This window comes from Prionailurus bengalensis, chromosome A1 (genome assembly GCF_016509475.1).
Source record: "Prionailurus bengalensis isolate Pbe53 chromosome A1, Fcat_Pben_1.1_paternal_pri, whole genome shotgun sequence".
NCBI classification, from domain to species: Eukaryota; Metazoa; Chordata; class Mammalia; order Carnivora; family Felidae; genus Prionailurus; species Prionailurus bengalensis.
In genome coordinates, this window is record NC_057343.1 from 72,089,092 (window position 1) to 72,233,270 (window position 144,179).

The window sequence follows — 144,179 nt, forward strand, 5'->3', positions numbered from 1 at the left end:
ACCATCCATCTCCAAAACTCTTTCCATATTACAAAACTGAAACTCTATACCCATTACATAAGAACTCCCCATTCCCTGTCTTCCCACCCCTGGCAACCCCATGCTGCTTTCTATGAGTTTGGCCTACTCTAGGTACCTCACATAAGTGAAATTATATAGTGTTTATCTCTTTGTGGCTGGATAATTTCACTGAGCATAATGTCCTCAAGGTTCATCGTGTTGCAGCACATGTCAGAATTTATTTCCTATTTAAGGCTGAATAATACTCCATCATATGCATACACCATATTTGTTCATTCATCCACCAAAAGACATTTGGGTTACTTCCACTTCTTGGCTATTGTGAATAATGCAGCCACGAACATAGGATTGCTAGATCATATGGTTATTCGATGTTTAATTTTCTGAAGAACCTCCATATAGTATTCTATTAACAGCTGTACCATTTTGCATTCCTACCTGCAGTGCACAAGGCCTCCAATTTCTCCACAGCACTTGTTACATTGTTTTCTGATGCTTTTTTTGATAGTGGTCATCCTAACTGGTGTGAGGTGGTATCTCACTGTGGTTTTGATTTGCATTTCCATAATTAGTGATGTTTTAGCATCTTTTCATGTGCTTATTGGTCATTCATGTATCTTTTTTGGAGGAATGTCTATTCAAGTGCTTTGCCTACTTTTTTATCAGGTTGTTTTTCACTATTGAGTTCTAGTTCTCTATATCTTCTGGGTACTAACCTTTCCTCAGATGCATGATTTACAAATATGTTCTCCCATTCCATAGGGGGTGCCTTTTCATTCTGTTGATTGCATCTTTGATGCACAGTTTTGAATTTTGGTGTTGTCCAATGTATTTTTACTTTTACCATTTTTGGTGTCCTATCCAAGAAATCACTACCAAATCGAATGTCAAACTTTTGCCCAATGTTTTCTCCTAAGGGTTTTATAGCCTTAGCTCTTCTGTTAGGTTGTTGATCATTTTGAGTTAATTTTTGTATGTGATGTAAAGTAAGGGTCCAGCTTTATTCTCTTACATACGGATATCCAGTTTCCCAACTTTTGTAAAGACTGACCTTTCCCCATTGGTCTTGGCACCCTCATCAAAAATCACTTAACTATACATTGATATTGATTGATTGATTTGTAGACTCTGCCGTCTTCCATACCGTACTGTTTTGATTACTGTAGCTCTGCAGTAAGTTTTTTGAAGTAGGGAAGTATGAGACCTCCAACTTTGTTATTGTTCACGATTACACTGCTTATTTGGGGTAGCCTGGTATTCTTCATGAATTTCAGAATGGATTTTTCTATTTCTGCAAAAAGTCACCTTTGGGAATTTTCATGACAGTTGCAGTAAATCTATAGATTTGGTAGATCTGGGTAGTCTGAGCATCCTAACAATATTTAATCTTCCAATCCATGAACACGAGCTGTCTTTCCATTTATTTGTCTTTAATTACTTTCAGCAACATATTGTAGTTTTCAGTGTACAAGCCTTTTACCTCCTTGTTAAGCATTTTACTTGCCTGATTGTTTCAGGTAGGATTTTTTTTTTCTTTTTAAGAGAGAATGAGAGAGTGCGTAAAAGTGGGGAGAAGGGCAGAGAGAGAGAGAGAGAGAGAGAGAATCCAAAGCAGACTCCATGCTCAGCCCAACAAAGGGCTCAATCCTGGGATCATAATCTGAGCTGAAACCAAGAGTCAGATGCTCAGCTGACTGAGCCACCCAAGCACCCCTCAGGTAGGACTTATAATACTACACTGAAAGAAGTGGTGAACAAGACAAGGATGCTTGCTTTCTGATCTTAGAGGAAAAACCTTTCAGTCTTTCACCCTTGAGTATGATGTTAGTTTGGGGATTTTTATATACAGCCTTTATTATGTTGAGGTAGTTGCTTTCTGTTTCTAGTTTAAGTGTTTTTACCACAAACTGGCATTGAATCTTGTCAACTTTTTCCCCTTTATTCTGTTAACGTGTATTACATTGGTTATTTTCTTATGTTGAACCACCCTTGCATTCCTGAGACAAACTCCACGTGGTGGTGGTATATAATCCATTTAATTCTGTTTGCTAATATTTTGTTTAGAATTTTTGCATCAATCTTCAGCAGGAATATTAATCTGGTTTTGGTATCAGATTAGAATGCTGCCCTCATTGAATGAGTTTCATTGAATGAGTTTGAAAGTGTCCCCTCCTCTTCAATTTTTGGGAAGATTTGGTAAAATTCACCAGTGAAGTCATCTGGTTCTGGTCTCTGTTAAGGGGTTTTTGATTAGTAATTCAGTCTCTTTTTTGGTTACTCTGATTTTCTATTTCATCACAATTTATCCTGATAGGGTGTGTTTCTAGGCATGAGCCATTTCATCCAGGTTTCAATTTGTTGGCACACAGTTGTTCTCTTATAATCCTTTTTATCTCTACTAAATGGGTTGTACTTTTCCCTCTTTCATTTCTGACTTTATTTATATCTTTTTTTCTTCCTAGTAAATCTAGACACAAGTTTGTCAATTTTGTTGATTTTCTCTATTGTTCTTCTATTCTCTATTTTATCTCTGCTCTAATCTCTATTTTTTCCTTCCTTTTGCTAGCTTTGGGTTTAGTTTTCCTTTCTGTTCTTTGACGGGTTCATCCTGTCTCCAAGGGCTGCGATGAGGGTGACAGCCAATAGGACATGCAAAAAGTCTACTTACATGCACCAGATCCTCTCCGAACCCCAGCCAGAGCTAGCTGAGAATATGCGTGTGATTCATCCAGGCTGGGAGCGGGCAGCACTGCCACAGCAGAAGGGAATGCCACCTCCTGAGGCTCATACATTACTATGTTTCAGCCTGGTTAGAGTTTTGGATAAAATGCAAGAGTTTAGGAACAGCTCTAGGTGAGCCATCTGGGCTTTTCCAGAGGAAACTGAAGAGTGACCTTTAGAAGTGGCTCTGTCTCTGCTTTACTGTGGTGTATCCCCCCGGGTAGGCCTCTTCTAGGACACTGATGGCCTGGCCTGGCCAGCCCTGTGGGCTCAGACAGCAGTGTGGGCTGAACCCTTGTAGGGTGGCCTCAGTGTTCTACAGATGGACGTTTAAGAACACAGTGCATGGTAAGTGTAAGGAGATGCACTGTGGCACAATGACAGGCCTGAATCAAATCCCCACCTCTACCACTCAGCAGCTGTGGGTCTTTGGGAAAAGTTACTTTAAACCTGGGTTCATCCCATCTCTAGTGACTGCTGATTGTGTGTCCAGCCTCAGAACCCAATGGATGTTCTGAAGTTCTCCACCCTACCTCCTTCATTAAGGTCTTATAAAAATATCTACTGGCTTATATTCTTCTCAATGAAGCCTCTTAAAAAAATAAAAATGAATATTCTACATAATAAATGGGAGAGGGAATCACGCCATATCAATTACTGGTTGGGCGTTGATGAGTTTTCAGAGCCAAGAATCCCTGGGAAGGTGCTGTTACATAGAAATGATCATGGTTAGGCCACAGGTTGTTAACTTCGACTCTGTGGAAAATCAGTCCAGTAGCTTTCTTCTACAGAAGATAGCTTTTTCCCATAAAAGAAAACCTAGCAATAAAAATTAAACTTCTTTACTAGGAAAAAATGTAGCTAGCTAGAATGACCAAATTATAATAGTCTACATTTCATCTCTTGTATCTTTTACTACTTATGTAAGGGGGGGGGGGGGGAAGAATTAACATTTTGCATTTCTGGCTCCTTTCATAAGAAAAACATCATTACCTTTCTGATTGTGTTTTGAACAAACACAGATCCTTCAGGAAGAAACTCATCCCTGTGGGGATTGAGAAAGGATCAGAGTTAAGCACTGAAACAAGCAATTAATTCCCATTAGAGGATTAAGGCACTCATGTTCACTTTGAATCAGAAAAAACAAATTGTGAATAAAATCATGTACAACCAAGAGGTTACTTGTCAAAGTTAATAAATTAGAGAATTGAAGGGCCAACTGGAATGCACAAGGGAGGCTGAGCACCACAGGCAGGCACACTGGTGGGGTTTCATATTTGTGGGATAAGATCGGCCATCCTCTTTAAATGCCACAGAGCCATGGCAGGGACTGGGGCGGGGGGGGGGGGTCACGGTTTGTTATGATGCTGTCCTTCCGCTAACAGATGGGGTCTATGAGAGGACGTCTAAAAGTGTTTTTCAACCCTGTTATGTCACCATCCACCACACATGGATTACCCTACAATATCAACGAGAGAGACACACGAGATGCTAACATTATTCAGTGTGGCAGGAGCCGATTCTAAATGACCTGAAGCACCATCTCTGCCAACATTACCAGCGTATACAGGACTGAGTGGGAGGCCACTGCTGCACTAAGGTCTCAGGACCCTCCACTTGGGAGTCGAGGAGCCCAAAACTGAACCCCTGTCCCAAACCAACTGGTTGGGAATGACGTGGACAGTGAGGGGTCAGTAGGGAGGTGGGACAGGCACAGAAACTTTTACTTCAGCAAATTTTGGTTGCTTTAGCATTGTCAATATTTCAGAACACGAAACCACCCGTGGAAGTGCCCATCTGGCCTGGCGCTGCTGGAAACGCCTGCCCCTTGCTCAGCAGTTTTCAGTCTTCAAACACAGCCCGTCTATAGTTTCGTATTTCATCGCTGAAGCAGAAATTGAAAGTGATTACGAATCATTCCCATAATTGTTGGATTTTTCCTGCTTAATTTTTTTCTTAGCCACCTGGTGGTAAGAGTGTAAAAGGCAGGGTTGCAGTAAGAGTTTATTGTGCTAGTTTACAAACGGCAGCTATCGCAAAGGCTGAGACCACATTTAGAAACACACGTACCAGGTGAAGCAAAGGGCTAATGGTGAACTGTTCTCAAACTTACCGGCAAAGGGACTTCAATGGGCACCAGCTTCTAACATGAAAACAACCTTTAAGTAAAGGCACCTCCATAAAATATTCATCCCGCATGGATTAAAATGTAATGAAATGGGGAAACGTTAGTAAATCTGTATGTTTCTTGGATAATTCATCAAGCCGCTAACACTGTTCACTGCCTGGTGTCAAATTAAGAGGGTTCGAGAAGGTGGGTGAAGTGGCAGGATTTGGGTGGCACAAAACTCAGCGCCTAGGAGCCGGCCCTGCCTCTTGGCACTGCACTGTTTCCAGAAACGCCTGCCCCACAGAAGTGTGCGATTGTCGGGCCTGTCTTCTCCCATCTTCTCCCCCTTCTCCTGCCGTATGAAGCCGCTGTCAGCATTGGCTCCTGCAGACCCTGGCCACCCTGTCACAACTGAGGACCCACTTCACCAAAGCCAGCTGCCACCCTAGTCCTTCCGTGGCCACCAGGCGCCCTTAGCAGATGTCACCAAGTGTGGCCGGATCTTGGTAAGAAGCGCGTGTGCTGTGCGTGCCTGCTCTAAGGAGGGTTTTTATTTTATAGAAAACTCTGGCATCTCAGTCAAGTGGCTGCTTCTCCCCCGACTGTAACATTATTTTCCCTTGAGAAAACCCCTGAGTGTCTGATACAGTTACACATTAATTCTTCAGAAGTTTCTCAGAACTGTAGGAAACAGGTGAAAAAACAAAATGCCTTGAACTTTAAGCTGGAGCTCGGCCTAGAGCACCAAGCGCTGGAAGGTCACGTCACTCTCCCCTCTGAGCGGCTCGTGGGCGACGCGCCAGGGAGGGCTCCGGCCGCATCCTGTGGGTGCTTTGATGCTGTCACTCTCCTGCTTGCTAGTTTCTTTCCAGCAACGACAAGGGCTTCCTGCCCGGCCGACCCCGCACCAACCCCACCGAATACCCCGGAAACGTTGATGGCAAAACACCTTTCTTACATTAACCGAGCAGCTCCGGTGAAACGGCGGTGCCTTTGAAATCAAGAAGCGAGGGTCTCCACTCACAGCTGTCCCCTCCAACTCTGACCCTTCATGGGTCCATGAAACAAACAGGCGCTTTATGGTCCCTGATGCCACACGGGTTCCTCTGAATGCTGCCTCAGCAACCATTCCATGCGTTTTCACTCTTTGGCCATACCAGACATTTTTACAAAGAAAATTTTGAATGCCATACCACTTTTAAGGCAATTATTTTACCATCTTTAAACACAGAGTGACCAACGAGGGGCACGTGACCATGCCCTCACATCCCTGGGCCCACTCAAAAGTCTGGGAAGAACAGCTGTAAAGTCCCCAAATGCCAAGTCAGGGAAAGGCCTCTCTGGAAACAGGCTGGACAGTGGCCCGGCCAGGGCTGCCAGGGCCACAGCCACAAACACCAGGCACGGCCAGGGCGGCGGTGCTGCTGCCTCCTGGCCGGAGGCACAGAAAGGTCTGGCCCCGCCAGCTGGAGGTGGTGGGGAGAGCACTGGGTACCATCACCAGGTGAGATGCCCAGAAGAAGGTGCTGAGAGTCCTCACAAAGAGCCCACCTGTGGCTCAGAGGGGACAGTATGAATAATGCTGGCCATCAAGAGTTGACAGCATTTACTCCGTGCCTAGCCCTGTGCTAAATGCTTCATTTTACATTCTCAAGTTAACATTCAATGGGAGAGCTCCTTACTCTCTAGCTTCTCCCCATTTTACAGATGGGGAAACCAAGGCAGAGTGACTTACACAAGGTGCCCAGTTATAGCCGACAGAGCAGCTGTGTCTGCCTTCACCTGTTCTGCCCTCCGAAGGCTCTCGCCCAACTCTGGGAGGAGGCATTTCTCTCACTGCCTCTGGCCTCCAGAGGGCCCAGGCAGCTGGTGGCTCGGGCCACCGCTCCACACTGGGCTCCCTTGATATCCTCACCCAGAAGACAGCCACAGGTGTCTACGGAGACCTGGCGGGCTGCCAGGCACCATGGAATCAGCACCCAGAGGCTGCCACCATCCTGGAATTCGTAATAATTTTCTCTTTGAACTTAAGTCTGAGGGAGCACTAGCAAACAGAGAAGATCCATGCAGCCCCAGTGGCACACAGCATTCTTGGTGCCCCAGGAGCACAGTCTCGGGGACAGGAGCATGGGACTCTGTGAGACTCAGTGGGCACAAGTAACATGGTATGTCTATGACCAGGTCAGCTGGGAGAAGCAAAACTCCATTCCAAGCAGAACTTGCTTTGAATGTAGGAAGGCAGGTATATGTTTGTCAGAATCATGCACCTACATACTTAATGTGTAAATTTTCTTGTGTATACATTATATCTCAAAGAAAACTGAAGTAAAGAAAAAGATGAAATGAGATCACAGAAGGAACACAGTTTGCCAGCCTCTCAGTCTATATTATTATCCGTTTATATTCTTACCTGAGTTCAACATGTTCCACAATCCCCAGTCAACAGCAAACACTTCCTGTCTTTTATTTAGGATTTGTGGTGGCCTCCCTTAGTCACTTTCTGGAACCCAACATGCAGTACAAGGCCAGAAGACTTCTTCCCGGAAGGTGAAGCAGCCCTAGGAGCTGGGGCTGAGGGAGCAGTGAATTAGCTGCTGGGATTCAGACTCAGGCCCCACCAGCTATCCTTGCCCACCCAGGGCCCGTCCACTGTTGCTGACTGAGCGGAGGTTCCCACACTTGGCTACTAAGAAACACAGCAAATGATCTGCCTGTTAGAGTATATCTGCAAGCCTGCTAGAGAAGAGTGGAGCTCTTCCCCGACATGCTGGCAGCTGCTCAAGGTATGTTCACGCCGCCTGGCACAAGCCCTCAGGTCAAGAGAAAGAGCCAAGAATCTGCACCGTGTCCCAACCCAGTGTCTGTCTACAGGGCAGGGCAAAGGGGCCAGTGGGTCTGGTTAGAGGCAGGTAACTTGCATCTCGTATGCCCCCAAAGGTCTTTGTTTTTCCTCCATGACAACTCAGGCCCACAAGCAGCAGAGGGAAGGGGAAGGACTATCCTTTAGTGTACTATTGAAAGGTTTTTTCAGAAACATTTTAAGTCTGTAGTAACAAAATGGTTTTTATTCAACTGATCTGCTTTCCTAGGTGAGAATGGGAAGCTTGGAAGTGCAACTTACATGTGAGTCAGAAGCAACACAGAACTATTACAAAATGCCATACAAAGCCATGCTTTTTTAGGTAGTGTGCTAACAAACTATTCTAGAAAGAAGAGAACATACACCTGTTTAAACAACTCTAAGATAACGCTTTAGAAGTCAGGCCTACCCAAAAGTGAATAAACTTGTTACGAATGCAGGTGAGGGTTCCTGGCTAGGTCTGAGCCCTCACTCCCTCTACTTAATATGGTATTTCATAGCTTTACAGAAACAAGCCTCCCAGAAGGAGCACTGGACAGAGAGCTGGGAAATCAGAGGTCAAAGCCAAGCCCCTGCTGACTGTCAGAGGGGCCTGTTTCACCCAGCCACATGAGGCAAGGCCACAGCGGGTGGCAGTGGGGGGTGTGGGCACCCTGGGCTCAGCTGCCCTGGGACCCGGGATCCACAGGGGGCAGATCACAGGCCTCTCCGAATGACATGGGACAGAACTGAATTAGCGAAAGGACTCTGGAAGATGACCAGTAGATACAACTGCAAAGCTCCAAAGCATGACCTAGACCACCAAAGTGGCCCTAAGCATCACTTGGAAACCACCAGCACACGTGGCTCCCACCCACTGGTGTGTCCAGTGCTCCCGGCCCCATGCTCCCCTGCCAGTTGGCACTGCCAGCCCACAGTGAATCAGCAATGAGCCAAACTCCGTTCCCAGTGGGCTCTGGAATTCAGGACTTAATTCTTTCGGTAACAAACAGATCTACCTTCAGAATTACCTTTGCTAAGAATATTGTTAAATCCTGTCTAAATTATCTGCAAAGGTGCTGGCTACCTACAGGAAGTCAGGTAGGCGAGGGGGAGGAATGCAAACCTAGAGGGAAGGTAACTGCCTGCTGGAGCACCAGGACCGCCCCCGGTGCACATGTGACACACGGATCTCCGTTTTTAAACAGTTCTTAAAAAGAAATAAGCTTTCTTAAAAATAAAAGCACAGAATATTAAGCCTAATGCGGGTTTTGATTAATTACCTGTCCCCAAAGCATTCAAATCCTTCTGGTGCTTTTCTCATTCCCTCAGTTCATCTCAATTAAAACAGTTGAGAGGGCAGCAAAAACTGAATTATAAGAAAGAAGTGGGGAGGAAATGAAGGCTATGTTACTGAACATGCTTTTAAATACTTCACGTAAAGTGGATCCATTTACTCACATTCCTGTGGGGCCTAAACACGCAGCTGGTCACTGTTTGCTGATGGCAGCCAGAACTCTTTGGGTCCAAAACTACTAGAAAAATATGTTGGGTTTCAAGGGAACTGAATGCACTGAACTGAATCCAATCCTTTCATGTACGAAATCCCCACCAATGTTTTTTTCAATCCCACTTTAAAAGCTACATTATCACTAGGACCAGCTGACAGAAGTCAGTAGCATTGAGGCTGAACACACCATTCTTCCTCAGGGTCCATGACACTTTGGCCTCTCTAGTGTTCGGGGATGGATCCCAGGACTCAAAATACTACTAAAAAGCCAATCTGGTCTAACTTGGCTTTTAAAAACCACTTAAAAGCCAACATAGAGTCTGTTCCTGGGAAGAGCAAAATCCAGTTAGAATGTAAAACTCTATTGTTACTATTTTGTGGTTATCAAAGAACAGATACTGCTATATTTAGTTTAAACACTTTTTCAAACTTATTTCAAAACAACAGAACAATAGCTTTGTTTTTCCATTACTGGATATATTTTTTTAGGTTTATAAATGTTCTTTCAATCATGATAAACAGAAGTACTCAGGGAAGCTACCATGGGTTTACTCAAACATTTTCCTAATCACATAGCCCAAGGATTTTAGTTTTTTGTTTATAGGAGCTTTGTCATTTTCCTTGTCCAAAAGACTTTCTTACTAAAAAACAAATAAAAAGCCATGTTGTATGTATAAACACAAAGAGAAGAAAATAAGGTGTCTCTCCTCTCCACCCTCCTCTATCCTGGGACCAACCAGCCTGTGGTCAGCAGGAGGAAAAACCATCTCCCCACTCCAGCCAGAGCTGGTAGTAACAGATGTCATCTGGTATCTCAGGAGTTTCCCCCAAATGACAAAGCAATCTGCCCCCCCCCCCGAGGTGATGCTTCACAAACTACAAACTAAAGGTTAAAGACAGTCCCACTTGAAGCCCCCTAGTTAAAGTAGCTGTGCAACTCTCTACCAGTCCTTTGAGTGGGTGCCCACAGCCAGGACCCCTGGGCTCTGCTGTCCAGTGTGACATGGTGCAGAGGCAGCAGGGGAGGGTGAGGAAGGGGAGCTCCAGAAAGAGCCGCCTCTCTCTGCATCATCCCCCAGCTTCCCAAGGAGGGAAGGACACCACCAGGCCACAGTTGCCCAAAGGAGCTGATCCTTCAAAATTCATGCAAATTTGGCATTCTATCACTATAACAAAGATTTCAACTATTTTTAAGTTAAGGAATTTCTCTCTCCCTCCTACTGTTCCAATCTTGGAATAAAGACAGTTCTTTAGAGAGCAGGTCCCTGTCTCATAGCAAGAGCAAGACCAATGCAGACCAGGTGGACTGTACCTCTTTCCCAGGTGCTAAACACCTGAGATTTACATTAAAAGATGATTATAAGACACACTGTGGGGAGGCCAATGAGACATGCCTGGGGAAGCAGGGCATCACATGTCCCGAAGGAGAATGACTATCTGAACAGCAGAGTCTTTGAAGAGAAACAGGAAAGAAGTGGACACAAGTCAGGGGATGGCTAGGGGACAAATGGGTGGTTTGAGCAGGAGGACAGCCTGGGCATGCCTGGGGGTCAGGGCATGAGTGTGAGGCCAGGACTATAGGGGAAGAGACAGAGGAGGGAGGCTGGGTCCGGGTCACTAGAGACCTAACTCTCAGCCCTATGTGATGGGGTAACTAAGGGTAGTAAGCCTGAGAGGTGACATGGTAAGATTTGTGTTTTAAAAAATTATCTAGTGCAACCCCAGTGGAAGACTGCTTGACATATTCTTATCAGCACTATTTATAATAACTCAAATGCAGATACTACCCAAATGTCCCTCAACAGTAATTAAAACAGGCTAATAAAGTGTGGTATACTGTGGAACACTCCACAGCAGTGAGAACGAATGGACAACTACATGTAACAACATGGATGAATCTCACAAGCAATGCTGAGTGACAGAAGTCAGGCAGAAACAGCACATACTGTATGACTGTATTTATAAGAACATGAATCATAGCCAGACTGACCTCTGCTGCTGGATGTCAGGACAGTGGTTACTGCCAAGGAAAGACATGAGCACACTTGATTTGGGTGCTGTTTACACGGTGTGTTCCTATTATGATTCCTATCATGCTATAAGATTTCCACACTTTTCTGATGTGTTATACTTTCATAAAATTGCATTTTACATTTTTAAAACACATATAGTAACAGAGTAGAGGACAGACTTCCAGGAAGGAGGAAAAGAAGAATAAATTAAGCCTAAAGTTTGCAGAAGGAAGGAATAACAAAGATCAGGGCAGAAATAAATAGAGGCCAGAAAAATAGAAAACATCAATGAAACTAAGAGCTGTTTTTTTTAAGATAAAATTGACACAACTTTAGCTAGACTAAGAAAAAAAGAGAGAAGACTCAAGTACATAAAATCAGAATAAAAAGAGGAGACATTACAGTTGACACCACAGGAATACATAGGACCACAGGAGACCCCTATGAATAATTATCTGCCAACAAATTGGACAACTACAAAAAACTGATAGATTCCTAGAAACATACAACTTATTAAGATAGATCGGCGGAGAAACAGAATATATGAACGGACTATTAACAAGGAAGGAGACCAAGTCAGTGATCAAAAACCTCCCAACAAAGAAAATCCCAGGACAACATGGTTTCACTGAATTCCACCTTAATGCCAATCCTTCTCAAACTCAGCCAGAAACTTAAAGAGATGGGAATACTCCCAAACTTATTTTACAAGTCCAGCATTAACCTGATACCAAAGCCAAATAACAACACCACAAGAAGACTACAGACTCATATTCCGGATGAATACAGATGCAAAAATTCTTAACAAAATATCAGCAAACCAAACTCAACAGCACATTAAAAGGATCATACACCATAATCAAGTGGGATTTATTCCTGGATGCAAAGATGGTTCAATACACACAAGTCAACAAATATGACAAATATGACATTAATAGAATGAAAGATAAAATCATACGATCATCTCGATAGATGCAGAAAAAGCATTTGACAAAAGCACAACATCCTTTCACGATAGAAACTCTCAACAAACTAGGTACAGAAGGAACATACCTCATCATAATAAAGTTTATATACGACAAACCCACAGCTGACAACATAATATTGAAAACCTTAAAGCTTTTCCTCTAAGATTAGGAAAAAGACAAGGATACCCACTCTCACCAGTCTTATTCAACATACTACTAGAAGTCCTGGCCAGAGCAGTCAGGCTAGATGAAGACATAAAAGGCATCTATGCTGGAAAGGAAGAAGTAAAACTGTCTTTGTATGAAAACTATACATTCTTGTATATAGAAAATTCTAGAGAGTCTTCCAAAAAACTGTTAGAGCTAATTAACAAATTTAGTTAAGCTGCAGAATACAAAATCAACACAAAGAAATCAATTGTATTCTATACAATAATGACAAAATATCTGAAAAAGAACTAAGGAAACAATTCCAGTCACAAAAGCACCAAAAAGAATAAAATTCCTAGGAATAAATTCAACCAAGGAGGTGAGGGATCAGTGCACTGAAAACTGTAAGACTTTGATTAAAAATAATTGAAGACATGAACAAATGGGAAGATAGCCCATATTCATGGATTGGAAGAATTAATATTGTTAAAATGTCCATATTACCCAAAGTTATATATAGGTTCAATGCAATCTCTATCAAAATCTCAATGGCATTTTTCACAGAAATATAAAAGACAATCCTAAAACTTGTACAGGACCACAAAAGACCCTAAATAGACAAAGCAGTCCTGAGAAAGTAAAACAAAGCTGGAGACATCACACTTCATGATTTAAAACTGTACTACAAAGCTACAGTAATTAAAACAGTATGGTAGTGGCATAAACATAGACACATTGACAGTGGAAGAGAATTGACAGTCCAGAAATAAACCCCAGCATATACAGTCAACTAATATTATACATGGAACCAAGAATACAAAATGGGAAAAGGACAGTCTCTTCAATAAATAGAGTCAGGAAAACTGAACAGCCACATGCAGAAAAATACAATTGAATACTTACCTTACACCACTTCAAAAATTCACTTGAAATGGATCAGAGATTTAAATTAAGACCTGAAACTTAAATTCTCACAAGAAAATACAGGGGAAAAGCTCCTGGACACTGGTCTTGTCAACAAATTTTCAGATATGACACCAAAAGCAAAAGCAACGAAAACAAAAATCTGTGAGACTACATCAAACTAAAAAGCTTCTCTACAGCAAAAGAAACAATTAGCAATGAAAAGGCAACCTATGGAATGGGACACAATACTTGCAAACCATATATCTGATAAAGGGTTAATATCCAAAATATATTTAAAAAAAAATGCCTACAACTCAGTAACAACAACAACAAAACAAACAATCTGATTAAAAAAGGGGCAGAGGAACTGAATAGACATTTTCCCAAAGACATACGAAGGGCCAATAGGTACATAAAAAGGTGCTCAACATCGGGAAAATGCAAATAAAAACCACAGTGAGAGGGGCACCTGGGTGGCTCAGTTGATTAAGCATCTGACTCTTGTGCTCTACATTGACAGTATGGAGCCTGCTTGGGATTTTCTCTCTCTCTCTCTCTGCCCCTTCCCAGCTCATGTGCTCTCTCTAAATAAATAAACATTAGAAAAAAACTACAATGAAGTATCACCTCATACCTGTCAGAATGACTATCATCAAAAAGATGAGGTAACAAAGGTTGGCAAGGGCTAGAAAAAAGGCAACCCTTCTGCACTGTTGGTGGGAATGTAAATTGGTACAGCCACTATGGAAAACAGTATGGTAGATCATATGAGGTCACAGAAAAATTAAAAACAGAACTACTATATGATCCAGTAATCCCACTCACAGGTATATATACAAAGAGATATCTGCACTCCCGTGTCACTGCACTAATTGCAACAGCCAAGATACAGAAACAACCTAAATGTCTGTCAACAGATGAATGGATAAAAAAGATTGTATGTGCATGTAACATATGGAATACTACTCATCCATGAAAAAGAAGGAAACCCTGCTGTATGCAACAACATGGATCAACCTTGAGGGCATATTAATGAAAGTCAGAGAAAGACAGAAAGCCAAACTTGTAGAAACAGAGAGTAGAATGGCAATTACCAGGTGCTGGGGCTGGGTGAAATGGGGAGATGTTGATCAAAGGGTACAAACTTCCAGTTAGAAGATGAATACATTCTTGGGATCTAATGCACAGCACTGTGAATACAGTTAACAGTACTATATTATATATTTGACAAGAGAGATCTTAAACGTCACCACAAAAAAGAAATAATAGGGATGCTTGGCTGGCTCAGTCAGTAGAGCATGCAACTCTTGATCTCGGGGTCATGGGTTTGAGCCCCTCATGGGTTAGAGATTACTTAAATAAAAATTAGCCTGGGTGGCTTAGTCGGTTAAGTGTCTGACTCTTGAATTCGGCTCAGGTCATGATCTTTCAGTTTGTGAGATCGAGCCCCACATAGGGCTCTGTGCTGACAGTGTGGAGCCTGCTTGGGATTCTCTCTCTCTCTCCTCTCTCTGCTTCTCTCCCCCCTCATGTGCGCTTTCTCTCAAAATAAATAAACATGTAAAAATAAGTAAAACTTAAAAAAAAAAAGAAATTAACAACATGTGACATGATAGAGATGTAAGCTGGTACTATGGTGGTAATCATATTGCAATATATAAATGTATCAGATTGGGGCACCAGGGTGGCTCAGTCAGTTGTTCAGCTTTGGCTCAGGTCATGATCTCATGGTTCGTAAGTTCAAGCCCCACATGGGGCTCTCTACTGTCAGTTCAGAGCCTGCTTCAGATCTGTCTCCCCCTCTCTTTACCCCTCCCCCTACTCGCATGTATGCATGCATGCTCTCTATCTCAATAATAAACATTAAAACAAATAAATGTATCAGATCAACACACTGTATGCTTAAACTTATATGCCAAATTATATCTCAACAAAGCTGGAAAAAATATCAATGGAATTTCTTTCTGTAGTAATGGGAATGTTATAGAATTAGACAGTAGTGATGGTTGTACAACCTTGTTAATACACTAAAAACCACTGAATTATATGCACTTTGATATGGTGAATCAAATTTGATCAAATCAAATTTGATATGGTGAATACCATAAGGTATGTGAATTCTATCTCAATAAAAATAACTGGTTAAAAAAATCAGTTGAACAGAATAGAGAGTCTAGAAGTAGATAAAGGTACCAAGGTAATTCAAGAACGGACAGTCTTTAAAACAAAAGGTACTGGAAAACAGGATATCCATATTAAAAAAAAAAAAAAAGAACAACTCATCTCATTCCATATACTTAACTCAAAATGTGTACAAACTGTAAGAGTTACAATTCTAGAATAAAAACTTTTGATAGGACACAAAAAGTACAAATAATAAACAGAGAACATGGATAAGATGGACTTCATCAGAATCAAAACCTGCTCTCAAAAGGCTCTGATGATTAAATGGAAGGGCAAACTCAGACTGGGAAAAACATCTCCAAAACACACACAAATAGACCTTGGAGATACTGCGGGTACAGTTCCAGATGACTGCAATATAGCAAGCATTGCAATAAAGCAAGTCAAATGAATTTTCTGGTTTTCCAGTGCATATAAAAGTTATGTTTACACTATGCTTTATATTAAGTGTGCAACAGCATTATGTCTAAAAAACTGTACATACGTTAATTTAAAAAATACTTTATTACTAAAAAAAAATGCTAACTGCCTGAGCTTTCAGCAAGTTGTAACCACTGATCACAGATAACAAATACAGTTTTCCCTTGAACACAGGTTTGAACTCTGTGGGTCCATTTATAATTGAATTCTTTTTGAGAAATACAGTACTGTAAATGCTTTTTCTCTTCTTTATGATTTTCTTAATAACATTTTCTTTTCTTTAGCTTACTTTGTCGCAAGAATACAGTATGTAATACATATAATATACAAAATATGTGTTAATCACCTGTTTGTTATCAATAAGTCTTCTGGTCAACAGTAAGCTATTAGTAGTTAAGTTTTTGGGGAGTCCAAGTTACATGCATACTTTGGGCTATTTGTAGGGGGGCTGGTGTCCCTAGCCCCCTCCATTGTTCAAGATTCAGCTGTTTAATATTAATAGAAAAGATTAAAATATTGCAATAATTACCAAAATGTGACACAGAGACATGAAGTGAGCAACTGCTATTGGAAAAATAGCAACTGTAGACTTGCTTGGAACAGGGTTGCCACGAACCTTCAATTTGTAAAAACAAACAAAAAACCACACAAAAAACAAAAAAACACCTAATTATCTGCAAAGTGCAATGAAGTGATGTGCAATAAAACAAGGTATGCCTGGATATATTTGATAAATTACTTATATCCAGAATATACAGAGAACTCTTAAAAATCAGGAAGAAGAAAAACAACCCAATTAAAACTGGGCAAAAGATTTAAACACTCTAGTGATATATGAATCTCATAAGCACATGAAAAGATGCTTAATATCATTAATCATTAGAGAAATGCAAATAAAAACTATAGTAAGATACCATCATAGAATGGGTAAAATTGAAAAGACTACTGATACCAAGTGTTGACAAAGATGTAGGGCAACTGAAACTATACGTTGCTTTTGGAAAAGAGTGCAGCAACTTTGGAAAACAATCTTAAAAAATTAAAGATATGTTTATCATACAACCTAGCAATCTCACTCTTGGGAATATACTCGAGTAATTTCATATCCTGCATGAAGACCTATATATGAATGTCTACAGCAGTTCTATTCATAGTAGGCAATAGCTGGAAATAACCCAAATGTCCATCAACCTGAGAATGCATGGACAATTTGAGGAGTATAGATGTAATAATACAGATAAATCTCAAATGTATATGCCAAGTGAAAGAAGCCAGATGCAAAAGGCTACGTGCCATATGATGAGTGTCCACTGACATTTTGGAAAACACAAATCAGAGGGGCAGAAAACAGCAGTGGCTGCTCCGGCTGGGAGAATAGAGGAAATGGACTGCACAGGGGCATGAGGCAACCTTCTGGGTTCATGAAAATATTCTGTATCTGCTTATAGTGGGGAGCACATGAGTATATACATTTGTAAAAATTCACTGAACTGAAAAAAAATTACTGAACTTCAAATATTAAATAGGTGAATTTCATCTCATATAAATCAATAAAGCCAACTTATTTTTTAAAGGCCTGCCAAACATCAGTATTTGTACAAAGTCCCCTTTATCCACTCTGATTGTACTTGCTTTTTTTTTAAAGATTTTTTTATTTTTAAGTAATCTCTACAACTCAGAACCCCGAGATGAAGAGTCACATGCTCCACTGATTGAGCCAGCCAGGCACCCCTGTACTTGCTTTTTTGCAGTATGTTAGGATTCCATAAATTTTAGGCCTTATCTTTGCCAAACTGATTTATCCATTCCTCTGCCTCAATTTCAATGAAGATCGCTGAGAAGTCTCTTTACATTCTCGTTTCTTAGCTTTTACCCAGGGGAGCTTAACTCAAGTCTCCATCTGGAAACAAGATGGAATTGCCCTGGGTTCAAGTTCTAGCCCCACCAGGACACCAGGATTACCCATTTCCTGGGTGAGTGAAAACCCTTCCTCAGCCAGGCCCGTAGGAAGATTTAATAAGGATGTGGAGCACCAGGTTTGGCTTCAGGCACAATGCCTGTTTCTACTATTTTCACCTAGTGATCCTCTCAGTTAAGGACCCATATCTCTGCCATCATCACCTGCCCTCACTAGATGCCTGTGACTTGCCTGGGTTTTTTGTTATAGATAGTTCCATTTCTTCACATAATCTATCTTTGTTCTCCCAGACTCTTGTATGAGTTCTGTGTGTATGTGTGTGTTCCTGGGACACAGTGTCCTAAAAAATACAGTGCAGCTCTTCTCTAAAGCATTAGGGCACGTGACCCAAAAAGACTGACGTACGTGTGGGAGAAATCTTTGCTGTCCAGAATGTCTCCGACAGCACATGCTGTACCCCCACCCCCACCTCCTCCAGGGCTGGTGATTGTGGGGGATCATTTCATCACATGCACATGCCCCCAGAGCACCCACCACTCACACACTGTCTCATCTACCCAGTCCCAAGAAACACCTCGTTTCTCCCTAACTTTTGACTCTGCACCCATAGGTAAGCTCTTGGCTGCACTCACCTGTCTCGTAAACATTAAAATTCCTGGAGGAACATTTTAAACTGTTTCAGTATTTCAAGTTACATTTCTTATTAACTCACCATTAATGATCTAAACCTCCTTGAGCTCACCATTAATTATCTCAACTTCCCTGAACTCTGTTTTATATTTCCTTTTGGTTCTCATTTTCTCATATGAGCAAAATTTCCATATTAGTTACCAACTGCCCAGTAGAGTTGCTTATTCCTGAGTGTTAGTGAGAGGTAAGACCCACCTTTTGCTCCATTACTTCCATTTCTGACCCATTTTAGAGGTTGTGTTAGCAATGAGGGCTCTCCTGAGACACAAGACCTATTTCAAAATGTGATTTTTAAAGGCCAAGCATTCTCCAAGTGGGTTCCCTTTTGCTACCTCCAAAACAAAAGCAAATCTGTGCAATAAATATTCCCTTAGAACTTAGCTATGCTGCTGCCCAGAGGTGCTTTTCACACTTGACCCCGGGCCTGAGAGGGCAGAAGTGCTGCCCTGTGGGGGGACTGGCTTCGGAACCAGACAAGCCTGGGCAGTGACACTGGCAAATGACCAAACCTGTGGCCCTCAGTTTCCTTCTCTGTCCAATCACACAGCAGCACTTCACAGAGGTATGGTGGGCATCCCCCAAGATAACCCAGGTAAAGCACCCAGCACAGAGCCTCAGGTGTGTGTGTACCCAACCAATTGGAGTCAGTCTGGGTTGCTGTAACAAAACTACCATGGACTGAGTGATTAATAAACAACACACACTTGCTTCTCACAGTTCTGGAGGCTAAAAAGTCCGAGATCAAGGCCCTTGGCAGATTCAGTGTCTGGTGAGGGCCCGCGTTCTGGCTCAAGGATGGCATCTTCTCACTGAGGTCTCACACGACAGGAGGGCCAAGGGAGTTCTCTGGGGTCTCTTTGTAAGTACACTAATTCCATCAGGGGGCTCCACCTTCACAACCGAATCACCTCCAAAAAGCCCTACATCCAAATAGCATCACATTGGAGGTTTAGATTTCAATAGATGAATTTGGGGGGCACACAAACATTCAAACCATAGCAGTGTTATTTTGAATGAAATAAACAAATAGAAAAATATTAGTTCTGCCCAAGAGATCACTCTTCCATAGTCTCCCTGCTCTGAGAAAATACTGGAAACAGGCTTACTGCCTGGGGTCCTCTTCCGGGCTGTGTGACATAGTGGGACTCAAAAGGACTGGATTCGGGGAAGCCCCTGGGGGACCTCACTTAGCCTCACAGGGAGGAAACTCCCATCTTGCCCACCTCACTGGCTCTTCCATAATGTTTGAGTTACTGGATGCACACAGAAGCACTGTAAAATAACTTTTCCATAAAATGACAAGCCCTGCCCACCACCCATGTGGTCCTCCAGTTGCACACACTTGACAGCAAATACTCTAGGTGTTCTATTCAACTAAGTTCAGGGGAGGTGACATCTTGATTTTTATTCTCACACATACACTTTAGTTCTGCAAGAAAAGCAACACTTCCTTGCATAATCACCATCCTCTCCAAATCTGGTGTGAATAATAATCACGGCAGGCACTTAACACAGAACTTACAAAGATTCAGGTATACTTTTAAGCACTTTACATATCTGAACTGATTTAATCATCACAGAAACCTATGAAGTAGGCACCTTTATTTCCATTTTACCCCTGAAGAAGTGGAGACAGAGGGTGTAAGTAAAAAGTGTTGACTTGACCAAAGTCAAATAGCTAGTAAGTAGCAGAGCTGGGATCTGGATCCAGCTGGTCTGACTCTGGAGTTCAGGCTCTTAACTACCTAGAAAAAAGTGCTCCTATTCCCTGCCCTGGCCCCATGACACACGGAAAAATAAAACAGAAGTAAATGGTTATTTATCTTGAATTGCAAGGGTAGTTTACATAACCTTACTTGGATAAATCATATGTGCTATTACAGCCTGAACTGTGCCCCCCCCTTCCCCCCCGCCCAATTCATATGTTGAAGTCCTAGTCCCCAGGACCTCAGAATGTGACTGTATTTGGAGAAAGGCCCTTTAAAGAGGTGATTAAATTAAAATGAGGTCGTTAGGGGGGGGGACCCTAATCCAGTCTGACTGGTGTCCTTGTAAGAAGAGATTTGGACATCAACACGTATGTACAGCCACAGAGGAGAGACCAAGTGAGGACACAGGGAGAAGTGTTTTGTTTTTTTCCAGTTACTTCATTTTTACTACTACACATTTTCAGCAAACAAATCAAGGTGTAAACAGGATTTACTTCTCATTATTATCTGGATCTTTGTCAAATAAACAGGAAATTCTCTTTAAATAACCATCTCACTGCCCGCATATGAGAGCAAACTTGCCTGCATATCACAAATGAGTCATAAGCCAAGGACAGAGGCCTCAGGAGAAGCCAACCCCACCACGCCTGGATCTTGGACTTTCGTCCTCCAGAACCATGAGGAAGAGACTTCTGCTGTCTAAGTCTGCGGTGCTTTGTCACAGCAGCCCACGCAGACTCGGGCAGTGTGGATGTGATATCCACCTTCCCCTCTGGCCTCCACGTGATGAGCTCACTTCCCTCAGCCCCCACTGAGCCCACTGGGACAGGCACGCTGCCTGTGTGCCAGCCCCAGTATCCAGTCTAACTCAAACTGGACTCCCTGTTTTCCTCTCCAAGGTGGATCTTCTCCCAACTCTCTCCTTGACCGGCATCAATTCCAAGTCTGTCCCCTCAAAGCAGCCGCATGCCACCCTCCTGTCCACAGCCTCTGCCCTTACCCACCTTCAAACAGCTACAATGCAGATCATTACTCTCCTTTCAGGAGCCCTAGCCCCTGCCTTCACCCCTGAGCCGTACCGAGCTTCCTGAGGCCAAGCTCAAGGGCTGCAGGCTGTGTCCTGACAGGGTTCGGGGTCCAGACACCATGTGTCCCATCTAGCTGTTTGCACCCCTACCCTGTAACTCTAGCTTGCTGCTCTGCTGCTGCTCCCCAAAACCCTCCCCAGCTTAGCATCCCCCGAATCCTAACCTTTTACTGCTACCTGGACCACACTTACACCTTCCTGCTCAAATCCAACCCAGCCCTAAAATCTCAGCCCAGACCCTGCATCTGTCCCAAAGCCTTCTCTGCTAGTATCTTAGTGCCCCAGTCACATTCTGCCCTACATTTCAGTTATTTTCGCTCTTACTAAATTTCTGAAGGACAGGTGACACATTTTAACTTGTTCCCCATAATGTGTGGAGAAAATTAATAAGTATTTTTGCCTGGTCCTGGGAATTCTCAATTAGCCAATTTCTTCTGTCTGTTTTCATCAGAAAGAAAGAAATGACAACAGTTTCCAAGCAGATATTTAGCTTAAAGCTGCCTCCTCTGACAACAGGAGTTGCAAGGATCATTAGTTCACTAGACACACCAGTGTTGTGTACTTACTGCGGATAGAGAACGCAAAGAGGATACAGGCCCGAGAAGTGGCCGCTTGCTGCGCTGGGTCTGGACAGTGGCACTGGGCATCCACCCAGGGCTGGCTGACACCGGCCGGCTGTGAGGACACAGATGTGAGCTATGCCCTCAAGCTCAAAGTCCAGAAGAAAGGTGGGGCATGTGCTCAGAGAACTCTACAGTGGACAGTGGCGTGAAAACGAAGTAGTGAACAAGATTTACTGACTGTTATGGGCTGAATCTGTACCTGCCCCAACCCGCAGCCAAATTCATATGTTAAAACCCTAAACCCCCAGCACCTCAGAATGTGACCGTATTTGGAGACGGTGCTTTAACCAGGTCATTGAGTTAAAATGAGGTCTTCAGAGCCTTAATCCAGTGTGACTGGTGTCCCTATAAAAAGGGGAAAACTGGACACACAGACACCAGGGACACTTGAGCACAGAGGAAAGGCCATGTGAGTGCACTAGGAGAAGGCGGCCATCTGCCAGCCCAGGAGACACCCCTCAGGAGACACCAAGCCTGATCTGGACTTGTAGCCTCCATGCTCTCTGTTGTTTAAGCCCCCAGTCTGTGAAATGTTGTTACAGCCACCCTAGCAAACTCCTGTCAAACAACTCAAATGATAATGTGATCTACGATACAACGTGGATGAAGCCGGAAAACATCCTGAGTGATGGAAGCCAGACATGAGGTCACACGTTGTTTGATTCCATGATATGGAACACCAGGATTGGCAAATCCACAGACCAGGAAAGCAGATTGGTGGTTGCCAGGGGCTGAGGGCAGTGAGAAGTGACTGCCGAGCATACAAGGAGTTTTCAGGTTGATGAAAATGTTCTGGAACTACACGGAGGTGGTCGTACATTTTTATGATAGTGCTGAAATGTCCCTGAATTCTTCACTTTAAAAACAGTGAATTTTATATTATGTGAATTTCACCTCAATAAAAAACTCTTAAATTAAAAAAAAATCTTTAAAGAGAGACACAAAAAATACACTATTGGAATACAATGTGTTGAGTGACCAAGTGAAAGTGCTGGTACAGAGGGTAATGAAGAACAGAAAGGGACAGAGGAATTCTGCTTGTGATTTGGACCGTGAACTGACCCTGAGAGGAGGGCAAAGGTCATCCTGAGAGTGAAAGGAGGAGAGTGGGAGGGGAGGCATTCCCTGCGGGGGAGATGGGTGGGACCTGGGTCCCCAGGTAGGAAGGTGGGGCTGCCAGCAGCCCAGGACTGGGCCTGCTTTCAGAGGATGGACAAGAGGAGTCTGGGGTCTGCAAAGTGGACTTGGCTGAGCTCCCAAAACATGGGAAGTTTCAACGTATCTGTTCCTGGGCCCCTTCCCTGGAGAGTTTAATGTAGCATGTCTGAAGTCGGGAACAGGAACCTGTATTTATAATAAAATACAACATTTCTGAAAGCTCTCTAGTGATTAATCTTTAGGGAAACCATTTATTTCCCAGTGAGTCTTTCCCATTTAAGGGAAAGGTCTTTCAGGGTCTTTGCCCCCAGCTTTACTGAAGTATAATTGGCGAATTAAAATTGTGTATATTTAAGATGTACAATGTGATGATTTGATACATGTACTCATTGTGAAATGACTACCACCATCAAGCTAATTACCACATCTGTCACCTCAGAGTTATTGTATGTGTGTGTGTGTGCGTGTGTGTGTGTGGTGAAAATATGATCTAGTCTCTTAGCAAATTTAAAAAAAAAAATTTTTTTTTTCAACGTTTATTTATTTTGGGGACAGAGAGAGACAGAGCATGAACGGGGAAGGGGCAGAGAGAGAGAGGGAGACACAGAATCGGAAACAGGCTCCAGGCTCCGAGCCATCAGCCCAGAGCCCGACGCGGGGCTCGAACTCCCGGACCGCGAGATCGTGACCTGGCTGAAGTCGGACGCTTAACCGACTGCGCCACCCAGGCGCCCCAAGTCTCTTAGCAAATTTTAAGAATACGATACAGTATAATGATAGTCACCATGCTGCATGTTAGCTCCCTACAGTGTATTGATATCACAGCTGGAATTCTGTGTCCTGAGACCACCACCTTCCATTCCCCTCTCCCCCCCAGACCTTGGCAACCAGCATTCTACTCTCTGCTTCTATGAGTTCAACACTTTCAGAGTCCACATATAAGTGATACTATACAGTATTGATCATTCTGTGCTTGGCTTATTTCACTTAGCATAACATCCCTAGGTTCATCCATGTTGTTGCAAATATCAGGATTTCCTTCTTTTTTTTTTATGGTTGAATAATATACATATGATATGAATATAGTATACATAATATGAATGATAGTACATACATAAAATTCCATTATGTTATATATATATATGTATATATATATATATATATATATAATTCCATTTGTTTGTTTTTTTTAACGTTTATTTTTGAGACAGAGAGAGACAGAGCATGAACGGAGGAGGGTCAGAGAGAGAGGGAGACACAGAATCTGAAACAGGCTCCAGGCTCTGAGCTGTCAGCACAGAGCCCGATGCGGGGCTCGAACTCACAGACTGTGAGATCATGACCTGAGCCAAAGTCAGACACTCAACCGACTGAGCCACCCAGGCGCCCCTATATAATTCCATTTGTAATGGAATATTATACACACTTTATCATCTGTTGACAGACACTTAGGTTGTTTCCATATCTTGCCTACTGTAAGGTCCTTCAGTTTTATGCTGATGCTACTGTAGAATTACTAACTTTTGGGTTAAAGAGGCTTCATTATTTTTTGTACACTATAAAAACACTGATTCACAAGATTTTCTAGAAAAGATTTTTGCTTAACCTTCAGCTATATGGAAAGTTCAATTAACCAGAAAAACAATTTTTCCAAATATTAAAGATTTCACATGTATAGAAACCTGTATCTTTTAAAAAATAAAATGCTTCAAGTGTCCAAGTTACACAAAAAGGAAGACAAAATACATAAAAGTAAAGATGATATAAAAAGATCTCAAGATAAGTAAAAGGTGGTCTTTTCCAAGTTTAATACACATTAGCCCTTTAAATTGCCCCATCATTTTATGTAACTATGAAACTGTTTCCTAAACACTATTACTGAATACAAATTTTCTAAGAGCATCATGTTTTCACTCACTTATGATTCAAGGTCAGCCTTAAGTGCAAGTATTAAGCAACAGGAATAACCATTTTAAACATGTGGAATAAATTCCATTTTTAACTTTCAACACCTGGTGTCAGCAGCATAACACAGTACAGGGCTATACAGGCTCTGTGCTGGGTGTGCCCCAGGGTGGTGGCAGCCAGCCTTTCATGGGGGAAGGAAGCAGGGTCCCAGTTCACACCTTCCAGAAGCATGACTTTACCACTCTCCCAGATGGCCGCATTCCCAGGAATCACTCGGGGTTAATGGATGGTCTCTATGCTTGTTTTTAACTTTGAACATAATGATGCTAGGAAAAGACTAGAGTGAAGTAAACCTGAAATACTTTTTCTCCACATATAGGGTTTCACAAGTGATGGCCTGTCTACCTCCCCCTCCCCAATCCTATGACCCTGTGCCCACTACTTATGCACATCTACTTCCCCAATGTGCAGGTAATCTTGTTTACGTTGGCTTGCTGATGACACACCTGAAATACAAAATACAAAATCTCTGTGGAAACATCACTCTTTAAAGTAACTGGCTGGTGTTCAGGTCAAACTTCAAACAAAGGGGAGATGTCAGGAAGGAGAAGCCATCCTTCAGATGTCCTCAGTAAAGATCACAGCGTTGACCTCCAAGAGGGATCCGCTAGAACTGTAGAGCCTGGTACAGTTCAGCCTGCCCTCAGCCTGCCCTCAAACCCAAGCAACCTTCATGTGTCATTTCACTACCAAATAACAGTGTGGGTGGAGAACATGTGTGAGATAAAACTGAAGGGATTACAGCCGAGCTCCCACAGCCTGAGCATGTGCTTTAAAATGAGGTAATGTCCCAGCAGCTCCCACTTGTTTCCTGGCAGCAAAGGGATCCTGCAAAGCCCTCTCTGCAGAAGCTGGTTTCCACCCACTGAAGTCCATGAACCAATCTGCTTAACAGCAAGTAATAAGAAAGCATTGGTGTTTTTTCAAACAGCAGGCATCTCATCACAAGTTTCTGAAGATGATGCCTGCTGCGGCTGGGTGCACACACATAATCTGGAGGCATCGGCACCGCCTGGTGACCTAAGCCCTCTTTCCTCTCACTCCAACTGCTCCCAGCTACTGATGACAAGGCCTCTCCTTGCCCACATGGATGGCCACCTCCTAAATGGTCTCACTGCCCCAGGCTTGCCCTCACCACCCCCACCTGCAACTGCATGCAAGACCGTGCCCCTCCCCGTTTCCCAGCCTGGGCTCTGAGGGGCCCCCTCAGATGACCCTAATGATCCTCTCCCCTACTGACAGTGTCCCTGTGTGATTCATGCCCCTTGTGCAAAGGCTAGCTTTAGTGACTTGATTCAAATGAACACAATACAGAGGATGTGATGGGATGTTACTTCTGAGATTAGGTTTTAAACAGACTGTGCCTTCCGTCTGGAGGGCTCTCTGGTACACTCTTTCCCTCAGACCCCTCGCTGTCAGGGAAGCCAGCTGCCATGCTGTGAGACTCCCTAAGGAGACACCCATGTGGAGAGGAGCTGAGGTCTCTGCCGACAGCCAGAAAGGCCCCAAGGCCTGCTGGCTGTCACATGAGTGAGCTCAGATACTCCTCCAGGCAGCTGGGAGATGACCACAGCCCCAGCCCACACCCTGTCTGCAGCCTGCTGAAGACCCTGAGCTAGAGCCACGAGCCAAGCATCTCCCAGATTCTCACCTGCAGAAAATGGGGGATAATGCATGTTGTCTGCAGCCACTGATGTTAAGGATAATTTGTTATGCAGCTCTAGACAACAAATTCTAAAGGGTCAAGCCTAAGTTTCTGCACGTGGCTCACACAGGACAATCAGTGTCCAGCTGTATCTTTCTCTCCGGCCATATCTAGGCCATGCCTTACACTGCTCTGTGGCAGGTATAATCTGACCCCCTCTTTGCTCATAAGGCTGCCATTGCCCCTAAGGAACTTCTTCCTTCCTCAACATGCTGCCTGGCAAAATCCTACTCATCCTTCAAGATTCCCAGGTCACTTCAAACATCATCTCCCCTGTGTAATCCTCCCTTGTGGGCAGAACTGTTTCTGTCACTGAGTCCTAAGAATGCATTTCCTTGCTTTCTGGCACAAGATGTTCCACATTCATCTTGGACTTTCTCTGCCCCAGGCCTGGAACCAGCCATTTCTCCAAGGAGCCCTAGTTTCCACCTGTTAGTTGGTATTTAGAAGCCAAGATCTAGGTGTGAGGTGTGCTTATTGTTCTTGCAGTGTTATCTGCCCAAGAGGCTCCCTCAGTAGACTATGTACACATATATCTATATCTATATATCTATATCTATCTATACACACACACACACACACACATTTATATCCATACGTATTGAAAACCATGAGTTCACACTCACACACCTGACCCAATCCATACCACCACACGGTTCATCCTAGTTCTTGACATTTCTGTACTGACAACTCCCTTCAACAGTGGCATAACTGGCTCATATGATCTTTGGTACAGTTAATTACATGATCAATCCTTCCATATGTAACTAATTTCCAATTTCAGTCACAACCATCTTCCCTGCACATAAACTCTCCTCTTGCCGCTCAGGCTCTGACAGCCCACATCGAGATAACCCTCTAAAAGGGCAGTCTACTCACCCCACTCAGCCTGGGACTCCCCGTGCTAGGTTTAGGGGTGGAGATGGTGACTTCTTCCCTTTATGGGAGGGGCTGCAAAGGTGCCCTGCACAGGTGCACACACAAGAGAATAGAAAGAATTTGTGGCCATTTGTGTAAGCCAGCACACCAGGCTCCTCGGTGTCACTGCTAACAGATGGCTTCCATTCTTAAGGTCCTCTTAGGAGAAAAGATGGCTGCCATTACACTGGCCATAATATCTTCATACGAAGTAATAGGAACTATGAAGGGCAGGGTGAGGAACAGGAGCAACCTCACTGACTCAGGTTTCTTTGCAAAACTTGCCAGAAGTCTCACACATTTCTCCTTCCTGTTTTTTACCATAACTTGAGGGACATGGTCACTCAGAATAAAACTGCAGATCAGGAACTAAGGAAGGAGACATTGGACATTTGGTGGTGACCACAATTTCTGCCACTCTCATTTTCTTTATTTACTGGATAACATCCTGCTTTCAGGAATTATCGAAGGCCTTGAATGAATCTTGGAAGCATTCCTGAGCCTCACCTATCACTAGGCTTGTAAATTACCAATGTAAGTCATCCTAAGTGCACAGGAACTCTTAGAGAATCTTAAGTGGCTGCTCGGATGCTATACCACTACATCTCTGTTAGTCGAAAAATCCCATGTTGCAATGGGCCTTTCCAAGAGCTTACTGACTCACCAAGAAAACCACCACCTATGAGGACATTTTATAACCCTTTACCTGTGAAAAAACACTATGCAAGGACCAGATCAAAACTCCAAACCCAAGCAGCACAGCGTTCAAGAGAGGTGGGAGCAGAAAGTGGTGAAAACGGTCCTAGCTATCTGCCACATCAAAGGAAAGGGAGAAAGAAAAAGGGGAAAATAACACATGGAAGATAACCTCAGAAATGGGGGGACTGGCACAAGAGAACCACTCTTTTGGAAGTCCTAGGAAGGTTTATTTTGCAAAATGCCCCAGGAGGTAAGCCTTGATACATTTCAGATGAATTCATCTGAATCGATGCTGTTTCTCTGCAAGGAAAACCCAAAGACTGTTATTTAATGGAAAGGCACTACAGAAGTGTTTCTATTTATAAATTATTATAGCAGTGTAATCTTGATATTGTTCCAACATCTTTCAGATCATAGATGTATAGTGTTATTTCTGAAAGCAGGAGAAAGTATGGTATATGTCGAACACATCTGAAACAGACATGTTTCACTTTGTACTCAGGTAAAACTCTGCTACCTTTTAGCTATGTGACCTTGTTCAAGGTGTTTCATATCTCTGAACCTCAGTTACATCAGGGATACTAAAGCACACCTCAAGGGTTAATGTATGAAGATTATATGAGATAACGTATATAAAAATTCTGGTACACAGTGATTTTAATAAGTATTAGTCCCCTCCCAAGAGAAGGGTAAATCACAGAATTACTGTAAGCACTAAACAATAGAATGGATCACAGATACAAAAGTGCCTGACATACAGTTTGTATGTTCGATAAATGTTAATTCCTTTTTTAACTTACTCATCCACACAAAAAGCTATATCCTAGTTATTTAGCATGGTTGAATGGTGTTTTTATAATGAAATTTAACCTTTTATGCATGTAAAAATTATATAAACCCTCTCTGCATTAGTAAACACTGTATACTAAAAATGCAGCATATCCTTGGTTCATTGCAGCATTATTCACAATAGCAAAGAAGTGGAAGTAATCCAAGAGTCTGTCAATAGATGAATGGAGAAGTAAAATGTATCTACATACAAATATTCAGCCTTAAAGGAAAGAAATCCTGTCACGTGCTACAATTTGGATTCGCCTTAGGAACATCATGCTAAATGAAAGAAACTAGTCACAAAAAGACAAATACTGTATGATTCCACTTACATGAGGTACCTAGAATAGTCAAATTCATAGAGACAGAGAGTAGCATGGTGGTTGCTAGGGGCAGGGGGAGTGTAGGGGGTTGCTGTCTAATGGGTACACAGTTTCAGTTTTACAAGAAGTAACAGTTTTGGAGGTATGTTGTACAACACTGAATATACTTAACACTATTGAAGTGTATACTTAAAAATGGTTAAGATAGTAAAGTTTATGTTATTTTTTTAACCACAATAAAAATTATTTTTTAAATGATGTAACTTGTGAGCTTTCATAATAATGCAAGATCGTCACACTGATTAATTATGGACTGTGCTACAGATAGCCTATGCAGTCTGCTGCCCAGAGCTGAATCTGTATCGTGCCTCAGGAGTTACTCTAGAGTATGCTTTCTTAAACAAATATATAGGATATGTTAGGATTCAGCTGCTAATGGAAAAAGTGGAACTTCACATCTTTTAGTACATAATATGTGCTATTACCATCAGAGAATTGTAAGATGTGAAAGCTGGAAGAAACTTATAAAATAAAAGGTAATCAAACTAAATGATTTAACTAAGGTCATATGGATAGTAATTATGAACAGAGCTGGAAAGAGAAAACATCTCCTGATTCCCCCTATAATCCTCTTATACAACCAACTCAGCTCTCCAGAATTCCTCACCTCTGAACGTCACTATTTAATACGCTGCCACCAGGGGGCAGCAGGTGTATTAGTCTGGTATTCTAAAACCCCAATTTAAGACCCCAATACCCGTCTATTATCCCTTCCTCCACTTCCCCATATATATGCACATTTATAGGACCTTATTAATGTCAACAGGAATAAAGTTTAAAGAACATCTATAATAATTTTTTTAAACAAAATAAAGACTTGGGTCCCATGGAGGTAACAACCTTACTAATCCTTCATTATTTTTTATTTATTCCAATCCAAATTCCAATCCAACTACTACGTTAGTTTTAAACCAAAAATGACTTAGCTACAGAAACTCATCCCATTTCTATACATTTTGAACTACATTTCCCTAATATTTGGCCTCTTAGGTTTCATACCACAACAACCCCCCGAAGCCCATCTGGCAACTTGTCCTCCATCTTTTTTCTTCACATCAGGCTCAGTTCTTCTTTCTAATGCCCCTGCATTACAAAGGAAGGTCTGTCAACAAGTCTAAGCAACTTTTCAGAAAGGAAACAGGGAGATCCTAGATGACAGTAATTTCCACTGTTCAAATGATTCTACCAACCTGAAGCTCAAACTATGGCAGCTAATGGGTGAGACTTGATAGGGCTATCTCATAGCAATGACCTGTGCACCCTGAGACTTCCCATAGTTTCATCTAATTCAAGGAGTGAGGGACAACAACATTAGCAGTGAAATTTAGGTACTTTAATCTAGGAAGCAACTGCACACTTTCAAGCAATAGAGACCAGTGACTATGGTCCCTAAGTCATCCAAAAAGAGGCATATGATCTTTATTTCACAAATTTCAAATGGTTTTCTTCCTTGAGCTTAATATGCTTAAATTAAAAAAAAAAGTATTTAAAGGCAAGTTTTCACTACTGCTTCAGATACATGGGAGCAGTCCATTTTTATTTTATTATTTTTTATTTAAAAAATTTTTAAGTTTATGTATTTATTTTGAGAGATAGAGAGAGCACAAGTTGGGAAGAGACAGAGAGGAGGAGAGATGGAATCCCAAGCAGGCTCTGCACCATCAGCGCAGAGCCCGATGTGGGGCTCAGACTCACAAACTGTGAGATCATGACCTGAGCTGAGATCAAGAGTCAGACGCTTAAGCGACTACACCACCCAGGCACCCCAGGAGCAGTCCATTTTTAAACTACAACAGTGTTCACTGTAGCTAAAAGGCATTCAAAGAAATTACTCTTTACTTACGTCCAGTTGTCTCATGTAACTTACTATTCACTGAACAATCTAATCTAGCATAAAATTGATGGCAAAAGCAGTCATGGCACTATCGGTTACTATTTGTAAAATAGGAATGAGACACACACAAGATGCATATAATGAAGGGATCACTGCAAAACGCATCCTGCATTCAGACACTATTCTGTTAATCTTTGCCAAATATGATGATTCAACTAGTGAGACTTAAGAAAGTCTCCTACCTAAATAACATTCTGGTTTTAATTATTTTCCATAGAGAATATTTACCACATTTAAATATGGAATATCACCAGAAAACCAGAAATAATTATTTTTATAACAGGTATATAAAATAAATTTAATTATTAAAATAATGGTCTATTGTGCTCAAAAATCTGAAATTAAATAATAAAAAAAAAACAACACACCTATTAGGTGGGCTCAAATAAAAAAAAAAACTGATAGTATCAAGTGCTGACAAAAATATGGAGCAACTGGAACTCTCACACATAGGTGGCTGAGATGCAAAATGGTCGGGATGCAGCCACTCTAGAAAAGTTTAGCAGTTTCTTCAAAAGTTAAGTACACACTTACCATATTACCCAGCCATTTTGCTCCTGGGGATTTGCTCTAAAAAGATGAAAAATTTCGACCACATAAAAACCTATGTACAAATATTTATAGCAGCTTTACTCACAATCTCCCCAAACTGTAAAGAGTCCAATATCCTTCAACAGTGAATATACATAAACTGGGGTATGTCTGGAAGATGGAGTACACTACCCGGCAATAAAAAGAATACACACATGGAAGAACCTCAAAGACGTCTGAGTGAAAGAAGGTAGTCTCAAAGGTTGCAAACTATTTAATTTCATTTATGTGACATTCTAGAAAAGGTAAAACTTATCAAGATGGAAACCAGATCAAAGGTTGCAGCAATTAGGGGAAGAGTGAGGGTTTGACTTACAATGGGCCAGAATGAGGGATGTTTTGGTCCTCTGGTAGTTTTTGGTTTTGTTTTCCGGCTTTTTTTTTTTTTTTTTTGGTGATGGAAATGCTCTGTAATGTAAAAGGACTGTGATGATGGTTACATGAATTAATCAACTTTAAAACTCAGAATTATACAACAAAAAAGGCCAATTTTACTTTATATAAATTCTAATAATAGTGAATAAAAGTATGAGAGTATGTGACTACTCTAAAACAGAGTTAAAAATAAGAGGGAAAAGTAATGAGAACTCTGAATTAAGCTAATGCCTGGAATACATCAATTATTTATTAAAAGAGACTTAGGAGATGTATAAATCAAATACAATGAGTGGGCTTTGTTTTGACCCTGGTTTGAATAAATCAACCGCACATACCTTTTTAGGCAAATGGGGATATTTGAATACAGTATTAGAATCTATAGCAATACCACCCTGAATGCGCCCAATCTCATCTAAATACATTATTGGAAGATATTAAGGATTTTTTGTTCATTGTTAGGAAGGACTGTAGTTTTTTAAACTAAACTTAAAAAAAAAAATCGTACTAAAATAGTGATAAAATGGCACAGTTTCTGGTATTGGCTTCAGAATTCTTCAGAAGTAAGCAAATAAACAAAAACTCAAAAAAAAAAAACCAAAGGGAGAAGGGCTAATGGAACAAGTGTGGCAAAGCCAGGATGGTGCATGCATTTCTGATGCTGTGTTGTTTCATGAAGGTTTACTGTATTCTACTTTTGAGTATGGCTGGAAACATTCATAATAAAACACTGACAGAGAGGGAAAAAAAACAAACAAAAAACCAGTGACTTCGTCTTTGTAAATACTCCCCAAAATGCCATTTAACTGTTTTTTATTCACTTATAAGATACACTACAGTTGACCTTTGAACAATGCCGGGGTTGGGGGCGTGCCAACACCCTGTATTTGAAATATTAGAGTATACCTTCTGACTCCCAAAACTTAACTACTAATAGCTTCATGTTGTCCAGAAACCTTAGTGATAGCATGTGTCAATTAGCACATATTTTGTATGCTGTATGTATTATATACTGTATTCTTACAATAAAGTAAGCTAGAAAAAAGAAAATGTTATTTAGAAAATCTTGAGGAAGAAAAAATACATTTATAACACTTTATTTATTTTTTTAATAAGGCTGCATATAAGCGGACTTACACAGTTCAAACCCATGTTGTTCAAAAGTCAACTGTGATTTCTCCTTATAGTTTTTATTAGGCTTTTATAATCTGTATCTAACTTTATAGAAAACCAAATTGAGGCAGAAAGAGTAATTTAAAACAGGCAGTTGTGATTCTTCTCACAATAAGGGCTCAATAATGGCATGAGAAATGGCTTAAAGAATGTTTTTCAAATCTCATTTAATACTCATAAATTAGTAAAACCAACCTAAGATGTAGAAATATTAATGATTTTCACGAACTTCTCTGCTGCATACTCCTAAGTGCAGGTGACAACAGCAGGAGGAGGTAATTAATACTCAAAAGTTTAAAAACAGATGCAGTAAACATGAACACAAGGAGAATCAGAATAGGAGAAGTTCTTATTTATTCTTTGTCACTCCAATTTATTCTGACATAACTCAAAATATCAGAGTCCCAAAAACACTGTCAACCGACTGGAAATTTCTTTCTTACTGGTGGTCTATTATGTGGAAGATACTATGGGGGAATTAAAAGGGGAAGGTGTGGTTCTCTTCTAAACAGAGTTAATATATGAGAAAATACTAAATATTTTAGCATGAATTCTGTTTAAAATAGTCTGACAGTGTTTAAGGCTAGTGGGCAAAGACAATTACACAGGCAAAAATAGCAGAGAAAATAAAGGTTAAAGAGCTGCAGCGGGAAAAGGCTCCTGCACAGGCAGGAGTGACCCGTGGGAAGGGTGGGGCACAGGAGTGGATCAGGGTTCTGACAGCTGTTCAGTGGAGCTCCCAACGATGGGGGACATCTCGCATGCAGGCCTGTCTCCTGTCAACCAGAAGCCTCTCTCCCCAATGCTGAAGGAGAGGCCCCAAGAGTCTCAAGTCACCGCCTCAGCATGGAAGAGCAGAGGCACCACACCCTGGAAATTATTAGCACCTGGTAGTAACTGACTGTCCCAAATGTCTGACCCTGAAGCGCCTACTGCAGCATAAGGTGAGGTGACTCAATAAAGGCCTCCCAAAGGTCCCCAGGGCCTGTGAACATGTTACCTTGCATGGCATAAGGGACTTGACTGATGTGATTAATGTTAAGGGCCTTAAGATGCAGAAATTATCCTGGATTATCCAAATGGGCCCAATCTAATGAACATGAGTCCTCAAAACTGGAGGAGCTTTCCTGGCTGGGAGCAGAGGGAGAACTGTGACCATGGTGGAAGGGACAAAGGGACGAAATGCTATCTCTCAAGGTGGAGGGAGGGGGCCCGTGAACCAAGGAATGTGGGCAGCCTCTGGAAGTGGGAAAAGGCTAGAAAACAGATACTTCCCAGCATCTCCAAGAGGGGACACAGCCTCACTGATGCCCTGATTTCAGCCCAGTGAGACCCGTGTTGACTTCTGACCTAAAGAACCATAAGACAAGTATCTGCGTTGTTTTAAGCCACGAAGTTGGTGACACCTTGTTCTGGTGGCACTAAGAAACACCTCTCCTAGTCTCTAGGCCTTGGCCTGTGACCCCACCACCCTCTCACTTCACCAATGAAGGACACTTTCATTCGATTTGAAAGACAAGATATTCCTGGGCACCTGGGTGACTCAGTCAGTTGAGTGTCAGACTTGATTTCATCTCAGGTCGTGATCCCAGGGTCATGGGATTGAGAACCTTGTCAGGTTCCACGCTGAGCAAGAATCTGCTTAAGATTCTCTCTGTCCCTCTCCCCCATTCACATTCTCTCTCTCTCTCTCTTTAAAAAAAAAAAAAAAAAAAAAAAAAGACAAGATATTCCACATACCACATCTCTGCTCAAAGGTCTTTTCCTCTGAAAAGTGCTCCCAAACGTCCTTAACCAGCCCAGGGCAGGTCAGGACCCCCACTCCATACACTCATTCACTCCTACACCTCTCCACCTCAGTGTCTGCCTGACTACAGTTATTCTCCTCCTTCAGAGCTTACATTTACTGAGCAACTACTAAACACTTAATGCCATGCGAAGGAATTTTCACGGGTTTTCTGATCCAATCCTTCCAACTACCCTATCAGGTAGACATAATTATTATCCCTCATTTTTTTAAATTAGAAAAGTCAAAATCACCCAACTAGTAAGGGCAGAGCTGGGATCTGAAGCCAGGTAGTCTGACACAGGAGTTGTTGCCCTTGACCGTAACATTAATATCTGTCTCCTATGTGAGAAATCTAAGTTCCAAGATCCTGTGTACTGATTAACACAACACACCCCAGTGTTCAACACAGAGAAACTTACTAGTTGCTGAATATGAACAAATGGGGACAAAGATGATTTTCCCCTACTATTCTTTTTTTTTTTAAGAAAATTTCTTATTATCAGAAGTCAAATATATACAGAGGTAGAATAATGGTAGAATGATCCCCCAAATACCCAAATCCCAATTTCAACACTTATCAATGTAGGGCCAATCTTAACACCAACATTTAATCAATTCAATGTTACATTATCTAGTAGAAAGAGCCCCCTTTATTACTCTTCTTTTACAGGATTCCATGTTCCTAGTTATCACATGTTCATTTACCTGTGTTAAGACATTTTAAAAAAACAATCTTGAAATGGGCAAGTCTTTCTAAGCAAAACAAAAAGCAAGGGAACTATAAAGGAGAAATTGATAACTTTTTTCTTATATAATATTTAAATTTTCTGCAGAGCATAAATATTATAAACAAAATACAAAAAGTGAGGGAAACAGGGAGCACCAGGGGGATCAGTCAGTTAAGCATCCGACTCTTGATTTCGGCTCAGGTCATGATCTCAATCGGTTTGTGAGTTTGAGCCCCGTGTCGGGCTCCACACTGACAATTTGGAGCCTGCTTGGGATTCTCTCTCTCTCTCTCTCTCTCTCTCTCTCTCTCTCTCTCCCCCTCCCATGTGTGCACTTACTCTCTCTCTTAAAATAAATAAACATTAAAAAAATTTTTTTAATGGGGGAAACAGCTGTAACATATATGACAAACGATTAGTATGTATTTCCAATGTATAAAGAATTCTTACAAATCAATAAGAAAAAGGCCAATACCACGTTATCTGGAAAAATGGGTACAGGGATGAACAGAGAGTTTCACCTACTAATCTTAAACATGAGAAAAGCAAGGACTTCCAAGTGACACTGTCAAGATACTTCCTCTGGTACTCTAGGATTTAGGAGTAAGACGCACTCCAGAACAAAGGAAAAAACAATTCTTACCCGTAAACTTGTTTCTTCAAAACCCGGTCACCTTGGAGTCCAGCACCATAGTAAGTGTGAGAGCCTACAAAGCTTTTGACTTCAGAATCCTTCCTAATGGGACGCCGGGATAAGTATCCCCACCTCACAGTGTGACCAGTAGCCCATGAACCAGGTGTCCTTCTCTCAGTCCTGCTGGGGGGATGAAGAGAAAGATGAGTGAAGAAAAGTTGAGTGTTTCAGAGACAAAGAGCTTAAAAACAAAAGCAAACCACCCAGCCCCTGCTAGATGGCATCTGAAACCCTGGGTCTGGGCCCAAGAAGGAAGGTATTTCCATTCAGTGGGAAAATGTGGTCCACATTTCCCAAGGGTCTTGAACAGAGGAGGGTGTCCACTGACCTGGCAGAAGGATTCAGAGTAGTCAACACCCTTGAGAAATAGCACCCATATCCTCTTCAAGTAAGGAAAATAAGATGAGAAAGAAAAAGGTGTATTCTCAGCCATCAGGCAAAGCCAATTTAGGAATATTGAGCCTCTTGGATGAGGGTTTATGAGTCTTTTGAAATCATAAATTTGTATTAAAAAACAATTCAGGGGCACCTGGGTGGCTTAGTTGGTTAAGTGTCCAACTCTTGATTTTGGCTCAGGTCTTGATCTCATGGTTCATGAGGCCAAGCTCCATGTTGGGCTCTGTGCTGACAGCTTAGAGCCTGCTTGGGATTCTCTCTCTCCCTCTCTCTCTGTCCCTCCCTGCTCACATGCACTCTCTCTCTAAATAAATAAATAAACTTAAAAAAAAATCAAACCACCTCTGAAGTTTACCTGCCAAAAATGGAGAAATGGAACCTAATTAACCTAAGCCTTTAGAACTAACTTCCAGTTCACAGGAAATACAGGGGATAGAGGAGCAAGCTAAACCACACCACACAAAAAGCCAAATAAATCCAGAATGTGAGGCATCTACAGGCAACCAAGGGCCACCAGTAAATCACTGGGGCTGTGATAGACCAGGGTCAACCCTGGTTTAAGACCAGCCTGCCAGTGAAGTTTCAAACAAAAAGTCATGAGGGGCGCCTGGGTGGCTCAGTGGGTTGGATATCTGATTTCAGCTCAGGTCATGATCTCACACTCTGTGAGTTCAAGCCCCGCATTGGGCTCTGTGCTGACAGCTCAGGGCCTGGAGCCTGCTTCTGATTCTGTGTCTCCCTCTCTCTCTGCCCCTCCCCCACTCGTGCTCTGTCTCTCTCTGTCTCAGAAATAAACATTAAAAAAATTTTTTTTTCAAGTCATGAAAACAAAAGTATATTGGAATGCACCCATGCTCATTCATGTACACACATCATCTATAGCTACCTTTTGGGGATCACACAGTTGGGTAGTTGCAACTGAGACCACATGGCCCTCAGAGCCTAAAGGAGTTAGTATCTGCCCCCCCCCCTTTTTTTTACAAAGTCTGCTGAACCCCTGTCCTAAATTAAGACACAACAGATATTTGTGGATCTTGTATGGATTCCAATTCACACAAACTAACAGTAAAAGTAAGCACATTTTTGAGGCAATCAAGGAACTTTGTGGACTGGGTCTTAGAAACCATTGTGGAATTATTGCCAATATGATCAGGAGGTGACAACGGTGTTAAGGTTATACAGGAAAAAGCCCTTTTGTTGGAGGCGCATAATGCACTATTTAAGGGTGACCTGATACGGTGTCTGGAATTGAAACTGCTTCCAACAACGAAGAAGATGAAGCAGATGTGGCCAAAGAAACTGCTTTAACAAACTGTCCAATCTATTTGATAGATATGTGGAAGTTCACTGTACTATCCCTCTGCTTTTGCATTTGCTTTAATAAAAAAGAAAAAAAGTAGAGTCTTCTCTAAAGGCACGCCCCCCCCCCCTTCACCCCTTCTTACAAGGAGTCCCTCTCTCTCTAGGTCTGGTGCTAACAGTTAAGACCCTGGTGAGCAAGGTCAATTAGTCCAAAATATCTCCAAACAAAAATTAAGAAATTAATTTAACCTCACAAACTCAGCTTTTGAAATACAAATGCTCTCTACCAGGGTAGTCCGCTTATTCAGGAACTTCTAGCTTCTCTGGGGAGCCAGTTCAGGAAAACAAGGCATTTTGGGAAAACAAGGGCAAACTGCAGGAGCTCCCCATATTAGCATTTCAATAAAGTGAATGAGACCGGGGAGAACAGTCTTCAGTTATAGGAAAAAGTACAGACGGACTGACGGTGTGCGACCTACACCTCATATAGGTCAACCCAACAGATTTAGAGATGTCCTTTAGTTTTTAACACGTGATTTCTCCCTAGGACAGGTGGCAAAACGAAGTATCTGCTTTTCAAAAAGTGGCTGCAAGTCTCAGGAGTTTTCTGATCAGTTCAATATTAACAAAGCAAGCTTGGAGTCAAGAAGGTATGTTGTTTTTTGTTTTTTGTTTTTAACCACGCGCCTATACAGGGTTTCAAGTGCAGTTACGGAGTTATTTCTGGCCAATACAGTGAAATAGCAATAAGCCAGACTTCGGAATCAAGGGAGCAGGAGAAATTCCTCCCTGAGATTCACATGTGTCACTAACAGCTCCAAAGAAACCTAAGGTCATAAACTGACAAATGCCAGAAATTTCAGATTGCTCTGGCAGCTTTCAGTTTCCTCACAAACAGGAACCTGTGAAATTAAAAGCAGCATTTTTGAACACGGCTACCTTCGTTCACCTGAGATATCCTTTTCAAACGACCTCCGGGATAATCATCGCTCTTTGCTTATTAGGAACCGGCAGCGTCCACACCTGCTGGCAGTCCCTAACTTTTCCCGCCCTCGCCAACTCTGACGGGGGCACCCGCGTCACGCCGCGCGCAGCCGCTCTGGGAGCGCGTTTCGCGGCCCGATGTCCCCTCCTCGCCGGCTGGTCCCGCAGGCCGCCCGCGGCCCCTTCACGGCCACGCTCGGTCCCCGGCCTCCCCTCCCCGTGCCCGGCTGCCGCGGGCACCGCACTCGGCCCGGACGCAACGCGCCCCGCAGGGAGCGACGCCCGAGTCCCCAGAGCCCCCGCGCGGAGGGAGCGGGGACAGGAGCCCCAACTCGCCCCACTTCCAGCGCCTCACCTGCCGCAGAGCGCGGCGCCGTCGGTGAGAGAGGACCAGGCAGCGAGCGGAAATCCCCGGCGAGACTGGCGCCGCCGCCCCAGGAGGCCGCCCCCGGCGGCGCCCCCTGGAGGCGGGACGCGGTACCCGCCCGCTCCGACCCCGCCCACACCTGGGCACGCGCCGGGAACCACGCCGCCGTGCACACCTGGGGCGCCCCGCCGCGGACGCTAATGTCCTAACGCGTCCCGCCCGGGACCTCGTATCCGGCTTGAGTCTGTGTGGGACCCAGACGCACTTGGGGGACACACCATAGCTACACACACAGAAATGAGCCCACACCGGGGAATGCCTCCTGGAGGACGCATGGACACATCACCAAAGCCTCACACTGGAGCATCCACACTCGGCGCTGGTACCATACTGGATGCAGATAATCATATAGTCTTGATACCAATTCTCCCTTTTAAAATAAAACAGTGGGTGTAGGAGACAGTGAAAGAAATGACTTCCCTTCTGTCCTCTGGCTCCTAGAACTAAACTTGAGGCCCAGAAATTAGAAGAGTGAAGACCAAAAGCTGAAGGAGAATTTTTCTCTAGAGATTTTGTTCATTCTGGGTTGAAGCAATGCTACTTTGGGGACCCAGGTGACAAGAGCACAGAGATAGAGGGCCACTTCTGTCACCTCTCCCCAAAGACACAAATACATAAGTAGTTATTGGAATAGCAGTAACCCCCTTAATCATTTTCTGCCCCTTCCACTTTCTCATGTATGTGGACTAGTTGAAATCTTACTACAATTTGATTTTTATTTGAACGATTCCAATAGTATAGATGTGGTCGTGTTTTGAATGGATGTATATAGATTTCCAAAAGAAATCTTTAGGACCAGATTCATAAGCCATAATTTATTTCAAAGAGATTTCTTCCCAAGATTTGTTTTGGGAAGTTCATGATTAAATTAAAATATATTGAAAATCTTGTCTAGCATGTATTTTTAACATCATTTTAAAAGAGTAGCAGTAATCATCTTAATTTTTTTTTAAATGAAGAATGATTCTTTTCCTTTTTGAGGGAGGATGATCATGTTGGCAAAGGAAAATGAGCCAAATGCATGAATACATAATTCCTCTGGTGAAGGAAAATTAAAGATGATTACAAGGTGAGTGTTCAATTGCATTTAATGGCAGGTAAGGCTGGAGAGTTTGATTCAACATAGAGTAGGCTCTGTGGGATGAACTCTTCAGCTAACTCTCAAAAAACGACTTATAGACAAATGGTTCAAAGTAGTAGTTTTCAAAATGTGACCTCAGCCCAGCAGTATCAGGAGCACCTAGGAATTTAAAAATGCAAAATCTTAGGTCACACCTGAGATCTTCTGAACCACCAATTCTAGGCGTGGGGCCTAACATTTTAACTAGTGTTTATGATGCCTTTCAAGTTTGAAAACCATGATTTAGTGAAGAATTGCTCCAGTGTTTCTCAAACAGAATTGTGTATGTGAAACAACTGAAGATCTAGGTTAAAAATGCAGATTCTGGTTCGGGTAGACTGGAGTAGAATCTAGATTCCCAGGATTTACTTGTGTATGGACACACACAGGGACATTGTGTCTGTAAATACAACTGCCCAGCAAAGGGAAGGGTGTGGGCTGCCCTTAGAAAGGTGAAAGTCACCCAGTTTCTCAAGAAAACTGAGTGGTTGGTTACAAGTCCATGGCTTGTCAGTTTAGTATTGGTGAGTTACACAGGAGTGCTTTACAAGCCAACTGCTCTGGTGGGTTTAGGAACAGAGTGGACTCATTGAGGTTGTCAGGTTGCATCCAAATTGTAGGGTGAGTCACTCACCGAAAAGGGCTCAGCTTACCATCAGCTGTTTCTGTGTTCATTCTGGTCCATTACTTTGCCATCCATAATGTCCCATATCATCCAGGCTCAGGGTCAAGCCTGCAAATCATGTACGTAGGTTTAAAGCTCAGCAGATGTTTCCTTTATCACTCAAATGATTTAAACCAACAAATTATCTTTAATTGGAATTATACAATTTGGCCATTTTTGTTGTCTAAATCCAAGTAGGTGATTTCCAAGCTCTGTTTTCCAGACTTTAACAAGGGAGATAAGATAGATCCCTGCTTTATATTTATATTTGACTAAATGCACTTCTACTTAGTATTATGAGAAAGAGTCCAGCCTCAGTGTCCTTGTGACCCTTCCCGCAGGCCTCCAGCATTGCAAATTCCACACTACAGATAGGAAAACATTTGCATCCCTTGAAACTGTAGGTATAATGTGAAATATATATACTGTAGGCATAACGTGAAACAAATAACAGAACGAGGAGACTATGTGAGGAGCTTGAAATCTAAATAACACTATAAAATCTACGGAAATATTATCAAATTATTCTAGTAAATTAAAAAAAAATCCTCTTTGGCCCCAAATAACCTACAACCTAAATCCAACACTTGTTTTTGTATGGCCCATGACTAATGAGTTTTACATTTTTAAATGCTTGAAAAAAAAAAAGAAAAAAGAATACTTCATGACATATGAAAACTACATGATACAGTTCAATGTTTATAGTCACGATCATTCGTTCATGTAGTCTTTGGTTGCCACTGAGACTGTGTGGTCCACAAAACCTAACACCTACCATATGCCTTTTTACAGAAAGAGTTTGTCTACCTTGCCCTATAGTTTTTTGTTCTGTTACAATACCTACCTCTCTTTCTTGTAATGGTTAATTTATATGACTGACTCCCTACTGGACTGAGTTTCATGAGAGCAGATTTGTATCCTTTGTCTGAGTTTCCAGCACTTGCCACCATGGTACACAAAATTAGGTATTCAGTAATATTTATTTAAGTGAAGTTTACATTTTGGTCATTTTCCCTATGTAAATCTATATAAACTTACCAAAAAGCCTTTGCGGTTCAACACAGCATCCATTAATTAGGCTAATTTAGAAAATTTGTGTGCAAAAAAAAAAAAAAAGAAAAAATGCATTATGCAAATAATTGGATTCCTTTCTTCCATTTCTAAACCTGACTCTAAAAAAATTGTTGTTAAATTTGAAAGCAGCAGGGTTATTTTTTTGTCTTCTTTTCATTCTGTCAAGTTATTTTACTTGGTACAACAGATCTCACTGCTAAACAATTCCCATGGCAAAGAAATTAATGAACAGAGAAAACCAATCTCATGAAGCTATGTTAATTCACATTAAATTCAATCCTGGTATTTCTAGAATTAATGTTTTAAAGATGATGTGCATTGCTGTCAGATATTTAAAACTAAGATGTTGACATTTTCTCCACAAAAGAAATGCAGTATATTTTCTAAAAAGTCTATGGGCTTCTCAAGGCAATTGCAGTTGAAATGGTTTATGCTATTCTTGCCCATTTTCTGGACTTCTAAGAATAAAAAGCCAAGACTAAAGAGATTATATACATAAGATTATTTAGTTTTGGTGAATAAATCCCTATTCATGAATAGGAGAATAGTTGTAAGAACTCCCAGAAAAAGTAATATGGCCAATGAAATATGCCATCCACCATGATGGAAGCTAATTACATTGCAAAGAACCATTGTCAGGCCACAAACCAATATCTGACCATGTAATATCACTACCATTGTTCTTCCTAAAATCAGAATCAAGTAATTTGGTTCTGCTCTCCAAACAGTAATTGCATTTAATGGAAAGGAAATAATTGTATTTAAGGGAAATAATGCTTACCTGGTGCCTAGAAATGTAGACATTACAAAATAAAATGTAGCTTGATTCCCTTGAGCTGTCAATGTAGGAAATGAACACATTTTGAGTGCTGTTATGTGCCTCACACAGTATGACTCTTCTCTCGTTTTAGCCCTTGAGCAAAGGGTATGAAGCAAAGGTATGAAGCAGATATTACCATTTCCATTCTACATATGAAATGGCTCCAAGAGGCTAAACAGCCCACTTAAAGGCATGTTGCCAGAAAACCAGAGTGGCAAGATTTGAACCCATATCCAGGTGAGCCGCAGCCCGTGCTCTTTAACAGGAGGGCTAAAACTGGGAAGCTGTGTGGTATACACTGGAATGTATGTCATCTGGACTAATAGTTTCTTTTATATTTGAACCTTTGTGGTTAGAATGACTGATTCTGATGACGAGCCCCATACATGTAGTTCTACCCATGAAGAGGTTTCATATACATTATATTTGAGGCTTACTCCTGTGCTGTATGGTAAAGACCTGGTAGAGAATTTCTTCCACTTTACAGATGAAATAGAGAGGTTGCATTGCTTGCCCATTCTTACTGATCATTTCAAATAGCAGCTCTTTTTTTTTTTTGAGTAGGCTTCAAGCCCAGCATGGAGACCAACACCAGGCTTGAAGTCACAACCCTGAGATCAAGACCTGAGCTGAGATCATGAGTCAGACACTTAACACAGTGAACCACCCAGGCACCCCAAATAGCAACATTTTTTAATAGTCAGTGCTCTTCAGAACAAGATTTCTCAGTAAGAAAACAGCAGTCAGCCACTGAAGGGGAGTATTTGACATTGACTTTAGTGTGTCCATGGGAGGAATGTGGTTTCCTGCTCACTTCGCAGCTAGCCTAATCTGTGCTACCTTGGCATGATGAGTGGCAGAGGAGAAGTTTCCTTTTTCAGTCCAAGATACTTTTTAATTTCAAAATATTTTGAAGGACTAGAAGCCTTGAAAACATTTTATTTCCACAAAGGTGTTGGCATTTCAAACATTGTTACATTTCACAGCAATTTTTTAAATGACCATTTATATCAGCACTCACAGCATCTCACTTTTATAACTTTTTAAAAAAGTATTTACGTTTATTTATTTATTTTTGAGAGAGTGAGAGAGAACAAGCAGGGGAGAGGCAGAGAGAAGGAGAGATAGAATCCCAAGCAGGCTTCGCACCATCAGCACAGAGCCCAACACGGGGCTCGAACTCCTGAACTGCGAGATTATGACCTGAGCTGAGATCAAGAGTCAGACGTTTAAGGGACTGAGTCACCCAGGCACCCCTGACTTTTATAACTTTTTATAATGGACCTCTGTCTAAGATTTAAGTTTTTTTAGAAAAAAGGGTTAAGCGTCTAGGGATGTTTGAAGTCCACTGGTGTAGCCCAACCCTCTTATCTTGTAGAGGAGAAATTAATGACAAAGTAGCAACCACCACCACCATGATTTTTATTAGAAGCACCGGAGACATGCAGTAGTTAAGTGGTTCACTCCAGGTTCATGCTAACTAATGGCAGGTTGGAAATGTTGGTAACTAAATCCTTGAAGCTTAAAAAAAAAAATGACTTATGCCTTGAAGTTGGCCGGAGAACAATCTCACACTCGTGGGCTCTGTTCTTTCTACTTTATCACCTTGTTTGCTGATGTCTGTAGATGCCTAGACAAAAACTCTAAAAGCTATCATCCATTTACTTTATCAGAAAGTTCTAGAAATGAGTAGTTTTGATTTTCTCCAAGATAAATCTCAAGTCCAGCCATCAAAATTAATGTTACAGGAATGTAGCTGATGAGACAAATCTGTTTTTAAAAGATAGATGAAAGTGCAATTTGAATCTACAAGGAAAAACGTTTTCTCAAACACTTATCACCAAGTTGGAAGCAGAAAAGGATCACCAAGTTGGTCCGTGAAAAATGCCACATATTTAAAAATAAAATTATGTGGCACCTGGGTGGCTTGGTCGGTTAAGCATCTGATTCTTGATTTCAGCTCAGGTCATGATCTCAACGGTTCATGAGTTTGAGTTTGGTATTGGGCCCCACACTGATGCAAGGAGCCTGCTTGGGATTCTCTGTCTCCCTCTCTGCCCTTCCCCTGCTCTCTCTTTCTCTCTCAAAATAAAAAAGTAAAAAAATAAAAATAAAATTATTAGACATGCAGGATGCTCAAGGCAGTTTTGATAAACAGTGTAACAGATTTAAAGTACTTGCTAAGTGAGTCAGAACGTAGTGCTAAAAATATAAATCTGAGGGATGCTTGGGTGGCTCAGTTTGTTGAGTGTCTAACTTCAGGTCATGATCTTGCGGTTTGTGAGTTCGAGCCCCACTTCAGACTCTGTGCTGACAGCTCAGAGCCTGGAGCCTGCTTCAGATTGTGTCTCTCTCTCTCTCTGCCCCTCCCCTGCTCATGCTCTGTCTCTCTCTCTCAAAAATAAATATTTTTTAAAAAAAAACCAGGGTTACTCAACTCTGGGATCTCTCTATTTGGGTCAATATGGTAGGTGCCTCCCCTTATCCATGTACAATATGGCTGACCCTTCAATGGAGTTTCTGCCTCAATATACTCTTCCCTTCCTGTGGATGCCTGGTGAAGCTTTCACCAAAAATATGGGGCTCAAAGGAGAAGGCAGAGGTAACCGAACCAATATCTGTTCCTGTGGAATAGAAAATTCATCTTGATTGTATATTTCATTGCCTCCAGGAAAAACAGATTCCCCAACTGATGGAGAATTTTGAACTTGGACAGCTACAAATGTAGAAGATGCAAATGCCTGACCAAGGGGCCTGTGGGCTGAGAGAAGTCCCCTGGAAAGGGGGCTGGGAACCATTCTTAAGGCAGACGTAACGTAAACTGAAGCTCCCCGGGGGCAGGGATCCCCCTTGTTTTCACTTTTGATGGTATTCTCAGCAGCAGGCACAGTTGGTGCTCAAGAAAATATTTGAGACAAATAATAACATGAGAGTAGCACAAGAGATCCTTGTAGAGGGATTGTTCTATATCCTGACTGTGGTGACCACACAAATCTACACATGATAAAGTGTCATAGAGCTAAATATGCAAATGAGTGCATACAAAACGGGTGAAATCTGAATAAGGTTGGTAGATGTATCAATGCCAATTTCCTGCCTGTGATATTGTACTACAGTCATGCAAGATGTCACCATTGGAGGAAACTGGGTGTAGAGAGTATTGGGATCTCTATATTATTTCTTACAGCTGCATGTGAATTGACCATGGACTCCAAATAAAAAGTAGTAATGTGAGAGTAAAAACAATCTAAGATGGGTGACAGCAATTCAGAATGTAGTAGGATGGGAGTCAAGAGAGATGGGCTTTGAAAAGCTAGACCCTGTTTGAAAGAGAGAGGCCCTTAAAAGAGGAGGCACACTAGTCAAAAAGACAGACATGTGTGTGGAAATCTAGGGGTGGAAGCTCACCAGATGGGGATAAAGAGTATGGAGAGCTGTAAGTTTAGTGCTATTTGGTCAGGTGGGGGGAATGCATGATGGGCCCCAAAATACAAATCAGAAAATTGGGACCAATGTGTTGTAGAGTGAAAGGGGCTCCAGTGACCCGAACATCTGCTGGACACCATATTTGGCAGGGCCTCTGTCAAGATTCTGGCTTGCCTTACTGATGATTTTCATTCCCAAACTGGGGTTTGGCCAAGCATACAAATGTACAAATGTGTCTACATCTGTCACTATGTGGAACTTATTACATGCACGGACTTGATTTCCTCTTGTCTAGAGCTAAACTCCAACCAGTCTGACTGGTTGGCTTCTATGTGTAACCAGTCCTGACTGTTGGCTTCTATGTGTAACTGTATGGGAACACAGGCATTCCCTCACCCACTCTCCTTCTACCCATCACCAATTGATTCCTGAGAATTTCTTAGGTCAGTTCCCATGTCTCCAACTTCACTGCCACTTGGCTACAGCAAGCCCCCTCATCCCTCCCCTGGCCACATGGAGTGGTCTCTTCACTGGTTTGCCTCCTTACAATTTCGTCTCCACTGACAGCCCAAGTGATCTTTTCAAAATAGACATCTGGTCATGTTGCCCCCCGCCCCCCACCCTGCTTTGCAGTGTCCCATGGTTAAGGACCATCTATCTGGTCCTGGTCACTTTTACCTGCTCCAGCAAGTGCCCCTCCCCCTTCCCCTTCCCCTTGGACTTTGTTCAGCAAGTACTTTAGCTTTCTCAAGGAAGGGCCTTTGCATGTGGGTTTTCTTATGTATGCAGTCCAGGTTTTCTCAACCTTGGCACTACTGACACTTTGGGCCAGATCATTTTCTTTGGTGGGGGCTGTCCTGTGTATTGTAGGATGTGTAATTGTAACATCCTCCCACTCACTGTCAGTTCTGACAACCAAAAACATATCTGGGCATTGCCAACTGTCCCCTGTGAGTAAAATCTCCTGTGAGTGAGAACTACTGACCTAGAGTGATCTTGTTCCCCTCTGCCTTTCAAATCTCAGTTCAAAAGCCACCTCAGGGAACCCCTTCCTGACTATTCAGGCAAGATCCGGTCTCCCTCTTCTATCATTAATTATATGACTACGTGATAATTATTGCTTCTCACTGTACTATCCCCTACATGAAGGCAAAGGGTCATATCCACTTCTGCTCACCACTGTATTCCCTCTGCCTAGGAGAGTATCTGGCACACAGCAGGCACTTAGATTTGTTGACTCAGGGAATGAATGTATTTGAGGTCAGATCTGTTTGCTGCAAAAATCTACACCCTTCTCCAAAATTCCAATCTGTCATTTTTTGAGGGTCTCCTGGGCCAAGTACTTCATTAGGGTGAGGGAGGCTGTATTATCTCCATTTTACAGATGAGAAACTGGGGCTTAAGCAATGCTAAATGGCTTGCCTATGACATCACAGTGGGAGAACCAAGACCCAAGTCTAGGTTTTCTCACCCCAAAGTCTAAGCTGAAGGATGTGAATACAGACATAGATGTCCACTGCTGTGCTATGGGGCTCAACCTTTTATTCTGCATGATATTTTAAGTCAGTCATTTGAAATAGAATAAATGTAAAGACCATGCTTAATAAATAGGGTAGAATCAGAACCCCAGAGAGCCCCATCAAGGCAGTAGGCTAAGTCTAAGGATGAAACTTTTTAAATTTATTTATTTTTGAAGTTTATTTATTTTGAGAGAATCCCAAGAAGGTTCCACACCATCAGCACAGAGCCTGACATGGGGCTCAAACTCACCAACCGTGAGATCATGACCTATACCGAAACCAAGAGTTGGGCTCTTAACTGACTGAGCCACCTAGGTACCCCAAAACATTTTTTACAATTTTTAAAAATGTTTTTATTTACTTTTGAAGGAGAGAGAGAGAGAGAGAGACAGAGCATGAGCAGGGGAGGAGCAGAGAGAGAGGGAGACACAGAATTCGAAGCAGGCTCCAGGCTCTAAGCTGTCAGCACAGAGCCCGATGCGGGGCTCGAACCCATGAACTGTGAGATCATGACTCGAGCCAAAGTCAGACGCTCAACCGACTGAGCCACCCAGGCGCCCTGTACCACAAAACTTTTTAAATGTTTACTTTTGAAAGAGAGAGAGAGAAATAGTGGGGCAGGGGCAGAGAGAGAGGGAGACAGAGGATTCGAAGTGAGCTCCATGTTGACAGCAGTGAGCCCAATGGGGAGCTTGAACTCACGAACCTTGAGATCATACCCTGAGCCAAAGTTGGATGCTTAACTGACTGAGCTACTCAAGTGCCCCTAAGGATGAAACTTTTTTTTTAAATTTTTTTTTCAATGTTTATTTATTTTTTTGGAGGCAGAGAGAGACAGAGCATGAACAGGGAAGAGGCAGAGAAAGAGGGAGACACAGAATCGGAAACAGGCTCCAGGCTCTGAGCCATCAGCCCAGAGCCTGACGCGGGGCTCGAACTCCCAGACCGTGAGATCGTGACCTGGCTGAAGTCAGACGCTTAACTGACTGCGCCACCCAGGCGCCCCAGGATGAAACTTTTAAGGACTACTGGAAGGCTGAATATAAACAGGGAAGAAATGTAGCAAACAGAGGACAACCACAAACTGCCTTTGTGTGTGTGTGTGTGTGTGTGTGTGTGTGTGATCTCACCATTAGGGAGCTATAGGATGATGGTCAGGCTCTCAGATTTCTCAACCTGGACACTCCTCCCATGTCTGTTTTGACAACCCCCCCCCCCCCCCTCACTCTACCTCCTACTGTGATTAGCACTGAAAACATTAAAATAAAATAAGAGGGGAAATGAGAGACAGACTTCCACTTCCCGCTTGTTGGGAAGGAAACCCAAGAAGCAGAGGGTGGCCACCTCAAGGTAGAGAGAAAAGGGCCAGCGCCAGCATGGTGCACTTCCAAGATCTGCGGAGACAGAAGACTGCCTGAAGTATCAATCAAATTAATGACTGTTTTCTCTGCAGAGAAGACAGCCATAATGGAAATCCTGAGAGATGGGGCAGTGGAAGCTAAGGGGATTCCTTCTGTAGGCAGGGGTCCCGGATGTGCATATCTTGGTTTGACACTAAAGTTTTAGTATTGGTAGGAAAAAAACTCCTGAAGGAGCTTTTACAAGAAATATTTTTCTTTACTCTCAAAAGGCAAGTACTGTTATAAAGAAAGAAATTTGCTTTCAAAACAAAGATCGACAAGCATATAGTGCATCTATTATCTGTTGAGCTAAGCACTGTAGGAACATAAATAAGAATAAGACAGCTCCCGCCCCTAAGAGATCTATAAATTGTTACTGTTATGTTGGGACCATTTAAAAAATGTTTGAAACACAGCACTTCCTTTTCTGATGTATGTCACACACCAGTACTGTCTTTCCTGATGTACCTCAACCATCATAAGTCACAATTTCTAAATTACAATTCATTGCAGATCTGCTCCCCAAAATGTGAGTGTAGAGAATTAAATTCATCTCATTGTGGATCCGTTCATCCCATTCTCTAAACTTGGATAGAGGACAATTGTATTAAATGGTCTCTAACACCAAAGAGAAGCCACATATGAAAAAGGATGAATTGGTCACTTGGATTTCATTTTAAGGGAAAGGAAGACACAAAGTTCATGAACTTGAAAATCACCTATTAAGAAGGCAATACATTTTTATACCAGCCTGTGTAATAATTTTACTGCATAAGATATTATAGAGGTTGCATAAAGCATTAGGTCAACACCATATACAGAAGAATAAAGCAAAAAGGATTATCTTGATCAAATAAAATAGAAAAAAATTCAATTCTTAAAAATACCACAAATTCCCCAAATGTGGCTCTTTTTTTTTTTTTAATTTTTTTTTTTCAACGTTTATTTATTTTTGGGACAGAGAGAGACAGAGCATGAACGGGGGAGGGGCAGAGAGAGAAGGAGACACAGAATCGGAAACAGGCTCCAGGCTCTGAGCCATCAGCCCAGAGCCCGACGCGGGGCTCGAACTCACGGACCGCGAGATCGTGACCTGGCTGAAGTCGGACGCTTAACCGACTGCGCCACCCAGGCGCCCCTATGTGGCTCTTTTTAAGACAAAATCTACCTCTTGCATTTCCTGAATATAGTAATGACTGTGGTTCCATTAACCCGAACAGAACACTGCCTTATAGCTAAAAACTTAAAAAAAGCAACTTACAGAGATATGTAACCCTCTTAATACTGTATATAACAAAAACAAAAACATCAGGCTGACTGCCTGCTTTTGCCTAAAGCATGGCTTGAATTTAGTATTAATACCAACAGCTTATATAGAATGTGAATACTACATAATTTCCTTTGTCATGAAGCTGCACAAATCGGAGAATCCAAAAATGATTGCAGGAGTGAGTTTTCCAATGACGGGAAAGTATATAAATATACTAGATGTTAAAATTTCCATTCTTCATTCAATTATTTGCCCTGTTTAAAACATAAAAATACAAATAAATATATTTCCTTACAAGGGAAATTCATAGTCTATTGTTAAAAAAAGATAAAGAAACAAAAATCTTAATTTACTTTTTCTTGTCATTAAATAAAAATTCTAATATACAGACATATTCGATATTTATATAAACCGTGGGAGTCCATTTATGATTTCTTGTTCACAACTGACATTTAATAGTGTTAGTCTCTGTACAACGTGGCTCACACCCCATATGCAGGTTTAATTTTACATTCTGCTCCACCTAATTTTTTTTTCTCTTTTTTTCTTTTTAATTAAAAAAGATTTCATTTTTGGAATTTTAGGATTTACATTTGAGTCGTCTGAAAAAATACAATTTCAATGCAAAAACCACATCGAGCATTCAAGAAGAGTATACTGCTGGTGCTGTAATCTTTTTGCGTGTCTTTTTGCGTGTTTTCATAGAAAAAAAAACCAGTCAAATAAACAACATGTAGGACTTTTAAATGGTCAAACACAACCATATCATATTAATGATACGCCTCATGCACACAAACAAAAAATGAAGGAAAAAGGATCAGACGTCTTTCTTTTGCTTTTGTTCTAGCTTTCTTCTTAATAGACTATAATTCTCCTTAGTTCCTGATGCAGTGGGGTCAAGCTGCAGAGAGATTTCATAGTGTTTTTTGGCCAAGTCTAGATGTCCCCAACGATGATAAAGCACAGCTGAAATAGCAAGAGAAAGATTTCATTGGAAAGGCTTCTGAATACCTTACAGTATTCCCAACCACTTGTGCCAATACACACACACACACACATACACACACACACAGTTTTCAAAAATCATTGTTTCAAATAATATTGTTTGTGCCGCAAACTTTATTTAATAACCACACTCCCTGGTGATTGTCTGTTTAACCACCACCCGTTACTCCTGGGGTTCTGCAGATCACTAGATATGACCCATCTTCTTACAGCAACATTATTACATAAAGAAGGAAACTAAGATTACATCAAGGTTCTCAAAGTTGCCATGAAAGTTCCAGGAAGTCAGGCTGGATATGGCTGGGCTCTGGTATGTCTCAGGGCCCCAACCATGCGCCAAGTCCAGCATCTGAATAATGATTCCCCTACATCTTTTGTCAAAATACTAGCTTGTTTGTTGCTAGCTAAGAATAAGGGCACTCACATCAAGATCTGACCATAAAATGATAGTTAAAATCTATTAGAATGGTAAGTGTCTGATTATTATCATGATTTTGTAAGTGAAACTAATTTTTTACATGGGCGGAAGAGTAACTATTGCTGCTTTGTGACTTTCATGATGAGTAGCTACAGAGTCTGTAGGGAACTGATTTGGTGAAAACATAGTCACATGCTGAGCATTCTAAGCATTGACATGACACTCTAAAAATGGTAATTATTGAGATATAAAAATGGAAAAAGGAATTCTAGAGAATAAATAATTGTAAATGCACCTTAATTTTATTTTGTTTTTTTATAACCTTTAAAAAAAAATCTTTCTTCATTTTGAGAGAGAGAGAGAGACAGAATGTGAGTGGGGAAGGGGCGGAGAGAGATGGAGACACAGAATCTGAAGCAGGCTCCAGGCTCTGAGCTGTCAGCACAGAGCCTGATGTGTGGCTCGAACCCATGAACTGTGAGATCATGACCTCAGCCAAAGTCAGACGCTTAAAGGACTGAGCCACCTAGGCGCCCCTGTAAATGCACTTTTAGCAGAGACCTAAGAGAACATAAGAACACAGTGGAGACCAGGCTATAATGGAAGGTCCTCTATGGAATAAAGGAAAGGATGTAAGTTAGACCAGAAACTTCCAAAGTAATTCTGTGTTTAACATTCTAGGATCTTTCACACAAAGAAAGAAACTCGAAGTTTATCATAAGAAGGGGATAAACTGAGTGGGGAATTTTGGGTGTTGGTCTGGTCATACAGTTACAACTTATACATAGGACTACTATTTTGCTACCTTTTTAATGTAATAATTTCTTTAAAAAAAACACATCTTAGAGGGGCACCTGGGTGGCTCAGTCGGTTAAGCATCTGACTCTTGATCTCGACTCAGATCATGATCTCATGGTTTGTGGGATTGAGCCCCACATGGGGCTGACAGCACGAAGAATGCTTGGGATCCTGTTGCTCCCTCTTTGCTTGCACTCTCTCTCTCTCTCTCTCTCTCTCTCTCTCTCTCTCAAAATAAATAAATAAACTTAAAAAAAAAAACCCACATCTTAGAACCAGATTATAAAGACCAATGCAGGCTAGATTTGTTAAAAACTACTTTCTCTACATTGATATTACAGAATGCACCCATTTCTTTAAACTTACACGGACTTTTGATATGATTCAAATTGAAAATTTTCCTTACCCAAATTGCCATGGTAACTTGCAGCATTTGGATGAGCTTTAATTGCTTTGAGGAATAAAGCTTCAGATTCCTGAAGAATGATATAAAAAATAAGGTATTGCAAGATGCAAAAGCAACACACAGTTTTGCTGTGTACAGTTTTCAAATATTTAAAACTGTTCAAACATTGTTTTGTGACACTGCATCCTTCTCCCAGAAACATTTGGGAAGGCCAGCGGGGCCATACCCCGTTAAGAGGTTCTGAAGGGCAATCAGGGAAGTGTGTGACAGGGCAAAGGGGACAGAACAATAGTGAGGGGAAGATGGGCAACGGAGATCAATGGTGGCTGCAGAGAGAGCACGAATATGCTAATGAGGTTTGCCACCTGCCTCCCAGAAGTGGCTGAAAGTTTGCAACTTGAAGCAAGTAGCTCGATTCAGGGTGCAGTGGAGGATGAGCCAGAGTCAAATGACCAGGAAAGGGCTAGGCTGTTGAGGACACCCACAAAAGCGTCATTTTCATTCAGCATCAATGAATTCATTTCTAGGATTCTCAAGGTAGGAGCTGGGGCCAATTTAATCCCCCCAAGACTCACAACCCCTCAGCAATCCAGAAGGGGCTCATTCAGCTGGAAAAAATAAGCAGAGAGAAGCAGGGAGAGACAACTACCTGTCACGTAAGCAGTCGCAGGATTGTATGTGACCATGACCAAATGCCCCTGGTGTGTGTGAACTGGTTCTTGTATAGACTTGCATTTCCTCCAAATAGTGCTTATTTCCAATCGGGCTGTGAAAAGGCACGGCCAAGTGTTTTTTTACCTGATCATCATGTGACCATGGCTGCCTGGATGGTCCCATTCTACCATAATGCTGGGAGATAAAGATGCCGAACTGTTCTTTGCTGACATCTGCCGGGGGTAGCTACTCACACCCGTCTACATTTGTGCTACTGAAGGGCCACACATGCTTTAGTGAGTATCAAACAGTAAGCTTAAACAACTAAAGTTGGTGGATGGGGGACAGGTTTGCTCCTTCTAGCTGCACCTTCTGTGAATTTTCCAGGCAGGCTTCCTGGAAAATATCTAGGATCGTGCATTTTGTAAAGTGTAGAAGGACCAATTTCCTTGCCCTGTGATGGCCCATGGTACTCCTGAGAAACAGGCCGGGCATTTGGGCAAACAGCTCTGAAGCCACAACCTTTTTAGAGAGAGCTGGCAGAGAAAATTTTATATTTTGGAGATGTTGTCCAAAAAGGACTGAATGAAGACATTGTTACAAGATGTCAGCAAACAGCACTTCCGGAGCTCAGAGTCAATGTCTACGTTCCAAGCTGTGGTCGCTGAAACTCGTTCAAGGAAGTGTAAGGTTTTCCTGACATATTAGGTATGCTGGTAAAAAAGAAACCAAATGGATTGCATAGATTTGGAGTGGTTTCTAAGTACCTACGCTTTCTGATGACTTTCAAATATTACCATTTAATCTAAAATCTGAGAAATAGGAAGTCCAGGGAATCTAAATCTACTTTAAAATGCTTCTCTAACAAACTGAGGGTTGATGGGGGGTGGGAGGGAGGAGAGGGTGGGTGATGGGTATTGAGGAGGGCACCTTTTGGGATGAGCACTGGGTGTTGTATGGAAACCAATTTGTCAATAAATTTCATTAAAAAAAAAATAAAATAAAATGCTTCTCTACTTGCAAAGGAAGTAGAGTTAATTAGAGACAACTGATGGAGAGAGAAAAAGCAAGTTAGGAGTTCTCGGGGGACTCTGGATTCGTTTAAGGAATTTTTGAAATGCCCATGAGTGTGGACACCATTCAGGAGGACGTGGAGTCAGAGTCAGGTTTGGAGGACATGGTGGTGTTCAGGATGGCATGTGTAGAGAGAGGAGCAGGGCTTGTACCATCTTGGGGGGCTGCCGCTCTTGGCAAGGCAGAGCCTGAACCTTGAGTGGGGGTGTGAGGAGGCTGAGGGAGGTAATGGGGGAGGAAAAACTAAGTCAAAGTTCCCGAGTTTAAAAATGGCACACTGACAGAAGGGGCATCAGGAGGAAAGAGAGGTTCTATGCTTCCATCTTGGTTATGTAACAGTGGGGTGGCCATGAAAGGATGCTTCAGGGGCTGCTGTTAGGTAACAGGGCTGCTCAGATGACAATCTGCCCCATAATCACAGGGGCACAAGGCATTGTGCACAGGTATAAATCACTGTGCACATCAATGTCTTAAGAGGGAATCTGGAAGCCTGAATGTTTCACGGCCAAATGTGGGAAGCATTCAGCCATTTCACAGCTGTAACTGGGCACTTAATAAATGCCCATTAGCCCGCTGGATAGCAGAGGAGTTGTAAAAATGGGACTTGGGGCTCTGCCCTCGTGAAGTCTCCAGGCTCACTAATGAGATTTGTCAAGTTAATGATAATACAGAACAGCAAAGGCTTAGGCGAAGTGAGTTATATAGACAGCAGACACCTGTCCTGACTCTCCATCCCTAAGTCCCCACTACCTTGCCACCTCTGCAGAGAGTCCCCACCCAGTGCCCTTCAAGGACGGGCTAGAAGTAGCTGACCAACAGCAATGGGGGTCACTTCTGCAGCATCGTGAGAGGAAAATCTAAATTCCAAATCCTGAACTTAAAACAATATATGAAGCAAGCACCCGGTGGCTGACACCACAGCTCAGGGAGTAACATCACGTCCCTCCTTTTGGCAGAACTGTTGCAAGGTTCTTATTTCGGATTTCATCTTCTGTTTCCTCATCTTAGGCTCAGCACCCTGGCCTACACAATTAGGATGCAAAATGTGTAGAGAAATAGGAAACCCATTTCTCCATTCTGCTCTATGGAGTATTTTCTACTTTATCTGGGAAAAAAAAATGATATGAACTGGAAGCCAAATGAACCGTGGGTTCTATCACCTTAATAGAGTTCTAGTTTATAGGCTGTGGGGTGATAGAAAAATCAATACAATGGTTACATAGGCTGCATCTTGAAAATGACTGGCTGTAGCTGGTCACTGGACACTCCCAACCCATCCCAGGCTGATGGGGATGCCTGGAGAGGTCAGTAGAAGGGAAAACCACAAAACTTGCCTTCTTTCCCTGGTTCTATACCGGTAAGTCCATAAAAAATAAAAATTAACCCCCTCAAAAAGTCATCTCTGGAGCAGAATCTAGAAACATCAAAATATTAACCGGGGCCATCAAACTCCCTGATATTTAAAAATGAGACATGCATGAACTATCTTACTGTTGTTTTGGAAAATTATGCCAATAATGGTATGTGATGAGCAGAGGAGAAGTTAAGTAACATGGAACACACATGAATGAATCACTTCCTTTAGGCCCGGTGTGATCAACATTCGATACAGCTCCTGATTCTGAAAGAAAAAATTGCTGCCACAGAGGATGAAGGCACTGCATCTGAAAGTGTGTTTTCTGTAGCATCTGTGTTAGAAACCTAGGATGCTAGCTGCAAGTGCACAGTCCCTGACTCCACCCTGTCGACTGAGACAGCATCCTGTAGGGAGGAATCTGCGCATTTGTATCTAATACACTCCCTCACTGGTTCTGAGCCTCACGCTTGAAGTCTGAGATCACTGATGTTAGGAACACAGAGTCCCCTTCAGGCCACAGGGTGCCGTGTGCCTTCTGATTCGCAGTTGTCACTCCTGGCCAGTCCTGGGAGCCTAGATCTAGTATCTTTTGGTTCCACTGGTCAGACACTTCCAGGGCCTTGCAGATGACATACAGCTTAACTCTAGATGAGGAAAAACTCTAAATGGGCAAGAACCAGTCCTGCATTCCCCATGGGCTGGAATTTTTTTGTGCAGAAGACCGCACCAACAAATCAGAGCTCCCACCTGCCTACGAGGGACAAAATCAAACAACTTCGTGCCAGGGTTGGGGCTGGGGCATCACTGCCTCCTCTCTGGGCTTCTCCTCCCCACCCCACATTTGAGCAATGGTGATGAATTCTGATGAGAAAGGACACAAAGTCTGTGCAAATCCATCTTTTGGGCAAATCCATCTTTTTGACCAAGCCACACTGGTACACTGCCCCCACTGTTTTTGCCTAATTCTGAATTTAACTGGGCAGAAGTAACATTTATGGCTTTTGTCAGATGCTGGCATTAATTGCAAGAAATCACGGCCTGCAGTTTACACACCTTGTATTTCTGGGACTTCCCCAGCACATTTGCCAACGAGAACATCAGAGAGTGATCATTAGGTATTAATTCCAGCGCCTCTCTTCCAACTGCTTCAGCTTGGGCTAAATTACCTGCAAGGAAAACATAGAAAAATTAAAAAAAAAAAACATGTTAACATTGTACTGGTATGACTTAAGAAAATCAATGAAGAATGCATAACACACATATACACATGCAATATACACACAACACACAAACACCACACACATACACACAACACAGAACACACATACACACAGATAACACATACATACACACAGCACACACACACACATACACACAACACAGACACATACACACATGGCACATAACACACACATACACAGATGACACATACATACAGCACAGCACACACATATACATACACACAACACATAACACACATACAGCACAACATACACATACACAACACGTAATACACATATGCACAGATAACACACATACACACAGCACAACACACATACACATACACACAATACACAAACATTACATATACACAGCACAACATACACATATACATATACACACACAACACATAACACACGTCTATAGATAACACACACACAGCACACACATATACAAACATACAACACACACATATACACATAACACACATGCACACAGATAACACACATACACATAGCACAACACACACGTATACATACTCACCACACACACACACACACACACACACACACACAACCCCATAAATTGCAAAGATACTGCAGTCTAGTGCAATTCTAACATAATATACAAACAGCTTTTGATTAAATTCTTTAAAAGCATATAAAACCTAGTTTTAATTTTTTCCCAGATACCAGTTATACCCACATCGGAGAAAACAAGTCTGCACCATAAGAGTGTCCACAGTAACACTTTAATAACTGAGTATTTATCATATCGAAGTATACATTTTGTATTTTCATTAGAAGCACTGCTTAGATGGCTCACTAGCTTGAAATTCTGCCAAATTAAAACTATCATTTCTTATGGGCTGCTTGGATTTTCAAAAGTAGGGGAGCAGGGTAACTCCTGGTTGACGGAGCTAAGATCTGGGCTGAGGAACCACATCATCAAGTCTGTTAGCATCCTATCTAAAAGAAGAGCCCATGACTCTGACTGTAGGTTTGAGGGCATCTCCTTTGACAACAGTCCATGAACTTTAGAGCATGGTCTTCACAGGTCGTAAACCCCGAAGCCATTTTTGCTCTTTTGGTGCCTCTAGCATGGGGACGGGCAATGCTAGATAACACACTTCAGACGAAACGAGATCTTAGCACCCGTCTTCACCCCTGGCTCAGCACTAATTCCAAGTAAAGTGTCATTTTCCCACACATACCTGTTTCAATAGGTCAAAGGAAACTCTGTCTTCTAGAAGAACAGACATTTTTGTATTACCCCATATTATTTTTTTTAAACTAATACACACTAGAGAAAGAAAAAGCACGCTAATCTGTTTCCTAAGTATTCAATGGCACCGCATCATGGCTCCATTTCCTCCAATGTATTTAATTCACCTCTCTGTACCTGTATTGTCAAGGAGTATGATCATGTTGTTCCAGGCCAAACTGTGCTCTGGTTTCAGCACGGTGGCGTTTCTCCACGCATTCAACGCATCGACATGACGATTCAGATCTGCGTACTGGAAACAAAGCATGGCCCCCCAAAATCAGTATTCCAATGTTCTTGCTTCCTCTAGGACATAACCAAACCCAAAACCAAACCCCTACCAAGCCTAACTTATAATTACAGAACTTCTAATTTTTCGTATTAACTCGCTGAATCTCAAAATACCTCACTGAAGTACATAACTATCCCCATTTTACAGATGAAACAACAGAGGTACAGAAAAATTAAGTAATTTGCCCAAAGTTACACATCTAGAAATGGCAGAGTGGGGATGAGAACCAGGTAGTCTAGCTCCCAAGCCTACAACCTCTTAACTATAATTCATAATTTAGTGATCCCAGGTGTGAAATCATATTTGAGACTACTAGAGAGACAAAAATTAAAAACCGAATCATTATTCTTTTTACAGAAAGACTTCACATAGTCTATCGTTGATAAGGTATTATTTAAAGGGGTAAATAAATATTTAATGTGATTAACAGCTACATATGACGAATTCGCCATGTGAAGAATGTTCTAGTAGGTGGTTTCTGCCTACATCTAAGCTACACAGAAAACGATGAGTGTGTTCGACATACTCAGTAAACTCCTTGGAAAAATCTTAAGCGGCAATGTGAAACACCTTGGCAATTTTTTTAAGATGTTATTTTTATGTAATCTCTATATCCAACGTGGGGCTCGAACTAACAACCCAGACATCAAGAGTCACACGCTCTTAACTGATGGAGCCAGCCAGGCACCCTCATCTTGGCAATTTGAAGCCTGTTTGCCTCCTTTTGGAAGGAGAGAATGATCTGTTGCTTTCTTTTGAGAGGGCCTGTTGTTTAACACTGACAACAGCACAGAAAGCCTGGGTCTCAATCTGCATAGTTAATAAAAGCATTCCGAGGCAGAAAATGATGGATTTTTTAGCAGGTGAACCTCTTGCCTTAACTCCGTTCAAATGCCCATGTCTTATTTGAATGAACTTCCTTTCACTCTACAAAAACTATACACGGTTACAATTTATCCAAGGTCAAGGCAATTTCCTTCCTTACTGGCAAGTCTGTCTTTTCATTAGAGGACAGAAACGTTTTTATTTTCTCATGACCCACATGGTAAACAGGTGACATATGATGCAAGAAAAAGAAAGTTTTAATTATGGAAACCTTATAAATATCCATTTGCTAAAGATGTTGTCAGATTTCTCAGGAGGCTCAGAAACTCAGGTCACAATATTTCACCCTTAAACAAGGAAATGATGTGAAAAGTTCAAAAAGTAAAATAACTTAGGGTGCTAATTATATCAACATTTAATTGCCTGAATCTGAGTTTCCACTGATTTCTTGGTCAATTCTCTCTAGCAAGTGACATTCATTTGAGTTAATTGGGCAAAATCTGTGATGACATTCTTTCTAACACACAGGCAAACCAACATAACTTCATTAACACAACACCAAAATTCTTCACATAGGTTATTATTTCTTATTATTATTATTACTATTTACTGAAGAATAACAACAAACTGAATCGGGCAAAATTTACTTTTATTTTGTCTCAACCTTTACCCTTCTTAGATTATCAATACAAAGTGAACAACACTTTAAGGGAAGCCGAGGAAAATGGTGACTTAGCCAGAACTACCATCCAGAAAGTAGACAGGCAATGAGCACATTATTTACCTCTTAGCTCTATGCCCATCCTTCTATACTCTGCAATATGCATTTCCCAGAGTCCTTTGCCACTTGGCCCCTTGTTAGGCTTCTGCCAACAGGAGTCACAGGTGACATCAGATGGCTTGAAGAGGGGCCCTTTCCCCCACTCTCCCATTGTTGCTCCTGTTCCTTGGCGGTGCATCTGATGGGGCAATTCCTCCCACTCCCTACCCCCCACCGCCCACCTCCATGGTGCCAGGCTGGAAGCAGTGGTCCTTCTTCATGATCTTAGTTCTTGAGATTATGGTAGCTCCTGAGATGGTAGCCCCCTCTCTGAGCCCTTCTATTCTGGTGGCACCACTTCCTCTTGTTTGTTACCCCAATGCTACAGGGTTTCCTTACACTCTCACAGTTCATGTCATCTAACCAGTTCTATCTTCCAGCCTTCCAACAGTTGTCTAACCCATTCTCTGCACTGAATCTTCTCTATTTAAAATACTTAGCATAGGGGTGCCTGGCTGGCTTAGGAAGAGCATGTGACTCCTGATCTTGGGGTTGTAAGTTCGAGCCCATGTTGGGTGTAGAGATTACTAAAAAATAAAAATAAAATAAATAAAATAAATAAATAAAATGAAATAAAATAAAATAAAATAAAATAAAATAAAATAAAATAAAATAAAATAAAATCGCATAGCTTCTGTTTTCCTAAATGGCTCCTGACTGATACAATCAGTTCTTGCAGAATGAACTGTCTCTAGTAATGCCTCCAGTCACTATTACTGCAATTCTCTACTAGTAATGTATCCCAAATAATCCAGCGTTTCCTAATTTTCTATTTCACAAGAAAACTACATTATATTCCCTTCTTATATGGGTGCAGAAATCAAAACACATTTCTGTCATTACTAAAGAGTGACTAAAGAGGATTTTTAAAAAGAAATTTTGTTATTAAGTTCGTCTTATTCACCAATATATAAATGTGTTGGTTGAGCTGTTAAAGATTAAGCTCTTAATGCTTTTAAGCTGTCAAGCAGGCAAAAGCTGGATAATTAAACAACAATGGAGAGAAAAATCTTTAAATAAGCAAGAGCAGTTGGCAGAAGGGAACATAGGAAGATCATTTTATGGTAGCATAATTAGTAAACAATGCACATAGAGAGTGGCACAAGGTCTCAACACACTTAATACAACAGATGATCTTCTATGTGAAAGTGGGAATGAATCCCAAGGACTGGTGTACATGGATAAAATCCCGAATCTTATATTCTATTTTCCTTTCTTTGGACATAACTCTTACAAAGGGTTCATTTAGCATAAATTCTCTATTTTCCAAACCCCAAGGAATTGCAGTGACAGGCAGTTACTAGGGGAAAGAAAAAGACTGCTAAGTTTTAGAGCCTGAAAGTATAACCTAGAAGACTATAGGCAGATACACTCAGTTTGCAAACAATAATCTAAAAAGCTACCTTCAACGCTGAAGAAAAAAATGAAAGAAGAATTCATATGGATATCAAACACAATGTCATGCAGGTATTAGTGTAATAGTCACAGTAAATAAAAACAGTAATCCCTGTAATAACTGCCCAGTGCAAGTACTCAGAAAATACCCAATTTGCTCCCATCCCCCATTCTCACTTCATTAACTTTGCAAGGATCCGTCCTGCTTTGTATGTGCCTGAATTTTTTGGTCTCTACTTATATCAATATAGGTGAAGTTTTACTGTCTTCCTACCATCCTCCTCAGAGAGAACAATGTAGGGCATCAAAATGTGCTTCCCCAAATATACCACTTTGACATAAGGATTATTGCACTAACAACAATTGAGATTCAACAGATGCAGAAAGAAGCCTTCCAGGAGCTTCCCTTATCTGACTCAAAGCAGAAACAGTGACGTAAGGACTGCCATAAACCCCCTATGGCCACGAAGGAGGACCCACACAAACCTTCATTAGTTTCTATATGCATTTACCCTCTGATAGCTTGCCACCCTTGGAAGTCTAAAACATCTTCCTTTCTTTTGTCACTTCTCTACAAATGTATTTTAATTACAAATGTATTTGTTAAGATGCTATATAAGCCCAAGTTCTAACTGTCTCTTTGAGTTACTCATCACTGAATTTTTCCTATGTGTATGCATGATGCATGTGTTAATATACTCTGTTTCTTTTCTCTTGTTAATCTGTAGTCAGTCTGGTTTGCAGGGTCCCAAAGAAAGAACCTAAGAGGATAGAGGAAACTTTTTTATCCCTCTTTGACAGCTTCTCATTAGAATAATAGCTCTCTTTGAATCTTCAGGCTTCACAGAGAAAGCTGCTTCAACATCAATGTATGTAACTAGATCAGAATTTTAAAATGTAGAAGGAAACAGAAATGTGGCCAAGGTCAAGTGGCTCTGGAGAAAGTTATGTGGGACAACAGGAATTGCCTGCTATCAATTTTCCTTGTTTAAACATCTTGCTGTTGCACGGATTTCTTTTTTTTTTTTTTTAATTTTTAAATTTTTTTTAATGTTTACTTATTTTTGAGAGAGGCAGAGACAGAATATGACTGGGTTGGGGCAGAGAGAGAGGGAGGCACAGAAGTTGAAGCAGGCTCCAGGCTCTGAGCTGTCAGCACAGAGCCCGACACGGAGCTCGAACTCACAAGCTGTGAGATCATGACCTGAGCCGAAGTCGGACGCTCAACTGACTGAGCCACCCAGGCGCCCTGCTGTTGCACAGATTTAGTCACATTACTGTCACTTTCCTCCACACCCAGGGAGAAACAATTCCTCTTTTCCACACTAGAGTGGGTATATAGAAATGGAAGCTTCCTAGAATACATCATAGCTGAAACACATCTTCTATTCTTTGAAAAATAAACACAGGAGCCACTTCACTTTAAAATTTAGAACACCAGCAGTATCTGCCCATTTAAAGTGACCTATGCATAATTTGAAGTGATGTGTGCACAGTGGGAGAGGTGGAACGTCACCATCATTAGTCACACATTCCTGCCACCTTGTTTCCCCTGTTTATAAAATTCTGCCTCTGCAATGTGCACAATCATGACTACCCAGTCCAGACACAAAGCAGATTAGACCAAACATATTCCCATCAAGGTAATAACTGAAGACTGGATTTTCAATAATCTTAAAGCAACTCATGTTTTCTAGGTTGTCCTCCCCAAATAGTCTCTTCTGCTCTGAGCTGATCAGTCTGTCTGCTCAAAGCTCAGATAGATCTGCTTCCCAAATGCAGTGCCAACAACAGGGTATTGAAATGTCCGGGGAATTTTGTTGGTTTGTTTTGTAAATATAGATCTTTTATGGAGCCTCTGATTCCCTAAATCCAGGATGGGTGGAAAGACTTGGATGTTCAACCAGTTTTGGGACTGACTTGTTTTGATAACACAAGGACTCCATAAAAGCAAGTCTTCAAGACCCTTAAAGTGAGGATAAATAGGCATCTCTTTAAAACAACTTTGATGTAATCCTATCTGTGCACAAGGTTGGATAAAATCTGGAAAATTATATATAAACTTCTTTTATTTAAAAAAAATTTTTTTTAATTTATTTATTTTGAGAGAGCGGGGGTGGGGGGGGCGGTGGAGGGGCAGAAAGAGAGAGAATCCTAAGCAGGCTCCACACTGTCAGTGCAGAGCCCGACGTGGGGCTTGATCCCATGACTGTGAGATCGTGACCTGAGCCGAAATCAAGAGTTAGATGCTCAACTGACTGAGTCACACAGGTGCCCCAGTATACAGGGCAACTGACTTTGGCTCAGGTCATAATCTCACAGTTATGAGTTCAAGCCCTGTGTTGGGCTCTCTGCTGTCAGTGTGGAACCTGCTTTGGATCCTCTGTCGTCCACCCCCCCCCCCCCCCCCCCCCCGCACCTCTCCCTCTATCAAAAAAAAAAAGTCACATCACTATACATGTATTCCAGTTTGGTTAAAATGAGCAAAAAATTTTCCCTTCAATGTGTCATTTAATCAAACTGAATATATGACGAACATATGTAGTTTCTTGAAACCCAATTAAAAGCTTAACTTAAGGGAGAATATAATCTTTCTTGTTTAAAGAATTTTGCTCTTTGTAGGTAAGTCTTTTTCCTCCCAGCCTTATAGAGATGTAATTGGCATTTAACCTATGTAAATTTAAGGTGCACAAGATGATGATTTGATACAGGTGTATATCATGAAATGATCACCACAGTGAAGTTAGTTCTACCTCCATCAAATCACATCATTACGTGTACAGTTCTTTTCCTTATTAGGAAAATCCAGAGCTTTAAGGCTGAAGCTGTGTATCCTCATGGAGGGTTTTCAGAAGTGATGACTGATCTATTTCACCATCGTTTGTCAATACATGTTTTCAGATTTTAAGATTATTGAACTTCTTGTATTAGCTACTGTTGTAATATTTATTTGAATAAAGAAAGAAAGTATAAGAAAAGAAAATCAAGAGTCATCAGCTCTTTAGTCAGTAACTAAAAGACGAAAGTCTCTATGGAACACATTCTTTCCTATTTCCATTGGACAATCTCAAAGCCCTTTCAAATAAATCCTCCCGAGCTCTCTTTTATGGGGAGAACAGTTAGTACAAATGCCTGGGGACCCAGGGAGCTGTCCTTGGAGGAAGGAGAAGTTGGAAGCTCAGAAACCACATTATGGGTTTGTTTTTTTAATCTCCATTTTTATTCGTGTTTTAAAAACAGGGAAAACTGATGTTTATCAGGAAGTGACCTTTGGAGTACTGTTTTATAGGGCACAAAGGATTTAAAAAATTCTAATTTATTTCTTGGTTTAACCTGTTGCCTTTGAGATAACTTAAACTTGGGTAATTCAAGTTGAATTGTTCTCTAATTAGAGCTTAGAAAGTTACAGACAAGGAAATCCAACAGCTACCTTCCAGTGATAAGCGTATGTGAGAAAACTTTATAAGGTGTTTAGTTAGTAGGGTGCTAGCATGGGGGTTATTTCTGTCATTTTATTATAAAAAGGAAAAAAAACCCCAAAACACAAGCTTTTCTTCTGCAGCCACAGCCAACTTCCGCTTACCAAACGTCCGAGGTTGTAGTAGCAATCTGGGTACTTCCGTCTGTGTTTGATCGCCGTCCGGTAGCTTTGCTCGGCGGCTTCGAACCGTTTCAGACTGTTCTGCACTATGCCCAAATTCATCCACGCGGCAGCAAAGTCTGGCCTGGAAGAGAATTTTTTTTTTTAAAGATGAACAAGGAAAAGAAAGGCTAAGACCCCAGAATGCAGGCGCTCATCACTTTGCATAATTATATGCAACTTAATTATATGCAGCATAATTGTAGAAAACAATGCTTACTGTATTTGTACAGCCAAAGACAGCAGCTCTTCCGCTTCCTGTAGCTCATTCCTTTCTTTTAAGATATTTCCAAGATTGTTCATGGCATGAACGTACTTGGGATTTAATCTGGAAGCAGAGAAAGAAACCAAGCTGTCTGTTAAAGCTTGATAGTCTTCACTAAACTGTCAGGAATTGGCAAAGATACCTGAAAGTCGGGGGTCTTTGTAAATCCTAGACATGTATATAAATGAGACAAGCTTGCAGTACCTCACAGCTTCCCGGTAATATCTGATGGCAGCTGTCTGATTGCCTTTATCGGCCAGGTTTTTGCCAACATTGTAGTGAACCTGAAAATACAGATAAAAACTTGGCCAACAGCTGATAGACCTCTTTGTTCGGAGCACGGGGACCTATCACAGATTCGAACCAAAAACAAAAGGTAAAGGTACAAAAAAAACCCCATCCCATCAGAACTTTGGCTAAAATCTTACAAAGGGCAGGCGAGGGTCATGCTTTAATCCCCCACCCTGTAAGATAAGATTCAAAGGACAGGCTGGCAATGAGCAGATGATATCACTCAGGTACAACAGAAGGATATTTAACTAAGGAGAACTCAAAAATTACAAAGTGGGACTGGTTTTATTGCTAAACCCTCAGTCCCCCTCTTCTCATCCACACATCCCCTGTTGGGGCTGAGATGCAAAATCCAACCACATGTGGCTGTGAGAGGGAGAAACAAGGATTCTGTATTTAAAAACAATGTTTTATGTTTATTTATTTTAGAGAGAGAGAGAACATGAGCAGGGGAGGGGCAGAGACAGAGAGAGAGAGAGAGAGACAGACAGACAGACAGAGACAATGAAGCAGGCTCCAGGCTCCAAGCTGTCAGCAAAGAGCCCAATGTGGGGCTCGAACCCACATGCAAGATCATGACCTCAGCCAAAGTCGGACGCTCAACTGACTGGCTACCCAGGGCCCTGTATCTAAAAGAAATTCAGCCCTTTCTTGCAGGATACCTTCTACTGTAGTATTGCAAACATTCTAGTTCATACTAATGAAATTCTCCCTCTCTCATTCCTTCAGGTAATGACTGATGCTGACAGCCCAAGTGCTGCTGGCAGTTAGATACAGTCACGAGCAAACCTATCAGACCCGAGTCCTGGAGCCCAGGCTGCGAGTCAAATGACCCTTTTGGAAAGTGTGTCACTAGAAGGCACCTGGGGCTGTGGAGGAAGGTGGGTCCCCAAGGTGGTGCCTGGTCTGGGCCTGGGGAGGGCTGTTCTGGGGAAAGGCCCTGCAGCGGAGATCTGAAGGGGGTTGCTAGGTAACGGGGCTCCCCTGGAGTAAGTGTGCCAGGCAGGGCAGGCAATAGCAGGCTCCAGTGCTGTGAGGAAGCCCAGTGTGTTTAGTTGAGCAACTACAAGAAGCCCAGTGTCGCTGGAGTGCAGAGGGCAAGGGAGACCAGGGAGGGCATGGGAGAGCAGGCTGCACAGGGAATCCCGAGCTGTGACAGGTCTGGTTTAGTCTCTGCCCAGAAGTAATAATAGGCCAGCACAAAGCTCATGTAAGTACATGAGCTTTCTAGGGCTGACAGAGTAAAACACCACAAACTAGGGGGGCCCAAGACCACAGAAGTTTATTCCCTCCTAGTTCTGCAGGCAAAGAGTAAGGGGCAGCAAGGTTGGTTTCCACTGGAGGTTCTGAGGGAGGAAGTCTTCCGTGCTTCTCTCCTGTCTTCTGACAGTTGCTGGCAAGGCCTTGGCGTTTCCTTGGCCTACAGCTGAGCAGTTCCAATCTCTGCCTCTGTCTTCACATGGACTTCTCCCTGTGTGTCTGTGTCTGTCTTTATAAGGACACCAGTCACACAGGATGAAGGGCCCACCCTTTACCACTTCATCTTTGTGACATCTGCAAAGCCACCAGTCACAGGTACCAAGGGGTAAGAATTTGAACATGTCTTTTGTGGGACACAATTCAACCCATAACAACAGCCAGGTGTATGAGGGTGGCAGAGGGTCACAATCAAGGCTATATTATAACAAATTAGTCACACTGTGGGAAACACATGAGTGGGGAAGAGACAGATGTCAGGGGTCCAGGGAGAGCCTGAGGTGACAGTCCCGGGGAAGGAGGGCAGCAGATTGTACTAGGGTAGCGTGGAAGAAGCACAGGAATTCGAGGAATACCATGGAAGCAAAAGGCACAGAAATTGCTGTTGGATTGACAAGAGTGAGGAAGCGTGTCAAGAATGAACTCGAGGTTTCTAACTTCCAGAACTGAATGGATGTGATGGTTTGCAGGGAGATACGACTGGTGACTAGGCTTGCTTGGGGGGGATAGGAATCTAGCTGATTTCGAAGTCCTTGGAGAATCCAAGAAGAGAGACCAAGATGGCCACCTGAGCTCAGGACAGAAGCAGGCTGGGGACACCAGTGTGGCAGGGAGACAGAGGTGGTACAGCCACGGGTCATGTGATCACATGGAGCAAGCCAGCCAGGGGAGGAAAAGATCCCATAAGACCTTCTTGTTTCCACCTCTCTAATCAAACTACAAGCTGGAGAAATCACCAGGGAATAATACAGCAACAGAAAGAGAATGAGGTGATGAAATATTCCACAACTAGAGACAGGTGCTGGTCCCACCACTCTGTGAATGCTCTAAATGTCACTGGATTGTGCACTTTAAAATGGTTAATTTAGAAGCACCTGGGTGGCTCAGTCGGTTAAGCGTCAGACTCTTGATTTTGGCTCAGGTCATGATCTCACGATTGTGAGATGAAGTTCCATGAGGATTCTCTCTCTCACTTTGCCCCTCCCCCAACTCGTGCACTCTCTCTTTCTCTCTCTCTCTCTCTCTCTCAAAATACGTATATATTAAAAAACAAATAAAATGGGTAATTTAAAAAGGGATTTAATACTGATCCTTTTATTCTGAAAAACACATGGGAGACTTTTCTTTAGTTTTTAATTGTAAATTAAACATAAAAGTTACCATCTTAACCATTAAAAATGTTTTTAATCTTAGTATTGTTGACAATGTTTAATTACTTTTGAGTGATTAGCCATTTTTAAGTGTATGGTTCAGTAGGGTTGAGTATATTCACACTGTTGTGCAACCAACCTCCAGAACTCTCTTCATCTTGCGTATCTGAAACTCTATACCCATTACACAGTAATTCTCCGTCTTTCCCTCCCCCCAGCCCCTGGCGGCCACCATCCTGTTTCTCTGAGTTTCTGTTTCTATGAGTCTGACCATTCTAGATCCCTTACAGAAGTATAATTGTACAGTCTTTTCATGACTGGCTAGTTTCATGTAGATAATGCCCTCGAGGGTCATCCACATTGTAGCACGTGTCAGAATTTCCTTCCTTTTCAAGGCTGAGGAATATTCCACTGCATGCATACACTACATTTTGCTCATCTATTGGTCTATCGATGGACAGACACTTGGATTGCTTCCACCTTCTGGCTACTGTGAACAGTGTTTCTATGAACGTGCATGTTCACACATGTCTTTGAGATCCCGCTTTCAATTCTTGTGGGCATCTACCCAGAAATGGATTTGCTGGATCATATGGTAATTATATTTTTAATGTTGTTTGTAAGAACTAAAGTGGTTAACTTTGTTATGAGAATTTTGTCTCACTGTAAAACAAGAGAGGTAGAGAGGTTCAGGAGAGCATTTGTAACGATTGAGGAGGGTGGTAAGGGAGACCAGAAGAAACTGGACTCATAGTTGAAAGGCTACCAGAAATTCTCAAGTCAGCTGAATTGAAGGCACAGGGCATTTTCTCAACTGTACATGGGCTCAGGACAAGTTACAAGGAAAGGGGCCGGGACCCAAAATGACAGCAGGGCAGCAGAATGGCAGACCCACGGGACTATTATCAGAAGTATTTACTGATGCTCCTTTTAGAGGCTTCCAATGTACAGGCCAATAGCAATCTCAGAGGAGATGATGCCACAGAAGTTCGTTCAACAGCTCATGGTAACAGGGGTCCTGGCAGCCAGCACGTGCTGAAGGGTGCCATGAGCCCGTGCAGGGCTGGCACTGTGCACGCGTGTCTTCTCTGCACGCAGCCCTGCCAGGTTGAGGGGTTGCTACGGCATCATTAAGCATCTCACCCGAGGATGTGGTGCTAGATTTGAAGCCAGGCTCCGAAACCTGTGTTTTTCTCACCATATCACACCCATCCAAGAGGGTGCTGGGTGAGGACGGGGCCAACTGCTTGAGGTGATTTCTAGACCCACTCATTCATGCCATCTGTTCTTTTTCATAACGTAAATAATGTTTCTTGTTGCATGTTAACAGCTGAATTCTACCCCTCACCCCCAATTCATCTGTTGAAGTCCTGACCCCCAGGACCTCAGAATATGACTATATTTGGGGACGGGACCTTTAAAGAGGAAATTAAGTGAAAATGAGGCTGTTGGGGTGGGGCCCTAATCCCATCTGACTGGAGTCCTTGTAGGAGGAGGAAATTTGAAGACAGACAGAGACGCTAAGGTTGTGCGTTCACAACAACTGTACGTGCACAGAGGAGAGACCATGTGAGGACACCGTGATCTTGGACTTCTGGTCTCCAGAACTGCGAGAAAATAAACGTCTCTTGTTTAAGCCCCTGGTCTGTGGTGCTTTGTTATGGCAGCCCTAGTTAATATATCATGAAACACAATAATGGTTTGAACACATTTCAAGTAGCATTACATTGGAACACTTCAAAAACCCTTTGGAAAATATAACCATATCCTGTCTTACCAATCTTAGCCTACAGTTACAGCATGTCTTCAAAAATACTAATATTTCTGGGGGCGCCTGGGTGGCGCAGTCGGTTAAGCGTCCGACTTCAGCCAGGTCACGATCTCGCGGTCCGCAAGTTCGAGCCCCGCGTCGGGCTCTGGGCTGATGGCTCAGAGCCTGGAGCCTGTTTCCGATTCTGTGTCTCCCTCTCTCTCTGCCCCTCCCCCGTTCATGCTCTGTCTCTCTCTGTCCCACAAATAAATAAACGTTGAAAAAAAAATTTAAAAATACTAATATTTCTGGAAGGGTATGGAACAGCGTGACATTCTTTGAGCACGTATGTATCAGAGATTTGTTTTTTAACTGCCAATTTTTAAGTCTATACGTTTATTTTTATCCTGTCTGACAAAAGGAATCGCAAGCAGAGAAATCACAGGTGACAGAAATATGTATTATTGTGCAGCATACGGTATAATTTAGACTTCCTGAGCCATACTATTGCCCATTCATTGGTATTAACATCTTCAAATTATAGCTAATGCTACGGCAGTAGCATGTGCTTTATAAAGTGTGCTCTAAATGGTTTCATTTTGTGCCTCTCCCAGCCCCAGCCTGGACGTGCTTACCTCTCCTCCCGTCCCCGCACAAAAGAATCGTATCACAAACCCACCAGTGAGCAATGTGCTTGTGGTCCCCAGAATACAAATTCAGCTTCTACTCAGACTTCAGCACAACTCCTGCCTCTTCCGCCCCTAAGCTCCTGCCGCTTTCCTTTGTTCTGGGCAAATTCTGTTTTCTCAGTAAGAAGCTCAGACAAAGAGTTCAACTGCCCTCTGCAGTATACATGGGGTTCTGTTAGACACCCAGAATGCCAGGGAGAGCCACCCAGATCAGGGGAGAGAGAAAAGGAGTGCTCCAGAAATGCAGACTGCAGTTATTTCCATGGAACTGGTTAAAAGTCTGATCCAGCCCAAGAAGGCAAGCTTTCCACAATTAAGAAGTGATATGAACAGTCTCATCGGCCCAGCCTCATCCTATGGGTTGGTTATATGGAGGGAAGTCTCTGAAGAGAAAACAGATCTCTAGATAACCCACTGGAAAACAAAAACAAACCCCGAAGAAGCCCTCCTAAACAGTTCACTTGAAACAGTGTTTAAAGAATAAGTTATTTTTGTTTCCACGCAATGTAAGAGACTGAAAAAGCCTGTTTGTTCTCGAACTTTCCCTCTAGCTTTTATGATTCATAGATGGAGGCAAAAAGCCAGCAAATAGGGGCACCTGGGTGGCTCAGTCAGTTAAGCGTCCGACTTTGACTCACATCATGATCCCACTGTCTGTGAGTTCGAGCCCGGTGGGGCTCTGTGCCGACAGCTCGGAGCCTGAATCCTGCTTCGGATTCTGTGTCTCCCTCTCTCTCTGCCTCTCCCCCACTTGCACTCTGTCTCTCTCTCTCAAAAATGAAATAAAAACATAAAAAAACAAAAAACCAGCACAGAAACCACAGATGAAGATGTCCACTGTAGCCCCATGACCTGTAAATCAACAATGGAAGGGACTTTCCAAGGCTGAAACCAGTTTGTTTCAAGTTCTCTGCTAACATTCGATGCCAAAATGTTTTAAACACATAAAAATCCTATAGCCCATCCTGGCTCATCCTTAAGGAAATACCGCATTGTGGCAGATGATCCTTTTCATGGTTAAAAAACTTTAGAATTGTATCTCAGAGTTGATACAAAGTGGCACATCCTTTTAAGCCTTAACAACTAAAAATGACTGTAAATATAATTAAATACTTGGTATCTCATCCATTGTAGGGTAAAGAAATCTGATTTCCACAAGGCTCAATTCAATCACTAATTTTGAGTGCCTACCATATGCAAGGCAATGTGGATAATTCAACTCCAGACCGGGCATTGGCACTGCCTATGTGGATACTGCCATCTTTTGAAAAAGATTGAGTCTCAGTTTGTAATCCTGGGCCTAATCCAGAGCCAGATGCCAAATACTTACTTCGTATACAGTGAATATAAAGTGGAAACCAATACAGAAAATGTATTTCCTGCAACAGTGTTGAAGGAAACTGGTATCTTCTTAAATGAGGTCTCTTCCCTGAAATCAGCCTAGCTTTTTAAAAAAAAAAAAGGAAGTAAAGATGATTTTTCTACACTGCAATTTAGAGCGGAAAGTAAAACAAACAAACGGACAAAAAAACAAAAATAAAACCCCAAACCTCCATCTTGCTCAGACTGAATGGTAATCCTGAAAAATTTTCTTAGAAAGGATGATCACCATTGGGCCCATTTTGAAGATGAGGTCGTATATGTATGTCTTAAATTTAAAAAAGAAAACTACATATGTGTGGTGTGTGCACATCTCGTACTTTTCTTTCCTATAGCATATGAGATCACATCCTAGGGCAGAAGGTATAGGCGTGAACATCACCTAGGTTGTCCCTCCCCCTGATTTACTGGCATAACCTGGGTGGCACATCATACCAGGTCTCTATCTACCCCCTAAGTTACTAATCTAGATAACATCAGTTCCATCCTTCTATGCCTCAGTTTCTTCCATTTGGAAAAATAAAGAAAATAAAACCTTTCTCTCTAAAAACCTTAGAGGGAGGATAATGGAGATTAATTATAGAGCCTCTACAAAGAAATCTGAGCTCCTTGTGGGGAAGAACTTTATAAATAGAAGCTATAATTACTGCTATTCAAACAGAAAAGCAAAAATAAAGCAGATCTATTAACATTTATGAAATTAAATCACAGGCAATTTATTTTTAGTAGCATGAAATAAATGGATAGGTCAGCAAATCAAATTAAGGATAAAAGCTTGAAGGAATGCATTCTTTTATCTAAGTCTCTTAACTATAAAAAATGAACAAGATTTCTTTTTTTAATCCAAGAAAAAGACAAAGAGTTAGCACCTTTTACATTATTCCTCACTTCAGGATCACAATAGGATGTCAACCGTTCATGAGATTTATTCATACAATTTTGCCTGAAATCACTGATTTCTCTCTTTTTAATTTTTTTAATGTTCATTTATTTTTGAGAGAGAGAAAGAGAGGGAGGGAGAGAGAGAGAGAGCAGAAGCAGGGAAGGGGCACAGAAAGAGGGAGACACAGAATCTGAAGTAGGCTCCAGGCTCCGAGCTGTCAGAACAGAGACTGATGTGGGGCTTGAACTCACGAACAGCAAGATCATGACCTGAGCTGAAGTCAGACGCTTAACTGACTGAGCCACCCAGGTGCCCCTGCTTTCTCTTAAATATAGACTATGGAAATGAGACAGAACTCCAGAGAGCTCTTTTTCTCCCCCTACAGGATCACAGTTAAGCATCTAGGAACTCATGTTCTGATGACCCGAGGCAGAATGTATCATTATTTACGAATACTCTATACCAAAAGAAGATTCTTCTAACCTAACCCCTTGGCCTCCCATTTTGACCAAGTAGCATTTTCTCATTTAAGGAGACAACCAAAACTAAAACGAGCCTCAAAAAGCTAACCTTTCTTGAGCACCCACCATGTTCTAACTACCATGTTAGAGCTCTTCAGATGCCATATTTCATTTAGGCCTCACAACAAATCCAGGAGACAGTCATGATCTCCCCTTGATGGAAAAGGGCATTGAGAATTCAAAGCAGTTTCGTTTTGCCCAAAAAGGCACAGCTGGTTAAATGAAGAGACTGGATTCATCAAGAATACAAGTGAAACACATTCCTACCAAACAGCTTCAACAAAAACACTGCCAATTTTCAAGCCTACACATTTATTTTTACCTAATCTGACAAAAGGAATCACAAGCAGAGAAGCCACAGGCAACAGAAATGTGTAATACTGCACATCAGACGGTATAATTTAAACTTCCTGAACCAAAGTGCTGCCTGTTCACTGGTGTAGTCATCTTCAAGTTACAGACCGGAGGAAGACTTGAGGCGGTGGCCTGGGCACGTGTTCTGAGGTTCAAACTCTGCCCCTCCCCCAACCACAGTCTGGATGTGTGCGTCCACCTCACTGCTACCATTTCAGTGGGTGACTGGACCAACTGGAAGATGGGCAAAACGTCATTTAAGTAACCTGCAGTTTCACTGACGCTGTCTGGTTTTAATGAGTTCTTTTGAATTATTTTGGCCAACTGGAAGCGTAATGAATTTATCAAAATCATTAACAAAACCAAAGAAAAACCCGAGTATTTGGTCATGGTCTTATGCTAGCTTCTGCATGAAGGTAAAGGGACCTTCTTCTTATTCAGCTGTTCAACTTAAAGTATATGCTAGGAAGGTCTTTCTCAGGAAACATGGCAGTCAACATACCTTGGCGTTGAGAGGACACACAGACAGGGCACTTCTAAAAAGCTGTTCTTCGTTTCGCCACTCGCCACTGCGAATCATGCACCTCAGCATGTTTATGAATAGAATTCCCAGTACGACAGTAGCAATCAATTTCTTAGGAACAGAGAGATACCATAAATGTCATTAGGAAGGTTTAGCCAGTCGTCTTGGGTATGAATGGCACACCACCCTGGGCCAATACCTTTTTCTTAGTGTGTTTACTGAGCGCTCCGAATCCGAAAGTCAGCAGCATGCAGTACCCAGCACTGGGGAGGTACAGGACTCTTTCTGCAACCACAAAGCCCACTCGGAAGAACAAGTTACTTGCAGGGAGAAATGGGATAATGAGAAATCCTAGGCCCAGGGTAAGGATCCTGGAAAGTGAGAAGTAATTAAAATAGCTATTTTCAGACTTCTCAAAAAAAAAAAAATCCTACTCAACATTAAATTAGTGATAAAGGCTGTGTTTTTTTTTTTTTTAAGTCATCAATTGGGAAAAGGTACCAGAAGTAGCAGAGAAATGTCATCAGTAAAGAGGATTTAGCCTGGCAGTATTAGGATAAGTCATAAAATCTCACTAATGCACTTAGTTTAGCATCAAGCATATTGACAAGACTTGTAAGGTGCTCAATCCATACAAGTAAGGTTACAATGATCACACTTTGTGAGCCCTTATTAATTCACTTACTCCTAACCCCCCTCAAACCATGTAGGCATTGAATAGATCAGTGGGTATTTTGGTCCCAATTAGTCCACTATAGTTTTCATGGGAAAAAAAAAATCCCCTCTCCAACCTTAACAGGAATAATAATACTTTACTAGTTTAAGCTTTATAAAATCTGAAATAAACAAAATTGCAATCATTTTTGGGTGCTATGTCACCACATATTTCACTCAAGCAAAAAGAAAGCTGAGCAACAAAGAGCTTCTGGAACTAGGCAACATTTCCGATGTCCCATATGATGCAAGAGGATAAATTAAGAAGCTAGGTCAAATTTGGTGGTTCCTTCCTGGACCCTGTGCCTTCAGTACTTAAAAAAACAAAACAAAACAAGGCAAAATCATTATTGCATGTGTATAGGTGAACTGGGGCTAAAGTTAGTAGAATTATGAACCAATTTAACAGGTAAACTTAAAACTTATTTTGGGGGTGCCTGGGTGGCTCGGGAGGTTGAGCGACCAACTCCTGATTTTGGCTTAGGTCACGCATGATCTCATGGTTTGTGAGACTGAGTCTCGCATCAGGCTCTGCACTGACAGTGCAGAGCATGCTTGGAATTCTCATTTCTCTTTCTCTCTCTCTCTCTCTCTCTCTCTCTCTCTCCCTCTCCTCTGCTCGTGCTCTCTCTCTCAAAATAAATAAATAAGCTTTAAAAACAAAGCTTATTCTAAGAAATTACTAATCTAATTCCCTAAACACATATGCTTAAAGGGAATCAACTACCTTAAATAGTCTTCTTTCTCAGGAAACACATTTGTTTCCCCCACCTCCATTATTTTCTCAATAACCTTTTATTCTCTCTCTCTCTCTCTCTCTCTCTTTGTGAGAAAGAATAGTCTCTTTGGAGCAGCGGTTTATTTTCTGCTAAACAACAACAGAAGGAATCACTAGAACATCCACCAGAGTTTTTTGAAGGAGAATTGTGAAGTGATGGGCACAGCACACATCAATTACACTCTCTGTTCTGACCATAAATTACTCTTTACCACCTACAGAGAAAAGGATCTCAAGATGCTACTTCAAGGGAAAGGTGGGAGGGGGAGACAGAGCAGTCATCCGTTCCCCTCCTCCAAGTTCACTCCCCACTAGTTGAAGCCAGCAATGGATTCCAAATGGATGGAACTCATCCTAGGCATAAATGTGTTTTGGAAATAAATGTCCTTAGATGTTACTTCCACAAAATTGTTAAAATGATCAGTGCAAAATGGATTTAGCAAAATGCTCTGATCCAGCCCAGTGTGGAAGTTGAAATTCAGTGCTGCCTCTTACCTTCTTTTGTGGCTGTCTTCAGAGCACAGGGCTTGGCATATTAGGCCAATTAGACAGAACCACAGTGCTGCCAGTGCAATTACTCTCCAGTCACCGGCTGACTTAATGAGGGGGATGCAGCCCATTGACCAATCAAAACACAGCCACCAGGGGCACAGCAGCAGCCAGGCATTCAATGAATAGTAGTAATTATAGTTTATGGCCTGTCAGTCAAAAGGAAAACAAACACTCATTTGATACAGAACTTCTACATATATACATATATGTATATATAACACCCATATATATGTATATGGGTATGTATATATACACATACCTTGTAACTTCACTTTTGAGGCATCCATAGGCTTCTGTTCAAGGAGAGCAGTTGTATAAAATAAAATGTCAATTTCTACATCGGATGTGGGACTGTAGTTTGCAATCTATTAAATGTGTTCAGACTATAATAGAGAAAAATACAGCAAAGCCACCAGACTCTGCTACACATCTGTTATATTTCTGGTCAAAATGTGTCCCATTTACTTAGTGATGCCCAAAGTCTATGACCCAGGAAATCTGAGGCCCAGGGTTCACCTATGTGTCTGACAATTTAAGAAGAGGGTTTTTCCTCCTTTTGATTTCTATCTCTATGAAATGCACCACTAAGAATTTGTGGCTTGACACCTTGCCTTCAGAAAAAGCAAACCTTTACAAGAAATAGTGTTTGGATACTGTCAGACGTTTAAAGATATATTACCGATGCAGTTAGATTTTGTGTTAATCCCACTACATCAATTTCCTTTACCACAACAGTAATGGGGTCAGGGGACACTTTAGTGAGGCTGGCAGGAAAGCTGATATTTGAAAGAACCATTTCTCTTTAGTTTTGATTAGAATGGAAATACAAGGGACTCACACCCTCTCGATCCCTTAATCAAAATCTGGTTTCATCCGAGAATATCCTTAGTGAGAGCAAACAAATGTGGAGGTGTTCCACTGATTAGGGATTTTGTGGGCGTGTTGGGAAGTCAGAAGAGGGGGACAGAGGTTCTGAAAGCTAGTGGGCAGAGAAGACAGAAGTGGAGGACAGGCTCAGCACTCACCCTGACCAGCATACTGTCGGCGAAGGAGGCAGGATTGTCCACCTCGGTGAATGCCGGGGGGCCGGTGCCCATGATTTTCCAGCGCATGTAGAGCACCCCTGCTCCCCCCGAGGCCAGAAGGGTCATCCTGAAGAGGAGGCCCCCATTCCTGAGCGTGCCAAGGTTCTGAAAGGTCAACGTAAAGCCCCTGATGTCGTGGGTTTTCAAATAAAAGTGCAGCCGAGCTCAGTGCACGTGTGCAGCACTTCTGCCCGAACTGCTCTGCTGCTGTGCTGAAAAGGGCTAGCTATTTTCAAATTCAAAACGGCGAGAAATATTTTGAAAATGGCGTTTTAAATCAGCTGGTACTTGACATTTTCCATGTCTGGGCTGGAGACAAAAAGTATATACTCACCTCTAATGATTTGTCTTTATGTAGTACCTTCTGGACCATTTCCAGAACATTTAATTTGCCTATCACCAAGATGTCAAAGACTGCATTCAAACCCTGAGGAAGCAAAGCAAGGCAATCAGTGAGGGAGAGCCTGGCTCTGATTAGGTGGCAATTACACTTCACAATTTTATTACTGAATCTCGACAAGAATTGCAGTGGCTAAGATAATCACGGGAGACGTCTCCAGCTGTAAAACAGACACCCCACTATTGTTCTTATGAAATCGGCTCACGGTGATGTATCAGATTTCCTGCCTAGTAGATCCCTGTTGGTCATAATTTCATAGTCTGCACAGAAGAGTAGTTTAAGGATTCAGGATAGCTGGAAATTTGGGGTTCCCAGGAGAAGTTCTCCAGAGGTCCCTCTTGCCTATTTTTTTTTCTTTTACTATAAAATAGTCTCTTAGTGGCTTAACAGAGGGGTTACCTGCACAGTAATTATGCCTCAGAAGATAAAGGCAGCCGTCAACCTCGAAACCGAGCCATGTAAGTAATTAGTCACACCTCAAGAACGCCAAGCGCTGACTGATTTCAGCACGTGTAGTAATAGCAGGGGCACAACATAAGAAATCATCTCTGATGGGGCTCTGGATCTCTCAGGTGCAGACTCCTGGCTGTCCGCTGGTTTTCAGGTCTTGCTGGGCACACAGCCCAGCAGCACTTCCCAGCCAGCCCTGCAGCTACGTGTGGTCATGTGACTTGAGTTTCAGCCTCCAGAACATGGCTCAAAGCACTTATGCATTATTTTGGAGGTTTGCTTATAACCTGGGCACACTCCGTCACTTGGTTTCCCCTTCTGGCTGGCTGTGATGGACACCATCAGGGCAATGGTGGAAACTACACACTCCAGAGGGCAGAACCTGCACCAGCTAGCGTCCACTGTGTGGACAACAGCCACCTCCACCCACAGCTACTAGGTGAACAACAAATAACTTCCATTATGTGAAGCCAGTGTCTGGGATGTGATGCAGCTCCACTTCCGCTGGTAGCTTCCAGTAGACCCAAAATAGTTTCTTTCCAGAAGGCGAGGGCTGCTTTTGCCCGGCTAGATGGGCCTTGGATTCCCTTCTCTTCCCTGCAATGGACTTTCTGTAGACGTCACCGCTGTAGGCAAGGTCAACTTGTGGAAATCCCTGACCAATCTAAAGTGGCCACAGTGCATATGGCATCTGTGGTTAAAGCTCCCCCTAAATGACTTTGGTCTTTTTGATGTGGGGCTTTGCGGTGAAGAAAATCATAAATCATCAGAAGCCAGTGGTAATTTGTGACTTTTAGAGCAAGGATCCCTACTTAACCCTCTCCCATAAATGCTGGAAGCCATTAATTATCTAATACACAGGCCAGCACTGGGTTAATCATTTCAAAGAATTCTGATTTTATTCACTCATGCGATACAGGATTTTAGTGGGTCACAGAAGACCATTTCTCCCCGGGTGTAAACCATCTTCTAGAAGGCAGAAGCTTCCTGTTGAGCTGCCACTGTCTTATACCATTTGTTTTTCTCCCTATGAGTCACCAAGGGGTGAGGAGATCACATCATTACAAGGACTGAGCCAAAAAGAATTTTGGCACTCTCCAACTGCCCATTTAAATACATCATCAAAACGTCCACATTCTAATCAAATGTTTGAAAACAGCTAAATTTTAGCATATCTTTAGTATCTTTAGTCACATAAATTCAACCTTTAGTGCTTTTCAAACATTAATGGGAGCCACCTTGGACCTTGTTACATGGAGATTCTGATTCAGCAGGCCTGGGGTGGGGTTAGAGATCCTAAATTTCTAATAAGCTCCCAGATGGTATTAATACTACTGGTCTTTGCGAAGCAAAGGTTTAGAGCAGTGGATGATTCTGCCACCCGGGGGATGCTTGACAATGTCTAGAGACATTTTAAGTTGTCACAGTCAAGGCAGTCCTACTGGAATTTAAAGGTAGAGGCCAGGGATGTTGCTACACCTGCCACGGTGCACAAGACAACCCTCCCATAAAAAGGAATGACCTAGCCCAAAACATCAATAATGCTGAGATTGAAAAACATTGGCTTGGAACAAACTTAAAAAAAATAATAACCCGTGAAGTTCAAGTATCTTTGCGCAGTAATTCTTTCTGCGCCATTTCTTAGCTAGCTAACCTTCATCTTCTAGACTGAGCCTCATAAACTCTTTCATCTTTGCTTTGACTTACATCAAACCCCATATAGATTTATCTGCTCTTTCTTTCCCAGGTTATTCCTATCTGGGCCATGCAAATCCCATATCTTTCTTTCCATTTCTCTACCCCTGATCATAGCCCTAATTTCTAAGTTTTCCTCTAATAACGTCAAGCATAAAACTGGCTACGATGGAAGAAAAGGAAAGTGAATTTCAATGCCTCTCCCTTCCTGGGGCTTCGATTCTGATCAGACATAGAAGGTGGAGGCCTCTACTCTTCAGGACCCCTCCTTTCCTCTTTGATATTTCCAGTCAAGGCCAAGCACAACATACACTCAATACTTCTTTAATCAGGACCAGAAGCATTGATGGCATCAGCCCACTGCTGTATCTCGAAGTGCGGCAATAGGACAGCACCCCGGAAAACTGAAACTGTTCTTTTCTCTTTTTCTATGGCACCCCTCCATGAGAGAGTTAATCACTGTCTGTAAGAACTTCCCACTTTCTGTTTCCCACCGGTTGCTAATGATAGTCAACTGAGACAGTCCATTTCCATGAAACACTACATGTACTAAAAGCACAAGTAACTGATAGAAGGGTCCCTGACTGGCTGGTAATGGGGTTGAGAAGTGGAGGAAGTCACAGAGGCAGGGCTAGCCCGAGATGTCTCTACTGTGGCAGAGGGAGGGGCAGGCCCTGACTGCATCTCAGGTCTTACCAGCACAGTGATCCCTTGCTCTTTACACAGCATGGCCACCGCTCCCAGGAGGATACTCAGCAACACCCAGAACGTAGAATGTGTTCCCTCCTTGTTACCTGCTGATAGAGAAATGACAGACGTAAACATCATGCAACACAGCTTAGCCCTGGTAGCACCAGGGACTAAAATCCTAAGCATGTGCTCTAAATAGCCACGATTTAAAAAGAGTTTGGTCTTCTGATAGCATTTCTCTGTGGGCAAGTGTATTACACTCTGCATTTCTGGTTAAACAGCACCGTCTAAATGATATACATACCCACTCTCAAGGCACATCCTAGCAGGTACCCACAGCCTATTGGAGGCACCGCAATGAAGGCCTGGCCACCAAGATATCTCATTGCAGACTCCCTATGGGGCAAGTTCCTACTTCCTGACCTGCCAGCCACCTAACAGGCCACTCTGACAGGCTGTGTTGAGAAGTCCCACTGAGAGTGTAAGCACTGCATCTGATTATAGGATGGCCCCAGCAGTGACTGCTGCTATCACCACAGTGGTGATGGCAATGCCTGAGCTGCCCTGAGAAAGCCTACAACTGTAGGCACAGAAGTCCAGGTAAAGGCCCAGGCCAGGCTGGGCTGGGCTGCCAACCTGCATGGGGCTTCAAGCCAGAACATCTTTAGAAATGGGAACTCTGTAGTAAGAAGCCTGGGGTGGGACTGACCTTGAGTTAAAACTGATGGTCCCTGAACTGCCTCCAGCCAAGGGAAGATCTGGCTTTATTCTATTTGGTGGGTGATATCTGCAATTTGGGGCCAGGGCTGAACTGCTGGAGAGGAGAGGCCACATGTCCTTTGTAAGGCCCTCACCCCCTCATCTACATAGATGGTACACATTTAAAAAAGACATAGGTTTGAAGTAGGGCAAGGCAAACCTGCTTGGAGGGCCAAACCATTAGCTTGCCTGAGGTTCCTACGAATCTTGGTTCAGTTCTGATCAAAACCAGAACTCTTGGTCCAAAATCCGGCTCTGCCATTTACTATGTGACCCTGAGCAAATTACTTCCACTCACAGTCTCAACGACTTCATCTATAAAATGGGAGCAACGTTATCTACCTACTGATATATTTGAAAAACTATACAGAAATGCCTGGCCATTTGTGTTAAAAATTATAGAAACATGGTTGTAAATGAAAAACATATCTGTAAAACACACAAGAAACCAACCACAGTTGTTTCTGAACAGTTCTAAGAAGAAAATTTGGGCAGCAAAGGGATAAAGTCTATGCTTTCCCACTGTACAGGCCTTCACATATCCTTAATTTTTTTTTAACTATGTGCATGTTTGACAGCCTCGTTAGCTTCCACCCATTAGATGCCAGCAGCCCTCCCAGCCCTCAGTTGTGACAACCAAGAATGCCACAGGCTTTGTCAGACACCCCTGGGAAGAGTGGGGCAGAAATCACCCACACTTGGGACCAGTGCCCTGAACCAGGGTAATGACAGTGTGTGGTCCGTGCACCTGCCCTTGGATCCTGTTAGAAATTCAGAGTCTCAGGCCCCACCCAGAGCTGTGCAATCAGAAACCTGATGGCGGAGCCCAGCAACTGCCCTTTTAACCAGCCTTCCAGGTGATTCTAATTTTTTTTTAAATGTTTGTTTATTTTTGATAGAGCGAGGGAGAGCACCAGTGGGGAAGGGCAGAGAGAGGGAGCCACAGAATCTGAAGTAGGCTCCAGGGTCTGAGCTGTCAGCAAAGAGCCCGACATGTGGCTGGAACCTATGAACTGTGAGATCATGATCTGAGCTGAAGCTGGATGCTTAACTGACTGAGCCACCCAGGTGTCCCTCGGTCAACTCCTTTTAAATTATGATTTTAGGAAAGGCCTCACAAGTGTCAGCAGCTCAGCCCAGGGGTTCAGCTGGCAGAATGGAGGTGGTCACAGCTCACAAGGCACTGTAACCTTCTGCCATATGATGGAGATAGATGGCAGATAACACCCTAGGGCTTGTCCTCTCCATGCTGTGGACATATGGTCCACTGAGCTTTTCTCCCATAACACATCCTCCTGAGTCTGCATCAAACCACTCTCAGGATTTTCTCATATTAGCAGTTGGTAGGTAATTAAATGTCTTTAATTATAAGAACTCATGTATTACCATGGGGTCTTCTCCACAGATAAAAGGGTAAATGACGCCCAGCCAGGCTCCTGTGCCCCTCAGGGCTCACAATGGGATGGGCACTACGACAGCTTGGGAGATGTGCTGGGGTCCCTCGTCTCAGCATGCTGCTTCCACGTCCACTAAGCATTAGATTTGATGGTTCACTAGAAACCAAATGGACCTCTCCCCCACCGCCTGGACTGGCTTTTTCTAAGCTTCCTCATTCCCACAATCTGTATTTGTAACTTTTCTTTTTAAGTTCATTTATTTTGAGAGAGAGAAAGAGTGAGAGAGAGAGAGAGAGTGAGTGAGTGTGGGAGCAGGGGAGGACCAGAGAGAGAGAGAAAGGGAGAGAGAGAATCCCAAGCAGGCTCCATGCTGTCAGCACAGAGCCCAACGTGGGGCTTGATCTCCCGAGCTATGAGATCATGACCCGAGCCGAAATCAAGAATCAAGAGTCTGATGGTTAACGACTGAGCCACCCAGGTGCCCCTATGCTTGTAACTCCGTGTGTGTGTGTGTGTGTGTGTGTGTGTGTGTGTTTCTAACTCTTAATAAAACATAATGACTTCCCAATGTGATGCTCCCTGTTCTTAACATTTAAAGAAGGTCCCTTGACCATTTTACATTCCTTCCTAAAAAACTGAATTAGCTTGTATTTTACTTGACTGTGTAACCTGGATGAATTTCCCCCTATCATGGACCAGTGGCTTGGATAGGAAAAAAATTCCCAGTTCCTCCATTAAAACACCCAAAGGACAGCTTCTGAAGCACTCCATTAACACAAAGTTAAATGAGTATGGAGATGTGAAAGTAATGGGCTCAGGTTCCACTTGTCTGGAATTTAAAATGGTTTTCTCCTTAGATGGCAAAATCAGAGATTTCACTGAATACAGAAAAATAACTTGCATAGAAAACACAGCTTTCACATTTACTGATAACCTTCTTCCTAATCTCACTCCATACTTTCACCACACTTCTCAAACCCCAAATTTCTGCAAGGGACCTGGACACCTCACACCTCTCAAATCCTCTATCACGATTCTTTTGGAAGATTTCCACTCTCTACTTACCTCTTATGATTTTGTGCAGACATGTCTGGTAAAAAGCATGCGAAAGACAACGTTTCTTTGCTGAAGAAATTTCTTAAGTTACAGTGATTTTTAAATATTATGCCACTTCTCAACAGTGGCAATTTCTGGTCAAAAGCAAAATTTCAGTTGTCAGTTACAAACCTAGGGATGGCTTTATATTCAGAAAATCAAATCTTAGACTACACTGCTCAGAAGAGTAGGCATTATAGCTAATGAGCACCTGAAATGTGTCTGGTCCCTAGTGAGATGCGTTGTTAAGTATAAAATACACACCCGATTTTGAAGACTCAGTATGAAAAAAGAAAATGTAAAATATTTCATAATTTTTATACTGATTTTTACATGTTGAAATTATAGTATTTTTTATACATCTGGCTAAAAACTGCAGTTAAAATTCATCCAACTGCATCTTTTTATAATGTGGCTACTAGACATTTAAAAATTACATGCATGGCTCATCCTGTGTTCCTACTGCACAGCACTGTCTATATCATGTGCTCAGAGACCAGCTCACAGATGAAATGATCTGCTCATGGCTTTAATTGTATTCCAAGTCTGCCTTCGAAAACTCAGAAAATATGAAGTGAGCTTGTCTATTTAAATCTTTCTCTTGCAACCCCCTCCCAGATTGGCCACTTGACATGTTATCAGGAGTTATAGGACTATTCATGCACACACATTTCACTTTTTCCAGTATTCAAACTGGAAAGCTTAATTTAACTGATGTCTTAAAATGCCAAAGTACATACCATTGGCACTATTTCCAGTATGGGAGTGGTCAAGGAGGGCCTTATAAAAAGTAAATACTCAACTGGGAAACTGGTTCTGAGTCTGGGGACAGCCCAGCCTAGTGCACTTCTAGTAATATGGCCTGCTCTAGCATAGTTTTACCCATGTAATTCCTCAGACTCAAGACTCCTTTTTGAGTCTTGATTTGTCAAGGTGACCAATGCTAATAGTTGCCAAGATATAGCATCTCTAGATGAATTTGGGCTTTGCATTTTTTTGGGTATGCTCTTATTAACTAATGAAATTAACTTATTAACTAATGAAAGCCATTTTTTTATTTCCAAGTTTGAACATTTTAATAGGACAGCTGAAACAGATAATGATAGGCTACCTCCAACAGCTGGTGCTCAATAGGTATTTGGGGAATCAATAATTTCATTTATTTCTATGTCTACCAGAAGTCTTATATTACCACATTTGTTATGCAATTATGATATGCAATTTAATACAAAAAAGTTAACAATTCACTTTCAATGTGAACAAAAATACAGCCAGAAGTCACATCTTTTGACATTAATGTCTTGAAATTTCCTCACAATGGAAAAATCCCCACCATGTAAGAGACTCTTTAAAAAAAAAAAAAGTTAAAAAAAAAATTACATAAGCCTAATATAACACTGTATGTCAACGATACTGGAATTAAACATTTAAAAAATTACGCAAGGAATATTAAAAAGGCACAGCAAAAGTTGACTGTGTTAATTTTAAATTCATAGCTGTTACAAACAGTAACCATAAATTCTGAGAGCCAGATGTCGCCTCCAGTGTGGTTGTATTTATGAATATTTTTATTCAAAACAATCCTCCCCAAATAGGGAAATCTAACTGGTACGTAGCTACATGCGAGCATCTCAGGATGTTGCATTTACCCAGAGTCTTCTGTCTCATCTCCAGCCAGTCTGCTAAATTGCAACCACCAATGACCCAGGAGAAGGAGAAAAGGAACCATTCTTATACCATGTGACATCTCTCCTCATGTAGGAAGACACCTTGCTCTAGGATAATTATGCAGCTTTAGGAAACATCAACAGTTTATGATCCAGAGCTTCATAAACTGGCCTCGAAAATGTTTGTCTCAGTCTATGTCTGCATTATCAAAGATAATACAATCACTTAGATAAATGAGGCAAAGGCTAATAGAGTGGAGGAAGCACAGGCCAAAAAAGAAAAAAAGAAAAAAAAACCCAAAATGCACTAACAGAGAGACACTTGTCAGTGCTAACACCCACAAGTGCCAACAGATGTGATCAATTTAATGAAGCATGTGCTTCGGAGCTGGTACTACTTTCTGGTGGGAAGATCTTCTTTCAGTGAAAGCATCGCATTGTATGAGCTCCCCTCTTCAGCACTCGATGCCTGGCATCTTTGCTGCCTTGAAGCTGGCATGTCATGTTGTGTGTGGGAACCACGCCACCCCGGCAGGTGGCTCCCACTCCCTCTGCCAGAGCGACACAATGAGCGTCAGATTCCCATTCCAAAAGTTGGAGCCAACCAGGCAGTGCTTCCACCCGCAGAATGAAAGAAGTCAGACGTTGCTATTCTAAAATACCAGCCCGTTCGGGGGACATCAAGTGATGTAGGAACCAAAGAAACATAAAAGCAGAGAAAAGAAAATGCACATGAATACCACAGTCAGAATTCAGTCAGCAATGACCCCAAATCTAAAAAGAAGAGTCCTATAGTACATGAGATACACAGTCTCCCTATTGTTTTTTAGAGCTGCATGATTCTAAGTCAAAGGAAAACAGATGTCTTCAATCAGAATGAAAATATGAGGAAATGATACCCCAAGAGTAAGAGTTATTCTATTCTAGCTCCCCGAACTGTGGCAAGGACAGCAATAAGCAAACAACGTTTAAGAACTTACAACAACTAATATTTGGGATATTGTCTTTTGCAATAGTTTAGAATTTAAAATGGTTGGGGTGCCTGGGTAGCTCAGTCAGTTGAGCTTCTGACTTCGGCTCAGGTCATGACCTCACAGTTCGTGGGTTTGAGCCCCACATCGGGCTTGCTGCTGTCAGCCTGTCAGCTCTGTCCCCTTCTCTCTGACCCTCCCCCACTTGCACTCTTCTCAAATAAATATTTAAAAAAAAAGTGTAGTTTCCCTTATAAGGACATTTCCTTTTTAATTTTTATTTATTTATTTTAAAAATGTTTATTTATTTATTTGGAGAGAGAGAGAGAGCATGTGAGTGAGCAGGGGAGGAGCAGAGAGAGAGGGAGAGAGAGAATCCCAAGCAGGCTCCACACTCAATGGGGAGCCTGACTCAAGGCTCAATCTCACAACTGTGAGATCATGACTTAAGCTGATATCAAGACTCAGATGCTTAACTGACTGAGCCACCCCGGTGCCCCAGGACATTTCATTTTTAAAAAAGGATTCTGTAACAAAAGATCTTGCATGGAAATATTCTATTTAAGCACCCCAACACCACTGCCACCACCACAAAAAAAAAAAATCCAGACAGAAATGTTATGTGAGTAGATTTTTTTTTCATTTTCTGAAAATGCTGGGGATTCTAGAGGTTAGCCCAAAGTTGCTTGTTAATAAACTCAGGCAGTTAAAAATTGCCTAGAGCTTTATAATACATACATTGCATCTATAAAGAAAGCTAATGAGGTTATCAAAAAGAAATACATCCTTTGAAAGAGATTTTTTTTTGACTAGTTAAACCACTAATTTCAGAGTACTCAATGTTTTGTTCCCTTATAAAAAATATTAAAAACCTCTCTTGAACTACAAGTTTCTGTGTAACTGCTGTGAGACCTTTCTTTGAATTTATGTTCAGATCCAAAAAGAACAAAGACCAGGTCACGTTAAGCCTTGAGTATAAACAACAAACAGCATCATTATTTGTATCCAATAAATGCCGGACTGAACTTTTACCACAAAAGAGCTTTGATTCTCAGTGGGACACTTAAAATATGTGGCATAACACGAGCAACTGTCATCACCGTCATGATAGTGTGTTTACCACGTGTGCTCACTAGTCAGCTTTTTGTAAAATGCACACTGACGAGGCAGGGAAAACAGAGGAGTGACTATTTCTTAACGTAGCTCAAAGTCCAAATGAAAAAATATACACCTGGATATATGAATGTCCATTAGTATCAACCTCTCTGTTCTGTTGGACTGAAGGAAATTTAATAGAGAGTAGATGAAAGAAATTAGCAGCATAAGTAAAACTACCATGTGATCCAGAAATTCCAGTTCTGGTATTTATCCAATGGAAATGAACTCACTGTCTTGAAAAGATATTGCACCCCACATTCACTGCATTATTTATAACAGCCAAGACATGGAACAATCTAAGTTCATGGGTGAATGAATAAAGAAAAACCATTTTATATACACACACACACACACACACACACACACATATATGCACATACACATTCTATATACATAAAATACTATATGTATTATATATATACTATAAAATATACATTATACATATACTATAATACTATGTAATACTATATATATTATATACACACCATATATTACATACTATGGTATATTACTAACACTATGTAATACCATGATATAGTATAGCATATTACACTATAGTATATAAAATACTATAAATATATAATATATATAAAACACATACTGTGTGTGTATATATGTACATATACACAGTATAAACAAAATGGAATATTACTCAGATGTAAAAAAAGAAGGAATTCCTTTCATTTGCAACATGTTTGGACCTTGAGGGCACTGTGCTAAGGAAAATAAGTCAGATAGAGAAAACAAATACAGCATGATCTCTCTTATGTGTAGAATTAAAAACCAAACAAACTCCAAAATAGAACAGATAGGTGGTTGCCAGAGGACAGTGGAGGTGGGCAAAGTGGACAAAGGTGGCCAAAAGGTAAAAATTTCTAGGTATAAATCCTGAGGATGTAATGTATACCATGATGACTATAGTTAACAATACTGTAATGCATATTTAAAAGTTGCTAAGACAGTAGATCTTAAAAGTTCTCATCATAAGAAAAAAAAATTGTAACTATATATGGTGACGAATGGGGAGCCTGGGTGGCTCAATTGGTTGAGCATCTAACTCTTGATCTCGGCTCAGGTCATGATCTCACAGTTTGTGAGTTCAAGCCCCACATCAGGCTCTGTGCTGACATTGCAGAGCCTGCTTAGAATTCTCTCTCCCCCCCCCTCTCTGCCTCTCCCCTGCTCTCAATCTCTCTCTCAAAAGTAAATAAATAAACATTAAAAAAATATGGTGATGGATGCTCACTACACTTACTGTGGTGATAATTTCACAATATGTACAAATATTGAGTCATTATTTTGTACACCTAAAACTAATAAAATGTTATGTCAGTTATATCTCACTTAAAAAAAAAGAAGATGCACATTTCAAGGAAAATAAAGAAATTAATAGTACAAAGGCCACAGTCATCAATTCTGTATAAATGCACTATGATAAGAAGAGAATACTTATTGAGAGCCCACTGTGAGGTGTGCACAGGAAGGAAAAAGTTAACAAGGAAGTATGGAAAACTAGAACATTCCACTCCTTGAGTATTCTGAATGCCGAAACCTTTATTTTAATCAAAATATACTGGACCATAAGCCCTTCAAGGCATGGACTTTCTAGTTTTTGTATCCCTAACACAGGACACAGGGCCTGGTACAAAGGACACTCTTAAGGTTTGGTTAATTATTGGTGAAAGAATGGATGACAAAAATTGATAAGCCTGTGTGCTATTTTATATTTTAGAACAGAATCAGAAAAGTCTTATCATGGATGCTTGACCAGAATCACTTTTGCATATAGGGTTCTTACTGCTTCTTCTCTATGATGGTATTATTAGTTTATGAAAGTCTTGCTCCTCTTTATTTATTTTTAAGAAGGAGAGAGAGAGAGAGAGAGAGAGAGAGAGAGAGAGAGAGAGAGAGAGAGATTCAGACTTAAGCAGGCACCACGCTCAGTGCAGAGCCTGACACTCAGGGTTGATCCCATGACCCCAGGATCATGACCTGAGCCAAAACCAAGAGTCGGACGCCCAACCAACAGAGCCACCCGGGCACCCGTGAAAGTCTTGCTCCTCTTTAAAAAGACTCTTACCCACCATAGGTATGAAGCTGAACATTACCATGCTGTGTAAGGATTATTACAGAGAGTTCTCTATAAACGTAGATTCTATTCTTAGTATGTTTAAAAAGGAGTATGAAAAATCTGAAACATAGAAAAGTGGCTGAAAACACAGTGTCTCTATCAGCAAAGACTAGGAAAGGCTCTACCAGACTTGGTGGGGATAATGAGACAAAGCGGGATTCGGGAGTGTGGAGGGGAGGAGTGGCTGGCAGAGCTGAGGGGGCTGTCTGATGTGAATGGAGCAAGTGGGCGACAGGGCTGGGCATCCGCTCACCAGCTCACCATGTCCTGCCCTGCTCTGCTTGCTCCTGAGATTACAGCAGGTGGAGCTCAGGGCGCAGAGCCTTGTAGGGGAGGGATCAGAGAACTGCCTTACGTTTTGGAAATGGGACTTTCCCCGGGGAAGCTAATAACTGAGTGTAAGTCCTTCTCTTTCGAATACAGGTTGCACTGCCTCCGGACCCGCAAGGAACTTGGGAGGCAGAATTCAATCATACCATCCATACTCCGTGATGTGAAAACAGTGAGCAGGACTGAAAATAGCAGTGAAAACAGTGAGCGGGACCTAAAAACCAACTCAAAATGATGGAGAGTGCAGCTTGAGAGATGGGTGTTTTCAACCACCTACTTTAAACTCCCAAGGGGAAAAAATGATTATGATCTGTAATGCAAAGCCTATGTGGGCAGGTGGGTACAGTCAGAGGACAAAAAGGACACAAAAGACCACAGCCAAGAATAACTGGCAGGGTTAAGACACTGAGGCTGGATGTGTGGAGAGGGGCAACCTCATAGCTTTATATTTTCCAATGACTAAATAAGCTGACAGAGACTGTAGAAGGCCATTCACTTCAGTCTGGAAGCAGGGCCACAGGCCTCATTTTCATTTACCCTTGCCTTTTCCTGAAGGGGGTTCAAGTGAACAGGAAAACAGATCCTGGGAAGGTGGGGTGACCTGTAGACAAGAGGTCAACAGAAAACCTTTTTCCTAATTGATCCATCTGTCTTCTGTCCTAAGGAACTTCAACCTAATGAAAATCTACTCAGATTCTTAAAAGGCTCTCCACAGAAGCCACATTTATCACTGCTATCTGTGTGCAAACATGAAGTATTTCCAGGTTAACTTTCTTGAAAACATTTCACATGTAACATTAAAGGCCCAACAATCTCTTTCCATTTTTAAAGCAAACACAACAAATGTCAAAGGAATGCTACTGAACCAAAAAAGAAAGATCATATTGCTACTACTGTTAACACAGTTCCATCCATACTGGAATATACTTCACCAATTTCTCAAGAATCAATGTATTAGTTGAAAAGCCATCACACGTTAAAACACTTTTAGCTTTGGTATTAGTTTCCAAAGGCTTTATTAAAAAATTTATCTTCTGTAGAGATGGCTCTTGGAGATAATTTTGTAATTTACAAATGAGTTTAACAGAGATGCATATGTCAGAATATGTACATTTGTGAAATGAAGGCGGGGGGCGGGGGGGAAGGTAAATACTAAAGGAACCAGGGAAAGAATATAAGATGTCTTTAGTTTTTCACCATTCTCTGAGAATAGTCCACCCTAAAGGAGGCTAATAAATGTATCAGTTCACACTTAATAGAAGAACTGTTAGTCTTCTGATAGTTTTTCATTAATCCACCCGAGTAATCTTTAGAAATAGTGAGACGTTTTATTCTATCTCCTAGATTATGTGTCCCACGTGTTAAAATCTATCAACATTTAGTCTTTTCTTCAAAAAAAAACTTCTGATGTCTTTGACAGGCATTCAGTATAGGGAATGGAGTCTTTAAGGGAGGGATGTGTTAAAATTAATAAAATGATTGATTCTTCATTACAACTTTAGAGTTGTCTTTGATAAAGGCCAACAGATTTAATTTTTAATTTTATTTAGGAGAAATATGATGAATAAATTATCCTCTGTAATTACAAATGCAGATTTATTTGGCAACTTAAGAACGTGAAGTACCACTGTCTATAATGAGCATAAGAGTGAGTAGAAAATGGACTCTCTCCCCCTCTCTCACTTTCCCATTCCGATTGGGTCTTATGGAAAAGCCACAAAATGGTACTCAATGTGCTATGAGGCTGGGGCAGGTGCACTTGTCATCCTACTGCTCCCCCTACTAGATCCCTGGGGCCATGTGTATCTTAGGAGTTTTATGATCACCATAGGTGGGGAGATACTGACCCCAGGAAGAGCTGGACATGCCTAATTGCTAAGTTAACTTTCAGTTTCAGGAAGAAAAGTTACCACCAGTATTCTCTGTACTTGAAGCTGTTCTGTTCAGCTGTCCCCAACCTCTGCTCTATCAGAAACATGGTGAGTCAGGTGGTTTTATCTCAGTATGATAAAATAATGGTAACAAAGGGGGGTGCAGGGTGTTTGGGTGTAACCAAGTCCTCAGTAAGCATGGTGCAGTCTGGGGCCACTGGGGTCACCCTTCTGCTGTGTCTCAGCAGAGCTGCAGGTCTGAGACAACTGATGCTCCAAGACATAATCTGCCCCATGTTCAGCCTGTACAGGATGGGGTGGAGGAGGGGCAGTGAGTGAAAAATCTCACAGGCCAACTCCAGTCCACCCTTGGGAACTACGGGTAGTTTCTATATGGATGTTCTAGGTACAATGCGTAGAACATCAAAACAACACAGCTTGTGCTAGAAGAATTTACAACCCTCCCTAAATCTTTTTGTAGAAAAAAAAATAAGGTTTAAAAGAAGTCTATTGTTCATTTTTTGAAAAAGTCTATTGGGTACACCAATGTTCAAAGCAGTACTCACAGTAGCCAAAAGGTAGAAAGGACCCAAATGCCCACTGGCAGATAAATAAATCGTAATATATACATACAATGGAATTATTCAGCTTTGAAAAAAATTCGGACACCTGCTACTACATAGATGAACCTTGAGGGTGTTATGCTCAGTAAAATAAGCCAGACACAAAAGGACAAATATTGTATGAATCAGTCAAACTCATGGACAGAAAGTAGAATGGTGTTCTCCAGGGGCTAAGGAAGGGGGAGCAGGGAGTTGCTGTTTAATGGGTACGGAGTTTCACTTTTGCAAGATGAAAAAGTTCTGGAGATGGACAATGGTGATGGTTGAACAGTGGGAATATATTTAATGCACTGAACTGGTACATTTAAAATGGTTAAAATGGTCAATTTGATGTTACGTATATTTTATCACAAGAAAAATAAGGGAGGAAAAGTCTATGGGGATTTAAATAATGTAACTAAGTCTTTGTTTTGCTAGGGAACTCCCACTAATATACAGGACATTAAAATATCACAAGAATCTGGTCCTTGGGTCATTTTCACCTTAGGATAGCACTTTTTGAAAGGCAAACTGTGTTAGAAACTCTTTCAGAATCCTGAAAGCAAATGTTAAGGTTAAGTAGCCCCGCTGACACTTACTGTGGGGATGGACACCACCTGGGAGTTGCGGGGAGGGAGAAAACGAAGGAGATGTTGTTCAACCTTCTAAATGGTTGTCTTCCAAACACACAGAGACCTCAGGAGAGGCAGAACCTCAGGCCTCAGGGATGGTCCCACGTCATTAACTACTGATTTGTTTCATGTAAGGTTGAAAGGAAAAAAATCCTTAGAAATGGATTGTCTAGATGTCTGAGATAAGCACAATGTTTTAAAGATTAAAAAAGCATGTCATTAAAATCTGTTGATGCTTAATCTGGTGACTCACCTGGCCTTTAAAAAGAAAACAACTGGGGCGCCTGGGTGGCGCAGTCGGTTAAGCGTCCGGCTTCAGCCAGGTCACGATCTCGCGGTCGGCGAGTTCGAGCCCCGCGTCAGGCTCTGGGCTGATGGCTCAGAGCCTGGAGCCTGTTTCCGATTCTGTGTCTCCCTCTCTCTCTGCCCCTCCCCCATTCATGCTCTGTCTCTCTCTGTCCCAAAAATAAATAAACGTTGAAAAAAAAAATTAAAAAAAAAAAAAAAAGAAAACAACTATTTAAAAACAAAAACAAAAACAAAAAACATCCAAAGTGGAGGTATGGAAGTAGGGACCCTTATATCCCCCTAATTTAGCTCGAATAATGATCGACTTCTGGCCAGTCTGGCCACATGCTTCCTGCCTCCCCTCAGATTAATTTGAAGCAAATCGCAGACATTATACCATTTCATCCACAAATATTTCACCATGAGTCTCTAACAGAACTGTTTTCAAAACATACCTGTGATGCCATTATCATGCCTAATAATTTACCAATTTGTTAGTAGAACTGAATGTACCTCCTGGCTATTTCTTTTTAAGTTTATTTATTTATTTCAGTAATCTCCACACCCAATGTGGGGCTTGAACTCATGACCCTGAGATCAAGAGTCACACGCTCTTCTGACTGAGCCAGCCAGCTGTCCCCCTCCTGGCTATTTTTAATGATGGTTTTGATAAGCTTTGCCTCATTGGTCCAATGAGTACAGGGAAGCAGAGGAACACAAGGCAGCTGCTGTTGGCTTTGAAGTGAGTTAGACTCCAGTGTGAACCCAGTTCTGCCATAAGTAGCTACGTGACCCTGAAAAAGTTACTTAAACTGTCAGTCCTACATCTGGAAAAATGGGGAAGTAATTCCACAAAGACTGTTACATACTTAAATGAGAAAGCGTGTATATATATATATATATATATATATATATATACACATACATATACACACACACACACATAACATACACACATATACATGTGCCACTAGATATAGCCAATAAATGGCAGCTATTATATTAGCAGCAAAGTCATCTATGTTTATAAGTAAAAAATTTTCTTCTGGAAACCTGTATTAATCATTACTAAAAAAAATTTGGAACCACTCAGATGGTGACAACAACCCTGAAAATCATCTGTCTCAGACATTGGCAAACTTTGCAAAGGACTGGGCAGTAAGTGTCTTAGGCTTTCAGGCTAGGTGGCCTGTGTCGACATTATGGAACTGACTCTGTAGGGCAAAATCAGTCCCAGACAGAATGAAAATAAGTGGGTGTGCCTGTCTCCATAAAACTTTATATGTGGGCACTGGAATCTGAATTTCATGTCATTTTTTATATGTCACAATAGGTTACTATTGGTTTTTATTTCCCAGCCACTTAAAAATGTAAAAATCAGAGAGCCGAGGAGGAGTCAAGCCCAGGCAGCAGTGTAAAGGCTGGAAGAAAAATACCTCAACAGTGCCAGCAAGCTGGGGCCAAATCCCTGGAGGCTCCAATCTTGCCTGTCCTCCAGACCTCTTTCCAACTCCCCTAGCAGCTGCTGGGGGATCCAGCTTTCCCCCTGGGTGCACCCCTCATCTTGTACCACAACCAGGGGATCCAGGGTGTTCACCCCTAGGTCCCTACCCACCTCCTGTTCCTGGCATGCCTCCTGTGAATCCCTTGGCACATGGTATGGTAGGACCAGGTATGGTGATGGCCAAGAAGATGCGGAAGAAAATGAAGAAAAGCTCATAAAAAGACACGCAAGCACCACAAGCATGCCAAGCATTCTTCTTCTTTCTCTTTCCTTTCCTCCAGCAGGGACTCTGACTAAATACAGGGCCTGAACCCTTCCCTCAAGCCTCTCAAGTTCCCATCAAGCTTTCAGATGCCATCTTGTACTGGGGAAAATTAGCCCTCCTCCCTCACCCCCCAATCAAGCCTTACTCTGCTGTTCAGACCTGACTGGCTGGGGAAAATGGGACAAGAATGACCATTGGCTAGGGGTGCCTGGGTGGCTCAGTCAGTTGAGTGTCTGACTCCTGATTTCAGCTCAGGTCATGATCTCACAGTTTGTGAGTTTGAGACCTGCATCAGGCTCTGTGCTGATAGTGTGGAGTCTGCTTGGGATTCTGTCTGCTCCCTCAGTCCCTATCCTCCTCCCACTCTCTTTCAAAATAAATAAATAAACTTAAAAAAAGAAAGAAGAGAATGACCATGGGCTAGCAAAGACCGTCTTGTCACTACTTGGACGGAACTTTTAGCTCATGAGTTTAGCAGGAGAACAATTTTTTGCGGATGGTGAGACCTTTGAGCTAAATGCTGAAGACAAGTTTAGGATCTGTAAGATATGATTTTTTTAAACTTTCTTTTGTAATACTTGTGGTTGGAAGGTGTGTAAATTTAATTATGGAAAAAAAGAAACTACCATTTTTGAAATGGTAAAAAAAAAGTTATAAAAATAATTCTTAAAATTTGCCTGAACACGTGATCATTAAATTAGGTAGCAATGGCTCAACATGTATTTTGGAAAAAAAAAAAAAAAACCAAATCATTCTTAGCTTGCAGGCCACATGAGAAGAGCTAACAGGCTTGATTTGGCCCATGGGACCACCCTGACTCCTGCCTGCCTGCCTGCCATTTACCAGCCCTGAGATTTCCATGTCACCAGCCCCAGCACACAAACATTATGAATGAGTGGTTTGCTCTTTGTGATCAACAAGGGATTAATTCACAGAAGGTACCAAAGAACAAGCATTAGTATATGACAATAACAGGAAAGTCCTGGACCCTGGACCATACCTGAGCCTTGAGAAATTGTGGAAAAACTTCAAGGAGGCCAAGGTACTGAAGATATTCCAGAGGAAATCATCCTTGGAGCCTTCCCTCTTTTCACTTCACCCCAACCCCCGATATAAATCATTGATTGTGACACATAAGGAGAGTTCTACAGTCCATAAACTTCTAACTTCTTCAGATACAGAAACTGGACATGTAACTGTTGCTGGAGCTGGCAGGTATGACTACTACATAAGCCAAGTTCATCACACCCAATGTCTATGATCGAGCAACCTGGAAGGTATGACTTGACTTGGGGATGACTGGAGTCCATCTAATGAGCAGAGCCATACAGGGATTCTCTGCGTCTCAGTAAGTGCACCTGCTATGCTGTCCCAAGACATTCCTCCATGCCTCCACCCCGACACACATACCCAATGACTCATTTCAATTCCAGCAACAATGACTTTCTTTGTAAGTACTAATAACACTCCAATGATTAAAGCAAGAATTTCATAATCCAGGTACCTATCCACAGCTAGTCATCTGTTCCAGCATTTTTGGTTTTTTTTTCCACTGAGAGGTTTTAATAAAGAATAAACAAAAGTGCTTCCCCTACAATTTTACTGCCAATAAAATTACAAAAATCAACCACGACTGTGTTAGTAAGAGCAGAAGCTCTTGGTTTCACCACTCAATAGAATGGCCCCGTGTGAACGCTAATGTATAAAGTTTGTATTATTAAAAAAGCAATGGAGTAAACACATATCTAAAGAGAGACTTTTTGACCCACATCCTCGCAAAGTGATAAAATTATATAAATGGATTAATTTCCCATCTTAAACATAAGAAGGCAAATGTCATGCTTACTTTCTCTAAATGCTTTACAGTAGCCAAGGAAAGATAACAGAAAGAACAGGGCACCCAGGAGGTCTGCACGGCCGACAACACCAGCAACCTTAAAAGAAGGAGAAGAAAAATAGATTTAGGTAAAAAAAAAAAATTTTTTTTAAATCCTAAATGTATAAAAAATTTCTTAGAAACGAAAGGCAAAAACCTTACTAGATTCTTCCATCTATTAAAATAATCTGTGCTGACTACACAGCAGCCCTGTGGTCTTATCTTATGATTGGTTTTTCTTTTCCCTCTTTGGTCTAGGACTTGAGCTAGCTGCTCCCAAGAGAGTGGGACTGGCAGGGTCGTGCTGATGGCCGTTCTGGGAGCAGGACACAGTCGGCGATGCACGTGGGCCATGAGAGCTCTGTCACAGCACACCACACCCTAGAGCCCAGAGGCCTGTGCCGCTGATATCCCCAAAGTGGATTTATAATTGGAAAATGTTATCAGCTCAAAGGGCATAATATTTACTAAAGAAAATTTGATTGGAAACATGAAGGAAAGCTGGGAAATTAATGTTGCAGGTCACTGGGCAAATAGAGAAAGACACAGGAACAGTGGTTCAGTGCTACCTCTGCCCCTCCTCCTCCCTTCGAGACTAAAACTTGGGTTAACCCGGAAAGCAGAATGCTTCAAAAGGGATTGAGAAATAAGATGAAAACAGAATAAAATGTCAACCATCTCTTTCTCTCATGACTGCCCTTCCCTTCTTTACCTTAGTGATAACAAAGCAAATGTGAAATTCATGTCTCATGTCACATCCAGTAATTGTTCTCCAAGCGTCTCCTGGCAGAGAAAGACACACAACTCCACTCAGGAGTGTGGGTCTAGTTAATGTGGCACGCTCTGCTAACGAACTAGCACCTGGATGTGACACGTACCAAATTCTCTGGTATTCTCTGGATTCTCTAGGTGTCACCCCAATAGCTGGTAAGTTTATCTTTTCTTAAAGGACAGATACTATGATTATGTGGGACAGAATAAAGACTATGCTATAAATGGAGAGAAGAGACTATACAAAGAATATGAAAATGACTACAATTACATTCGATTCCCAAGTGTGTGGACAAGAGATGGCTATTTTAGCAGCATTCCCATGCTACCCTGCTAGATATGAAACGCTGAGGGTGATTTTCCATGCTGATTGTTAACTCCTGACGGCAGTGCGTGTGGCATCCCAAGGAGTCACGCAATCACTAGGATTGAAGGGGCTGAGGAATCCGACCTGTGAATGCCACCCACGTGAAAAACACCTCCCAAGAAGGAAGCTAAGGACAAACAAAGCTTCAATGGATCTGGAACAAGTATGCCAATATGCCGGAGGGTTGAACAGTACAATTAACTTCAGGAACGAAGTGAGTATGCAATGAGAGTTCTTGAATACTCCAGCCTGCAACTCACTCAATCAGGGACACAGTAAAATCAGGGATGCAGGTAAACCAAACAGAGCTGGCACACAGTAGATGCTGCTCACGGTTAGCTCCCTGCATGACTCTTGATGGGTGCTTCCAGAAGCATGGGGAGCAGAAAGAAACAAAGGGCATAGGAGCCCAGGGTGAGGCAGGTTTTGGCTCCATAGCACCGTGGTGACAAAGAGAGCAGGGGACCACCCCCACCCCCCAGGACAATGAGAGGGAAAGGAGGGGCATCTTCCTTCTGAGACTACCTACAGGGGCTGAGGATGGCCCTGAATCCCAAACCCTTACGGAACAGAAAATTATCCAAACCAATGCAGAGAAGCTTATCCAAAGTGGTCCCTAAGGCAAGGGACTCAGGGGAAGCAGGGAATGGGGTTGTGAGGGGTCAGAGAACAAAGTTTCTTCAAATGAATGAGGGAAGGGTAGTGTTCCTATAAATACCAGGGATGGGGTGAAAACAACCAGCCTAAACTACTTATTATCTAGGTAGCTAAGGTACATTTAAAGATCTACACTAAAATGAACTTTTAAACCTATATAAACTTAAAAAATGTTTTTAAAGTTTTATTTATTTTTGAGAAAGAGAGAGAGAGAGAGAGAGTGTGTGAATGAGCATATGAGCAGAGGAGGGGCAGAGAGAGGGGGAGAGAAAGAGAATCCCAAGCAGGCCCTGCACTGTCAGTGCAGAGTCCGATGCGGGGCTCAAGCTCATGAACAGAGAGATCGTGACTTCAGCCAAAATCAGGAGTCAGACACTTAACTGACTAAACTATCCAGGCATCCCATTACACAAATCTATTTAGAAAATAAACATTCGTTGGGTAACTGGTGAAAATACTCCCAAGTCTTTAAGCAATGTATGTACATGACATTGTCTGACATAAATAAAAACACATTTTAAAAGAATGGCTGGTGTTTTAAAGCAAAAGAGTTTTTAGTCCTTACAAAGAATTTTTGACATTATAATTAAAGAGAGACTTCACAGAAAAAAAAATTTAAGGCTATCCAAGGAGGGAGGCACTGTGTCCAATTGTTTGGGGAATTGACAACAGTATGGAAAGATATTATTTTCCTTCCCTGTTATCTGTGGTATGTATTTTCAGGCAAAAGTCTTTACAAAGGCTATTTTTTTTCTTACAAAGGAAAGGGAACAGACTCTTCCACCTTAGATATGCCACTTTGGCATATTGATTATCTTGAATTAAAGGTACTTGAGAAACAGCGAATACTAGATGGACAATCTGACCATCCTTTATCCCACTGAAAGCAGGAAATAAATCTCCCCTGTGAAAAGTAGCCTCCTTCTATCAGGAGTGTAGAAGGTATCCCTACCACCAGAAGTAGGGAATTTAGGGCTGGAAAAATCTACATAAACAGCCCCTGTTACTTCTTCACTAATTCACTACCCCAATCCCACATCCCTTTGTCTTACCAATTCTTCACAAATTTAGAAAAGGTTCCTGCTTTGGTCACTTCTTTCAATCTCATACTTTTATGGGGCTCCAGAAATTAAATTTGTTTTTCTCCTGTTGATCTGTCTTATGTCAATCTAATTATTAGGCCAGCCAAAGAACCTAGAAATGAGGAAGGGAAAATTTTCCACCTCTACAGAGATAACCTGGAACACTCACATCAGGGTTTTCTAGAGAAATCATTGCAATTCCCTCAAATCCATAGAGCAGGTGGTGTATTTGCATAGGGATGGCAAGAAGGAATTAGAGGAAGGGAAAGGGGGAATGCTTCTCCACCTAATTCCTTCAGTATTAAACTTTGGCTTCATACATGGACAGAATTCCTAAGGAGGCCTGAGCTTCCCTCTTTGATACCAAATTCAGGCAACTTGAAATCCTTACCAATGCTCCGAGGAAAAGGAAAATCTATGGTGGTACTAGTGTCCCCTGGGCCTCCATCCTGCTGGCCACAGACAAGAGCAACCCTCCCTGATGACTGGTCTGTCGGAGGCCTTATACACCTACGAACACCCTGGAGTGATTTGGGGTGGCATATTGGAAAACGAGAGGCATTCAGTATTAGTTGAGAAGCAAATACCACTAATTACAATTATTTCATTACCAGTTGGGGAGCAATAGGTGGGAAGACTATAGGGTGACCAACTCATCCTGGTTTGCCTGGGACAGTCCCAGTTTCAGAATGGAAAGTCCCAGGCCGCAGAACTCCCTGAATATGGGGCAAACTGGATGGCTGGTCACCCTAGAAGACCGGGAAATTTAGGTTCTTATTTGCAGTGGACAAAAACATCCTCAAAGTTAGTATCAAGAAGGCACAAAACACATAAATGTTAATACAAAGAAATTTATATTACTAAAACCTGGAGGGGCCACATTGCTGTTGCTTTCCCTTAGTAAATGAAAACAGAAGCACAATGACTCCCACCCCCGAGTCCTCATCCTAGATCACTGTTCAGCTGGGCGGCGCTGCGCCAGGGACAGTCATGCAGGACCCTGGCCCAGCCTGGAGCCCGAAGCCCAGGGCTACTCCCCCAGCACTGGCCTGGGGGCTTCGACAGGCTCTCTTTCCACCTAGCTCCTTGGGCCCTGCTTTTTGCTTATTTTTACAGCTGTGTTAAATGGAGAGTGGGGGATGATGGGTGGGTGTAGATAGGAGGAAACAATATTATTGGCCACGACAATGAAAGACGAACATACAAATAGTCTGTTTTAAGAATGCTAATTTTGGGGGTGTGTGGGTGGCTCAGTCGGTTAAGCATCCAACTCTTGATTTCACTCAGGTTATGATCTCATGGTTGTGAGATCCAGTTCTGTGTCGGGCTCCATCCTGAGCGAGTGTGGAGCCTGCTTGGGATTCTCTGTCTTCCTCTCTCTCTATCCCTCTCCTGCTCTCTCTTTCAGAATAAATAAATAAACATTACCTAAAAAAAAAAGAATGCTAATTTTTAATGATCCATAATTTTTTCTTGCAGTTTGAGTTTGAATGACTTTGATGGAATGGAGGGGTGGGGGAGATGAAGAGATTTTTCTCAAAAATTCCCTACTCTCCTATAGCTAGATTTCCCTTGGCTTCTTTTTAAATACTTCAAATGCAGGGGCGCCTGGGTGGCGCAGTCGGTTAAGCGTCCGACTTCAGCCAGGTCACGATCTCCAGGTCCGGAAGTTCGAGCCCCGCGTCAGGCTCTGGGCTGATGGCTCAGAGCCTGGAGCCAGTTTCCGATTCTGTGTCTCCCTCTCTCTCTGACCCTCCCCCGTTCATGCTCTGTCTCTCTCTGTCCCAAAAATAAATAAATGTTGAAAAAAAAATTTAAAAAAATAAAAAAATAAATAAATAAATACTTCAAATGCAGAATTTTAGGGTTAATATGTTCCCAGATTGCATTTACTGGTGTGTGTGTGTGTGTGTACATCCAGTTACACTCGCTGGCATTTCAAAATTTTCTATAAACTAACTTCTCAATATTTAAAATCAGAATTTTAGAAAAGTTTCTTTGGTTAATAACTCAAATATTTATTTTGCTTTAAGATCACACTAAATTAAATGAGGACCAAAACTGTAAATCAGTACTTCTGCCAGAAATTCCCTTTTTTCTGACCAACCCGTACACTATTTCTGGGTCCCAACAAACACTTAAGCCATAAGGAGAAATCACATGGAAGCAAATTCTAATTTGGTTACCGTTACATATAAATAGACGATAACGAATCTTTTACCACAGTTTCCAGATTGTCAGTCCTCTGAATTTGCTAAAGTAAAACATTATGATAATTTTTTTAAAAAAAGCTATGAAGTAATAAGATACTAGAAGGTTGTGATAACAACTCTACAATCCTCTTAATACCAAAGAACAAAGAGTTTAACAAAAGCAGAACACTAAATTCTGCTCAATATTTTGAAACTCACTTCAAGACGCTCAATGTATTCAGTTAAGTGTGGGGGTTTAAATACGCACGAAATGTAGAAATCTATTGCAGAGAAGTAATAAGGAACATGTAGTATTTTACACGCAGTTACTTCATTACACAGAATGAATGGCTAAAATAAAATCTTTTACCTCAAGCACACATGCAGACTTTTATTTTCAAAGGGATCTGTGGTGGGTGGGGGTAGGGTGGCTCCTGAAATCCCCATACATCTGGGTAAATCCCAACACAGTTTGTACCGAATATATCCAGCAGCAGCTCCACGGAATACAGGTGTGGCCCACAGGAGAGCAGGTTACAGCCCTGTTAGGAGCTGCCCCGTCACCTGGGCCAAGCCCTTCAGTGGGAGAATAATCCAGGTGGTGAAGAGTGGGGGGTGGAGGGGGGTGCAAAGCAGGTGAGGAGAGCTCCTGACCAATCCCAGCAGAGATTTCCAGCACAACTCCAAGTGTGCCCTCATGCCCTCAGTGTGAGCCTGTGACACCAGGTTTCAAGTTCCACCCCGACATCTGCCAGCTATGTGATGGACCTGAGGAAGATGTGTTATTTGTCTTCCCAGGCCATTCCTCTGCTGTAAAGTGGCCCGTCCACTCTCCCAGCAGTTCCATTACAATTACATTAAGCACGAGAAAGTATTTTGAAAATGAGACAGTTCTCGGTGAAGACAGGAATACTGCGTCTGACCCTTTGCTGAAGACGAGTTCTTAGCTTCTGACCTTCAGACTCCCAAACCAGGTGTCTACTTAATATTTAAATATTCAACACCTACATATGCAACATTTACCCTTTACAGTGTAGTCATATAGAGGAAACAGAAAGTATCACCAAAGATCACACCATGATTACGAAGTCTTTGCCCACCTGGGACTCTGCATCTTTCCTAAGAGAGAAAGACCTGTCGGACCTACACAGAGTCATTTCAAGCATCTGGCAGCGTTTAGCACCATATGCTTTCTACAGCAATAAGACCATTCAAGGGCAGCCTACTTTAGGGAATGAGCCAACGTACGAAAGGCTCCTTGTCCTGACACAAGTACAGAGGCCACGGACGGACACTACTTACACACTCAGTGTGTACCGGATGTGCAGCGAACAGCAGAGCGGCCAACAGGGAGGATCTGGGGGCCAGGTTCAACCGCCGGCCTCTACTGCTGTACTGCAGGCCGCCAAACAGCACGGAGAAGACGTCCACCATGAGGACAGAGATGCCGCCGTGCAGGAGGATGTTGACCACGTGGAAACTCATGGGGTAGAAGCCTCCGGACAAATAGTAGTTAATCCTGTAGTGAGCGAAAGGGGTTCATACCAGGTGCGCAGAAGTGTGCAAAATAAAATGCAAAGCATCTGAAGGAAGAAGGCTGGTGACTGACAGTGTTAAAGGGAGGAGATGTAGAAAGGGCAAGAACATAACTACTGGGGGAAAAAGAGCAGATAAGAGCATGTCAGACAAGTGTGGCAGAAAACACGTGGAGAGGAAAAGCAGAAGGAAAGCTAAACAATTTCTTAAGCCCTAAAAAGGCAAGATTGCCTCCCAAGATGATATGACACAGCACACCTTACTCTTGGCTACCCCACAGGGACCTGGATTGAAGACAGTCACGTAACTTGCTTATCCAAAAAACAAAAAGTACTCCTTGGTAGTTCGTCCACCAGCTTTCCGTCCAACAAAATACATTTCTGACTGCTTTTCAGTTACCAGCAGTTCTAATTCATCATTTCTGTGCTTCTGAGAGATCTGTACGTAAGTACTGAATGCACCTGAAACAGCTATGAATGGGAACTTTGGGGAGGTGAACACATCTATTCAATGCAGATGGGGAGGTGGGGGAGGGTGCTTTTAGCTTTATTTTGTATTTGCATATTGACTTGGTAACAGCAGGAAGATTTTTACCTTGTTATTATCATTTTTACAGTGGAAAAAACCCCACAATTTCCTCAGACGCCGCGTGCTGCCTTGACTCACATGGTTTCTCCAGTGGTAACCAGCGAAGGTCCAATCTCCAACAAACATGCAAAATGTGGAACGTTTCACTAATTTGCACATCACCCTCGCACAGGGGCCACGTTCATCTTCCCTGCATCCTTCCACTTTTAGGATCTGTCCTGGACAAGCGAGCCCTGGAGTCGTGGTTCCTCAGGCTCGTTCTCCCCATGTTGCTGGGACCTACCCCTAACAGCTGGAATTAGCATGTACTCCTCAGAGACCCATATGAGTGAGTGGTCTGTTCTTCCCCAGGATCCACCGGCTCCACTCGCCCACACCAGGAACCTTGTCACACAGAACCTGGCACAGCATCCTATGCAGCCCGCGCTGTCATACCTCACCTGAAAGTCAGGACGGTCAGAGGGCGGTAGGACTTGTGGCTGGTGTTGCTGCTCAGCCTACTGCCCCAGAAGTCATGATGCCACAGGTCCCCAAGGGGCGTTTCCGCTCGGAGGTCCTGCAGGGACACAGTAGAGGGCATTCAGGACAAAGGTGTCATGACTCCCTCTCACCCCATGTTTAAGCCCTCACCAGGAGCTCTTCCTTAGAGCTGCTCATTCCCCTTTGGTCCATCTCTCCCATTAGCCCTGAGCCAAGCCACTGCCACCTCTCACCGAGGATATGGTCAGGCCTCCCTCCAGCACGTTCTCCCAGCTAATCTCTCCAACCTGCAAATTGGGTCACCCACCCCACCTTGCTTAAAACACCCAGATGGCTCCCCCCGCCCCCAGGACAAAGCCGACGTCCTGATGTGGGTACCGCAGCCCAGGGTGCTCTGGCTCCCGCCGAGCTCTGCCTGCTCATCTCGTGGACTCTGACCTTTGTCCGGTCCCCACACAGCACCTGCTGCCACCCTTCCCCAAGGATGTGCACACGTAGGTGTCCACCAGACAGTTACCCCTCAGCTCCTCACAGCCCAGCATCTCCTGCCGTTCACGTTCGGCCAGCAGGCTATGACCTTCCTCAGCTGATGCAATTCTCCTTCCATGGGCCTCAGGGCATCTCACACCTGTCCTCACAGTGCCTGGCACCCTGGCGGTTTATCATCTCTAACTACCATCTGTCTGCCCCACTGGACTGGGGGTGAGGCCCCGGGGCCACATCATGTGGGTGGGGAGTATACAGAAAGTGCTTAATCCATGTTGAATAAACTAATGCCTCTTTCATATTCGATACAGAAGGCAATTTTCCTAAAACATCTCAGTTAAAATTTGACTGGATAAGCATATATTGTCTATTTTTGAATCCTAGCTAAACAGGAAGAAAAATGAAAGAAAAAACAACTTCCATCTAATTTTTAAAGATAAAAATCACTAATTATTAAAAAACGACATCTATTTTACTATTAAGGTAATTTAATTTGGTCCTGTGCTACAGACGCTTAAAAATGCATATTTAAAAAATATACATTCATTTATTTTGGGGAGCACACAAGCAGGGAAGGGGCAGAGTGAGGAAGACAGAGGATCCAAAGCGGGCTCTGCACTGACAGGTTGACAGCAGCAAGCCCGACGTGGGGCTTGAACTCATGAACTGTGAGATCACGACCTGAGCCCAAATCAGACACTCAACCAACTGAGCCACCCAGGTGCCCTGAAAAATGCATCTTTTTAAAAAACATTTAAATGTAGAACTAGATTGTTTAAACTGTGTCTGACAAGAAGAGAGGCAGAGAAGGCATTGCAGAATAAGCAATAAAAGCAAATACTAATTTTCTCTTCAAAGCATAACAAACAGGAATATTTTAGGGACTAGAAATTATGACATGCTAAGCACCACTAAGTGTATCAGTCCAGACTCTTCCCTGCGGTGACCAGATTAGCACTGATTAACATAAGCAAAAAAGAATGCTTTAAAGGAGACTGCAAGGCTCACGGACACCCAGGGGGGCTCCTAGGTTTGGGGCTCTGCAGCCAGAAGCACGCCCACAAATCACACCGCTAGACACTTTGCGGGGGAGAGGGGGCTGCCTGGCTGCCTCCAGACCTCGGCCTCTTGTGTGATTAGCTCCTGACTCCAGTAGGTGGGTGCACCTGAGAAGAGACCCTCTGCCCACGTCTGCATCCAACCTGGACAGTCCCTGCAGCTTCTAACAACCAAGGTGGGGAAAGTCTCAAGCAGAAATGTGTCAAATCATGGCTGGGACAAAGAAGCAAGCAGTGTCCATGGCACACGGGGACTTCAGTAAGTACTCACTACTTAAGTGCTTACTGATCAAAGGGAAAGGGCTTGAAGATGTGCGACGGAGGCAAAGTTGGTCACCTGATATCCACTTTGTGGGTGAATTTCACTTCATTGGGTATTGACTTCAGAGACCTTGAGCATACTGACCCCTCTTCTAACAGTCAGTCCGGTATTTCATGAAGGTCTTGCAAACTACCCACAAGTCTGGTTTACTCAGTGACAAAATTGGAAGCCCATCTTCTTCTGCACTGTCCCAGAAGTACCTGCTCACTTGTGAAGGAGCTGGGCGGAGGATCTTTCCCTCCATTTGAGCAGAAAATGAACACCAACAAAGCTCTAAATATTTGATTAGGTGTAGCCTACACACAGCAGGGCGCGCTGCAGGAAGAAAGGTCCATTTCTCTTCACAATGATTTATGGAAAAGACGTGTGTCTGAAATTCCTGCTAACTCCACTGTCTCAAAGAAAACCATCATCTCAATGAAAACAGGCAACTCAACACTACAAGGAAGCATCTGGAAAACAGTCTTTAACACCAATAAAACCCAGGAACAGCCTGTTTCACATTACTGTGGGCACAGCGCCAATGAACAGAGCGGAGCCTTTCATTAAACAGGAAAGGAAAAAAGGAGGGCTAGCAAGTTAACAAAGGAGCACAGTGTGATGCTCTAGAAAACACTGCCAAGACAGTGTGCAGCAGGGCCACAAAATGGCTTCATCGGCCTTACCCCACATGGAGGGAAGAATTATAACCGTGTCCCAGGCCATCCCGCATACAACAGGGCTTGCGCTTTCCCCTGCCTTGTTCATCAAAGTTCTTCCACGTAAGGTTTTTTTCTTTTTAATTTTTAAATGTTATTTACTTTTTACTTTTTTTTTTTTTTTTTTAAATTTTTTTTTCAACGTTTATTTATTTTTGGGACAGAGAGAGACAGAGCATGAACGGGGGAGGGGCAGAGAGAGAGGGAGACACAGAATCGGAAACAGGCTCCAGGCTCTGAGCCATCAGCTCAGAGCCCGACGCGGGGCTCGAACTCACGGACCGCGAGATCGTGACCTGGCTGAAGCCGGACGCTTAACCGACTGCGCCACCCAGGCGCCCCTACTTTTTAATTTTTTAATGTTTATTTATTTTTGAGACAGAGAGTGCGCGTGAGCAAGAGCGGGGGAGGGGCACAGAGAAGGAGACAGAGGATCCAAAGTGGGCTCTGCACTGACAGCAGGAAGCCCGATGTGGGGCTCGAACTCACGAACCATGAGATCATGACCCGAGCTGAAGTCAGACATTTAACTGACAAGTCACCAAGGTGCCCCCTTCGATATAATGATCTAAGCGAACACTTTATGTATCTTCCACTTTGTAAAAGTGGAAGAGTGAAGAAACTCTTAATGAAATGAAGAACGGGCTTTAAAAATTAAGTCATGTTCTCCTTTCCTTGTTAGCAAAGCAATCCTGCAGCTATAAAACCACCGATGGGATGTAGTTGCTAGGAGCTACTACTTTTTTCTTATAAGCGTGGTTTAAAAAGAAACAAACATCTACAGTAACTGCTGGGTGAACTTGAGGAAACTTATAAGTGAAGAACCTGAATTAAAAACAAACATCAGGGCACCAGGGTGGCTCAGTGGGTCTGGCATCTGACTCTTGATTTCGGCTCAGGTCATGATTTCACAGTTTGTGAGCTCAAGCCCCGCGTTGGGCTCTGTGCTGACAGGGCAGAGCCTGCTTGGGGTTCTTTGTCCCCCCTTCTCTCTGCCCCTCCCCCACTCATGCTCGCTCATGTACATGCTCGCTCTCTCGCTCTCTCTCTCTCTCTCTCAAAATAAATAAAATTAAAAAAAAAACTAAACATCAAGGTTGGTTGATAGTCTGCATCATAAAATAGAGAAAATCAGTACATACAAGATGTTACAAATAAAAAACTTACAAAAGTCACCCCCCCTTCCAACCTCACTGTCACCATCACACATACATGTTGGTCACAGAATTTTTCTCAACATTTTCAATATGAAAATGAGGTTTTGCTCATTTGGGAGAATCCATGACTTCAAAATTTCAACAACAGTGTTACCGAGTTGCTACAACTGCACCGCCTGGAGAGAAATATATTAGGCTATTCCTTTGGGCTGTCTTCACTGGTGCAGACACACACACACACGAAATAACTGCTGAGTAACTGAGAGGTCACAAATCTGTGCCATTTCCGCATTTCTTCTCCTGGGCTCTCCCTGCCTCCAAGGCTCTTGTCTGATTTTCTTTTAGTTCCCTTGAATCTTTTTCTTTCCTTTCTCCAAACCTATTTCTTTCTCCCTCTCTCTAGCTAGTGAAAGACAGGCATTTTCCCTGCACTGATATAGCACCCACTGGAGAGCAAAACTGGCTGGGATTTTGCAAACTCAGCAAATTTGAGTCTCCAAACACGAAATGGGCAGAAACTGCAGCTTCCACCGACAGCACACTCCTCATTCTCCAGCGCCTGCCAGCAGGCTGTCCTGATGCTATCAGCAAAGGACAAAGAAGCCAACTCCCTGCCTGCTGCTGTGAACAGACGCAGACGGACGCACCTCTTGGCAGGTGATCAGACTCGTCCATCACTGCAGCAAGTGCATGTTGGGGTGGGGGGAGGGGGAAAACAGCTGTGGCCTAGGATCCTAGAAATCTGTCATAAAACCTGAAATACTTAGTCTGCAATGCCCTTCCTTGCCTTGTAAACTGAGAGTAATGGTCTCTCTGATGTGTGTGTAGACTGGGACCTCGGATGGTGTACGTGGTGAGGGTAAAGCCTGAGGTCAGGCAGGGGCTGGAGACCGTAAACAATAAACAATAAAAGAGGCCCTAAATCACAAAGATGCTACCTAAAAGAGATGGGAAATCTACAACACAATTGGGGCCCAGGCAAATGCTTAACCAAGGTCAAATAGAGAATTATCCAACACGAACTTAGATTACTAATGAGAAACAGGCAAATGATTAACACAAGTTTACCAAAAAGGGGTTACCATACAAACCTTATTGTTAATGATAGCTTCAGAGTCATCAAAGACAAAATCTCCATCGTAGCTGCGTGCGAAACATACAAGGGAAACAAATCCCACTACTAACTTAGCCCAGAAAGGGGCAAGCACAGAAGAGGGGATGATGTGACCCAAATCAGCGTCCAACTCGGCCATTTTGAAAACTGCTGGCTGCCAGCCTCTTGCTCCAGCATCATGCTGGTTAGAAATCTATGAGAAAAATGACACAACACAAATATCCATCAACACACAGTTAGGAAAGTTTCTGCAGTGAGTAGGAACTAGACAGTCACCTACACTGTGAGTGCATAGGATCTGGTCATTACAAACTTTAAGATGTGGTTTTCAGAGTCTACTGGGCAGAAGGGTCACTGGGACACATGTAAATTCTCCTGGGGCTAACTGCAACCACCGAATCACAAGCCCTTGGGTTTCTGATACTGGATTATCTTGAGACATACTGATTTAAGGAAATCCTATACCTATCAAACCCATAAGGCAAATTGTTTTTATAGTCCTTGAACCAGTTTACACCAAAGTTAAAAAAAAAAAAAGTTACCAGGGTGCCTGAGTGGCTCAGTTGGTTAAGCATCCGACTTTGGCTCAGGTCATGATCTTGTGGTTCATAGGCTCAAGCCCTGCATTGGGCTCTGTGGAAACAGCTCAGAGCCTGGAACCTGCTTTGGATTCTCTATCTCTCTCTCTCTCTGTCCCTCCCCAACTCACACACTGTCTCTCTCTCTCTCTCTCTCTCTCTTTTAAAAAATAAAACATTAAAAAAAATTTTTTTTGAAGTTACCATGTTGCTTCATCCAATCCAGAAAAATCAATAAATATTCCTTGTTAAGTCTTAGCACATGGTGCGTGCATGTGTGGTAGGGTATAAAACATGGTCCTGATTCTGAGAGAGTTTACAGTCTCTCTAGAACTCAGTCCCTCATGCCAGTTAGCAGAAAATCTGGCAGAGAGAAGAGTTTTAACACAGATGATCAGGCAGGACACATGATCGATGGCGAGGTGAGGGGTTCACACACAGACGGACGAAGGAGAGAATACTGTAGACTGACCAGTCTAGGACAATATCTTAGTCCAGAAAGAGCTGAGCCAAATCCTAAAGGAGAAGAGGGGGAAGCTATCCCAGGTAAGAATATGACCTTCAACGTTGGTGAAAGAGTCAAGTTAAAAATACCCTCTTATTTTTTAACTTTTCTTTCAAACAGGAAAAATGTTAAAGCCAGAACAGTTGGTCTCTCTGCCTTGCCATTTATTAGTTCTATGGCCTTGTCCTTTCAGAGTCTACTTCCTGTGACACTCAGCAAGGTGTAAGAGCTTTCCAGTGGTGACAGCTGCCTGAGAACCCCTTGTCTTGGAATTTGCCCAAATACAAAACTACTCTGTGAATCACATTTTATCTGTCTCTATCTCCACTATACCTCCAACAGGTGCTTTCTTTGGATTGACCAGAATCATGTTTGGCTCAAAGTGTTCAGGTTCCAATCCTGGGTAACTATGGACAAGCTACTTAACCTCTCTGGCCTCAGTTTCCTTGCCTCTAAACTGGGGATAATTGTTGTACCTAACATGGTTGTCATTCCACAGGATAGCCACCTGAGGCGCTGAGAACTGCTGTCTGGCTTTAATGACTGCTGAGGGGAGGTTAACTATGATTACAAGCACTTTCTTTAAGAAGGGTAAAAGCATGGACACAGAACTATTTTTTAAATCCTAATATTAGTATTAATGTTTAAATACAAATATTTTGTTTATTATCTACATTAGTAAGGGCCCTGGCTCCCAGTCCTTTTGGGTGAAGGTGGAGGAGAATCCCAAACCCCTTGATTGTGAAGGCAGTTTAGATGTATTTGTCTCTAGGCCTCCAAGGGACTACCCCAGCCTATGGAATCAATGAGAAGTCAGCCAAATGAGAAGTCAGGCCATCTGAGGTCACAGGCATCTTTTCTCTGGCTTTTATGTGAGTGAATGTGGAAAAAGATCCAACAGTCAATGGGACACATCATCCTATGATAACACTGTCCCTTTCCGGGTGCTGAAAAGAGGTCCAGATTTACAACCCAGAGAGGAAAGACTTTGTATCTCTCACTGCTGGTCCCTCAAGCTTCTCCACTTAATGTAATTCACACTTAGCAAGTGCTGGTGGGAAATATCCCAGCTCCTATCTGCTGCCTTTGTCTTTTCCAATGAAAGGGTAAACCATTGGTTCAACCCAAATTATAGCTGCAAACACCATATAGGTCACCATGCAGGCCAACTGCTGTGTCTACATTTCAGCTAAAGAAACTGCTGCTAAAGAGGCACCTAGGGGGCTCAGTTGGTTAAGCGTCCAGCTCTTTGTTTTGGCTCAGGTCATGATCTCACGGTTCATGGGTCCAAGCCCTGCACTGGGAACTGCGCTGACAGTGTGGAGCTTTCTTGGGATTTTCTCTCTGTCCCTCTCTTTCTGCCCCTCCCCTGCTCTGTCTCTCTCTCAAAAATAAATAAATAAAAACTTCAAAAATTTTTTTAAAATAAGAAATTGCTACTAAAAAAGCAAAGCAAAACAAAAACAATGTGAAAAAGAAATCATAAAGACCATGTAGTTAGAAAGATGGCATGACTTCACATGAAGGGAATAAAAGTGTTCTTGGATTTGGTAAATTAATGTGGAGGAAAATGCAACAGTTTTAAATGTACAACAGAGCTGGTCTTGATGTTACCTGCTATGGGCCCAAACATCTGAATATTATTTCACAAAAGGTTGTCGTGAGGTTCCAATTCTTATAGGAAGAACACAGAAGCAAGACACATCATCTGTGCTCCTACATGAGCTGTCCTGCCCCACTTTTCATTTCGGATTATTTGTAATACAATGAATCTTTATTCATTGAATACAATGAATGTTTTTGGTACTCAGGCAATAGCAGAGATATATGGAAGGCAGACCATGGACTCAAACATCTGCAGCGCCCTAGTGGGCCAGGCCGGGACTCCTGAAGCATCACCAGGATGGTTGGGTTAATCTCAGAATGATCTCCCCCTCTTCTACTGCAGGGACATCAGCAAGTCCTACATTGCAAGACTTCTATTGCGGCTTCCCTCCTGAGTCTCCAAGGTTCCCGCTGCTTTGCTGTCCCTGAAAATACTCCCAAATGCCCTTTTTTATTTAAGGCATTATGGTTAATGTATACAGTGGAATGGTTCAGAAAATACTGCAGATTAGCAAATGCCATAAAATCTACAATGTGTCAGGAACCCATGCAAAGTTCTCAGAGTGCAGCACTGGGGTTAAGAGGGCGGGCTCTTGAGGGCAGGCGGAGGTGGACTCACTACCTTTGAGACCTTGAGCTTCTCAGTCTTTCTAAGGCTCAAATCCTCACTGGCACAACAGGGTACCACCGCATAACTTTGGGAGGTTGTCAGAGGATTAAAGGAAAGAATGTATGGAAACAATTACTTCCCATTCTTGTTACCATTTTGGAGAATCTAGTTCCCAGTGTTTCATCCCTGATCTCCTGTCTTGGGAAGGGAGATGTTGCTATCAATTCTTTATTCCTGCAGATGGTTTTACCAACCGAGACCAGCAGTAGCCCATCCAACTGTCCCAATGTAACTGAGAGAAGGGTGTCCTTCCTTGGATGGGCCCAGGGCACTGCCTCCTTGGCCGGTGTCTGAATGTCCTGCATAAATGGCACAGTCTAATACAGTGACCCTGCTCCAACCTCCCTTCCTCCAACAGGAAAGCAGCCTTTGTTCTGATGATCCCAGCCAGGCTTGGTGCTCAAGTTAAAGAAGCCCTCCCTGAGTGAGGTGGTACAGACAGGTTGACCTGCCCCTCCACCTCTTTTTTTGTACACAAGCCATGAAATAGGAAGGTGCACTTTCTGTTTTTCTCTTGCTAGGTCTCCAAGTACACGGTCTCATTTCTCCCCTCCAGGTGTCCTGCCTGGGAGCCCTGGCTCTGGGGTGGGATGGTAAGTTCACCATATGAAGTGCAAAGAAGGGAGCGTCACGGAGGTCTCAGGCTCAGTCCCAGTGGTGCTACAGCCAGTTTTTCAAGTGGTAAAACTGCTGCTCTGATCCCTATCTGACTCCTGTGCTGATTTCACACTGTTCAGAATTAACTGGCCCTAGAAGTAACTGAATTTTGGAATGAAGCAGAAGGCTCTTTATTCTCAATTTCTCAAAACTTCTAATATGAAGCCTCTATTTTCAGGGGGTTCAAATAAATTCATGAATCATCAATGGTCAAAAAAACAAGGACTCCACCTCCCAAAAGGAATGTCACTGAGCTGTGAACCCTAGGGACCCAGTGACAACTGACATAGCAGCCTCAGACTGCAGGAAATAGGGATGGTGAGACCAATCTAAAGGATTCGCCCTGGGACTATGAGCAGCAGTTACCTACTGCAGAATATTTTTCCACATGCATGGAAGGGCCTGCTGGCCTCTGGCCGACCTTTCTACCTCATCAGTAACAATCCATCCAAACGCAAGCTGCCCTCTGCCAGGCTGCGATGAGACAGTGCTTCTGGAAATCAGACTAAAGAACACGATCATTTGTGACCCAGCATCTGGAGATGTTAGCTGGCTGCTCCTCTCTTGGGGGCTTCAAGTTTTGGGAGCCTGTCATCTCCACTGCCCCCCACAATGCAGCGCTGAAAAAATGCTACTCAAAGTATCTTCCTCTTGTGATCACCTTTCTGCTTTTTAATTCAGTAACAGGCGAGAGCCATGCCTGCCTACAGCAAGAAGGACTGTGTGTGGTTCGGCATTCACAGTTACACTGTCTCAGAAAGTTTCCAGCTTGCTAGCTTGTAGCCATTTCCCCCTCTAAGTCAGCCGGCACCACTTCACCCCACGTCGATTTGGGGTGTGCCAGGCAAGGTCAGGACTGCAGGGTGAGGGGACAGAGAAGGGATCCAGTCAGTCGTTACTGTAATTGTTCCTCAAGGAATTCTCCCCTTGCATCTGCTCTCCCAGAGATAACTGTGTGGGATGATTCACAGAGCGCTGGCTAGATCTTTTTTCTAACTCCTCCCTCCTTTTGTGTGTGATTAAAAAGAAAGAAAGAAAGAAAGAAACACACACACACACACACACACACACACACACACACAGAGCCCACAGTCAAAACATCAACACGACCAGAAGCCCCGCGGAGTTCGCAGGAGGTGAGGCGGCGGCTGCACCACCTGCTCGGCTTCCCTAAACTCCAAGCCCGCTCGGGGAAGTGGCAGCTCGTTAGCCCCGGGCGCCCGGGCCGGTGGCACGCGGTTCTCCCGTAGCTCCGCTCGGCAGCCAGCGCGGAGGAGCTGGCACTCGCGGCGCTGCAGGGGAGCCGCCTTTAACCTAGGGCAGGCGGCCAACAGGCCCGGCTGTGCCCAGCCATCGCCGGCGCCACGGCCAGCTGGCGGCCAGGCGCGGGGTCCGCGGCCAGGTGGCCACTCCTGGGACGCACCGCAGACGCCTGGTACGCCCCGGGGGCGACGGAGCGCCCGTGCAGTTGGAGCAGGCAGGGGTGGCAGCGGTGACCACGGCCCCGGGCGGAGGGAGCGCAGGAGCCCGGGCGCGGGCAGGAGGAGCGCGTACCCTCCACGCCGCGTCCATTGTCCCGTGTGCAGCTTACACCGGGGCGCTTGGGGCTCGCGTCCCCCGTGACCCTGGCCCCGGTCGCAGCCCAGGTCCTGGAGCCAACTCCCAGCAGCACCACCACCGGACCCGGGCCGGCCCGCGGGGCTCGGGGCGCGGCGACAGCGAGGACCCCGCGTCCGCTCCGCGCCCAACTATGCTCGTCTCGCAGCACACTCGGCCACTCGGCCCTGCAGGGGCCGCCCCACGCATTACCTGCAAGGAGCCCGAGCGGCGGCCGCATCTCCCTCCCGGGCGCGTAAACTCCGGCCGCTCTCGGTGCCCGCCCGGAGCTGGGCAGGGGGAGGGGCCGCCCGCGCCGCGCCCCCGCCCCCTGCCGCGCCCCCCTTCCTGCGCCGCGCGCCGCCCGCACCGCCCGCAGCTCCCCCACGCGTGCGGGCGCTCACTCTCACACTCCCGCCTCGGCCCGCCCTCTCCTCGCGGCCATTGGCTGCTCCTGTGGTCACTTTCACGCCGCAGCTCGTTCCTCTTCAGCTCATTGGCGGAAGCGCCGGTGACGTCGGGCCAGAAGGCTCTACACGGCGGCTAAAGAGGCGCAGCGACAGAAGGCGTCGGCGGGAGAGCAGGAAGCGGAGTTCCAGGCGCGGAGGCCGGGCGGTGCCGGGGCGGGAAGGGGCGGCCCCAGCCTGGCCCCTGGAGGCGGGCCGCGTGGGCGGGGCCGCCTCCTCCAGTCCGCGGGCGCGGGAGCTTGCTCCCCGTGGGTCTCGCGCTTCTCGCACTGTGGGTGGCGCTCCGCGGTGGGACTGCAGAGTCCTTGCAGGAAAGGGAGCTGGAGGAGAACCGTCAGGGCTCTTCCTGGCAGGGAGGAGTTGTTCCAGATTTGCGTGTCTCCACATTCTGCCTGACTTCTTCCTGTCTGGGAGGAGTTGTTTCCAATTTGTAGGTTCACCAGAACTTCCTTCCAAGGCCCGGCCGCCTATTGTTTTTAACAGACCCTCTTTCTGGACTCAGGTCTTGATTCTTCACCTGGCCAGATGAGACATTCAGTCGTCCATCCATTCACCAGTAGTCACTTTGTTCTCAACTTTTAACTCCCAACCGGATTGCCACTCTGCCCTCCAGTAACTCCCATCTCAGTAGATTACTTTGTCTCTTGCCTCAAGAAAAAGGAACTTTTGGGGCGCCTGGGTGGCTCAGTGGGTTAAGCGACTGACTTCATCTCAGGTCATGATCTCGCAGTTTGTGAGTTCAAGCCCTGCGTGGGGCTCTGTGCTGACAGCTTAGAGCCTCGAGCCTGCTTCGGATTCTGTGTCTCCCCCTCTCTCTACCCCTCCCCTGCTCACACTCTGTGTCTCTCTGTCTCTCAATAATAAGTAAATGTTAAAAAAAAAAAAAAAGAAACTTTTTGCATTTTCACCCCCAAACCTACACACATCCTTAAAGCACGGATTCCGCCCTCCCCATTCCTCACTTTCACCTCCACCTCCACCCCCAGTATCAGAGTCCAGCCTGAGATCAATCTCTCCCTCTTGGCTGGATCCGTATCATCAGCATTTACTCAGTCCCAAGCCTTCCTTGCCCCCCACCCCCCACCTTACCCTGCCCTTCCAGCTGCCACCCTGCCCCCTCTGGTACTCTTCATAACTGAAGTTAAAAGAGCTGCCCACCCCCCCCTCCCCTTTTTAGTCTTCAACTGGCAGTGACTTCCTGGTTTCCACATTCTACTGTAACTGCATTTCCTATAGTCGTCCACAATCACTAAATCCAAAGGACACTCTCTTTTCTCATTTTACTTGGTCTCTCAGTAAAATTCTTTCTTCCTCAAAACACACTTCTTTTGGTGATAGTGGTGTGCTGCTCTCCTGTTTTCCCCCAGGCTCCTTTCTTTGCTCATCTGCTGCTGGATGATCTCCAGAGGACGTATGGTTAAGGTCTCAGTCCTTCCATGCCACAATTTTTCCCTGTGTGATTTAATCCACCTCCAACGTTTCAATTGCAGACTTACAACTCCAGCCCCTACTTATCTGAGCTTCAAATCCATTTATCTAGCTTCCACCTGGTTGTGTCACTAGCAATTGGGATAGAAAGCATGCTTTCACTGCTTTCTCCTCCTCAGGTCTCCCTCTAATAGTGTCGGTACCACCACCTGCCCAGTATTTCCTAAACTGTGCCTTCACCCTTGGCATCTAGCAAATCACCAAGATTCTACCTGCTAAATGTCTATCAAGTCTGTCCACTTCTTTCCATCTCCAAGGCCACGTATGATGCCATGCTGCTGTGCATGTGTCTTCCTAACCCACTCAGCGATGTCGCACAAGCAGATTGCAATCAGCCATGGTGAGGGTATTTACACCATAGAAAAATTGACAAACATTATGAATCAGCCTAATTTGTTGTTTTGCTGATTGTCTCTAGACTTAATAAAGTACAAAAATAAATGGTGAAAAAAAAATTTTAAAAGAAAGTAATGGAAAAAATGTTAATATTGCAGATTAAGCTTTAAAATGGGTTGTGCTTGGGGTGCCAGGGTGGCTTAGCTGGGTAAGTGTCTGACTTCGGCTCAGGTCATGATTTCACAGTTTGTGGGTTTGAACCCGTGCGGGCTCTGTGCTGACAGTGTGGACCCTGGAGCCTGTCTAAAATAAATAAATAAATAAACAAACTAAAATGGGTTGTGCTTAGTGCTAAAACTAAAAGATTTTAGTTTAATGGGTTTATTTGAACAGGGTAAGAAATTGTTTAATAGATCACATATCAGATTTAATGACAATAAGTTCTTTGGGAAAAGAGCACATTGAGATACAATCCTTTTGTGAAACCATGGTTGAATTACAAGCATTGGTTGGATACAGATACAAGGCTAGAGCAAAAATCAACAAAGATGTTCTGTGAGAATGCCCAAATGATGCTGCATGACCTGGACCATCTCCCCAAACACTCTTATGTCCCTCTCTATATGCTCTCATATTCTTATCATAAGTGTAACTAACTATTCATGTGATCACAGTATAAAGTGTGTCTCCATTATTAGACTGTGAATTCCATGGAGGCAATGGCCATGTCTGTCTTGAACACTATACCCCCTGAAGCAGCTGTGCCCCTCACAGAGCAGGCACTCAACAATGTTTCTCGAAAAGAAGTACATTTCTGAGGGGTGCCCAAGTGGCTCAGTTGGTTGAGCATCTGATTCTTGAGTTCGGTTCAGTTCATGGTTTCACAGTTCATCAGTTTGAGCCTTGCATCAGGCTCTGTGCTGACAGCAGGAAGCCTGTTTGGGATTCTCTCTCTCTCTCTCTCTCTCTCCCCCTCTCTTTCTGTCCCCTGCTCATGCTCTCTCCCTCCCTCTCTCTCTCTCTCAAAATAAATAAATAAACTTAAAAAAAAAGAAGTACATTTCTGAAAGTCATACTGCATGCTATTAGAAACACTGGAGTTAAAATTGGAATCTCTGACTTAATCCAATGGTATTCAATTCCATAAATTGCTGTGCCAGCCATGATCAAAATGTCATCATACTATGTGCCAAGCAAGGGGCAGGCTCTGTGGAGAATATTAAGGTGAACATGGTGCTGATTCTACCTTTCATAATCTTATGGTTTATTAAGAAGTATGAGATGTGGGGTGCCTGGGTGGCTCAGTTGGTTAAGCGTCCAACTCTTGGTTTCGGCTCAGGTCATGATCTCATGGTTCATGCTCTCGAGCCCTACATTAGACTTCAAGCTAATAGTGCAGAGCCTTCTTGGGATTCTCTCTGCCCCTCTCCTGTTCACTCTCTGTCTCTATCTCTGTCTCTGTCTCTCTAAATAAATAAATAAATAAATACACTTAAAGAAGTATGAGATGCAGACGATACCTCCCTACTGCTAGTTCATACACAGACCCCCACCTCTTGATCCCAGTCCCTTGGACAAGGGCTCTGTGGTCATTGTCACACATAGAACACAGGTTGGTTGAGTGCTTAGTGTGTGCCAGGCACTGTGCTAAACCCTTTGCATATGTTATTTTTAAAAATTCTCACAAAAACTCTAACAAGTGAACATCATTATCCTTATCCTACAGATAAGGAAAAAGAGGAACAGAGGTCCAGAGTCAAACAGACAGTGCATTTTTTTTTTTTTTTTTTTAGCCAGTTCATTTCTCAGTGGAACCAAGACTAGGTATACAACTGAGGGATGTAGCTGGAGATTTAAAGAACCCTCAAGGGGCACCTGGGTGGCTCAGTCGGTTAAACATTCCAACTTTGGCTCAGGTCATGATCTCTCGGTTGGTAGATTTGAGCCTGGCTTCGGGCTCTGTGCTGACAGCTCAGAGCCTGGAGCCTGCTTCGGATTCTGTGTGTGTCTGTCTCTGCCCCTTCCCTGCTCATACCCTGTCTCTCTCTTTTTCAAAAATGAACATCAAAAAATTTTTAAAAAATAAATAAAGAACCCTTGAAATGCCCAACAAGGTTGATATTTGGGGCTGGAAAGAACTAGAACTGAGAAGATGGTAAGTATTGCCTTCCTTTCCCCCAACCCCCCCCATATGTTCTCCCTTTCTCTCTTCTCAGTAGCAGATGTCAATGTTGGAGGGAGATGAACAATTTGAGTCTTTTGGAGGGAAGCTACATGATTGGTTATAGAGCCCCTTGCCCAGCTGCCACCCTTTTGCCTCTGATTGGTAATACTCTGAGGGTTGGTGTTGCTATTCAGTGCACCTGCTGTTTCTTGATGGCACTTCTAACTGGGATGGCAAGCAGGAAAGGAACCTTGGAGTCCCTACACTTACACTCTTCCGAGGGTCAAGGTGGACAGAAGTTGTTTGCTCCAGGGTTGTCTCATTCATCAGGGACCCAGGTTCTTTCCATCTCCTTGCTCCTGCCATCCTTGTTGGGGGTGCCATTTCAGTTGCCCTCATGGTACAAAATGGCTCCTTCAGTTCCTGGCATCTTATTTGGAATGGCAAAATCTAAAAGCAAGACAGAACCTTCTCCTGTGATGTCTGACTCTTAGGAAGGAGGAAATCTTTCCTAGAAACGGCCTACCTGAGATCCTGGCCATGTGTCCACCCCTAAATCATCTACTAGCAAGGGAAGAGAACCAATGTAGGTAGGGCTTACGTGTAATGCAGTCTTCTTTCCCTAAATCACAGGGGTTGGGGGCAGTTGGTGGGCTGGCAATTTAGAGTTTCTGTTGGGAGGAATGGATGCTGGATAGGTAGATTAGCATGTCTTACCAAATGGCATTTGGAAGAGGATGAAGTGTTAAGGGGGAGGGGATTTTACTATTAACACATGAAAGATTTTGATTTGTATGTTGAGAAGTAAGAATCAGAAGGGAAGGAGGGGTTGAAGATAAAGGAGAAAACAAAGTGATATGGACCATAGTCTTTGAAGAGCTAAAATGAAAATCTAATCCAGGGTACAGATTGAAATAGTTACCTTTTTTCCTCTTAAGCTAAAGAATATTTAATAATGCCAAAATATATAAACCTTCCATTCATGTGTTGTCTAATTTTGGGGAAACATTTCCACTTGTTTTCCCAAGTTCAAGTTAGCTATCTACTCTATCCTTAAATAACTACCTACTTTCTTTCATTTCTTCTAAATTTTCCTCTTTTCAAGAGGCCTATGATCATCTCTGTTTTTGGAATTCCCAAATCTCAAAAGAGTTGGTAAGAACTTGTGTAGGTCAATCAATATTTGCCAGGCATAGAGATTTTTTGGTACAAATATTAAAAATGCCTTGGAAAGAACTGCTAAGTGGTTTTATTTGCTTAATCTTAAAGCATCATATTTTACATAGTATTTCCATACACTTTCATTTTCATTTTTAAAAAAATTTTTATGTTTATTTATTTTTGAGAGAGATAGAGCACGAGCAGGGGAGGGGCAGAGAGAGAGGGAGACACAGAGTCTGAAGCAGGCTCCAGGTTCTGAGCTGTCAGCACAGAGCCCGATGCAGGGCTTGAACCCATGAACCATGAGATCATGAACCGATCCAAAGTTGGAACGTTTAACTGACTGAACCACCCAGGCGCCCCTACACTTTCATTTTTAATGTGTCTCTTCAACATTAGATTTGTAATAATAAATTAAGCAAACAAGCTTGTCTAGCCAATGTAGTTATATTTGAGTCTAAACTTGAGGGTGCCTGGGTGGCGCAGTCGGTTAAGCGTCCGACTTCAGCCAGGTCACGATCTCGGGGTCTGTGAATTTGAGCCCCGCGTCAGGCTCTGGGCTGATGGCTCAGAGCCTGGAGCCTGTTTCTGATTCTGTGTCTCCCTCTCTCTCTGCCCCTCCCCCGTTCATGCTCTGTCTCTCTCTGTCCCAAAAATAAATAAACGTTGAAAAAAAATTTTTTTTAACTTTGAGGCCTATGATGTCAGAAGAGGGAATTAAAAAGTGCTTACTCTGTGTAGTACTAAGCATATAATGTATATTAATTCATTTGGTCCAGACAACACCTTATAAAGTAGACGTATTATTGTCCCCTATTTTATAAATGTGGACACTGAGGCACAGAGAAGTTAAGTAACAGCTATATGTGATAGAGCTAGGAATCAGGGCCACGCAGCCTGGCCAGGAAAGGGTCAAGATTTAACCAGTTCATTCTTTCGTTCCTACACAGCCTGGGGTGCACATCAACTAAGAATTATGCAAATTCCTCAAAATCTGCATCTTTATCTCCTTAGCCTTTCTTCTTTTCAATCTTCCTTTGCTTAATCTTCAGTGTTCCTTTGCTCGGCATCTTGTTCTCTTTTCCTTCTCCCTATCTCCTTATCCTCAGCTGTCTCACGTTAAATCTCTACTTAAAATAAATATTAAAATCATGGAATAATTAACAACAATAATGGTTAATCTTCACTGATAGCTTAGTATGTGTCAGGCTTATACATAAGATACATGTGTTCATGGATAATTTTATATAAACCTGATAACCCCTTGGAGTGTGCTAATTTTCCCTGTTTTACAGATGAGGAAGTTGATCTTAGAGACATTAGGTAGCCTGTTAAAGGTCATGCAGAAAGCCAGGGGCAGAGCTGGGATTTGCACTGGGCAACATGACACCAGATCCCATTTTTTGAATCATTACACAAGATTGCCTCCTACTTGATTATAGTTTCTTCTGATTTTTGCTTCTCTCCTCCAGAATACTAGAATCTTTCCCATAAGCTCCCCTTTCTTTGGATTGACAAATTCTTGCTCTTCAGCTCAAGTTTTATGGTCTTTGTGCAGACCACCTGTCTACATTTTTAGCAATGAGCTACATTTCCATGGTTATAATTTATTTTTTATGAATTACATTTATATTGTTGCAGCTCTTATGGAATTTGAAGGGCACTCTAGTACCTTGTGACTATTTGAGCATTTTCTCTTGGCTTTTTTTAAAAATATTTTTTTAAATGTTTATTTATTTTGAGAGAGACAGAGTGTGAATGGGGGAGGGGCAGAGAGAGAGGGAGACACAGAAGAACCGAAGAAGGTTCCAGGCTCTGAGCTGTCAGCACAGAGCCCAACATGGGGCTCGAACTCACGAACTGTGAGATCATGACATGACCCGAAGTCGAATACTTAACTGACTGAGCCACTCAGGTGCCCCTCTCTTGGCTTTTTTGTTCATACTTTTTTTTAGCTTTGTCTAAGATATCCATCATACCTTGATCTTCCAGAGACTTCCCACTTACTTTTAGAACCTAGTCCAAGAAGCACTTTCTTTGGGAAGTCAGCCTTTCTCAAACCCTCAGGTAGAATTAATCATGCCCTCCCTTGGGTCTTCATTGGATCCCATAAACCTGTGAGACTCTTTCCAACCTATTAATTGTTCTTGCAGAGATTTGTTTATAAATGTAGTGCTTTCTCCCTTTCTTTGCCTTCAGGACCTAACATGATAGTCAAAAGTTGTGTTTGTTGAATTTAACTTCCAAATTCAATAGGACTACCTAACAGAAATACTCTAGTGTGCATAGGACTCTAATCTATGTAATCTAATCTAAACTAATCTTATCTAAGGATTAGATCTGGCCTAGGAAAGAAAAATCCCATGGGGGATGTGATCTCAAATGTTCCAAGGGCTGTCAGATTCTGTGCTCTGTTAAACACAGTTAAAACTAATGGGTATGAGTTGGAAGGGGAATGTATCTCAGCTTGAGAAATAACTTTCTAATAATAAATATCTAACAATGGAACAGGTTACCTTAAGAACAACCATGAGTTCCCCTTAAATTATGTCTTCAAGCACAGGCTGAACAAACCTATGGCAAATGTACTGAGGAAGTGATGAGGGACCAACTAACAACAACCCCCCCCCCCCACCAGGTGATTTATGTGTATAATTTTCCTCAGGTACTCCTAGAGGCCCAAGGACAAAGGAAAGGGAAAGAAAACCAATCGTTAACTGGTAGAGGTCACACCCATGCAGGACAAGAGTCTCCATCAGTTTCCAAATATCTTAGTAAATTTTAAGAAAAAGTCTTATCAATAGCCTTTTTCTTATCAATAGCCTAATCTTCAGGAACTCCCTACTATCTTAATAAAAATGTTTTGCTAGAGGGAAAAACAACCTTAGCTTGACAATAGCCAACCTCCAGTAATCTGTGAACCTTCTTTAGCATATGGAAATTCCTTTAAGGAACTTCCCCTTGACTTTATCCTCCCCCTGACTCAGTATATAACCAGTCAGTCTTCACAACCTCAGTGCAGCTCTTTCTACCCACGGGTCCTGTCCCCGTGCTTTAATAAAATCACCTTTTTGCACCAAAGATGTCTTCAAGAATTCTTTCTTGGCTGTCAGGTCTGAATCTCCACCACTCCAAAACCTCATCAGAAGGAATTCTTTCCTGCATTCAGAGGGACATTGAATCAGATGACCTCAAAAGGATGTCTTGACCTTGATGATTCTGGTGCTATTAAGGTATAATTTTCAAAAAAGTTGACAACACAACTCCCACACATGTATAGAATGAAGAAATGTTAAAGATTTATTTCAACTTTCCAATGAAAAAACTAGAGAAAATGTGGCAAAATCGGTTCAACGAGAATCAGAGGAATAGAAATTACCTTCACCAGAGACACATTCTGATATAACTTTGCTGAGTGTGAGATAAAACTGGTTGTCTACAGGGCATTAAAATTGTAACCTTTAGCATTATCCTTTTTCCTAGATAGAAATAATTTGCATCTCTACTGGACAAAGTTTACAGATTAATAGTAACTACATAGAGGCGGAGCTCTTATCTAACAGTAAGTAGAAAAAGCAAATAAAGCGACAATCCCCTAAAAAGAGTTAATAATACTTGGATGAGCCTGTCAAACAACGTCCCAGTGTATGAAGCTTCCTGGAACTGCTGCAAAAAATTACCGCAAACCGGGGAGCTCTCATTGTTCAAGAGGCTGGATGTCTGAGATCAAGGTACTGGTCCTTGATCAGTATTGGTTCCTTTTGGAGGCTGTGAGGGAGGATCCCTCCCATGCTCTTCTCTTAGCTTCTTGTGTTGCTGTAAGTCCTTGGGGATCCTTGGCTTGTAGACACATCCTAGCAATCTCTGCCTTTGCAATCACATGGCATTTCTTCCTTGTGTGTCTGACTGTTTCCTTGTCTTTCTTCTTGTCTAAGGACACTGGCCATATCGGATTGAGGGTGCACCCTACTATGGGATGTCCTCATCTTACTAATTACATCTACAAAACCTCTATTTCCAAATAAGGTCACATTCTGAGGTTTTGGGAAGGACATGGATTTGCTCTGTGTGTGTGTGTAGTGGGTATTCAACCTAATATACCCAGTAAGAGAGTAAAGGGACATGCCACCTACTTTTTTTTTTTTGCCTTGTTTCCAAGTTTTAAACACTTTTTCTTAACAGCAGCAGTCAAGTCTCTCCACCGATATCACCTACATTTTAGCAGTAGTCATTCAGTTGAGGCTAGCTCTACATTTATTGATATGATACAAAGGGATACTAAGTATGGGTCTAATAAGAAACGTAAGGTCTGGGGTGCCTGGGTGGCTCAATCGGTTAAATGTCCGACTTCAGCTCAGGTCATGATCTCATGGTCTGTGAGTTTGAGCTCCGCGTCGGGCTCTGTGCTGACAGCTCAGAGCCTGGAGCCTGTTTCGGATTCTGTGTCTCCCTCTCTCTCTGACCCTCCCCTGTTCATCCTCTGTCTCTCTCTGTCTCAAAAATAAATAAACACTGAAAAAAAAAAAAAAGAAACGTAAGGTCTAAATCACATAGGAATGCTTGTATATAATCATCCAAAAGGCTTTAATAATTCCAGTGCCGGTCTCAGGTCACTTGGTTACCATTTTGGGACAAGTCCTTTTCATGAACTGTTTGGGTATGTAACCTGTCCTTGGAATTATGAAGTCTGATTCAGGAGAGTAGGTCTTGACAGACATTAAGAACAGAGGAGGGAATTTGAAGTTATACAGGCAGCTTCCCTGTTCTCTTTTTTTTCATTTGTTTGTTTGTTTAAATGAAAGCTTTTTAATAGGATATCCAGTTAGGCAGAATTTAGGATTTTATAACAGAGAAGTCACCAGCACTTATCTAGGTTAGCCTCTGTAGGAAGTGTCTTGAGAGTGGATTTTTTAGGGGCTGGAGAAAGGCATCATTACAAGGGCCCCTCAGTCACACAAATGTTAGACAAATAGGGATCCATTATTGTGGTCATTTAACAGGAGCTTTTTTGGGGCTAGACTTTGTTCCAAAAACCCTGGCTGGTAGAGGCAGTTACTGGATTAGCAGGTGGGTAGATGTGAGTGGAAGGGGAGTGAGACTCATCTCCTACCCTTTCACTCCTGAGATTCCATGTTCTTGAGGCTTTTTCTGATGAAATGTTTAAAGCGGCACTATCAATAATAGCCAAATCATGGAAAGAGCCCAAATGTCCATCAACTGATGAATGGATAAAGAAGATGTGGTGTAAATATACAAGAGTACTACTTGGCAATGAGAAAGAATGAAATCTTGCCATTTGCAACAATCTGGATGGAACTGGAGGGTATTATGCTAAGTGAAATAAGTTAGAGAAAGATATATGTTTTCACTCATATGTGGAATTTGAGAAACTTAACAGAAGACCATGGGGAAGGGAAGGGGAAAAAATAGTTACAGAGAGGGAAGCAAACCATAAAAGACTCTTAAATACAGAGAACAGACTGATGGTTGGTGGCGGGGCAGGGGAAGGGGAAAATGGGTGATGGGTATTGAGGAGGACACTTGTTGTTATGAGCACTGGGTGTTGTATGTAAGCAATGAATCACGGCAATCTACTCCCAAAGGCAAGACCACACTGTATACACTGTATGCTGGCTAACTTGATAATAAACTATATTAAAAATAAAACAACAACGATGGCTCTGATCCAGCTGAAGTCAGATGATGTGAAAGGTCGCTTAGAACTCAAATGGGAACTCATTTATCTACCCATTCATTTATCCACTTACCTACCTACCTACCTACCTACCTACCTACCTACCTAATCTATCTATATGGGTGAAACTAGGATCCACACAAGCCTTAAATATTTGTGGCCTTCCTAAATATGTTCTGGCAGAATGTCATGCTGGAAAAACTGGGTGAACATGTGGTTGAACTAAAGGTGATACAACCTTAAGTTCCAGGTGTAGAACATGACTGTGTCTGAAGCCAAGAAGCCATTACTACTAACTGGGCATCCATCAGGTATCGTGGTGGACCCAGAGAAATGGCTCTGGACTTGATCTTCAAAACTCAGGTTTTCCTCTGCCTGGGCTGAGGGAGTGAGTAGATGAACTTCGAATTCTTGGCACCAAGATGGTAGGTATAAGGAGATTCCTGGAAGGAGATAATGAAATCTCCAATAAATAGAGCAGGTAAGGGCTCAAGGAAGAAATTAGAAAAAATAAAAGAAATAATGACCTTGGTTCTCTCCCAGGTTGATAAGATGGCTCAACTAGTTACAAGACATTCAGTAACATTTTGCCTGATTTTCTTCTTGCTGAAAGTTACCCCCCAAGTAAGTCAATCTTTCTTTTTTCTCTCCTTGATATGAAAACTCTGGGTTTCTGCCTGGAATTGTGTTATTTTATTTCTGGAAAAACATTCAAAAGAATTGGGTAGAATGATTTCATTCAAAACAGATGATGGCATTCTGTTTGTTTGCTTATGGCATTTGCCAAAGTGTACTTTGTGTTACTTTTTATGATACTTGTTTTATCAAATGCTGTCATCTTTCCCAAGTAGTTGATATGCAAAAAGCCTAGGTATAATCTTGAGCTGTTGCAAATGCTGTTATTATTGTTTTATAGCTCTTTTCAAAGTTAGCTTTATATTTTAAAATGTTACTTATTGTAAAATATTTAAGTAAAGAAGAAAAATAGAGAATATACTAGAAATTCTATCTCAAATGAGGACTATGTTGGTGCATATAGACACATTTAAGTATATGTATACAGCTTTATATAAAGATGTATATGACATATATATGATGTTCTGCAACCAACATTATTACACGATAAATTGTCACGGACACCTTTCCATCTTCATAAATATAGATCTAGAAGTCACTTATAGTGATTGGAGGTTATCACATTGTCTATACCATAATTTACTTACTTAGTTGCCTACTGAAGGACGTTTAGGTTGCTTCCAATTTTCCATCATTATAAACAATGCTGAACATCTTTGTGTTTACATTTTGGACATTTTTTTGTAATTATCATCTTAAGGTAAACTCCTAGAAGTGGGATTGCTAATAATAATATGCAAAAATTTACAAAAACTTTGAAAAGATTATACAAATAAAATATTTAAAAATTTTAAATTCATGTTTTCTGTACCACCTCAGTGTCCAGTTCTACTCTGTAAGATCCCCTATTTTAAATATTGCTACTTTTATTATTATTCATAATGGCTATTTCTGTAACTTAATACTGATATATATCTATACATATTTATTTATCAATGTTAGAGAACATATTGACTTCCATTGAATTATCAAGGACATGTGTTCTCATGGTCCTTTTCTGCTTGTTTTTCTGCATCTACCCTTGCTGTGTCTATATTATCTCCCATTAATCTAGAGGTAAAAGTCAATATTTGGATTTTCAAAAAACCCAAAATCCATGTATACAAAACTTTTATAAAAAATATACATTTCCCAAAGAGATTAGAGATAAGTTTATATTGAAGCAAAGCAAATCATTTTATTTATTTATTTTATTTATTTTTTATTTTTGCAAAGCAAATCATTTTAATGGGCACAGAAGACATTCCCATTTTTAAAAAGCCCCATTAGCTGTCTGTAGCTAATTAAAGATGGCAACCAATTCTTGGTCATTCTTCCCAATAGAAGATGGAGTTTATTTCCCCTCTCTTTGAATCAGGGCTGTCCTGGTGACCACTTAACCAATAGAATGCAGTAGAAATTAACCAGTGTTAGTTTATTTAAGGACTTGTGGCTTCTGCTTCCTCTCCTAGAATGTGTGTCCTTGTGATGTCCTTTTGAAGCCTGGCCACCATGACGTGAGATGCTCTGCACAACACATGCCTACCCAAGCTCCCAGCCAACTACCAACATCCACTGCCAGCCATGTGGGTGAGCCATCTTGGACATTCCAGTCTAGTGGAGTCTCCAAATGTTTGCAGCTCCAGTTGCCTGTGATAATGTAGAAATGGACAGTGTATCCTAATGAACTTACAGACTTGGCTAAGAAGATTTCACCTGAGCTCCCAGATGTCTTCAGACCCAGCTCACATCGTGTGGGGCAAATGAAACATGCAGGTGAGTCCAGATTTAGGGTAGTCTGGTAGAGAGAAATGCATACCTGAGGCAGTTGCCCAACTACTGGCTCTATCATTCATTTCACCCCAACATCACCCTCCTTTGTTGGCTCCTCCCCATCTCTTGTCCTGTGTGCCCTACTGTCACTTCTTTTCCTTTCGAGAGGCAAACAAGCCAAATTCTTCCTCTGGTGTCACTGAATATATCTTTCCCCACCCTGGATACTTTAGAACCTGCTGAGCCAGGTTCTCAGTGGGCAGGATCTTACAGAGACATTCTTCCATGTAAAGTCAGTTCTCTCTCAATAGAGAATTGTGGCAAATGAAACCTTCTCCAGGATGAACAAGTGATAAGTTAGACACACTGCTTCCCTGACATTCATAGCCGAACTTCTCTTCCTTCCCTTTCTTGTCTCCTCCCCTTCTCCTTACATCTCTTCCTCTTCTCCTTTGTCCCATCTCCTTGTTCTTGTCCTCATTCCTCTGCACACTGAGAAGCAACCCAGTTGCTTTTTCAGACTGATCACTGTTCCAATTCCAAAAAACAAATGACCTCACGGTAGAGATGCATACCCAGAGTCCACGAATGAGTGTTAGAGGACAATGGAAATGAATTAATTAGTTATTCAATACATTTGTTAAGCACCTGTTTTCTGGAAGGCAGTGAGCTAGCCAATGGGGAAGAAATCAAAGATATATGATATTCACACTTTGTTTCTTCTCCCATTTTTGTTCTCAGTATCTTATGTACATGGCAGTGACTCTCATTCTAGCCTATTAGTTTAAACATATTTACTGAGTTCTCCCCAAATCTCAGGAACTATAGAAGTATGTACCTTTAGGGAAGTTCCTTTGGCTCTGTACACACTTTCCTTGTACCAATTTCCTATGGCTGTTGTAAGAAAGTACCACAAACCCAATGGCTTAAAACAATAGAAATTTACTTTCGCATAGTTACGGACACCAAAAAGTCTGAAATCAAAGTGTTGGCAGCATCATTTTCCTTCTGAAGAGTCTAGGGGAGGAGCCTTCCCTTCCTTGTCTCTTCCAGCTTCCAGTGGCTCCAGGAGCTCCTTGCCTTGTGAAGGCATCGCTCCAGCCTCTGCCTCTGTCCTCACATGGCCATCTTCCCTCTGTGTCCATCTGCATCCAAATGTTCCTCTTCTTATAAAGACACCAGTCATGTTGGATTAAGGCCCACTCTGTTCTAATATGGCGTCATCTTTTTTTTTTTTTTTTTTCAACGTTTATTTATTTTTGGGACAGAGAGAGATAGAGCATGAACGGGGGAGGGGCAGAAGAGAGGGAGACACAGAATCGGAAACAGGCTCCAGGCTCTGAGCCATCAGCCCAGAGCCCGACGCGGGGCTCGAACTCATAGACCGCGAGATCGTGACCTGGCTGAAGTCGGACGCTTAACCGACTGCGCCACCCAGGCGCCCCTATAAGAGACTCTTAAGTACAGAGAACAAACAGGGTTGCTGAGTGGGGGTGTGGGTGGGGGGGATGAGTTAAATGGATGACAGGCATTAAGGAGGGCACTTTTCAGGATGAGCACTGAGTGTCATATGTAAGAGATGAATCACTGGGTTCTACTCCTGAAGCTAAGACTACACTGTATGTTAACTAACTTGAAAAAAACTGTTTATTCATTATGAGAGAGAGAGAGAGTGAGAGAGAGAGAGCAGGGGAGGAGCAGAGAGAGGAGAGAGAGAGAATCCCAAACAGGCATCATGCTGTCAGTGCAGAGCCCAACACAGGGCTTGAACTCATGAACTGTGAGATCATGACCTGAGCCAAAATCAAGAGTCAAACATTCAGCCATCTGAACCAACCAGGCGCCCCTAATATGACCTCATCTTAACTTGATTAATTCTGCAAAAACCTTATCTCCATAAAGGTCATATTCGCAACTATGGGGGTATAACTTCAACCTACTTTTTGGCGGGGGAACAATGCAACCCCTAACACTCTTCTGTCTTTCTTTTTCTGTCTGATTAAGCTTCTCCTCCTACTCTCCATTCTTTAACTTTACTCTCTTTTCTCCACACATCTGTACCCTCCATTCTTACGTGCCTCCACCCCAGACCCGCCTCCCTTTCATTTCCAGCTGTAGACCGAACCCTATGTCTCTCACAGTAGTGATGCTGCCTCTCATGAAGGTGGATCACAGTAGCCCACAGGTGAAAAAAGGAGGGGAATATTTTTAGAGTGACAGAAGTCTCAGCAATTGCTTCCTCTCTCCCACTCTCTCAGTGTCCTGCCATCTTGAATATACCACCCACTGGTAAGCACTCTGGAAGGAAAGAGCTGAGAAAAAAGAAGGGCGATAAGGATGAAGAAATTCTCTAGATAATTATAGCAGGCAATTAATCTAATTAAGTGAATATTATTCAACCACTTTCATAATACCTGCCAGAATGTTGTCAGATTTTGATAAAATGCAGCAGATTTTTAAATAAGTAGGAAAGGATTACAGCTCTTAACTTTGGCAATGAAACTTTTAATAAATCCATCAACTCCATTTCACCTGTTTTATATTTCCTCCTGTGGGTCCTGCCTTTATTAACAAGTGGGGTTTGCAATTGGCCAGCATGTCATTGGCGCCTAATACTTGAGTGATTTCAATCAGATCAGCCACAGCGCTGGCTCATGTAAATGCTGATGAATACACTTTATCAAGCTGAGCCAGCTTCTGGTATCGGGAAGTCAGTGCCTCTTGTGTCTGCTCTCTCCCCTCAATCACACGAGAGTGAAGGCTTGTGGTCAGATCTTAGTGGACACAAGTGTATTATCTCAATTGTTGATGGTCTGTTCTCCAATGTCTCTTTCCCACATAAAGGGACACTAGGGCCTTCACTGCCCTGATTTCTGGCATCCCAGGTGGGAAAATGAAGAGAGGCATATTGTGGTGACACATTTCAAACCAACTCCTACAGGCTGTGAGCCAGCTCTGAGACAGGTAAGAAGGGCTGGCTTATTAGTTTGCTAGGGCTGTCATGACAAAATACCACAGACTGTGTGGCTTGGACAACAGATACGTATTTTCTTATAATTCGGGAGGCTAGAAATCTGAGATTGATGTGTCAGTTAATTTGGCTTCTTCTGAGACCTCTCCCATTGGCTTGCAGATGGCCACCTTCTCACTGCGTTCTCCTGTGATCTTTTCTCTGTGTTCACCCTTGGTGTCTCTTTTTGTGTCTAAATTTCTTTGTCTTATAAGAACACCAGTATGATGGAATTAGAGCCCATCCTAATGGCCTCATTTCCACTTAATCACCTCTTTGGAGACCCTATTTAAAGAACCAAATACAGTCACATTCTGAGGTACAGGGGGTGGGGTGGGAGTGGAGCAGAGGGGATGTCAGGGCTTGAACATATGAATTTGGAAGGGACACAATTCAGTCCATAGCTGAATTGCCAACACTGGTTGGTCTTAGCAGCAGCATATGATTCTTAATGTGGCGTTACTTCCCTCTTCCTGTCTTTACTCTCCCCATCCAGAGTCTTATAGGTATGAATCTCTCAGGGGTGGCACCTAGGAAGACCTGCCCAGGTCATTCTAAGGAACACTGAACTGTGGGGCCTCTGTGTCACTGTCAGTTGCTGATAACTGCCTTTCCAATACTAACAATTATTCTCTAATTTTTTTATATGCTGACAGGCTGTTCAACTAAAAGTCTCAGAGAGAGAGAGAGAGAGACAGAGAGAGAGAGGGCAAGCTGCTGTGGGTAAACTGTGCATAGCCCACACTATTTTATTGATGTTGTGATCAGTAGGGATGGACCGTTACTGAAGCATTTAATGAAGAGTTGTGTAGATTATAAATTATCATTGTCCAATGCAGGGAGTGCCACAAATGGCGTGTTGGGCCTGAGAATTTTATGCCTCATGCAATTCTTCATAAAAAAATCAAAGAGCATAATTGCTCTAGACATCCTTTCTAAAACCAGTGAGATTTTATATATTTATGTATGTAGATTCAACATTATACATGCATGTACATATGTATGGATCGGTATATCCTGGTGTGTATGTTATGTGCACACACATATGTAAATACATATGCACATATGTATATATGTGTGTGTGTATGTATGTGTGTTTACTCATCTCATATATAATAAAGTATCAAGCACCCTACCTACAGACTTCTGAGGATTTCCTTGGAGTCTCTGGTCCTGCACTCATCCTTAGCTCCATATTCCAGTATTATTATCTCCATTTAAAGTTCTTTGCCCAAACTCAACACAGGGAATAGCTCACCTGCCAATTTTTTCATAAAGGTTGACTTTCTACTATGATTCCTGGCCTTCTCTCTTACTCTGTCTCTCTCCCTTAAATCACTTCCCATGTTTCTTTCCTGTGTTCTAACACCTACTCCAAACTTTTTCCTCCAACTCCATGCACAAAAAAACAAAACAAAACAAAAGAAACTTATGTTACTGAGTTAGATACAGCAATTTAGCTCTCTATCCTGATCCCAGACTGGCTTCTGGGCCTTCCTTTGAATTAAGAAAAATCATTCCACATGTATTTATTGAACACTTACCAGGAGGCGCTATTTTAGGTGCCTGAGGGGCTCTTGAAGGTGTTCTTCTAAGTAAGGAGAACATCCACCTTCAGAAAAATAATGGGTTGAAACAGAATTTTTTTTTTTGAGATTCCTTTATGTTTGGATGAGGTAAAATTCTCTATTTATTAGGAGTATTTCTTAAAAGTCTTGTTGTACTTTAAAACAATTATTGTGAGGCACCTGGGTGGCTCAGTCAGTTAAGCATCCGATTTCGGCTCAGGTCATGATCTCATGGTTCATGGGTTCAAGCCCCACATGGGGCTCTCTGCTGTCAGTGCAGAGCCCACTCAGGATCCTGTCTCCCTCTCTCTCTGCCTCTCCCGTGTGCACATATGATCTCTCTCTCTCTCTCTCTCTCACAAAAATAAACACTAAAAAATTTTTTTAAAGGTTATTGTGATCTTCAGAACCTTTTCATCATGCCCAACCAAAACCCTACCTATTAAACAGTAACTCCCCATCCCCTACACCCAGTCCCTGGCAGCCACCATTCTACGTTCTGTCTTTACAAATTTGCCTACTCTCCCCACCTCATGTAAGTGAAATCATATAATATTTTCTCTTCTGTGTCTGACTTACTTCAACTGAGCATGACATTTTGAGGTGTCATCCATGTAGGAACCTGTACCAGAATTTTGGGGTTTTTTTTAGGGTCAAATAATATTCCATTGTATGGCTGTATCACCTTTTGCTTATTGATTCATCTGCTCACAGACATTTGGGGTGTGAGTGTGTGTGTGTGTGTGAGAAAGAGAGAGAGAGAGAGTGTGTGTGTGTGTGTTGGTTAGGGAAGACTTGGTGACATTTTTGAGCTGGGCTGTGAAACTGGTCAGGATTTGGGGAAGTGGAGATGAAAAGCTCTTTCCCAGTGACATCAGTAAGACATCAGATAGGTGTGGTAGATACTGTTACTTCTCCACCCGAATCCTCTAGTCCTTTTTACCTTTCTTCTTCCACCCCCTACACAAACTTTGGTGTGCTGGGCTTTTAAGAGCTCTGCACCTGTGACTCTTTGAGGGCTGTCCTTGGACGACTTAGACCAGTGTTGCCTCCTTGCACAGAGATCCAGAAGTGCCTGGTGTTATATCTCACATTCCCTGCCCCCGCCCACCTGGGCCCCTAGCCAAGGACTTGCTGGTGCAGGAGTGGGAAGGCCAGTAAACTTTGCCTCTGAGGCTTACTTGAAAACTGAAACTTCCCCGCTGGATCAGGCCCATGCTCCCATAGCTATATTACACCGCTTCTTGGCTTTTTCCCCTCCTGTCTAGCTTCCTCCATAAGTCACCTGCACACTAATCCTCATGTCAGGGACTCTGGGGAACCCCACCTAAGATAGTGGGCATGTGTACTGGGAATAGAAGTAGCTCACTTCAACTGTAGTGAAGAAAGGTAAGTGGGGGTCAGGTTACAGAGGGCTTTGAATGCTGGGCAAGTCATTAGTTCTTTATTATGGAGGGAATGGGCTGTCATCAGCAGTTTCTCAATGTGAATTAGCCTCCATGTGAGGGGGATTAATAAAGAAGTTAGAGTGTAGGGAATCTGGATGCTGTCAGCTGGCTAGAAGGCTATTTTGATTACCCAGTTACTGTTGGCTTAAAATGTGTGTTAAGATGTGGCAGCAGGAGTTGAAGATGGGCCACATGTAAGGGGGACTTTGGAGGCTGTGTTGGCACATTGTGGAAGTGAACGCCGAGGATGAGGGAGAAGTCACCTGATGCCACGTCCTGAGTCTCCACCTGTGAGGAGATGGGGGCGCCATATACACAGGAAGAAGGATGGGTTTAGAAGGAAATGTGAACTTGGTCTCCATGTATGGTCTGCCTCATAGAAACCACCTATTTTTAACTCAGAATTAATATTTCTTCCCCTCACATGCTTCACGATTTATCTCTCAGGAGCAGACATTCCTTTCCTAGTCATCATCTTGCATAATTCTTAGATCACTGTGGCTTAATTGGTGTTTGATCATTCTTAGCCTCAGCTCTCCAACATCAAGGGAGGGTTTATGGAGGTGTGAGGGTTGGGAGGGGAGGGAAGCTCCTCATTGCAATGACAGGGAGTTTCACAGAGCTGCGTGTTGTCTCCTTTTACAGGTTCTTGGATGGCATGCATTGCATTTAGATAACACCTAATGTCAACGGAGCAGCAAGCTGGGAGAACTGAGCTGTGAACCAGTTCCATTTAACAGTAGGGCTGAGTTTACTGCACACTTGAAAAATTAACTATGTCCTTCTTCACGATCTTCCAATATACTAATTATTCTGCAGAAGCAGAGTGGGTGAACTTGCAGGCCAAACATTCCAAACAATAAAAACACAAGATAATCAGTGTATCACTGAAATAATTTTTCTTACAGACACAACACTTAGCTTTATTGTCAGTATTATCTAAGATTGTATTTTGCTTAAGATAATGAGCACTGTGCTAAGAACTGAGAAATACTCAAAGGCGCCTCACTTTTAATTTAAACACCAGTTAAACGTACCATCCCAGAGCAGAGATGTCGCCATTGTTCTTAGTGCATCTGGGGTTTATTGCTTTCCAAATTTACATGTTCTTCATGTTAGATGATGGTGCTGTGCCCTATCAGCAGCTCTCTGTGGGGATCCCGAGGAAAAATTCTGTACTTAGTAAACAGGGACCAAAACACTGAAGGATGATGCCTAAATTAGTTTAATCACTCATGAGTTGATTTAGACCCACCAACATTTTTGAACTCTTACTATGTGCTAGGCATAGTGTTAAACACAACACTGGAGATATACTGGATATGGATAAATGAGGTACAGCTCCTGTTGTACAAAGACTTGCAGGCTAGTCCGGGTTACTGACATTGGAAATGGACAATGTCAGTACTGTGTGATGTGGTACACAGAGGTCTTACCAGGTGGCAGAGAGGAGGGGATTCTGTTGGAGGTTCGCCCATTCTGGGTCTCCATCCCTAACAGCATGTTTCAAATGGACTGAACACTCCTTACATCTGGCACTTTAAAAAGCGAGGAGACTCCTCAAAAAGTGAAAAAATAGAATTTTGATCCAGAAATTCCACTCCTAGGTAGACACCTGAGAGAAATGAAAACATGTCCACACAGAAACGTGTTGCAGGCTTCTTCCCAATAGCCACAGGGTGGGAACAACTCAGATGTCCATCATTTGGTGAAAGGATAGGCAAAATGTGGTTCATCCATACAAGAGAATATTATTATTCAGCCATAAAAAATAATGAAATTCTGACACATGCTATAACATGGATGAATCTTGAAAACATTATGCTAAGAGAAAGAAGCCAGACATGAAAGGTCATGGTTGCATGGTTCCATTTCTATGAAATATCCCAAAGAGATAAATCCAGAGAAAACAGAAAACAGATTTGTGCCTGCCTTGGATTAGGGGAGCAGGGATGGGAATAGGCATGGAGAATCCTTGTAGGTTATGAAAATGTCTTGGAACTAGATAAAGGTGAAATTGCACAACATTGTGTGTATACTAAATGTCACTGAATTGTACACTTCAGAATGGTGGATTTTTTGGTATGTGAGTTTTACCTCCATTGGGCACAGAGAAGAGAGAGAGGAGAGACTTAGTTATTTGTGTTCAGACCAAAGCTAAAGGGACACCAATTAGGCAGTCTGAATTCCCTAACTTGGGAAAGCCATTAGTAGGGATGAAAAAGGACCTCTTCAAAGTTATCTTTGGTTCATGGTATGTTTTACATCAAAATATACTCCGTCTTTGAAATACAAACAAAAGTATTCTGATTTTTACTGTTCCTTTTGCAAGGGGAGAAATGTGTAACAGGCTAACCTCTTGCTCTCCATTCTTTACCCTCCCTTCAATTCTAGAAGAATCTCCGGGTTAATGGGATTTCAGAGGAAGCTTTCCAGAGGAGAAAGTCCCTGTCTGAACTGAGCATTTGCAGGATGAATCGGAGCCATTTAGATGAAGACTTTGGAAAGGAGGAGTGGGTAGAAGGAATTGCAGTTGGGGAGAGAGCATGAACAAAATAACATAGCATGAAGAAACATGGTATGTCTGGGGGAACTACAAGCAGGTCCTGATTACTGTACAGGAAGGTGAGGCAGGGACTTGAAGATGGGCCTGTAGAGCTGGGAAGAGAAGGCTTTCTGTGCGATGCTAAGTATTCTGGAGGCAGTGGTATTCTGGAGAAGGCTCACCTGTGCACAAGCTGACTGTGTACATCTCCCAACTTGGAATGCAGAGACATCAGACTGGCCAAAGCGAGGGCTCCTTGGGTGTGAAATCTGTGTCTTTGCACAAGAACTCATGTTTGGTTTAATGCTTTCTTGTCGCTATCTTGACATTCTGAATAATTCTTTAACAATCAACCCTACATGTTCATGTTGTGCCTGGCCCTATGAATTACGTAGCTGGTAATTCAGCTACATGGGAGAGTTTACATGGCAGAAATTGGCGAGTGCTGCAAATTGGGGCTTTACCTCCAGGACAACCAGTTACCAAACATCGATCAGCACACCATTGTCTGGAGGAAAACCCCCCAAAGCTGTAGTTTCCGAGGTGTGACTAGGTAGGAAGCAGGACGTTGTGGGGGGTGGGGTGAAAGAGGAAAGATGTCTAATGAGTTCCTGCTTTAGGAGATGACCTGAGCGTAATGTAAATTGTGCATCTGTTGATTGTATCAAAGAAGTAGGCAGTACCTGCTCTGCCTCAGGTACTTTGTGAAGCTCTAGGAACGAACACCAAATAGAACTTAGTCTTGGGGAAAGAAGGTCAGGGAAGACTGGCCACTAATCTGAATCATGAAGTAGAATGAAGTTATGTGCAAAAGCAAGAGAATCTGGGTCCTTTTAGAGACTGGCACTTGGTCCAGTGTGGCTGAAGTTGGGTGCTTCTGGGGAAGGGGGGATGGAGTCGAGACTGAAAAGTGGTCAGATGGCTGTTAGACCACCACCAACATGGTCACAATTTTGGCTTATTTGGCAGGTGGTGGGGAACCACCATAGGAATAAGTAGAGTAGTGATGTGCCTAAATCTTCATTGTGCAAAAATCCTCTTTGCAGTGTAGGCATTGACTGGAGTCAGGACAGCAGGCAGGATGGATTTGTAGCCATCCAGGATGGGAGTGAGGGGTGCCTGCGTCACCAAGGTGGTGGCAGTGGGAAGAAAGAGGAAGGAGGTGTTTGAAATATTTCAGTAATAATGGCAATTTAATGCCTGGATGTGGGTAATGAGGGAGGAATGAGAGGCTAGGATTACACTCAGGTTTCTGGCATGAATATCTGTGTGTAAAAAGAAAAAGAAAAAAAAAATTTAAATCATTAAAACATCACTTCTATCCCCGAAACCACGTACCTTATTTTTCTTAGTGAGTGTTATGTTAGTCCCATACAGGCAATAAAAGCCATAAAAATGTATACTTCGATGAAAACATGCTCCAGAAAGAACTTATACAAGGAAAACATTGGTTCAGTACAAATGCATCTTGTTTTTAAGCCAACTTGGGAAAGGTAGATACAGTTTAGTTTCATAACAAAACACAGTTTCATGAACCCTGTTAGATCATATTCTGCATCTCATTGGTGATGTGTCATCTTAATTTCAACTGAATCCAGGTAAGGGGAGGTACAGAAAGATGGTGAGAGGTCAGAGATGTAATTGAGGTCAAATCAGCCACAAGTGGAGTCTGGAGAGTTGTTAGCACAGGGAGGGTGTCTTGCTCCAAATGGAGGACGGTACAGTTCTGTGCATTTAGAATTACGGGCTGAAGGGAAAAATAAAACCAATGACTAATAGGAAAAATGAAATATAGTCACTTTACTTCCACAAATGTGTATGTGAAATTTATTCAATTTAATTTTTAAAATAATTGTCTTAGACTCTGGGCATTGGAAACACAGATAAAGAAAGATTTGATCTCTGTTCTCAAGGAGCTTATAAGCATGAACATAGCCAACTTTAACAGATGAGAGACTGAAATATAAAATAGACAATGACCAGTGCTATGGTAAAAAAAAATGAACTTATAATCAAAATAGAATTCTGACCTCAAATCTGCAGCAACCAGCTCAGAAAACCAAATCCACTATCTACAGTAACCAGCTCAGGAAGCCAGACTACTATCTGTAAGTTAGACTTGTAAGAGGTCAGACCACTATTTCTGACAATCAGTTCAGGAAGCCAAACAATAACCCCTGTAATGATTGGCTCCATGTGGCCAGGATCTGACTCATATCTGACAGCTCCCTAATTTTGTCTTGTCTCTGCTTCCACCCTAGCACCTACCAGAGTAAGCCAAATATGCACCCCTGACCAATCACTCAGGATTCCCTCCTTCCAGGGAGCCCGTCTCCAGCTGCCCCAGGCCAACAGCCTCCAGTCAGGACACCCCTGGAGACCTCCCTTCTTCCATTACAAAGTGCTTCCACACCACTACCTCCTTGCAGCCTCTGAAATGCAAGTAGTGGTGCCCACTCCCTTGTCAAAGCAAGCTCTAAGTAAGTAGCCTTTGCCTGTTCTTACTTGGGTGGTTCATTTACTGCCACATAGACAAGGCAGAAAGAATAAAGTAAGTGCGAAAAATGCGTACAAATCTCACACTGTGTGGGAATAGAGGAGTGCTTCATTCTGTCAGAGAAGGTTGGGCATGCCAACTTGTAGCAACTGGCTGAAAAACACCCATGGTACTTCTCTGAATAATGTCTGTTTTAAGTTTTTGTATGCTAGTGCTAAAATAACTTGTAGACTTTTGACAAAGGGGGAGATGCTGTCTGACCTTTAAAGGGAAAGAGCAGTTTTGGCGGCTGAGGCTTTAGATCTTCCCTCCCAGCTCAGGACTCGAGGAAAAACTTGAATTACCGAAACTGGCAGGGGCTCAGCTAGACTTCAGGCATTTTCTATCAAACATGAGCATAAACCGTGTTTTGAGTGAGAAAGGCTGCATATTTTCATTACTCTTGGTGAAATAGCATTTCGTGATATTTGTATTTCAGCCCGGTTCTCTCCCTTTATTCCCCTTATTCAAACAGATAGTAGTCCCTGAGGTTCCTTGTTCAGAGAGGGTTTTGCACTGACTGGTTTGTTTCCAAGCTTAAACCATTGAAGAGATAAGACAGTGGGTCTCCGATAAGGAACCCTCACTAAGAGTGTCCTGCTTGGAGATCTGATGTCATGGAGAAGCAGGAATGAAAGGCATGAAGGACCCTTCTCCTCTCCATCTGGGCTACTCTCCACCACAGATTAGAAAGAATTTAGGTAAAAGGAGAAGGAAGTCTGGGGGTCTTGGAGGAGGGGGTCTTAGCTATGGCTTCCTAGAAGTACTTGGACCCAAGGGAGAAGCAAGAGGGGCAACCCGGCTTATTTAGGCAGATGGGCTCCCACATGTAGATGGGAACAACAGAGAGCTGGGAGGCCAGCTGGGCCGTGCAGGGAGAAGTGATAACCTGATAACCCTTGTCCAGGAGACCTCTATAACCTCCCAAGCACTCCAGAGAACCTCGGGAAGCTCTGAAAGTAATCGAGGTTACGTTTTCTTCCAGACTTGCATTATTGGAATTGAATCAGAAATCAGTCTGATTTATGTAAATAAAGGGATGGGGGTGGGGTGGGGAGAGGTTGCACCAGAGTTTCTGCACTGTGAGTCATGGATACTTACATGAAATAAAAGGACCACAGAATAAATACAGATTATCTCACATTGTGTGTGTTTAAGTTCACAGGATGGACTGTGTATATGGAAACACTCATGGCTTGGGGGGATAGAAGACTCAAGTAGGAGCCATAGATCAGTTATCTAGCCACCACTTGCTGATGTCAAGGAGCATGTTTGTTTGCATTTGCATGCAGATTTTTTTTGCCTTTCTTGTCCCTTCTTATTATAGACTTTGTGGCTGTTCTTTGTGTCAGGATTTTGTTTGTGAATTGGGTAAGAAGTTAGACTCCCTTAGGGAAATGCATTGAGTAGGAGTTTAAAGCAGAGTAGAAATGAGGAGGAAGCTGGGAAATATTGAATCTTTTTTATATAAATTCTTGGTCTCTTTATATTATCTGGGTTTGGAGTAAAGAGAGCTAAAACATATTTCTTTTGGGGGAGAAGTGTTTCAAAAAAGCAAAGATTTAGGAGAACATATCACCTACATCTGTAGATTAGAAAATGTGGTTTCATTAAAAATATTGACTGGATTTCCAACAGAAAAACAAACTGGTCCTGATTTATGTTTTGTACAGGCAATCTATGGCTTTGCAGACTGTAATTATTCCTGCTTTTCTGCTGCCAGCTGTAGTGAGGAGGGTCTCTTTGGTGGCCATTGTAGGCAGAGAATGGAGGCTGATTCTGGCAATTGTTCATAGTGGATCCTGGGGGCAGCGCATGTTGGAGGCCAGTTCACCAGGATAAAATTTGGGGGATGTCACACCATTCTGTTCCTGGAGTGCTGTGCAATTGTAGCACAACACCAGCCTGGGGCAAGCTCCTGGGGAGGGAGCCAACAAGTTGTCGCTTAGAGGACAGTTTCTCAAATGAATGCTCAGGTCATGTGGAGAAGACCTGAGTCCCTAGCAGGACAATGCATCAGATTGAGAAATCAAGGTGGTTGGTAAATTCAATGGCTTAGTGCAGCACACACAGTCTTTCCTGCATGTAGAGGGCTTGCTCTAGGCACAATGGATTCTGGATCTGTTTGACAGCAAAGGAAATTTGGGGGATGGTGGTAGACAGAACAGTCCCCCAAAGATGTCCACACCCTAATTCCTGGAGCCTGTGAATGTGTTACATTATATTGCAAAAAAAGGGTTTTGCAGATGTAATAAAAATTTCTAATTAATAATCAGTTAACATGAAGATAGGGAGACTATCCTGGATCAAGTTGGGGAAAGAAAGGCAGGAAATCAATGTAGTCATGAGTCCTAAAAGCAGAACCCTTTCTCTGAATGAAGGCCAAGAGGAAGGGTGGAAAAAGTCAGAGAAACTCCAAGTGTGAGCAGGATCCCATGCATCACTGCTGGCTGAAGATGGAGGGAGAAACTACAGGCAGCCTCAGGTAGTTCAGACAAGTTTCCAGAAGCAGACCTCGGTCCTAGAGCTGCAAGGCCGTGAAGTCTCCCAACATCAATGAACTTGGAAGCAGATTTCCTCTCAGGGCCACCAGCTGAGAGAGCCCGGGCAGGCCAGCACCTTGATTTTGCCTGAGACCCAGAGCAGAAACAGCTGAGCCCACCCAGAATCCCAGGAGCATTTTTGTTTTGCTTTAAGCTGCTAAGTGTGTAGTGAT

The 144,179-nt window shown here is 42.6% G+C and overlaps 2 protein-coding genes, 1 long non-coding RNA gene and 1 pseudogene across 9 annotated transcripts in view; 1 reads left to right on the forward strand and 3 right to left on the reverse strand.

The window, feature by feature from the left end:
• Nucleotides 1-39,780, reverse strand: part of GGACT (gamma-glutamylamine cyclotransferase) — a 47,246-nt gene extending 7,466 nt beyond the window's left edge. Inside the window, exons 1-4 of one of the 5 annotated variants that reach the window (XM_043582491.1) lie at nt 39,412-39,780; nt 36,724-36,894; nt 3,736-3,787; nt 2,690-2,827 (exon numbers count right to left, since the gene is read on the reverse strand). In XM_043582491.1, the coding sequence (XP_043438426.1) occupies nt 2,690-2,813 (124 nt within the window). In that variant the 5' untranslated portion in view covers nt 2,814-2,827; nt 3,736-3,787; nt 36,724-36,894; nt 39,412-39,780. Of the gene's footprint in view, nt 1-2,689; nt 2,919-3,735; nt 3,788-36,723; nt 36,898-39,411 lie in introns of those variants that run through there. The other 4 variants (XM_043582480.1, XM_043582517.1, XM_043582509.1 and 1 more) reach the window with 4 other exon arrangements.
• On the forward strand, nt 3,146-8,954 carry LOC122484484. Its single transcript, XR_006297582.1, has 2 exons — nt 3,146-7,635; nt 8,213-8,954. It is a non-coding gene; the product is annotated as an uncharacterized LOC122484484 (long non-coding RNA).
• Nucleotides 39,781-51,911: 12,131 nt separating the features above from the next.
• On the reverse strand, nt 51,912-117,175 carry TMTC4 (transmembrane O-mannosyltransferase targeting cadherins 4). Of its 3 annotated transcripts, none has more exons than XM_043582574.1 (18): nt 117,062-117,175; nt 111,024-111,239; nt 106,172-106,287; nt 104,910-105,126; nt 98,509-98,596; nt 81,999-82,099; nt 79,092-79,184; nt 78,698-78,862; nt 77,616-77,818; nt 75,828-75,999; nt 75,608-75,739; nt 66,815-66,894; nt 66,566-66,673; nt 66,289-66,430; nt 59,512-59,626; nt 57,943-58,055; nt 53,805-53,874; nt 51,912-52,143 (listed from the first exon to the last, which is right to left on the reverse strand). In XM_043582574.1, the coding sequence occupies exons 2-18, from the start codon at nt 111,183-111,185 to the stop codon at nt 51,995-51,997; spliced, it is 2,226 nt and encodes a 741-aa protein (XP_043438509.1). In that variant the 5' UTR covers nt 111,186-111,239; nt 117,062-117,175; the 3' UTR covers nt 51,912-51,994. The 3 variants fall into 3 exon arrangements, with proteins under 3 accessions (XP_043438509.1, XP_043438528.1, XP_043438518.1); XM_043582593.1 differs by lacking the exon at nt 117,062-117,175 and adding an exon at nt 116,871-116,999 and having other exon boundaries at nt 81,999-82,096; XM_043582583.1 differs by lacking the exon at nt 117,062-117,175 and adding an exon at nt 116,871-116,999.
• LOC122496595 lies at nt 105,859-105,955 on the reverse strand (annotated as a pseudogene).
• Nucleotides 117,176-144,179: the final 27,004 nt, after the last annotated feature.

Bases quoted from the DNA above. Each gene is read 5' to 3' on its own strand.
- TMTC4 (XM_043582574.1), bottom strand. From the start codon at position 111,185: ATGGCCGAGTTGGACGCTGATTTGGGTCACATCATCCCCTCTTCTGTG. The intron at 59,627-66,288 runs GTAAGCGGAAGT...CTTTGTTTCCAG, and splicing joins ACTACAACCTCGGACGTTTG to TACGCAGATCTGAATCGTCA. The intron at 53,875-57,942 runs GTGTGTAAACTG...ATCATTCTTCAG, and splicing joins GGAAGTCCCAGAAATACAAG to GAATCTGAAGCTTTATTCCT.